The 140,833-nt window shown below is 56.5% G+C and overlaps 1 protein-coding gene and 5 long non-coding RNA genes across 10 annotated transcripts in view; 4 read left to right on the top strand and 2 right to left on the bottom strand.

Moving 5' to 3' along the window:
* Positions 1-17,934, bottom strand: part of PPARA (peroxisome proliferator activated receptor alpha) — a 66,451-nt gene extending 48,517 nt beyond the window's left edge. Inside the window, exons 1-2 of one of the 5 annotated variants that reach the window (XM_081822655.1) lie at positions 17,200-17,934; positions 13,920-13,997 (exon numbers count right to left, since the gene is read on the bottom strand). The gene's annotated coding sequence lies outside the window, so the exon portion shown is untranslated. Of the gene's footprint in view, positions 1-13,919; positions 14,069-14,329; positions 14,772-15,055; positions 15,180-17,199 lie in introns of those variants that run through there. The other 4 variants (XM_081822652.1, XM_081822654.1, XM_081822653.1 and 1 more) reach the window with 4 other exon arrangements.
* Positions 17,935-24,649: 6,715 nt separating this feature from the next.
* LOC145721934 (uncharacterized) lies at positions 24,650-28,328 on the top strand. Its single transcript, XR_014145966.1, has 4 exons — positions 24,650-24,798; positions 26,852-27,331; positions 27,893-27,953; positions 28,248-28,328. It is a non-coding gene; the product is annotated as an uncharacterized LOC145721934 (long non-coding RNA).
* Positions 28,329-40,772: 12,444 nt separating this feature from the next.
* On the bottom strand, positions 40,773-110,726 carry LOC115938083 (uncharacterized). The gene is made up of 5 exons (XR_014145967.1): positions 110,498-110,726; positions 100,421-108,684; positions 60,510-64,679; positions 43,792-60,411; positions 40,773-42,708 (listed from the first exon to the last, which is right to left on the bottom strand). It is a non-coding gene; the product is annotated as an uncharacterized LOC115938083 (long non-coding RNA).
* LOC145721938 (uncharacterized) lies at positions 79,119-79,922 on the top strand. Its single transcript, XR_014145970.1, has 2 exons — positions 79,119-79,231; positions 79,534-79,922. It is a non-coding gene; the product is annotated as an uncharacterized LOC145721938 (long non-coding RNA).
* LOC145721936 (uncharacterized) lies at positions 82,660-84,245 on the top strand. Its single transcript, XR_014145968.1, has 2 exons — positions 82,660-83,129; positions 83,326-84,245. It is a non-coding gene; the product is annotated as an uncharacterized LOC145721936 (long non-coding RNA).
* On the top strand, positions 95,887-114,939 carry LOC145721937 (uncharacterized). The gene is made up of 3 exons (XR_014145969.1): positions 95,887-97,994; positions 113,515-113,632; positions 114,411-114,939. It is a non-coding gene; the product is annotated as an uncharacterized LOC145721937 (long non-coding RNA).
* Positions 114,940-140,833: the final 25,894 nt, after the last annotated feature.

Below are 140,833 nucleotides of genomic sequence, written 5' to 3'. Positions count from 1 at the left end.
TACAGTATGGAGTCTTTTGATGTGACTTCTTTCAGGCTTATGGTTTTTTTTTCTTTCTTTTTTTTTTTAGGGAGGGAGCGAGGTGTGGAGGGGGAGAAGGAGAGAGAGAGAATCTTAGGCAGACTCCATGCGCAGGCTCATGACCCTGAGCTGAAATCAAGAGTCAGACGCTCAACCAACTGAGACACCCAGGTGCCTCTCAGGTATATGACATTTTTGATAATAATGTCAGTGATATCAGTTGGCAAAATGTCTTCCAAAGTGGCTGCACCATTTTACATTCCTGTCATCAGTGAAGGAGAGTCCCTGTTGTTCCACATCTTCAGCCACACTTGGTCAGTCTTCTAAATTTTAATTTCAGTCATTCTAGTTGGTGTATAGTGATATCTCTCTACTTCTGACAGTGACATCTACTGCTATCAATCTCCATTTCCCTAATGATAACGACGCTGAACATCTTTTCATGTACTTACTTGCCATCTGATGCCCTTTGTTGAAGAGACTGTTCAAATCTTTTGCCCATTTTTGCTTTAATTCTTTTTGCTTTAATTTCTTGTCCTCCTAGGATCCCAATTATACGTACAACAGAATTCTCAATATATTTGCATTCTGTCCTTTTGTCTTCTTATTGAATTATAAGAACTCATGGGGCACCTGAGTGGCTCAGTCATTAAATGTCTGCCTTCAGCTCAGGTCATGATCCCAGGGTCCTGGGACCGAGCCCCGCATCGGGCTCCCTGCTCCACGGGAAGCCTGCTTCTCCCTCTCCCACTCCCCCTGCTTGTGTTCCCTCTCTCGCTGTGTCTCTCTCTGTCAAATAAATAAATAAAATCTTTAAAAAAAATGAAAAGAACTCTTTATATATTCCAGATGTAAGTCCTTTGTCTGATGTATGTTTTGCAAATATTTTCTCCAAGTCTGTGGCATGCCTTTTCATTTTCTTGTGTTGTTTGATGATCAGAAGTTTATAATTTTGGTGAAATCCAACTTATTAAATTTATTATTAATTTACTATTAAATTGTTTTCATAGTTCATGCTTTTTGAATCATATATAAAAAATCTTTGCCAAACCCCAAATCGATTTCTTCTATATTTTCTTTTTGGAGTTGTATAGTTTTCACTCTTACAATTGGATCTAAGACCCATTTCAAGTTCCTCTTCACTCTCCACCTCCTCCTCTTCTTTAATATGGTGTTTGATGAGAGTCAAGATTTGTTCTTTTGCATATTGCTATCCAATTGTTCCAGCATTATCTGTTGAAAAGATGATTTTTTTTCCCATTGAAATGACTTGGCACTTTGTTGAAAACCCATTGACCATATGTGTGAAGGTCTATTTTTGGACTTGCTATTCTTTGCATTATCTGTCTATTTTCATATCAATACCACACTGTCTTGATTACTGTAGCTCTATAATAATTCTTGAAATCAGATAGTCTAAGTTTTCCGACTGTGTTGTCTTTCAAAGTTGTTTTAGCTGCTCTAGGTCCTTTACATGCCCATATAATTTTAGAACCAAGTTGTCAAATCCTACAAAAAGGCATGCTAAGATTCGATTTTGATCACTTTGAATGTGTAGATCATTTTAGGAAGAATTGCCCTCTTAACAATACTGAGTCTTCTGATTCAGGAGCATGGTATAACTTGCCATTTATTTAGGTCTAGGTCTTTTAAAATTTCTCTCAGCAATGTTTTGTAGATTTCTTTGCACACATCCCACGCATTTTAGCCCTAAGCATTTTATAGTTTTCTGATGCTTGATTACTTTTTAAATGTTAAACTAACCTTGTATTCGTGGGGAGGGGAACCAACTTTCAGCAGGCTGAAGACGTCTTTTCATTGTCTTCTGGCTGAGAAAATTATCTCTGTTTTTGGTTGAGAAATCTGAGAATTTGGTTGAGAAATGATCCCTGGCTTGTTATTCCTTTGAAAGTCATGTCTTTTTTGGTTGTTTTTAACCTCTACCTTCTTTTAAGATGATCTCTCTGTCTTTGTTTTTTAGCCGTTGCACTACAGTGTGTCTCAATAGGGATTTTATTTGTCTTTAATTTTGCCTGTAGTTCTGTAGGATTCTTGAATTTGTGACTTGATGGCTTTCATCAGTGTTAGAGAGACTCCAGTCGCTATCACTGCAAATATTGCTTCTGCTCCATTCTCTCTTTCTTGTCCTCCTAGGATCCCAATTATACGTACAACAGAATTCTCAATATATTTGCATTCTGTCCTTTTGTCTCTTTGCGCTTCGTTTTAGATATTATTTTCTGACCTATCTTTAATTCCACAATTCTCCCAACACTTGTGTCTACTCTGCTGTTATATTTATCTACAGGGTACATCATTTCAGTTTTTGTATTTTTACTTTTATAATTTCTACTTGGGTATTTTTCAAATCAATGTCCTTTCTAAATATATAATTTCTAGTGTCTACCAAAATTCCCATCCTCATTATTTATCTTCTTGAATAGGCTAAGCAGGCTATTTTAAAGTTTATATCTCATAAGCCTAATATTTAGCGTCTCGTGGGTCTGTTTCTATCATCTATCATTTCTGCAGTTCATGAGGTCTTCTCATATGCTCGGTTGGTTTTGTTGTGTGCCATTCTGTGCAAACAGTCGTGCCTGACCATGAAAAGGATCATATGGGCAGAAATTGTGCAAAGTGATTTTACCAATCACTGGTGAAAATTACCATGCCCTTTAAAAGTTTTTGGCAAAACATTAAAAACTCTTATTATCACTTATAAATGAACAGGGGAACCAAAAAATATATAGTAAAACTAATATGCATTTAGTACACTGTAATTTAAAACATTAGAAACACCGAAATCCCAGTGCTTCATTTCCTTGTAACAAACTTACCACAAGTAGCGTCAACCGTGCTTGCCTTCCTCTTACTGTATAACTCACGATTTGGAGAGAGCATCTTTTCTGGGCTTTCGTACATTGTCAAACTCCTAAGTTTGGAGTGTCTCCCAAAGTTTATTTCACGTTCAATGTCGTGCAGTATCTTGGAGACCTCCTCTAATGTGAAGTGTTCCACTAGGATCACCTCGTCTGGGACCTCTCCATCTTTCCGTCACCACCACGGTCCTCGTTTATGCGGTTAAGTCACTTTTACCACATGCCTCTGGCTGCCCATCCAGAGTCTCCGATTGGCAGCAATCCCGCCGCCGGCTGTTTTTCCTGTAACTCCATGTGTGTTCGATTCTAATCTCACTGCGGCGTTACCACCTTTCATTTATTTGCTGTACCTTTTTCTCTGTTGCACCTATCTGGTGCTAGAAAAACATTGTCAAGTGGGTTTGCGGCTGGGAGGCAAGGGGGCGGGCTGTGCGTGAACTGAATGACAGCCGCGCAGGGCCAATCACAGACCGACTTTGAAAGGAGAGCTGGATTGGTCACTGATCCTTATATACATCTGTTATCTGTATAGTGATTTGCGGACTTCCCGCACCCACTTAGTTCTGGTACCTGGTCGTGGACACCTGAGCTGTGCTGTGGTGAGGCTGGTGGTATTTAACTGTGATCATTGGGATTCCTTCATATGGAACTGCACAGTGAGACCTGACTACATCTGAGAACTTGTTCCTAGAAACAGAGGCCTAGGATGATGCTCTGTTCCTGCAGCTGTCTGCCAGGGTCCTGGCAATCTGGGACCACCTGCATCCAGCCTCCAGGACTGAGATTAATTAGAACTGGGCTCAGTTCGTGAGCAAGCTCATCGATTTCCAGGTCACCTGTTTTCCTAGAGGGCAGCTTTTTGGGTCCCAACCCAAAGTTTGGGCTGTTTCCCAGGATCTTCCCTTCTTACAGGTTTTATATCCCAAGTTTTTACTCTCAGCCATAGAGATGTGCTATTTAGCTTTTTTACTGCTTCATCCATAAATTGGCCAACACACCAGGGACAAAATGACCTGAAGGTCAAGTGCCCATCCTCTCTAGACCAGTTCTCCAATGCCATGGCAAACATTTAAAGATTTCATCCACCTTTTTGAGTTGGCTTTCAAACTACTAAGCCATTATCAAAAATGGAGCCCCCATCTCAACATTTTCAGACCACTTAATAGTTGTGAGTATCAGCTCCGCAGTTTGAAATAGCTGTTTTTCTCTTTTTTATTTCCAGAGCTCCAGAGTATTTCTGTACCCTTAAATAAACTCCGTAGACTGGCATATGACTACATTTCCTTAAGGTTTTCTTCATATTCAGGCAATCTTACTCACATAACATCTTTCTAATAAAATGCCAATAAAATTTTAGAACAGAAAAACTCATCTTTTAAACAAGCACAAGGGCATAGATTATTAAGTAGAGAGGGAGGCTTTGTTCATTCCACAGATATTTTTAGGAGCCTTCTGTGCTGGGCCATGTTCTAGCCACTGAGGGTACGGGAGTGAAGAAGAGAGACAGATATCCCTGCCCCTGTGGGGATCTCCATGGGAGGATGGCCCCCCAGCAGCTGCAGCTCCCCATTCTAGGGAGGGGAGGTGGATGAGAAATCAAGGGACCACGTCCTCTGTTGGATGGCAACAAGGCAGGTGGAAGGGGCTACAGTTACAAATATGGGGTCAGAGAAGACCGTCCCATATGGGGAAGAAGCACAATTAGGATGTCCTTCCTTCCTGTAAACAGGGACACAGAGCTGGGAGAGTCCCATGGGACCAGCCCCTCCCGATACTCCAGCACCCTCCACTGCTCACACGCTCTGGAGCTTTGCCCCTGGCCTCAGCCTGATGGAGGGAAAGAAGGAAGTCACTATGCTCTGCTGCTAGCACTGTGGTGTTACAGAGCTCTCCCCGCTGGTGTCTACGCGACCTCCCCTACCCTGACTGCCTCATGCACCAGCAACTCTGGGCCCAGCCTTTTATCTTTGATATTCTAGATGTCTTTCATCGACGGAGTCGGACACTAAGCAGGTCACTGACATTTGAGTATGAACAGGAGACACAGTGAATTCCACGAACACGGAGTCATGGTGTGGTGCCAAATAATGGCCCCTAAAGATTTCCATGCCCCAACCTTGGAGCCTAGGTGATCTTGCATGGCAGAGGGGGCTCTGCGGATGTGATTGAGGGTACTGCGATGGGTTGACTTGTGTCCCCCCTGCCAAAAGATATGTCCATGTCCTACCTCAGTACTTCAGAATGTGACCTTATTGGAAAAGGGGTCTGTGCAGCTGTAATTATGATGAGGTCACATGGGAGTGGGGTGGGCCCTTAATCCAATACAAATGGTGTGGGGGACATCTGGACACAGACACACACACACACGGAGACCACCATGTGATGGCAGAGGCAGACACTGGACTGATGTGTGTACAAGCCAGAGAATGCCAGGCTTGACAGTCATTGCCACAAGGTCAACGAAGGAAGGAAGGGTTCCACCCAGAGTCTCCGGGGGGCACAGCCCTGCCCACACATTGATGTCAGACTTCTGGCCCCCAGAACTGCGGAGAAACACACGGCTGTTGATCATGCTGCTTTGTTACAGCCGCTCGAGGAGACGGACACAGGCCCAGACCCTGGCAGAGGAGATTAGCCTGGGTTACCCAGCTGGGCCTGGTGGAGTCTCCTGAGCCCTGGCAGAGGAGATTAGCCTGGGTTACCCAGCTGGGCCTGGTGGAGTCTCCTGCGCCCTTACAAGCAGAGGGAACACTCTCTGGCTACAGGGAGGCAGAAGGGGAGGTCTGAGAGATTCAGAGTGTGAGGATGACTCAACCCATGATGCTGACTTTGAACATGAAGGGGCCACGAGCGAAGGGATGGGGGCTGCCTCTCGAAGCCAAGAACCACCTCCGGCTGACTGCCAGCGAGGGAACAGGGACCGTAGATGGCTTGTCCATCTGAACAGGTGAATTGTATGGTATGTAAAGTATACCTCAGTAAACCAGACTTGAGAAAAAAAACCCCGACCTCAAACCCATCTCTGTCACCTGATTTGTAGGGAGCCTAACAGAAAGAGGGAAGTCTGGTAAAATGGGTTCTGGAAGCCAGCCCAATACATCATCATGCCCATGGAGGAAGGCAGCCAGGATGATCTCCCAGGCACTCCCGGGGGCCAGCCCTGCTCCCACCTGCTCTTGACAGCCCCGGGCAGGATACAGCTGCCTCCGTCCCCACTGCCACAGCCACAGAGCCAGAGACCTCCTAGTCCTCGACGGCCTCGACATCACACATCATCTGTAATCTGAGGAAAGGGGCTGGCATTTGCCTATGGAATAATATGCCTCATTCACTGCTATCAAGCCAAATGGGGTCAAGCTAATGGCCAGAATCCAGCTCCTGTCCCACCAAGTTTGCCTTTTGGGGAGCAATTACCATGCTTATATGATTAAGACAGGCTCGCTGCTTGGAGGGCTTGTCTGCTTTTAACGCTGGAAGTGTCGGCGACAAAGAGAAGGCAGACCCCGTAACTAAGCGAACAGTGCTTCCTGCATTTAGGCCATTAGATGCACGGTTAGATTTAATATTCACCTAAGATTTAAATTCTGCTGAACTAAGTGGGTCAAAAGGATTTCAACTGAGCACTTAATGCCTTCAAGATAATAATCAGAAGAACTAAAATGGGTTCTGAAATCTCTCGGATAATTTTTGTTCACTCTTGCCTCCTTCCTGACTTACTTCCTTCGAGTGAAAGGAAGTTCTGAATTTTATTTATTTATTTATTTTTTTAAAGATTTTATTTATTTATTCATGAGAGACAGAGAGAGAGAGAGAGAGAGAGAGAGGCAGAGGGAGAAGCAGGCTCCCAAGGAGCAGGGAGCCTGATGTGGGACTCGATCCCAGGACCCTGGGATCATGACCTGAGCCGAAGGCAGACGCTTAACCATCTGAGCCACCCAGGCGCCCCAGGAAGTTCTGAATTTTAAAGACAAATATTTATTGAGCCACCCATTCAGATCACTGTTAAAACTCTGACATTATTTGCTTTGGGACCTGCGTCCCCTCTTTGCCTGGGAGCCCTACTCGTCGTCATGCAACCCGGTGCTTTGTGAGGGCAGGTAACCGTGCCCGTTGCCTTTCCACGGCTTCCCCAGCGCCTAGAACACTGCTTGGCACAAGTAGGCACTCAGTAAATATTTGGTGAATAAATGCACGAGCTCGGAAGTGAACGATGGAGGCATTCGGCAAACCGCTGTGGTGCAGGCGGAATATGTCGAATCAGAGAACTTTCCAACTGCCTGAGGGACAAAATCTTGCATCCAGTCTGGGGGAGGGTCCGGGAAGCCGTGATGGAGGAGGGGGCACTTGGCTGAGCCTTGAGGGACTCTCCACGGGAGGGTGGCCCCACAGCAGCTGCAGCTCATGACCGGTCGGTCGCATGGCCCGAGGCTGAGCCGCCGGTGAGCAAGGCCGCTCTGGCTCCGGGCTTCTGGGGCCCACGCCTCACGGGGAGAGCAACCTTCATCAGGAAAAGCACCCAGGCGTCGGGCGTCGTAAGAGCTTGCATCAGGGAGGTACAGGTGGGGCAGGGAATTCAGAGAGGCTCCCCTAGGAGGGTAGCTTCAAGCCCGGGGCTGCAGGGTAGAGGCTCTGGGGGCGAGGTAGGGGCTGGGGTGGGGGTAATGGAGTGTCCCAGGCAGGAGGGAGGGAGCTGGGTGCGTGAGACAAACTGGTGGTGCAGGAAGAATGTCAGCTCCGAGAGGAGAGCCGTGCCTTCCTGCTCACAGGGAAGCTGATAAAGAAGGCCGGATGAGTCAGTGTGAAGCCAAGAAACATCTACAGAGTTCTCACTATCTGGCAGGTATGAGCACCCTTGGAAAGCACTGGTATCCGCCCCGCGTGTCGGCAGAAGACCGAGGTGCGGGCCAGAAGGGCCCATGTGAGGCCCAGAGCTGCGGGGCAGGACCCCACGCTGGTCCCGCGTCCAGAGCCCCAGCCCGAGGCCACGTCCTGGGCCGGGAGGGAGGGCTGGCCGCTCTCAGCGGGAGGCTCCAAGGTCAGGGTGAGGTCAGGAGGCCGGTGGACGCTGGGCCTGAGGTCATGCAAGCCGGCTGGACCTGGGGACGGCGGGAGAGGGGCGCCGAGGGCCCCGGACCGGAAAGTGGGCGTCTGCGTCCCTGGTCCCTTGGCAACGCGGCTGCAGCTGTGCAGATGTGCAGCCGAAGCGGTCTTCCGACGACAGGCAGAGGACGTGCCAACACGTCCGGCTAGGATGTCACTTTTCATCTCTGAAAAGCAGTTCCTTCCCTGAGCCCTAAGTCTGGGTTCTTGCTCTTGCCCTTCAGAGCTCTCGTTCTCGGAGCCCGTGCCAGTCCTGATGTCATACCTGGCCGGCCATCTTTCCCAAATACCTTGTAGAGGAGGATTCATGCGGCTCGGAAGGCCCACCTGCGAATGCATGGTCAGTGCGGGCCTCCGGGCTTCTGTCTTCCGTGGTCGGGCCGTGGATGAGCCACAGACGTGCCTGCCTTCCTGGCTATTGTTTTCCTTCCAGAGTCTTGCTTCTTTATTGTCTTGTGCCCTGTGAGTACTAAAGATTAGCGGCTGTCCTTGAATGTGGTTAAATATTCACCTCCGGGCGCCTGGGTGGCTCAGTTGGTTAAGCGACTGCCCTCGGCTCAGGTCATGATCCCGGAGTCCCGGGATCGAGTCCCGCATCGGGCTCCCTGCTCGGCGGGGAGTCTGCTTCTCCCTCTGGCCCTCCCGACCCTCCCCCCTCTCATGCTCTCTCTCTCTCAGTCTCTCTCTCAAATAAATAAATAAAAATCTTTAAAAAAAAAAAATATTCACCTCCATCCAGCCTTCTGACCTCGACGCTAAAAGCCAACCTTGTTAGATTCATCTAAGTCAAGAGAACGGAGCAGAAGAAGGTCGATCATTTTCAGGCTCCGGGGTGAAATCAAAAGACCACCGTTTCCTCTTATATTGACATCCTGCTACGTACTCTGTCCCCCGTCTTCCCACACGGAGCCTGGAGCTTTGAGAGAATGACTACCGCCCTTCACAGAAAGTGTCCCGCTGGAACCTTCCCACCGTCACCCCAGCCGGCAACTGTGACCTTCCTCTCTGGGGTGGCCTTTACAGGCTCTCCCCGACCCCTGCCCCTTCTCCGCGCCCTGTCCCCGCGTCCAGAGCCTCCTTTCTCTGCGCCTGATGCTCCGGACACCGGGGCGCCAGCATTTCCACCGGCCCCACACACAAGCTCTTTAGCCCCGTGTATGCTGGTCTTCTCCTCTCGAGGAACACCAGCTTCAAGCGCTTCTAAACACTCGATGCCTTTCTCCTCATGCCTCTCATTGTTCGAGGCCTTCTCCCCGGGGTGTTGCCCCCCACGAAGCCTGGGCTGGCAGCGTCCGTGCCCGGCTCAACTTGTTCCTTGGCTCTCGGGACTCCTGGCTGAGTAGACCGGATTAGGTTTACCTTCCGGCTTTGACAACTGCAACAACAGAGTGTCTTCCTTTCTGGAAAACTCTCTCCACATGTGGGTGCTTCTAAGGACAGGAGGGCAGGAGGTGTTTTCCCGAGCCTTTGTGCACTTGGGACTGGGGAACCCTGCGGGCGTGGGAGGGAGGTCCCTGCCAGGACCGTGACAGTGACAGAGGCGGGGACGTCTTCCAAGTGGAGAAAGGGGGCAATCATCACGGGCCAGCAGAGTCTTCCCCCCGCAGATCCGGACATCCGAGGATGGCACGAGCCGTTCAAATGCTCCGGTTTCAACCGGATTTCACACTTCTCGGAACAATTTTCCTTTTAAACATCATTCACGTTATTCCCACCCCCGATACGCAGAGAAAAAAACCAGAAATGGAAAGTGAGTGCACAGCGAATGGGTAAGACTCTGGCCCAGTTATCAAGCTGTCCCATAAAATGAGCCAAAAGGAGACTGTCGAATTTATCAGATGTCCTCATGATCCTAGAAAGGGGGAATGTGCTTTGCATGTTGGCAGCCTAGTCAACCTGTCCGATAATAAAAGCTGCCAGAGAGGCTATTAAAAATTCTTCTGGCCAAACATATCCCATTTAGCACCCAGGTAATAGGAGAAACAGGCTTGCAGACAATCAAGATTTGATTGCAGATTCATCCTGTCTTCTACAAGCCATGTTGCTTAATTATAAATCTGCATTTAAGTAGTCACGTCGGGCTGACGACTAACTTCTGTTTCAGAAAGGACATACCCACATGTCAACCTCTACATAACTGGGTCCCTTTTACTGGAGCTTGGCAATTTGTCACCTTAGTGTGGTTATCACATAACCGCAGACTCGTTCAGTTACAAATGCCTGTAAGAAAGCTTGGGGCCTCACTCACTCGTAAAAATGAAAAAAAAAAAAAAAAAAAGGAACTACAACATGCTGTTCACTTAACTGTATTATAATTTCGAACCATTCATACGAAGCTTCATAATCTTTGAGGCGATTTGTCATTCTGCATTTGCTTTCTGAACTTTGATTATTCAAAGTGATGCTTTCCTAAAGGTTTACTTGTGTTCTCTAAGCTAAAAGTATAAAGCGAGGACATTGGACTAGAAACCCTCACTCCTCTTTATTTACAAATCTCTTAAAATAGAGCAAAGCCGGAGCAGTCAGGTGAGGGCAGCTTCCTGCAACATAGAGACACGTAGTCGGCACTTTCTCTAACTGCCCCCTGCGCCTATCTCACCCCCACACCTGGAGTGTCCGCTGGACCCCTGCCTTGCAGAGATAAGCGCTCCCGAACTCACACCGGGGTAAAGATACCCCTTTCCTGGGGAGCCAGTTGTTTGGAATCTGAATCCATGATCTTGCAGAAAGAAAGAGCATTCTATTTAATTAGATTCTCAAGCCAGCTCATAAAAAGTCCATCTGATACATAATATGCCCCAAACCTAGTGACGATCATGGTCGGAATCATTCTGACTACAACTACGGCCTTTATGATGTGGATGCCATGGGCACCACAGAGCGGGTCCCGCTGGATGCAGCAACTCCCCTGTCCCGTGGCGGAGAGAGCCGCCTGGCCATCCCAGGTGGGAGGGAAGCCGCAACACGCCAAGGGGGCGTGACGGGCAGGCCTGCTGTCTGCACTGCTAAGCCAGCTCCCACCCACACTGGCGGCAGGTAGAAAACAGAGGCCCACCAATCAATCCTTGCCAGATTGAATTCTGCTAATTGCTTTGTTCAATGAGCATTTGCAAGAACCTACTCGGGATGTAAGACCGGCAGGGCAGACATGAATGGACATACACTGCTCTCAGCAAGTCAGACCCCCGGGGGGAAAGTCAGGCCAACGAGAAACTGTGATGCAGGGCAGCGCCTAGGCGCAGCCCAGCAAAGCCCGGCCTAAGTCCAGGAGGCCTTCACCCTCCAAGGATGAGGGACAGCCTCCCCAGGCTCCAGTAGAGTGGAATAAGGGCCGACGCACAATAATACGAGCACCACAATGGGAGGGGCACATCTGCATTCAGAGAAAGCACGAAACACTCATGACAGGTGTAGGTCTCTTGTTTATGTATTCAAAATCAGGGGACAAAATTTGTAGGTATGGGGGTGCTTGTTGCTTTCTGAGAGCCTTTGAAAATTCATAAAATGGCCAGAGCAAAAATAACGTAGGGATCAGCTGTGGCCCACTGAGAAGCCGAGGCCAGGGTGAGGCTGCTTCCTTCTAAGACACCCCTTGGGCTATGCACACGTTTTCATATTGTATAAGGAGTCTTCACATACGCCGCCACTTTTGAGCTTCCCAAGCCCTCAGAGAAGTGAAACAGGATTTTCTGATGAGAAGAGAGCGGTAGAGCCGTCTAGAGAGGATGACCCCGGGCCTGGCAGGCCGCAGCCAATGAACAAGAAACCAAGTCTTGAGCTTAATGACCCAATGCATTTCCACCGTAGCGAGCCGCTTCCAACGCAAATCGACATGTCCAAATGTTTTTTCTTACACTACGCGCTGACCTCAAAACAAAGGCAGCTCAACCACAAAAATAATTCTAACAGGGCTGACCCAGCAGGGACTAAATTCTTCACTTTTCGGAGTGCAGAAACTCTTCCAGACACCACACTATCACAACGACGAGATGCTATGTAATTTAATACTCCAGAGGCAAGGAACAAACACACCTCCCGATCACGGCAACTGTCAGACTAGGTCACGTCTGATTATCCGCAGAACCAGTCGGAAAATCACATGCATGTGCCCCTTTCCATTAGAAGCTCACGGCATGTCAGCATTAGGAATCCTTGGAAGAAGAAACAAGGTCGTTCACATACAGTCCACTGGGGCTTCTAGGGCTTTTCCCCCTTGGTTCTTACTTTAAAACTTTCTTCACACCAACTTGGAAATTAAAGTTCACTGCCTCATTCTCCCTACCCACATGACCTGGCCTTGGAGGTGAGCTTGCTTGTTCCGTGTCCCTAATAAGGCTGAAGTGACAGATACAGCAAACGTCTACCCCGCACACAGAAACTATGCCTTTCTTTGGAATATCCATGGAACATGGGAAAGACTGACTGACTCAATATTAAGCCACCAAAACCAGAGATAAAAACAGGGGTCCTTAAATTCAAAACCAGCAGAAATCATACAGGTCACATCCTCTCTCAGAGCAGTGCAATAAAATTAGTACAAATGTTCAACAGGAACACCAGCCACTTGGAAGGTGAGACACTCATGCTATTTTCCCTTAAGAATACGTGCAGGGATGTGGGAGAGGAAAAGGAGAAGAGAGAATTGGGGGTGTTTAAAATCTGTTTACACTAAGCCAAGAAACAGTTGATTTTTTTTTTTTAAAGATTACTTAAAGAATATTTGTCATACAAACACAGATGCTCATAGCATGCAGGAAAAAGAGTGTTGGCTATCAATCATGAAACAGCAAGATGTTTTGGCAAAAACAGTTTCCCTCTCTATACTCTAATTCCACCTTTTAGGATGAGGAGGACAATCTCCAACTTTCTTTTTTGTATTCTGGTACAAAAATCAGCTTCACAAGCAGATCCATAGTTGTCTTGCTCCATACTGAGGACCTTAGCCTTTAGCAGCTACTCAGCAAATAGTTGCAAAATGAATAAATAATATATATATATATTATACACATTTATATATACATATATATGTGTGTATACACACACACACACACACACACCCATACACAAACACACTTTAAGGGATTGGCTAAATGATGACTTTACCTAGACACAATGGAATATTACATAGACATTTACAACGAAGCAGAAACACATTTATTTCACACAGCAAGATTTTTCATTACCCAATAGTCAACGAAGCAGAAGCCGATTACAAAGTGACTTCTATGGAAGAAACATGCCTTTTCTCTGCTCTCTCTCATTCTCTCTCTTACACACACAATGCTTAAAAATCTGTTTGCAAGTCTGATAGGCATGAGCTAGGACAAACTATTTTGTGATTATGGGATGTCTCTCACTATATGTCTAAGATCTGAGAAAAGAGAGAAAACACATTTTCTCTACTGTCAGTTAATTTGCTTTTGTCTCAAAGTTGTCCAGAAGTGTCTCGTCCCCCCATCTGGCCCCTGGGTGACAGGGACCTCTCCCATCCAGCCACTTCTCCAGACTGTCCCTGTCCTGGGTAATGACAGTTCCAGACCTGACCTACCCGGCAAGCTATCTGCTTGATATTCAAATCAGCATGGAAACAGCAAGAACCTTCATTCATGCCACTCTGCACTTGTCACCTGCAACTTCAGTGTCTGTCAAAGAATAACATTTCTCACAGTTCAGCTGTCCAGATTTATACTCCACGGAACGGAGCCCCTATAAAGGGATGAATCTCTCAGTGAAACGAGACAAGAACCTGCCACTTAGCAGTAGCCACATTCATCTGACTTTCAAAGCACTGAACATACACCTAACTTTGCACCACAAAGTAATAACTCACCCCAAATGGCTAGTTTGTAGGGCAACAGAAGTAAACACTTAAAAAATATTTCGGTCTGGAAAAAGGAGCGAATCAAACCTTCTATTTACCTGTGATGGCAACGTCTTACTTCCGAGCTGCTCTCACCGCCAACGGTTCCTCGCGGAGGCAGGGCCCTTCGCTGCAGCCTTGGCAGTAAGAAGGTAAAGGAGGAAATGATTACGATATGTCCTCTGGATTCTCCCCAACTCTCCACCACCTTGGAAGAGGAAAGTCACCGTGACCCTACTTCAGCAGGAATGGAAAACCCGGTGCCCCCCTGCCCTGCCGGGCCCCCCGCCCCGCTCCCGCCCAGCGCACCCTTTCCCAAGCGGCCCCGAGAGAGGAGGGGGCTCCCTGGTTTGAGGAGGGGTAGCTGGGGTGGGGGTGGCCGCGCAGCCCCTAAGGGCCCAGAGCAACCCGCAAAGTCCGACACATTACACAGCCGCGGACTTTTCTTAGAAAGACGTTTGACACTGACATTTGGGGCACGCCGTCCCTCCTTTAAACTTAAAAAGGCGAGGAAAACACTGGCACACAGAACTGTCGGTCTGGGGTGGGCGTGAGGGCAGAACCCGGCTTCCGGAGCGCCGCCGGCACCGCCCTGTGCCCCCCGGGCCCGCGCGGCCGGGACGCGGGGAGACCCGGGCGCGGACGCCGCGCGCGGGACCCGCAGAGCCGGGCTGGGGAGAAGCGTGGCGCCGCTGCCCTGGGCTCGGCCGGGTGGCCCACTGCGCTCGGGCGCAAAGTGCGGCAGTTCCTCAAAGCTGCTCCGCGGGCGAGATTCTCCCGTCCGACCGCAGCCGCCGGGCGCGCAGCCCCGGGGGTCCGTCTGTCCGGGCCTCCGGCTACCCAGCCTCGGGGGATCCCCAGTGGTCTCGGGAAACGCCCCCCCGTCGGTGACGCCCCAAGTCGACCGGGCCGAGGGAAGGGCGCGCCCCAGGCCCCAGCCCGCTGGGCCTTCCCTCCGGGGGACAACCTGTGGACCCAGCGTCTCCGAGGCCCCTGGCGCTCGGAAGGAGGCCGAGCAGGGGGCGACCCCCTGGGCCCGGGGATTCCCCCGCACCAGACCCAGCGCGCTCGGCCCGCGCCCCCGGGTCCCGCGCATGCGCCGCCCGGCCCCTCCCCTGGCCGCCGCCGCTCCGGGTCCCGAGAAGCGGAGGCCCGGCTCTCGGACCCCCGCGAGCGCCCGCCCGCCCCTGGGCACCTGGGGCCGATCCGCCGCCTGCGGGTCCGCCGGGCGAGCGCGCCGAGGGAGGCAGCGCCGGGCAGGGCGCTAGCTGCCGCCGCCTCCGCCCCCGCCGCCCGCTGCCCCCGCCGTGGGGCCGCCGCGTCCCCTGCCCATGCCCCGGCGCCGCCTCCCCGCGCCCGTGCCAGCCGCGCCCCCCGCGGCACGCGCCGCCCCTCTGCCCCCCGCCCCGGCCCGGCTGCGCGGGCGGCTCGCGCGGGTGGCCGCCGGAAGCCCCGCCCCGCCCCGGGCCCCTGGCCTGGCCCCGGGCGGGACACACCCCCCTGGCGGCGGCGCCCGATTGGCTGCCCGCGGGGCCGGGGGCGGGGCCGCGGCCTCGGAGGCTCCCACCTCGTGCCCGGCTGCTGCTGCACCGGGGGGGGGGGGGGGGGGAACTGAGGCCGGAGAGGCGGAGGGCCTGCGGAGGTCACCGGGCGGGCGGGTAGAGAGCCACGGCGGGACAGCTCGTGCAGCTGGGCGTCGGCGCGCGTCCAGCCCCGCACACCGGGAGGGGCTGCAGTCGGGGCGGGGGCGGGCGCGAGGCCGCGGGACCCTGGAGGTTCCCGCCCGGCGCCCAGGCCACGCAGGCAAGGCCCCTCCTCCCTGGGGAGCCCTGCTCGGCTGGCCTACGGCGAGCTGGTCTAGACCCGGGCCGAGGTGCGAGTGCCCTCGTAGCCGCGGGGTGCGCGGGGTGGGGGGCGGTCGGGGCAGAACCAGTCCCAAGCACCCCAGCATCCAAAAGAAGGAGAAAGAGAACACTAGCTGAGAGGACGCGTCAACAGGTGGCCGAGGTGCCCGGGCGGGCGCCGCGGGCGGGGACCCAGAAGGGTGAAGGGCAGCGGGGACAGCGTGGGCACCCGCTGCCAACTCCGACCACCCGCCCCACACCCACACCCCTACCCCGGCTGCAGGCGAGCCGTGCCCCCTCCCGCCGTGCGTCAGGGGTGAGGGGCTGACTTTGTGCCCGGCCAAGGCTCTGGGCCTCTGCCAGCGCAGGGGGAGGTCGCGGCCCAGCAGCCAATGACAAGGAGGAGGGGAGAGAGCTGCAAAGCTGCTCTGTTTGCGCGGCGACGCACGGAATGCACAAAGCCCCCGGTGCCGGCGCATCGGGACACTCCTCCCTTGGGAACGAAATGTGTGCTATGCCAGCCTTCCTCCCTGCCCTCCCGCTGCTCCTGCCACTGTTCTATTTGTAGCGGCGAGCGCCCAGGAGGACCTGCTCAGGGCAGGAAACGCAGCTCCAAACAAATCCCCTTACTAGGCAGAGACTCTGGAGCCCAGGCCGTACCTGGCCCTTTCACCCTTGTGGATTGGCGCCTACCTGTGGTGAACTTTGCCCTTCCCTGCAGACACCCACAGAACCTTCCCACTCGCACACGGCAAGCCCAACTTTTATTGCACATCCTAGCAATAACCAATATTTGGATTATGCTCCAGTTTTCAAGGTGATCCATGCACATTATATGCTGGATATGGCACAGGCTGGGCAGGCTGAACAGCACGCCTTACTCCCGCAGCTAGGATCCATATACCGTGCTGGGCGTCGGGACAGAGTGGCGGAGGAGGTACCGAGCTCATGTCAAAGATGTCATCTGACATACTCCAGACCCCGGGCTGTGAACAACCAGGAGTCCAAATGCAGGGCTGTTGGCTTCTTTTCCTGCATGCGCCGTGATGGTCTGCCATAAACCCAGTTCAACCAGGCGGTTGGAAAGACCCGGTAAAAATTGTCTCGAATGAGGACAGAGGAAGCTGTATAGGGTTCAACAGAGTAGTGTAGACACTTAGCAGACAGAGAGAAATGATATTCTTGGATTCTTGGGGCTCTCGAGGTTTTAGGGAGAGAAAATTTGTTTTTCATGCATGTGTCCGAAGTTGTCACTTTGGAACAAATGCTTTCAGCCCGCCGTACCCTCCCACCCCCGTCCAGGTAGAGAGGAGAAGGATGCTCGGGACACCTGGGAGTATCCATGAGAGCACCACGCATGCTGCCCTTGGGGTGGGGGCGCGTGGGTTCCTGTTTGCCGTGAAGAACCTGTCACACACCCAGCATAGGAGAAACTGTCACAAAGAACACCCCGCACCCCAGCTCCTGGGAAGTCTCTCCCTCGCTCTCTCCTTACCTGCAGCGTTGATGGAACGTGGGCAATGCCACAGAACAGAGACAGCCTCCTGTGCAGGGCTGAGCAGGATCTATAACGTCGGGGACAAACTAATGCTCTTGACAATGTGTCTGACCACCCGGATCATTCTGGAGCCTTAATAAATACTAGGAGCCTTTGCGAGTACGTGTATCTTAGTCCATAGCTTCCATCTATTTGGGGCTGATGCTGTTTCAGCGTTTCTAACCACGTTTTCTAATCTTGAAGATGTCCAGAGACATGATTATTATGGTGCCCACGTTACGATCGGGAAACCGAGGCACAGAGAGGCCGCTTGCGGCACCAGGTCACAGAGGCCGGTTGCAGAGCCCAGGCTAGGAGGGGGGTCTGTGGCACTCACATGTGCTGAGCCGCTCCTGGATGCACCAACTCGCCCAGTCTCACCGGAGCTACCGAGGCTCTGCCCTCGGCCTCTGGGGGAGAATCGGGATGCTGGGATGTTCAGAGAGGAGGGGGTAGCTGGAGGGTCTCCTGCCACTAGACACTAGGCTGTGGGTTAGACAATGAACTTGTAAGAAGGTGATGTCTGCCATCTGTGTTCAGAAAGAAGGTGAGACCTGACCACCGGCCCGAGCCCTGCGGGGGAGGGAGCAGGTCCCACGGGGCTGGGGGGCCAGGCCAGAGTCTGTCTGTTTGCCCCCCCAGCTTAGGTAAGCCATTTTCCAGGAACCAAAGCCTCTACAGGTCACTTGTTTGCCCTTTGCTGATCTGCAAAGCCTCTGATGAGATGGATTTTGTGCTCCCAGGGTGTCATCAGCCAGGGCAGTGGCCTCTGATCTCCTGGAAGCCTGCCCTCAGGTCAGGTGGTGGAAATCGATGGGGGCAGGGAGTACAGGCTGAGCAACGGAGAGGAGGCTGTTGGCAAAGATGGAGCTGCCCTGTGGCCCATGGCTGGCCCTCGGTGGGGGCCGACGAAGGGCATGTGCGTGGCTGCCATCCTAGCAACGACAGCAGAACCTCATGGGCCCAGATAACAAAGTCTTGGCACATTAGGGCATGGAGCTCACAACAGTCCTGCAAGGCAGCTGGGTTCATCCCCATTTTACAGATGAGGAAACCGAGGGCCAGAAATGACATCATTCGGCTGAGACGTCCAAGAGGGAGCAAGAACCAGGCTGTCAGAGTCCGGATCCATCTCGCCACCTGCACGAGCCCCAGGGTAACCCCAGAGGTCTGGTCCAGAAGCCAGTGCTCCCCTGGCCTGCTACCCCGGTGGTGTCTGGCAGGCACAGGCATACGGTGTCAAGGATCAGTCTTGGCCCCGGCACTGTGGGTTGGCAGCAGCACGTGCAGAAGCCGTGGCAGGAGCGAGGGGCCGAGTTCAAGGGGAGAGGTGGAAGTGGTGCAAGGTGGGCAGAGGTGGCCGAGTGGGGAGTTAGGCTTGATTCCATCAGATTGGTAAAAAATAAGTAATGATGCATGCTAACCGATTGTTATTACTGAAGCAGAGGTGGTGGTGGTGGTGGGTAAAGCTAGTCACTCACATGAGGCCTGCAGGTTCTGGAACCTTCTGTAGGCCCAGCCACTGCTGCTGTCCTAGACATTCTACCTCTTTGATAATTAACCTGAGATAACCAACCATGCTTGAGAAGCCCACGACAGCCCACCTGTAGCAAGGCTGGCCCTCTCCTCCCTTTCCAAGAGTAAGATATCCTTCCCACTGGTACGCACTATTCCATCCCCGGGGGGCTTAAGCTCCTTAGGACAGGGGCTGCATCACTGACGTCTTTTGTCCAGTTTAGGGCACGGGCTTGGAGCTTCAGGACCCGTGTGACCCAGTAGGTTAGAGCCTCACCGTAAAGCATGATGTAGAGATGCATTTGGTCGATAAGGATAGTCCACTCTGCTGGAGATGGGGTTTGCAATTATCTGACCCAGGTAGGGATCCCAACTGTGAACTGTACTCTCGCTGGGAGGCACAGTCCCGGGGCCAAGAACATGCAAGAACAGCATGTTCATCCACAAATGCATAGTAAATACAGATATATAGGCCCATCACTGCCTCTGCCTGGGACACCCCCAGTTTCCCTCATGAAACTAGTAGACAGAACCTGGGATTAGGAATCAAGCAGACGTAGAGTCAAAACCTGGCTCTACCTTTGACTCATAGTATAGAACCTTGGACAAATGACCTTTTGACTGAACTTCCTCATCTATAAAATGGGGCAGTGGTGCTTATCTCCATGGGCCCTGGGGAGAGAATTAGCAGGGAGCATGTAGGAAGTGCAGGGACAGGACCTGATAGGTAGGTCATAGTCGAGATTTGGTGACCACCTGCCCGAGGGCTCTGCCAAGGGTCACCTCCTCTAGGAAGCCTGCTTGGCATCCATCCCACCGGCAAAGCTGCCCTCCTCCTTGGGTTGCCACCATCTCCCATGTAGCTTTTGTCTAGTTGAGCACTGTCTTGAAAGGTGTTTCTCCCCTGCCTGCCTCAGCACTCAGGTGAGCCGGCGTCCATTGAGGCCTCAAACCTCTCTGACACCAGGCAAAGTGCTTATTTGTTGCTCACTCATGCAACCCTCAGGTCTACCCTGGCTTCTGCCTGAGTCCTTCCAGCTCATTGAGGCAGCATGAACTTGAGCCCGAGTAGTCTGCAGGCCCTCGGCCCTGGCTGTGAGCCTCCGGAGAGAGCTCCTTGGAGAAGGGCTGGCCTCCCCCAGCTAGTCATTCCCGGGTTCCCAGCACAGGAGCCAGAACCCACGAGGCTCCCTAAATGTGCAAGGGATTGGCCAGGACGTTCTATCGGCACCTCTAGGCCCTGGCTTTAGGCCCTGGCTTTCACTAAAATGAGGGAGTGGACTGTGGTCCCCAGTCCCCTGCAGGGACAGGCCATGTGTGCCAAATGTCCCCGGTCTATAGCAAGATGGGGAAGAGAAGCAAGGACCTTGTGTTTCCTGTAAAGCATCAACTAGTCAATTTGAAGAAACATCCTTTTTCTCCCTGAGAGTATGTCCTTTACCTTCTTGGGTTATTATTGAAAATGCCTTTTCTTAATAAAAATGTCTTAGGTGAGGGGCGCCTGGGTGGCTCAGACGGTTAAGTGTCTGCCTTCGGCTCAGGTCATGATCCCAGGGTCCTGGGATCGAGTCCCGCATCGGGCTCCCTACTCGGCAGGGAGCCTGCTTCTCCCTGTGCCTCTGCCTGACGCTCCCCCTGCTTGTACACTCTCTCTCTGTGTCAAAAATAAATAAAATCTTAAAAAAAAAAAATGTCTTAGGTGAAGTGCTGATAATGGTTGATAGGGACTGGTGTGTTTTGCCTCGGCGGCCCCCAGGTCCGTCCCCAAAGCTGTTGAACATGTTGTTGGTTTGGAAAGCCCAAAGTCCGGGACCTCCTGGCCCCCACGAGCTCTGTTTACTGATAAACACACAGCACGTTGCGAAGGCCTCCTGACATTTTTCCAGTCTTTTTGTACCCGGCTAGCTCTCTCCTCCAGATTTACTTGTGATATTTATTTGCAAGTCAACATTCCGGTTTGTGTTGAGACTTGCAGCATGGAATATACAATCCTCTGCCAGGGCCCGATTTTGATCTTTGACAAATCGACTGAGCAGGGTGTGGGCGGCTGCCTTGGGAGCCTGCAGGAGTTACACCCACATGGGGGCCGGCTCCCATGCCATCGGGGGTGGGGGAGCCCAGCCTGGCGGCGGGGGGGAGTTCCCTCTGCCTGGGAGCCTGGGGGACGCAGGGGAAGGAGATGGCTGGGGGCAGAAAGAGAGCTGAATTCCACGCGTATGTGAAGGCAGTCACTGGAACGATCCCTAGAAGGGGATGGTGGCGTGGGGCAGGGCACCAGACCGGCAGCCAGGCAGGCAGCCTCCTTAGATGGCTGGTGGGAAAGACAGACCAGGAGGTGGGGACTGTAAACCCATCGCTTCTTTTCTCCAGGCGGAAGGAAGTGTTAGTGCTGAGTTTAATTTTACAACCACCCTCCCCAACCTGGAAAACACACTTTAGTGATGGCTAGGTAGGTGCCGAGGACTGAGCTGGTCCTTCCCAAACATGACGCCTGTTTTACCAGCTAGTGACCTCGGCACGGATCTCCTTCTCCAACTCCTGCGGAGTTGCCAGAAAGTTCCCCCACACCTCCTTGTTCCCAAGTCCCTGGTACGTGGCCTTCCGGCCTCTAGCCTCACATGAGGGGGAATCTCCCATTAGAAACCTGGTATCTTGACTTCCGTCCTCACATGCCCCTCCCCGTCAAGGTCAAGGCCCAAACTCTCCAAATTGGCAAAGGGCCGCAGGGCAAAAGTGGCTGACCCACCCAAGCTTGGCCTGGAGGTTCTCCACTATTTTGGCCACTTGCAGAGGTTTTTATCATCATTTGTAAGGGATTTTTTAAAATACAAGATGTTTTACTTATTTCTAGAGAGAGAGAGAGCTTCTCCTAATAACCTAGTCTGAGCTTAGCAGACACAGAAGCTTAAATTGTTACTTCAGTCTTCGGTGATCCTGGTCTGTCTTCTGGTTCCCACGTTAAGCACGGGGACTTGGCTGTCCCTGATGCTGGTGTGTCCCCACCTTGTCTGGTACAGGGGCAGCGGTCCCTCACTAAGCAGGGATTTTGAACGTGTCCCTTAAGAGCGGTGCTGGTCCAGAGCAAAGCGGCTCGCTGCTGCTCTTAAGGGGCAGAGGGTCAGGTGCCTGTCTCCCTCCCTGCTTGGCCACCTAGAGAGGTCGGGGATGACGTGCCCGCCGTGTGCACAGAGCACTCTGCACTCAGCACTGCTCAGCCTCAAGTAGGCAGCTTGCCTCCCCTGCTCCCGGTTGTGGAAACTGAGGTTGGAGGGGCTGAGCCATCGCCCCGAGACGCAAACCCGGGAGCCCCAGGCCCCGTCCGGGTGCCCAAAGGGCCGGCTCACATGTCCTTGTTTTTTCCACTGTGCCCCCCACTCCCCTCCTGGGCGCCGTGACCTTGGACAGCCACGACCGCCCTGCTTCCCTTCTCGACTGTAAACTGAGAGGCTGGGCTGGCTGATCTCAAACGTGCCCTGCCAGCCGGGGACTCTGAGTTGTGCTTGGGGGCGTGACTGGGACATGTCCCAGGAGCCAGCTGCCAGAGCCCACGAGGGAGGCATTTTTTCCTGCCTCGCTGGGGGAAAGCAGACACATGACTCTCTGGGCTGAGCACTTGCGGTGAATTATGCTCAGCGGGGCTTGTGCTCTGGGCTTTGGGAATGTGTTCAGGACCAATCTCCAGGCCTGGTAGCAGCAGAGCTCAGGGCCTGGGGGGAACCAGCTCCCTTTCTCAGCCGGAACGTCCCAGGCCGAGGCAGAAAGCTGCCCACCTCTGCCTTCCGCAAACAGGGAGTAGAAAGGTGGCTCTGCGTCCTGTCCCCACCACTTCCCAGGGAGGGGACACTCACTGTGGCCTCCCACCCTCCAGCTTGCTTCCAGTGGCTCTCCCAGTCACTTGCTGCTTTGGTCTAAAAGTGGGCTCTGGCTTCTTGTTGGCACCAGCGAGGTGATAGATCCTGCATCAGATGAAGAGGTTACGGATGGGGCACTCTTTGGCAGACGGACAGAACAGCGGGCACCGGGGCCTGGCTGCCTCACGTGTCCTCACTCATGCACCACGATGTTAGGGAACCAGGCGCCCCGTTCCCACCCACACCTGGGCCTCCTTGCCCAGTCGCTTCTGACCCCTTTGGAAGGGAACCTGAGAGGTCGGCCGGTGGCGGGGCAGGGAGGGAGAGGCTCTTGGCAGGACCTGAGGTCCAACTGGAACTTTCTGGACTGAGGGAAAGGGCAGGACCCCATGGGATCCTCACTGGGCCCTCGGGGCCGGGCACAGGCTCTGAAAGGAAGACTCACACAGCCGGGTGGGTGACACAGGGCTCACCGCGAGAAGCTCCCTGTCCCCATCACCCTTTTTTCAGGGCAGTAGAGTTGTGCTGAGAGTCTGAGCTCCAGTCCCGGCTCTGCAGGGGGAGTCTGGCTCATCCCCTCAGCCCTCAGCTCCTCAGTTTCCTTGTGGGGGTACTGAAGCTGCCCCGGATGGTCACTGACAGAGTCAGAGGTAATGAAGATCTACTAGGCCCAGTCAAGAGGCTGCTGGGCCCTGACCCCTCCCCCACCGGCCTGCACAGTCTTTTCACACGGGACCTCCAGTCTCACTTCCCTTATCCACCAGCCACCAGGCTCCGTCCCACCCTCTCCCCACCCCCCTGGGGTCGGCCAGGGTCACACCCCCATCTCTCTGTCAGCCTCTCCACTTGCAATCTGATGTGTCACACTAGCTTTCCCTCTTGCGGGATACCGCCTCTTCCGGGAAGTCCTCCCTGATCTCCTCTATCCGGGCACTGTTCCTCTTCCGTGCTCCATCAGCCCCAGCACCTCTGCTGATCCTCCTGGGTCATACGTGTCTGTTTACTAGTCCATCTCCACCAGACTGGAAGCTTCCTGGGAATTAGGATCTTTTCTGAGGTTATAAATACAAATAACAACAGAAATCATGGCATTAAAAAATTACCCTTTCTTGGGTACGTTACCTCCTGCATGTTCGGATTTAACAATGCCCAGCTATTTTGTGCATAAAGCTCTCTAGTGATTGTGTTTATTCATACCGCAATATTATTTTATCGTGAAATATATCACATATGTGCTCTGTAATTTGGCTTGTTTTTATTATGATGCATATGCTACTGACTATGTTTGAATACACTTAATTTATTTTTTACATGTAATTTTTTTGTTGTGGTGGTAAAATAAACATAACGTCAAATTTCCCATTTCTTTTTTTTTTTTTTTAAAGATTTTATTTATTTATTTGACAGAGAGAGACATAGCGAGAGCAGGAACACGAGCAGGGGGAGTGGGAGAGGGAGAAGCAGGCTTCCCGGTGAGCAGGGAGCCCGATGCGGGGCTCGATCCCAGGACCCTGGGATCATGACCCGAGCCGAAGGCAGACGCTTAACGACTGAGCCACCCAGGCGCCCTAAATTTCCCATTTCTAAGTGTACGCTGTGAGACCATTACCATGTTCTGTCTCCTTTGCTCTTGCCCAGCAGAAACTCTGTACCCCTGAACACCAACCCCCCACTTCCCCTTCAGGATTTTCAGTTGCTATAAGAGATTTTGGAACATGTGGGGGAATCAGAATGAGATCTGTAGCCTAGGGTCCCCTTGGTGTTAACTTCCATCAAGTGGTGGTTGTGTAGGATGGCCGTTCTCAAAGATGTTGGTTTCATGACTCCTTTCTACCCTTAAAAGCTATTGAGAACCCCAATATATTTTGCTCATGTGGGCTATAGTTGTTGATATTTCCAGTATTAGAATTAAAATTGAAAAAAAGCTTTAAATATTTATGAATTCATATAAAAATAAGAAGCCCTGTATTTGGGAACGTATACAACACTTTTACAAAGTGATTATATTTTTCAAAGCCTCCTCCAACTTTTTAAAACATTTTTGCAAGGCTCTTGAACGTCTGGTTTAATGGCAGGTGGCTGGCTCCTCGTCTGCTTCTGCATCTGCATCTGATCTACTACAAACGTGTGTGAAGAAAACCCAGCCTCCCGCAGGGAGGGGGAGAGAGAAAGCATTTAATAGTGGTTTCAGGTAATCGTGAGTATTCTTTGACATTGCACCAAAATTCTGCAAATGAGTGTTTCTTTTCTTTTTTTAATATAACAGCTTTAGGACAGTATATTCACATGCCATAAAATTCATGCTCTTAAGTTCTAGGGTTTTTAGAGTCTTCATAGAGTTGCAGCCCTCACCACCTCCTATTCCTTCCTGGGGGCTGGAAGGGTGGTGTTTGAAGGGAGTGTGCTCAGACCTGGGTAAAATTGGGTCCCCCTCCCCACCTGATAGGAAGGCATCATGGAAGGGGAGATGCCAGGCAGGCAGGGGTCCCGTTAGGAAAATCCTCAAGCCCCGCAGACAGGTGGATGCTGAGAGGCCTCTCCCCCTTCCCCTCCTCCTGAGGGCTCACGGGAGGAGGAGCTTGGGTAAGAAAGCCTAGTCCCACTGACTGCCCAACACGGTAGGGCTCATTTTGTATCCACGGAGATGGGGGGGACAAAGCCCCTGGAGAAACACGGAAAGGAGGTCAAGAACCCAGTAATTGTATGAGTGTCCTATGGCCGCAGTTAACAAATGACCACACTTTGTGGCTAAAAACAACCCAGACTTAATGTTTCAGTGCTGAGGTCAGAGTCTGATGTGGGTCTCGTGGGGTTGGCAGGGCTGAGCTCCCTTTGGAGTGTCCTGACCTTCTCCAGCTTCTAGAAGCTGCCTGCGTTCCTGGGCTCACGGCCCCTTCCACCACCTCCCAAGCCAGCAGCCTGACACCATCCAGTCTCTGACTCTGGCCCCCTTCTTCCTCTCATGACCCTTGCAACGACATTGGACGCCGTGAGGAAATCCACCATCCTATCCCCATCTCAAGATTTTTGACTTAATCACATCTGCGACGTTCCTTTTGCCACACAAAGCAACTTCTTCACGTTCTGGGTATCAGGACGTGGACATCTTGGGTGGGGGGCTTGTTTTGTGTCATCATAGTGGTCAAGATCACGGCCACGGGAGTAGACTGCCTCTGCCATTTGTGGGGCCATGGGCCAATCATGTCACCTCTCCATGCCTCAGTCTCCCCATCTGTAAAGAGGGGATAATGATAGTGCTGCCTCGTCAGGCTGCTGGAAGGGTCAATGAGGTGACATCCGAGAGTTCCTCAGGGTGGGGCCGGGCATTTGAGAAGTGCTGGGGGGAGGCTTACATCTGTGAGGTCCTCCCGATTCCCAGGGGGTCAGGCTTTCCTGGCCATGGGCCTGGGGGCAGGCCCTTCACAGGCCCTTCGCAGCCCAGCAACCCTGACAAGTCACCAGGCAGCCTCACACCACCCTGCCTGGAGCTCCTTTGCTGTGGCTCCTTCTGGTCCATATGCTGCCCCGGAGGGGAGGCCAGTCTGTACCCCAGAACCCCTGCACCCAGCCTGCCGGGAGGAACTTCCCGGCACCCTGCCAGGCTCCTGCAGCACCAGGCTCCAGGGAGATGTCCTGGGTCAACACCCCCTGCCCCTTTATGTAGGTGAGGAGACGGAGGCGCAGAGGGGGACCAGCCAGCTGGGTGGCCTCGCAGCTGCTGGGGCCCCGCCTCCTGGCTCACTGCTCACTGTTGCCACGATACCTCCTGGCCAATGCTGGGTGATGTGGGTCGTGGCAATGTCTCTGGAACCTCCTGTGCAGCTGAGGAGGGTGTCAGTGGGCAGGACACCCTCCACCTGTCCATCACCCCTTCCGGAGCCCAGTGTGTGCTGCATGCACAGAGGGCCCCCAGGTGCAGCCCGGCGGTGGGGGATAGGAGGGCAGGGAGGTGGGGCTCGCCCACCACGCTACCACAGGGCTTTGCCTGGGATATCACCGCTTTACAGGAAAGAGACTTGAGTTTTCTTCAGGGTCATGTCCTCCCACATCCTGGGAAGTCAGAGATGCTGAATGTGCACTTGGTGGATAGTGAGTCATCCACCGGTCGACTGGTGGACTAGAGATAGAATCAGAATTTCGTCTCCCCACCGGCGTCTCAAGGCCTCCATTTGTCTCTGTCAACATAGAATGGAAGGGACATTTCTTTATTTTTTTTTTTTAAAGATTTTATTTATTTATTTGAGAGAGTGCGTGCACAGAAGGAGAATGAGAGGGAGAAGCAGACTCCCCGCTGAGCAGAGAGCCCGACACGAGGCTCGATCCCAGGACCTGCAGATCATGACCTGAGCCGGCGGCAGACGCCCAACCGCCTGAGCCACCCAGCGCCCCAGAGGTGTTTATTTCAAAACAATAACAAGAACATTGGCTTCAGCAGGCCACGTGACCTTGAGCCACCTCTCCCCGACTGCCGGGCTGGGCACAGTGAGCCCCCAGCTGCGGGAGGGAGATGCCCTTGGAAGCCAGGCACTGCACCTGGCGTGAGCTCATCCTGCTGGGGTGAGCTGGGAGCTCCCCAACAGCCTGGCTCTACTGCTTCCTCCAGCAGAGGAGAAAGAAGAGTGGGAGGGCTATGTGACTCGGCATATGGGACAGGCCCCTGGGAGAGCAGGGAACGGAGACCACACAGCCTCCCCGCTCAGGGCTCCGCCCGCCACCGTGGGCCTGTGCGTATGTGTGCGTGTGTGTGTGTGCGTGCTTGTGACCATGCACATACGTGTGCGTGTGCGTGCTGCCTGGCTGACTAGGTGTGGCGCACTTCTGAGTGCAAACATGCGTGTGTGCTCGCGCGTGTGCATCAGCATGCACGAAAGCCTCTACGCGTGAGCGCACGCGTGTGCACGTGTGTGCTTCTGTGTGTGCATCTGCACATATCCGTGTGTGGAGCGCATTCACGTCTGCGTGTGTGAGCCCGTTTGTGCGTGTTCATGTCTGTGTGTGCACACATGTGAGTCTTCACGTCCTCTCTCGGGCAGCGCCGTGGAGAGTCGAGGTGGTGGTGGAGGTGGAGGCAAATGCAGGCCTGGGGAGAACTGCTGGCTCGGGCCGGGGCCTGCCCTCCGCTCAGCCGTGGTCTGCTCAGATCAGAAGACCTTGGGTGCAAAGCCAAGGTCAGCAGGGCAGGAGGCTTCCCAGGACGAGGCTGCCAGCACCTTTGACCGTCTCTGTTGCTCATTTCCCAACTTCTCCCCCTTGAGGGCATCTTGCCTGTGTTTCTTGGTTTCTAGCCCATTCTAAGAGCCTGCTGCCATGCTGTCCTTGGGGGAGCTCCATCTTCCAGTTTCCCAGGTAAGTGTCCCCACCCCAACGAGGGTGCCTGTTCCAGGCCAGCCTCTGAGGGATGCCCTCCCCTGGTGACCCGCCTCCCCGCTTGGCCACCGAGCTCACAGCTGGCGCCCTTTTCCCAACCCCCCGGCTCTGGGGGGCTCCTTTTTAAGGCTCCCCCATAATGCGAACAGAACAGCCACGAGTCTCTCTATCATTTGCTTCCCCGGAAACAAAGCCAGAATTGTAAGTGCTTGTGGGAAAGGGCAACAGTTTGTGCGGCACAAAGAATTTATTTTTTTCCTTCCCTGATCTGAGCCCTATCACCAGGCCCATGGCTGCTGGGGATTCGGAAGCTCCTTCTGGGAGAAGGCTGGGGCAGGTGGTGTGGGTGGCCAGCCGGCCAGCGCTGGTCACCGTTCCCTGCTGTCCCCACTGTGCCTCTGTCCTGCGATGCCCCAGTCCTCCCACAGGCGTGCCTGGGACACACTTGGCTTCTCCTTCCTCACTCCGGACACCGGCCTCTCCCGACCTCCTTCTCCAGGCTCCTCGCTGGGTCCTGGGCCTCCGCTCTGGCCTTCAACACCGGCCCCTGTTGCTCCAGCTGAATCTGGTCGTCTTCTCCATCTTGGAGGAGATCCAGGTTCGTGCCCAGATTGCAAGAATTTGAGAATTCTCACAGCTTTCTCTGGGAGGAGGTCACCGAGAAGAAGTGTCCACCGGTTGACTCTCCAGGTGGCTGTGGGCGATGGGAGGCTCCTGACCCCTCCTGTGCCCTTGGAATGTACACTCTGCCCGCTGTTCCCACAGTGGGAGCTGTTTTTAAAGACACAGGCTTGAGGGGCACCTGGGTGGCTCAGTAGGTTGAGCGTCTGCCTTCGGCTCAGGTCATGACCTCACGGTCCTGGGATCGAGTCCCACATGGGGCTCCCTCCTCAGCAGGGAGCCTGCTTCTCCCTCTCCCCCTGCTGCTCCCCCTGCTTGTGTGCACGCTCCACTCTCTCCCCTTCTCTCTCTTTCTCTCTCTCTCTGACAAATAAATAAATAAAATCTTAAAAAAAAAAAAGACACAGCCTCGAGAGAGTAAGGTCCTCAGGCTCACGCCACCTCCTTGCCACTCCACACCCCGGCCCCCCGGCCCGCAGCTAACGCAGCCTGGGGCTGGCTTCCCCAGAACAGTAGAAAACCACGGCCTCATGCTGGCCCAGTCCTGAATGCTGCGGCCTACTGCCGGGGAGGGGGCTCAGAATGCAGAAGAGCCCTGGCTTCTAGCCCTGGCCGGCCCTGACCTTGACCTGGCCTTTGGACTCTTGTGGCCATGTCACACGGACATTGAGTGGGGCCCTCGGCCCAGTGGCTCCAGGGAGGGCTGTTCCCGTAACAGTCTGTCCGCATCACCTCCCCGCCCCGCTGCTCCCCTGACCCTGAGCGTCTCCAGTCCCCCCCAGCCAGGCCCTGGCCGGTAGCCAGCCCTGGGGCAAACGGCTCCACCACGAGGCCAGCTCAGTGGTGTGTGCCCCCAGGGCTGCGTGAGGCCCAGCTCCTTCCGACAACCCCCTGGACCTCCAGTCTCCCCAGATGCCAGGACCTCACCAGCTGTGGTCAGAGAGACAGCTGCTGCTCACAGCGTCAGCCAGCGCAGACCGGGCCCGCGGAGAAAGTCAGCTACAAGATGAAATCCCAGGTCGGGTCTGGTTGGACGTCAACAGACCAAGGTTGAGCCCCTCTGAAGGGTGGGGAACGCCGGGTCCCTCCCTGCGGTCAACCTCACAGGTGATCTGGACCCAGACGCCAGAGCTGAGGGTGTGCAAATCTCCTGTCCTGTGGCGGGGCGGGGGGCGTTGGCCGTGGACCCCAAGGCCGCCCAGGAGTCTGGATCTGCTGCCGGACCCGAGGCCTCAGGTGCCAGACACACACAGCCTAGATGCCAAAGGCCCCCACCCCGACTCAGGGGCCTGGACTTACCTTCCCGGCCTGCCTGGGGCTGGGCGCAGATGTGGAAGCATGATCCAGAAGCCAGACGAAGATACTTCGGGCACAGGCCCTATCCTGGCCACTCTGGCCACTGGGGCCACTCACACTACCTCCTGAATTTGGGACCTGGCCCCGGCCCTGGCCCCCAAAACCACACTCATGCTGGACAACTCCTTCTAGAAGCATCGATGTCCCCAAACCACGTACCCCCACTTCTCCTCATCTGCTTTTCCCTGATCGTAGGGACTTCCTTGCAATGCTCCCTGGTGTCACTCCGCACCACAGTCCCTGAAACGGGCCTGCAGGGCCACAGGGAGAGCTCAGGAGATGTCCCGTGAGGACAGGTGTGGCTCTGGATTACTCTTCCCTGTTTGACCCACCAGGACTTCTGTGCCCTGCAGGTACCAACCCTGTCTTCTCAGCTGCTCATGGACCCTCGACGCACCTCCTCCCCTCCCTGCCTAAAGTTCTTTCCCTCCCTCCATGATCTACACTGACTGCAAAGCTCTCTCTCTGAAGCCGAACTCCCCAGGGGCTTCCTGCCCTGGGGGGCTCTCTGCTGCTGCCATCACCCCAAGATGTAATGTCTCCCAGATAACGCTGTACACTCCTGGTTCAGGCCAGACAGAGACCCGCTTGCTCTGGGGGTGGGGGTGGACTATGGAGGCCCACATCCGAAGGCGGGGTACGCGGGCAGGAAGGGCTGGCTTTGAGTCCATGACCCGGTACTCTTCCTGATCAGCGTTGACCTCAGGAACTGCTTCTCCCCGGGCTTCAGCTTCCTCCCCTGTGAAATGGGGAGCCGTCTCCCCACACAGGGGCATCAGGTGTCGGGAGGAGAATGCAGGCTAGGGCCACAGATGCTTCCAACCGCAGCTCTGTCACTCACCGCCGTGTGACCTTGGGTTGATCTTGCCCAGCCTCTGTCTCCTGGTGCTGAAAACACCCAGAGCCTGAGACTAAGGGGGGTGATTCGGGGCAGTAGCACCCAGCCCACTGGGTCAAGTAGCTGGCACAAGGTGGGTCCCGGGGGAGAGGGGGACGACCGGTCAGGAGCCAGCAGGCCTGCTTCTGGCCCTTATCTGACCGGCTGCCCTGGGAAGGTCATCGGGCCCCTGAGCTGACTGCCCCTCAGAGGCCCTACTGCGCGGCCAGGTCGCGCGTCTGTCCCCAGGCCTAGGTCCCGGCCTAGCAGCCCAGCTGTGCTTGGGAGCTGGCTGCCGCCGAACATGGTGCCTGTGTGTGGGCTGGCCAGGAGCCCCGGATCTCCCTCGCCCCATGAGGTGGAGGGGCAGCTCCCACTCACTCTGGGGCTGCCACCAAGGAAACTGCAGGGGGCTGGGAGGCTTGCTGGGCCCGCGGTCAGAGAGATAGGACAGCACGGACAGCCATGGGTGGGCATGGGCAGACCCTCTGCCGCTGGGTGCCCAGCCTCCCAAGCCCCCTTTGGGCCTGCCCCATGCCTGTTCTCGGGGAACTGCCCAGAGACAGCCGTGCCACAGCTGGAAGTAAGTGCTTGGGAGTGGGGGCAGGGCATGGTGGCCACTGGCCCTGCTGTAGGGGGCGGCCTACATGGGGACGAGCTGGAGGGATGGGCCAGCTGGCCGGGGCTCTCCTGGCAGGGGATGCGGGCCAAAGGCAGGGAGCCTCGAAGGGTCTGGTGTGGCCAGGGGGCACAAGACGGAATGGTGACACAGGGCATCAGTGACTGGGCAGCCAGGCTCCCCCTCCCCATGGGGGACGTGGGAGGGGGTGACCCAGCTTTCTCCTTGGCAAGTGTCCTGCAGCCCTAGCCAGGGGACAGGCTAGAGCCCAGGGGACCGGGGGAGGGCTGCTGGGGCACTCGAGGTGGGGGGGTACTCTTCCAGGGGCCTGTGGGCCGGAGAGGGGGAGGGCAGGGGGAGGGGAGGGGGCAGCACCGGGGGCCGCCTGGCTGTGTCACTCACCGGGGTCTTCCAGGGTCAGACCAGCGCCGGTCCCCGTGCAGGCACCCAGCCTGAAGGAGCTGTGTGTCATATTCTCAGGGCTGGCCTCGAGTCTGGGGCAGAGTAGGGTCGGGAAGTGGGGCGGAGGTGTGGCCTGCTCCGCCTTGTCGGTGGGAGCCGGCCTGAAAGGGCTGGCACGGGGAAGAAAGCAGGCAGCAGAAATGGGGGAGGCAGAGTCCTGAAGACACCCTTTGATCCAGCCATGCTTGATGCCGGTCCAGCTCCTGGAGTTTTGGTTGTCAAAGGCTATAAAACCCCCTGGGCCTAAGCTGGTTTGGCTTGGGTTTCTGTCACCTGCAACAACAGCTTCCTGATTAATTCTGACACTGACTCTAGGAATGACCTGCCTTATTGGGTATGAGTGGTCCCCGGTGCCCACAGAGGGTCCCTCACCCTTCCACCACATCAGCAAACCACGTAGCGACCCCCCAAAGGCCCCCACAACAAACACGTATAATCACAGAGTGTGAAGACGGGGCTCCTCATTCCTTTTCCTACTCTGCAGCTAGCAGACTCCTACTCATCCTACAAAATCCAACTCAGGACTTACCTGTCCCAGGAAGCAGTCCGCGAACTCTCCTCCAACCCACTGTTTCTCTTGTGCCTCCAAAACCGAGGCAGCCCCTCCCCAAACCCTACTGTGTAGCCGTTGGCCGTTCCAGATCTGTTTCCCAGCTGAAGGATCTTTGGAAGGCAACACCCCCCAAGGCGATCCCTCAAGGTGATAAACATCCTGTTCTGGCGAGTCTGCATTCGAGGCTGCCCTGGGCCATGAACTGACGCCCTCCACTCCCAGCCGTCCATGGAGCCCAGTGCCAGGACTTAGGAACGTCTGGGTGCAAGTGCGGGGCTGAGAGGAAAGATTGCTTCCAGGAAGGCTCCCCAGAGGTGGAGCGGCTGGACCCTGGCATCCAGGGCAGCTGGTGGAGGCAAAGCCAGGCCTGCTCGTGTTTGTGCAAGTGTGCCCGCGACCCCAGGCAGGATGTGCATCTGCCAGGCTGTGGGACCTTGGGCACATTTCTTATCATTAAGATGGGGGGGCGGAGAGCATGCACAAAAGGGTCAGATGACATGGGCAGTGTCAGAAGCTGGGGGTGGCGGCTGTGATGGAAGGCTTGGGTGAAGGTGACGGGGAAAGGGGGCAGCAGGAGGGGCGTCCTAAGCAGAGGGCCCGCCGTGAACAGAGGCTGGGTGCCATGCGCTCTGGGGTGGCGGAGGCCTCCTGTGGCTGGAGGGAGAAGCCCCCCGCTGCTGCAAGTGAGCCCCCAGGAGCTAGAGATCAAGCCGAGGCTGCAAACCAGGTGGGTGAGGACTAGGTGACGTCTGGCCCCTCCAGGCCCCACAGTTGCTCCCTCTGGGAGGCGGGCCCTGCGCCGGGCAGGACGGGAGTCTGGATTTGGCCTCCTCAGGACCGCCTTGCCCAGGCCCAGGGAGGCCGCACAGCCCATGGCCTCCCAGACAAGGCTGACCCGCTAAGCACCACCTTGGCTGTCGGGGTCTCTTGGAGCAATGGAGCCCATCGGGCTCGGCCCGACTCCTATTCTGCTTCCCCTACGCCCACCAGTTTGCCTCAGGGTCAGGCCAGCCGCTGCCCCTCACTGGGACAAGGGTCAGCCGGGCTGGAAGGGCCCGCGGTACCCAGTTCCTGTCAGCGGCCAGGGGTGACACTTGCCCGACCGCCCACGGCCACACCCACACTCCCCGCCCCCTCTGCCACCACCCTGTCCTTGTGAGTCTAGAACTTTGGGGGGTGGCCCTCTGGGGGGTGCCGAGGGATACCTCCAGGATTCCCTCGGGACGGGCCTCCCCGAGGCTCTAGGAGGCTGCTGATCACCCAGGGGCGCCAAGCAGTGACCGAGCCGGTGATGACAATCAGTGTTTACTGCTCACCGTGTCCGTGCTGGGCTCAGGGTATACGCAGGGGAGAGGGAGACCCCTGTCCCCAAGAGACACTGCTGTATGACCCTGGACATGATGCTGACCTCTCTGGGTGTCGGTGTCCCCGTCCCAGGGACGGGGATGGGAAATCTGATTCAACCCCCGTTGTGGGATCCCATGAGACCCAGGCCTCTGGCCATCTGGCAAGTGGTGGATGACGGGGGCTTTTGTCCTGGACCTTCTCCTGCCATCTCAGATGCTGCTGATTGTGACCTCGGGCCCCACCTGCGTGGAAGGCACGGCCAGCCTCACCCACCCAGGGTTAGCTTCTGGCCTACAGAGGGGAAAACTGAGGCTCAGAGAGACACAGGTAACGTGGCCCAATGCCACGGGGTGGGGGTGGGGTGAGTCCCAACAGACATGGGGGTGGACGTCAGCCCAGGACTCAGACCCCGCACAGCACATGGGAGGGGCAGCGGGTGGCGGTCCTTCCGGTGGCTGGAAGGTGGGCCGTCCCATGTCCCCCCTCCGCCCCCCACCCCTCCCCTGCCTGCCACTAGAACACTGGACCCACCCAGGGGGTGCGGTGAGGGAAGAAGGGGCCCTGCCTCCCGCGGGGGTGGCCTGGCTGATACTGAATCTGCCCCACGTCCACCGCCCCCCACCCCCCGCTGGTGATCCCACAGCCTAGTGGGCCCTGGGACTGCGGGGGAACATGGCCTCCCAGGCCACCACCCTCCGCCAACAGAGGCCGAGCGCCCTCCCCAGCCCACGCTGCCCTTCTTACCGGGTGCCGGGTGCCACCTGGTGGTCACCCCAGACCTTACAGCGGAGGTTGGACCAGAGTGGTCCCGGGGCCCTCAAGCTCAGGTCCTCCTCGTTGTGTAAATGGGGAAACTGAGGCTCACAGAGCGGTCAGGGAGAGACAGAGGCTGGGGCTCCTGAGGTCATCAGTGTCTGCTTTCTTTCTGGGTGAGCTCAGGACCCCTGGCTAGGGGGCTGAGTCAAAGCGGCTTAAGGCACAGGGGGACCCCGGCCCCGCCCTGCAGGGATTCAAGTCACAGCTGGACTTGTGCAGACCCCTGCCGGTGGGTCTGGTCTGTGTGCTCCGGCCAAGCCCAGGCCCTGCCCCGCTGTCCCCAGCAGCGTCTCAGAGCCCGCTGAGTGACCACGAGTGAACGGGAGCAGGTCTGGGCGGCGCAGCAGGGCCAGCCTCCGCCCAGTCCCGAGGCCCACCCTGCACAGCTGCTGGCCTTGGACCTCACAGTCCGCCTCAGCAGGAGAGAAGTGGCGGCTTTGCCTCCACCGGGATCGAGGCCTTGCCTAAGATCAGAAGCACCAGGAACTGTGTCTCTGTTCCCGTCCTTGGTCGGGGCGGGGGGGGGTGGGTGCAGGCGGTGGGGCGGGTCCCGGCCCCAAGCCTGGCTCAGGGCCCCTCAGAACACTATGGTTCACCGTCTGGCTCTAAGCCCCATCCTAGCCCCCACTGGGCCTGGGTTCGTGGGGACCCTGCTGCCGTTCGCAAGCCGGGCCTGATTCCCGTGGGAGCAGGGTGTGAGGCGCGCTTCCCGACCCTGAGGGCCTGAGGGTGTCTCTTGGATGGCCCTCCGGCAGGACGGATAGGGAGCGAGGTGCACAGTGCTGATGTCTGGCTTCCCGCAGGGAGGGCCCAGGTGGCCCCCAAGGTCAGTCCCCGGAGTTCCTCACATGTATCCTAAACCTCAGCTGCTCCGGACCTGTCCCCAGCCTGACTCCTCTGTCTCAGTGACTGTCCAGCTGTCCACCGGAGAGGCCTGGGCCACCCAGTCAGCCCCCAATCCATCCCACGGTCGGTGTCACCTCCCAATGATTCTCAAACCCACACACTTCAAGGTGCTCCTTGGTCACCACAATGGTCCAGGCATATCTGTGTTGGTCTGAGCCTGGTGGCCGCCACCTCTCGGGGCCCTCTCTCTTCTTGGTGGCCAGAAGAAATGCAGAGTTGCCAGGCCAGGCTGGGCTACAGCTCTCTGGCATGACTTGACCAGCTTGGTGGGTGTGGTCAGGCCTGTCCGAGAAACTGTGGGTTAAACCAAGTCTAAGAGGCCTGTGTCCTCCATGCAGGCCTTGTCAGAGCCTTCAGAAATCTCACCAGTTCCAAGAGAGGACACTGTAGGCAGCTGCTCTGGATGTATTTATCCAGGGAGCCCTCTGAGTCCAAGAGCATCTCAAGGCCTTTCTAGGGGACAGTCCCCAGGGTCCCCAGGTGCTGCTTCCTGCCACCCACTTGCCCGACTGCCTCTCCCACCAGTTTCCCTCCCAAAGCTGGGCTCCATGCCAGCAGACCATGTGCTCACTCTAAATCGTTTCTTCAGTCACGGGGTGTTTACTGAGCACCAACAGCGTGCCAGGCACCGGGCTAGGTGCTGGGGATACTGCAGGAGTAAGATACCACGGGAGCCCCAGCCTCGTGGGGGTGGGGGCCGGGAGGCTATAGACCATGGGGGTGGGGAGCGCTGAGAAAGTGGAACAGCCTGGCGGCTGGGAGCCGGCTGGGACAGCATCTGGGCCTGGCTGTCCTCCCAGGAACCCAAAGAGCTTCACAGAACACCAACACTGGACAAGGCCGCTCTGGGACCCTAACGGGTCAGGACAAAAGTGAGACCCCCAGAAATCACTGAGCGTGGGTGACAGCGTGAACCCCCTTCAGGCCACAGAATGGCCCTGTCCCCTCCTGGCCCGTCTCAGCCCCCCAGCTGTCCAGGACCTGACACGGGCAAGCTGGCTGCTCCCACCTGCTCCACTTCGAGAGAGAGAGGCTGAGCGCAGCACCTTCACCCAGCTCCCGTGGGGACTCCCCAGACCGCCCCCAGGCTCCTGGTCCACTCTGGCCCTCAGACCCTGCCTGCTCCAGGAAGCAACAACATCAGGGAGACTCATCTCGGCTAAGGGACACTGGGTGGGCATGAAGCCTCTGCCAGGGGGGCCACGGGCATGACAGCAAGACGCAGGCCTGCCTCAGCCCCGAGAACCCATCCTCTTCAGCCTGGCCACCGAAGCCCCAGCTTTCCCTTTGGGCTCCTCTTGCCAGGGGCCACCCCCACCTCCAGGCCTCCAAACAAGCCAGTGTCCCCATCCTCTCGCGCTGGGGGGACCTCTCCCTTCCTGCAGGGAGCCTGGGCCCAGGCCAGCAGGCAGTGCCTGGGGACAGCCGTGGCCTGAGTCCCCGCAGCGCCCTCGGATCCCCGCATGTGGAAGGTGCCCGCGCCCCTCGCAGGTCTGCCCTGGGTGTGGCTGTGCCAGTGGGGGGGGTGGGCAGTGATGCCGAGGGTTCAGTGGCGGTGGACAGGATGCGACCCTGGGGGACCACCTGGGTCTCGGCGCCCTCTGTGAGTGGGGCCACGGCAGGGGTGACTGGTGCCCCCAGGGCACGGAGGGCCTGGCGGGGGCTACGGGGTACACGCGGAATCCGCACACACCGGAGGTGCAGAAGCGGCCCCCTCCCCTGGCTTGACCTTGAACCTGAGGCATCTAGCCCAAGAGCGGTGGGGATCCCCTTCCGCAGCCTCGGGGCCGACGGCCGCCACCTCCTCGTGCTGCCACACGGTGTCGCTGTCGGGAAACGCAGGGCCTGCGGGGCAGGCCGAGGCTCTGGCCGCCCGGGTGGGGGAGGGGGCACTGCTGGGGCCACAGCGACGGCAGGAGGGACAGAAGGGGCGCTCACCCTCCGGGCGGGGCAGTGCAGAGGCCACGCTGGCAGGCGGACCGGGCAGCGCCGGGGGCCGGGGCACGTGCCCTTCCTGGGTCCTTCCTTCGTAAAACAGATCACAGAACGCCCTGCCTGACGGGGGGGTACGGAGGGAATATACCCCAGGACAGGCTCATTACCGCAGAGGCTGTGCGTTGAACGCTGTGCACGATTAGAGGATTCACTATACATAGTGTGTACACACAGTGTTTTCAGAAGCTCGTGGCTGGCCGCTTGGCTTCTACAAAAGACCTATATGAGTACCTGTTTTTGCTAACTGAAAACAAATCCAAACAGGAGTTCTGATTTTATGGGGAAAAGGGAGGGGAAGGGAAAAGCGCATTCGGCATTGGCTTCACACCGAGCCAGTGCAGACCAGTGCACGCCCCGAGCAGCGGGATGGCGAGCGGCCCCGCCCAGCCCCTTCCCCGGGACCCCTGAGCATCCCGCCGTCGCAGCTCTGAGTTGCGTCTGCGAGTATCTGTGCTTTGTCTCAAGTTATGTTGTGCAGCCGTTAGCAGGACGTGTCCTAAGAGTATCAGAAATGCCCAAGAGACGTGATTTATTAGGTCTGGGAACACTGAAACATTTTTTTTCATATAAATTAACGGTAACTGCTTCTTCGCTTTATGCCATTTCGGTTTAGGGAAATTTTCCTAGGGAACGTTGTACTTTTGGATAGTGGGGAAAATCTGTATTCATTTTTCCTTCGGATTTTAAAGGAAACTGAAATGAAACCTCTTTGTGGGCTCCCAGCAGTATGTGCCCGCCAGGGAGATGGACAGGCCAGCCCAGCCCCATGACCCCCAAGAGTGAGGCCCCTGAGATGCTGGGCCCTGGGGGACCACCCCGTCCGTCCCTCAGTGCCGTGTGGCCCTGGCTCTGCTCTCAGCAGTCCCCGGCCTGCCCCCCTGCCCTGGGGAGCTCACCTATTGGCCCGCCCCAGGCCAGAGCCCCGCCGGGAGCCTGGATCAGGCAGCAGGTGGCGCCAGACGCCCAGCCGCAGTCGGGGGACTCAGGTCCTCCGGCCTGGCCCCGCCCTTCTCCTGTGACCCCCCACCCCGGCCCCGTGCACCCCCTCCAGCCTCAGCTGAGCTCTCTGAGCCGCTCTCTCCTGACATCGGCAGGTGGGATGGGGAAATCGAGGCTTGAGGAGAAGAGCTACCATCCCGGGCCTGTGTCCCCAAAGGTGGGGCCCTTTCCGCCACCTGGTGGGGCATTCCAGCCCTGGACGAGGGGACAAGAATGAACTAGCTGCTCTGACCAGGCTGACAACGCCATCTGGCGTGTTTCAGGACCAAACTGCTTCCATATACCGCTGATGGCCACGCGATGGGGAACCCTGCCCCGCGCCTCCCCTTCTCCCCGAGACACTCAGGCTCACATTCTGGTGGGTTCTGACACCCTTGTCTCTAGGGATAGCCAGGTGGGCAGAGCAGAGACTGGAAGTTGGTTGGCTGGAATGTGAGGAGGGACCCTGGGTAAATCACCTCCTCCAGGAAGCCGTCCCTGATACAGGGCTGGGTCCAGGGCTCCTTGGGGCTCTCCCAGCCCACGAGCCGCCCCCAAACATAGAGCTGACCACAAGGAGCGGCTGCTGCGTGTCCCTGGCTGCTCCCCACCGGGCTGTGAGCTCCCACTGCAGGGCTGGGCACAGTGGAGGTGCCGGGAGGAAAGGTTGGACTCAGGACGTCAGCTTCTACACAGACGACTGCGGTCAGAGGCGGCACCTGAGCTGCGGACGTGCTCAGGAGGGGGCTGTGCGTTCAGAGCCCCGAGAAGCAGGACGGAGCAGGAGGGCTCCAGGTGAGAGCATGCGCAGGCGTGAGCACGGATGGGGCTGTGCCCAGGAGGCCTAGTGTCTGGAGAAAGGGATTAGGACCCGCACGAAGCTCCGAGGGCAGAGGGAGTGGGGGTGCAGAGAGAGCAGGGACAGAAATGATGGTGAGGGGACGCAAGTGGCCAGACTCCACCACTGACTGACCATGGGTGAGGAGGAGGAGGAAGTCAGTGCCCAAGTTTGCCACCCACCCGGCTGCCGGAGGACAATGGGAGAAGGGACGGCCTCTTCTCTGTCTCCAGCCGCAAACTCCTACACAGCTGTCAAGATCCAGCTCAGATGGCCGCTGGTGTTGGAGGGCTTCTGCTCTGGGCTCCCACCGTCCCCAACCCAGGGTGTGGCAGAAGCTCCTCGGAGCAGGCAGGTCGCAGATGGGTGTCGAGCTGGAGAACCCCAGCAGGAGGAGGCCAGGATGCTCGGGATGGAGGCTGGGGCCAAGATGGTGGCTTGGGGACAGTCAAGGTGGGAGGGGCCGGGGCATTAGGAGGAAGGGCCTGCCAGGGCCTCAGGCTGCTGCGCACATGACCGAGCAGTGCCCATCTTAGCCGGCCCCTCTGGGGCCCCTGGCTCGGTCAGGAGCTGCCTCCGGTCCCTGTCGCAGAGTCCCGATCCCAGATCACTATCTGAGGACCGTCCACGTTTGTCTGTTCTGTCGGGCTGGCGCACTGGAGGACTGTGCTGGGGTCCAGTTCGGCGTGCCCTGTGCTGTCGGCAGGAGCCAGCCTGGAGCTGCCTCTCACGGGGGGCCGTGGGCAGACTCGGGGGGCTGGCTCCAGCCGGGGAAGGTGGTCCCTCCTCGGGTCTGCGCCAGGCACCACGGCACAAGGGCAGGGCGTGGACTCAGCCGGGCCAGCGCCTGCCTCCCCGAGGGGAGCGCTCAGTGCTCCGTCAGGCACAGACGGGCCCCTTCTGCTTCCCAGACCCTGCGACTGTGGGGACAGGGATGCGGCGGCCGTCGACGTGAGGCTCGAGGCCTCTGGGAGAAACGTGAGTGAACCCTTAGGAAGGCAGGTGGCCCATGGATGGACACCAGAAATGAGGGGCTACCCCTCAAACCGTCCTGAGGGGCCCGGGCACAGGAGATGGGAACGTCTGGGCTCAGACTGAGCACCTGGTGGTGAGGTGGCCGTGGGGTCCCCGGCCTGTGCCTGGAGCTGCCGACTGGGGTCCACACCACCTGCAAGGAGCTCTATGGGGGTGTCTCCACAGGATGAGGGCTGATGACACGTCTGGGGCCTGGAGTCCAGGACTGCACCCACGGGAAGGGCCCACGGGCCTCTGCGCCTGGGCAAGTGTGGTGACCCCCAGAGCCCGGACACGGCTCCCCAGCCGCGCCCCACACTCCGCACGGCAGATGCGCCCCAACACCACCATCCACGTGCACACACCCTCCATCACCTGGTCCCGGGGCTTTTGGAGCAACAGGGCAGGACTCCAGGTACACGTCAGAACAGCTTTTATTGAAGTCGAGGTGCGCGCGCCGCGGCCTCCCCCACCCCGGCCCATGGCTCGGGGCCCCCGGAGTCGCCTGCTGGGCGTGGGGCGGCCCTCCCGTGGGGACGTGTCGCTGGGCTCCTCAGGGAAGGCAGTAGGTTGTATAGTTATCTTCCGAGGGGGCAACATCACTGCCCTGAAACCACACAACCTACTACCTCACCCCGCCGGTGCCCGGGGGTGCGGGAGGGTCCGCTGTCCCGCCACTGCCCCACGCCCCGGCCCGGCCCCTGCCTGGTGGTGGGTGGCCACGGGAGCCAAGCTGGGAGGCCGGGCAGGCGCGGGGCAGGAGGAACAATGCAGGCAGCACAGCCCGTCCACCTGCACGTCGTGGGTGGGGGGAGCTCGTGTCCCCGGGGGGCCGCAGAGCGCCACTCGAGCCCCCCTCACTTCCCGCCTGGAATGGTGAGCGGCGAGGGGGGGGGCAGCCTCAGCCCCTCTCCAGCGGAGGGGCCATCGCTGACCGGAGGCCTGACGCTGAGCTGGGCGGGCCGGTGAGGACGCCGGGGGGCGTGCTGAGGTTCCCCGGGGGTCTCCCTGGGGGCCTGTCCTGCCACCCCAGCCTCGTCCTCTGGGCCCATGCCGCTCCCCCTGGTGCCCACTGCCGGCCACAGGGATGGAGCTGCGGACACAGTCCGGACGCAGGGGGCAGGAGGGCGGGGAGGGGAGGCAGGCGGCAAAAACTGCGCCACCGGCCCCCGGCTCTCCGTGCAGTGCAGGGGGACGGAAGGGTCAACTGCGAGCCGTCCCCTGCTCCGGATGCTTCACACAGTATCGTCTCCAATCCTCATTTGTCCCCATTTCACAGATGAGGAAAATGAAGCCCAGAGAGGTCAAAGCACCTGCCCAAGATCACACAGCAAGTGGAAGGTAGGCCTGCAGACCTACTGCCTGGCAGCCCCCACCCCACCCCAGCAAGGCTGCTGCCCGTCCCCAGCCTGCCCCTGTCCCCTCCCCAGCCAGGGTCCTGGACGCTGTCCATCGGCGATATTACAGCCACTTCAGGAAAGACAGTAGATTGTATAGTTAACCCATAGCAGGGCAGAGCCCCAAACTATACAACCTACTACCTCACCCCAAAGGGCCGTCAGTCGTGGCGCAGGGACAGACTCCGTGGCTTCCAGAGGCGCCTCCTGGAGGCGGGCCAGGGTGCTGCGGGGAATGGGGGCCGGGGGCTGGGGACGGGCCGGCCAGGCGCTAAGAGCTTGGGGATCCCGGCAGACGGGTGGGCAGGGCCCCCGGGACTACAGACGCCCCAGAGCACCACGCAGAGGGGGAACACAGAAAACCACCAACCCGAGGGAAAGAGAGAGGGGGGAAAGAGACGGAGGGAGGGAGGGGACAGGAGTGGCCATAATGTTCCCAAGGGACATCTGCATGGTGACACTGGGAGGAAGGCCGTCATTTGTTGGAACGCACGTCACACAGGTGCTGCAAGCGACCCCCCCTCGGCCGCCCACCCTCCCCCTCTCCGCTGCCCCAAGACACCTGCTCCCTCCACCCACTGGACAGGCGGGGACGCCCTCCCCATGGGCTCTGGTCAGTCTGGTCTTGCCGTGCAGGGTGACCCGAGCTGTCCCCCCCTCGGGAGAGGCCCCAGGATGCTGTTCTTCCTTTCAGACAAGGAAGCTGGCTCCCCTGGGGAGGGCAGCTGGGGCAGAGCTGGAGGCCCTGGAGGGCTCTGCACTCCGTGCCCGAGGGCACAGTCAGCCTGGATCAGCGTCACCACGGCCACCGCCTTCCTGGGGGCCCCTGAGGCGAGTGCTACGGTCAACCCATCTTAGACGTGAGCACACCGGGGCGCGGAGAGGTAACATCGCCTTCGCAGGGTCACACGGCCGACAGGTGGCAGGGCGGAGGTTAGAACATCCTGCTTTCCGCCTGGGGAATGGTACGAGCGCTCTGAGCTCTCCAACCCCCAGACCGCCTTCTACACCCTCCCCTCCCGCAGGCAGGCTGCCTCCTCTGGGCAGGCCTCAGGCTGGGCTGGGCTGTGCGGTCCTCACATTCCTCGTGAAGCTGAGAGCACTGACCCCGCTCCGCAGTGAGCAAATAGGCTGAGATTAGTGGGCTGGAGGGGGGGGGGGTCCCTGGCCCCCTGCCGGGCTTGGGGGGGTTGCTCTTGGGCTCTGCTGGGCTTGGCCTTGCCCTGGCCTGCAGAGGGAGGTCCCACGCGCAGCCCCATATGCAGGGGCAGCTACCACTCCTTGGACGGGGCCTGGGCGTCCTGGAGGCCACCCGACCCTGTGGGGTGACTGGCTGTCGTGAGCCTCCTGTTGCTGGGGAGAAAAGAGGCTAAGGACCTGGCTCCCGGCCCAGGGCCCCCCCTGAATGTCTCAGAGGACTCTGGGGGAGGGGCCCTAAGCACGGCCCCTGGGCTTTAGACTTAGCCGCTGAGACCCCAATGCCCTCAGGCTGTAGGGAACCCCTGATGGTGACTGCTGGCCCCCTGCAGGCCAAGGGCGACACGAGGCAGGGGAGCCCAGCAGGCAGACCTGGCTGCAAAACCAGGCTGGTCTCCTCGCTTGCGTCCCTGGGCACATCTTACGTCCTTGTGGGCCTGGACGTCCTCACGGAGACGTGGGGTCAGTGCGGGAGCTGCCCCTCGGGGCGTCTGGGTAGCACCAGGCCACCCTTAGCCGGAGCTGGAATCCACGTGTGTGGGACTACGCAGACTCCGACACCCCCTGCCGTCCCCTAGGCCCGGGCTTTAGCTCCTGAGCCTGCAGGGCTAACCCCAGGAGGGTTCTGGTTCCAGCCCCAGCCGGGAGGCAGAGACTGCACACTGGGCCAGCCCATGCGCTGGGACCCCAGGGGCGGGGCGACAAAGGGAGACACACATCCTGGTCCACCCTGGCTGTCCCCACAAGCACCCCCTCCCGCGGCCTCCAGCCCGGCCTGGGAGAAGCCCACATGACTTGGTTTCCTCCATTTGGCCTTTGTTCCTGCTCAGGCTGGACCCACCTTGCGGCATCTCGGGTGGATGACAGGTGGCCTGGGTGCATTAGGGCTGCATTCGAGGCTGGTTCCCGGCTGGGCAGAGAGAAGGGGCTGCCTCCAGGACTGCTGGCCCCAAAGGGCCCTTGAGGCAAGGTGAGCCCAAGGGCAGCAGGTGCACCGGGCGAAGAGCCCCAGGGACAGGCGAGTCCTTGTGGTGCCGAGCGGGACTGGGCTGAGCGCTCCTCTTCCATCCAGACTCCCTGCAACAGACCACGGCTCCTTCAGGCCACGTCCGGGCACGGGGGAGGCCAGAGAGAACCGTGAAAGGTGACGGGGTCACGAGGGCAGCATGGGCACCGTGGGCCTCAGCTGAGGGAGTATGCTGCAGAGCCACAGGAAGAGGAGCGGTGCGGCTGCCGGGGGGCAGGTACTCCCTGGGCAAAGGTGTGGCGGCGGGACCACTAGATCCCCATCTAAGGGCCCCCACGCCTGATGGCAGGACCTGGAGGTGCACGGGAGGGACACAGCTCTGACCACGTCCCTCCTCGAGCGAGGACAGCAGGAGGGGGAGCAGGGGTGCCGGAGGCCATCCTGCGAGGCACCCGGGTGCGCGCACACACGGAGGCTGGGGCGGCAGGCCTGTGTCCTGTGGGATGACAGGGCGAGAGCTCCCACAGGCTCAGGCTGGGCCGGCCAGCGCGGGGCGGGCGGAGGGGGGGCCCTGCGGGGTGAAGCCCACCCAGGCCCAGAGCCCTGCCCCAACACGCACGTGCTGTGAGGAAGGCCCACCACGGACAGAAGCTTCTTGACCTGTTCGGGATTCAGGAAAAGAGTAACAGGCGTCAGGTTTGGGAGAGAGGCAGCCACGCCAGAGCTCGGACCACTGCTCCGGGCCTCCTCCCCGGACGCCCCCTGCCAGCCCGTGCATCCGCATCCCTGAGCAGCCTCTCGCCAGGGACACACTCCCTGCAACGGCCCGGAGAGGGGCCTCTGTGGCCACCCTGAGCTGGACAATTCTGGCTCAAAGACCACTGAGACCCAGGCCTTATCTCTGAATGGTCAGAGCTACTGACATTCCTGGGCTGGGTGGCGAGCGCCATGTCAGGCTCACACAGACGCCCTGGGGCCTGAAGTCAGTGGGACCCAAGAGGGAGGAGCTGAGGTCCCCGCTTTACAGAGGAGGCTCTGGCCAGGCTGAGGCTCCTGCCCCGTGGCAGGCGAGGCCTGGGATCCTCCCAAGAGCAGACACCCTGAGGAAGGGGCTCCCGAGACCCGCCCTGAGGCCTCAGCCAGGGCTTGCTTGACGGCTCACCATCCCACCTGGCTCTGGCCCATTCCAGCCGGGTGACCGGGCAGGACTGGCATGAGGGAGGGGAGCACACAGATATGAGGACACAGATATGAGACAAGCACACGGCCGGACCGCCGACCACCTGGAGGGCACGGAAGCTGAGCCCAAGAGGCTGCCCTCAGAGCCAGATCCCCCAGGCCCGCAGCTCTGCTTCTTCCCACCCAGTCCCTGCCCAGCCCCGGCTCCCCTAGGCCAGCCTCCCGGAGCAGAAAAATGCCCAGTGCAGGCCGCCTCTGACCCTCCCCGGCCCATCTGTCTTTGTTTGTCCTCTGCTGGGGCGCCCGCCCCCAGCTGTTCTAGCTGCGTGCCCACGAGGGCCCTGTCTCCTGTCCGTGTGGGCCTCTCCGGAAGCCGAGAGAGGCCCCCCAGGGGAATCCCAGCTCTGCCCCAGCTCTGGGGCCAGCTGTCCTCTCGGGGGCCCCAGGCCTCCTGTCTGGAAGAGCCAGCCCTGTGGCAGGTGGCGGGGCAGGGGGGAGAGGTGCCCGGCAGCCGTGATGGCATTCTCCTCTCCCGAGATCTGCTGGGCCTCCCTGCCCCACAGTCCCAGGGGTCACCATGGGCCTCGGCCTGGGGGGACGGCCGGACTCCTGAGACAGACCAGAGGGACCCTTCCCAGTCGGCCCGGATGAGGCCTGGCAGCGGGGGCCGGCAACGCACCATGAAAGGGGCTCCCCGAGCAGGGCTGCTGGGCAGTGAGCAATCGGCGGTCGCCCCACCAGCCGCCAGCTGCCAGCACCAGCCCACCCGGTCCCGCGGCGTCTGCCTGCGGGCAGGGTGCTGGGCAGGGCCGGGTGGGAGGAGCCAGGCCAGCCAGGGACAGGTGTGTGGGAGGCCTTCGTGGGCAGGTGGCCCTTTCAGGGCTGGGCGGATGTCTGGAGCGAGTGAGGCAGACAGACAGTGTCACCCCGCAGTCACCTCGGGCTTGGCTCGGGGCCACCGAGAGCCGGGAACCCCCCCATGGCCACCCGCCCCCCCGCGCCGCCCCGATTAGGTTTCTCCCCATAAAGCGGCCAGTGTTTCTGCTCGGCAAGCCGTGCCAACAATGGAGTCTGGGAAAAAGACGCGGGGGTGGCATCCGGGGGCCCGGGCGGGGGTGGGTCTCCCTGCAAACACGGCCCATCGAGTTAAGGAGATGGCAGTCTGATCGACCTGGGCCGGGGCAGGGGGCCGTGTGCCCACCATGGCCGGGAATTGGGGAGGCCGGCCAGACCCGCACCTCGGCCACGCCACTTCTGGGACACCAAACTCAGCATTCAAGGCAAATATTTTAAAGTAAAATTCTTAAAAATGAATGCAAAAACGTCCATGATATACAAACATCCACCCTGCAGACAGAGCGGACCCGGCTTACTGACTTCTCCTTTTGCCTCAGGCTCTGGCAGCCCAGGGAGTGCACGGCCCAGGGGCCTCACCGCCCCCAACAGCACACCCTGGAGACGGAGCGGCAAAACCGGGTCTGGAATCCAAATTTCCCTGACGCTAGGCTCTTTCCACAGCCCCGCGTCCCTCTGGGCGGCACAAGCCTCGCAGGCGGGGAAGAGGCACCTCCAGACAGGAGCCCCCGCCCCAGCCCCATGGGTCTGCACAGACCCCAGCCCTCCTTCAGTCTCCGGGCGCCGGAGCGTTCTCTTGTTCGCACCCTCCCTGTCCGGCAGCCCCCGCCCCCCATAACGGGCACCTCAGAAGCCTGCGTCCTGCTCCAGCTCCCTGCCTTCCTGTGCCCAGAGACCTGCAGGCGGACACGGTGCAGGCAGCCGGCACTCAGCGGAGGCTGGACGGTCAACGCCACGGACGTGGGAGTTTGGAGGCCCACAAAAGTAACATTTGGCAGCCCTTGGGAAGCCAGGGGGCAGGCGCTGGGCAAGGGGGGGGCTGGCCAGCTCTGCAGACACACTGCATCCACAGGGACCACTGGCACGGGGAGGAGGGGCCAGCTGGCTCTGAGGTCCACCAGGTCGTGGTTCTGAGCCCCGCTCCGGCTCCAGGCAGTGATGAGCCTTGGGCAAGTCAGCACCTCTGACCTCAGCTGCCCGCTCTGGCTAGTGGGACAAGGATGCCAGGGCCTTCCGGAAGAAGGTCAAGGGGCCTCTGTGCCCGGAGAGAGGGTGTCAGTGGGGAGAGCGGGTCTTCACCACTCCAGGGTTTGCTTGGACTCCAAAGGCAGAAGCAAGGACGCAGAGCCCTCTCTGATCCTGTGGGTGTCTCCAGGCGGTGTTAGTCATTAGGCAACAGTGTTAACCTCAAAGGCGCACATTTGTCTGAAAGGTTCTCCGTTCAACCTACAGTCTGGGTCACAAGGTGAGGAGCAGGAGTAAGGGAGGGGACCAGATGCACACCTATCATTAAAAATGCCCAGCACGAAAGCCCACCCCGCGGCAGCCCCAGCTAGGACAGTCCCCTCCGAGACAGTCATTCTGCTGTGGGGCTCTGTGTCCCCCAAGAGGTACTGGGTCTGGCTTGGCGCGTGGCCACCATCCTGTCCCACAGGCTTTCCCCAGAGGAAGCCAGGGCATGAGTAAACCTCACTTCATGGTGACGGAATGTTCTCTCTGGGAACCGCAAGGAGAGAGCTTCTGGGAAGGGCCTTGGGGCAGCGTCCAGCAACCCTCCCAGCCTGAAGGGCTTGGCTGGGCCACAGGTGTCTGGGGAAGGCCTCATGCAGCTCCCGAGGCCCTACCCTGCCACACACGCGCTGTATCTGGGTGTCTGTCCCTTGACAGTGCGGGACTGACCCTCAGCCACACAGAGAACACAGGTCGGGCCGGGCCCCCAGGTCGGCCTGGCATTACTCCAACGCTGCCTGAGAAACAGCGTCAGCCCCTTTAAAATGCACTCGCCTCAAATACCACGCCCCGCTTCTGTACAAGGACATTTCCATGCAGTTCCTCTAGGAGGTACGCTGCCCTTTGAGGGCCTCATGGCTGGACACTGCGGGCAGGCGCTGATGCCTGGCAGGCTGGCTGCTCCCTTCCACCTGCCGAGGCCGGTGTGGCACAGTGGCCCACAGCGAACGGCCCAGCGCTGGCTCCAGAGACATTGGCGTCTCCTCCATGTGGCTCCCCAGGCCCCACGGCCGAGAATCCCCGGATGCCGAGCAGCCTGCTTCTTGCGTGACCGTGTCCCCCCGTAATGTGCTACCCCTGATCCGCTGCGCACTGTCCGAGCCGTGGGCTTGTTAACGCTGAGCACAGAGCAAGAGGCACAGAAGGAGGCCCCCGACGCCCGGTTGCTCCCAGCTCCGGAAAGATGCTCTTCAGGGTAGCCAAGATCTAGGGGATGTGGGTCCCACAGAAGACAGGACCGTGTAGGGCCTGGGCTGGGCCAGAATGGGCTCAGCCCAGCTTTGTGCGATGAAGAATCTCAGCTGGCTCAGGCGCCATGGGAAGCCCGGCTGCAGAGCGGCACCCTAGTCTTTCGGCACGGACCTCACCTCCTCCAGGAAGCCCCCTGTCCCAGCTTCCTGAGGACAGCCAGGACCTGCGTCCAGACCGGAAACCTGACCGACCACCAGGAGCCCAGGGCCCAGCCCAAGGCCCGGCCAGGGAGCTCAGAGGCTCCCCAGGCAGGTGAGGGTGTGGGATGGTGAGTGGAGAGCTGAGCGTGCTGCTCCTCTCCCCAGCGTGGCCTAGAAAAGACCTGGCCCTGTCATGGCGAGTCTGGGGAGCCCACCCCCACCCACTCGGGCAAGCGTCATTTCTAGAACCGTCCATGCCGGCCCTGTGGCTGCCAAGGACTCCCTCCAGGAGCATGGCTTTAATTATAGCTCTTCTGGGCTCTGCTTCGCAGCATCTCCGTCTGCTCGTCAGGGAAGTCTGGGGGGCGGCGAGGGGGCCGACCAGGCTGGGTGAAGGGCCGGGGTTCCCGGACGGCCTTGCCAAGACGTGAGCTGGTGCCAAGCCCAGGGCAGCCGCGGCCAAGGCCGGGCTGGGGCGGGGGCTGGTGCTGGGCTCCGTCCAGGCCACTCGGGGCAGGCAGGCGGGCAGTGGTCTCCCTCCCTCCTCCCCTGCCGGGCCACCCGCTCGCCTGCCTGCCTCACACACAAAATGGCGGAGGGCTGCAGCGGCCATTTTGTGCAGCCCCAGGAAGACAAAGGCAGCCGGCCGCTGGGGGCAGGAAGGAGGAATGTCCACTCTGGAAGCGTGGCCGCCTGTCCTGTGTGGAGGCCCAGGAGGGCCTGGCCAGAGAGAGGGGGGCAGGCGGTGCCCTCTCTGGAAACTTCTTCCTCCTGCCCGGGCCCCTGGCCTCCCTGAGCTGCCAGAGGTGCCCTCACCCCTTCGAGGGGCTCTGGGTGGTCCTGGGGACGAGCCCTTGCCCGGGGCAGTGGCAAGGATGCCCTCCCGCCTTACAGAGGGGCCGGCCCAGCTCGAGGCGGTGACATGGAGAGGCAGGGGTGAACATACAGGCTCCTGGCCTCCCAGGCCCGGGCTCCTTCTGGACGAAAATCCTCCTCTGCCCCCGACCCTCAAAGGCTGGTCTTTGCTTGCCTGGCGCAGGGTGGCCTCTGACCAGATGGCCCGAGGGCTGCCCTGCATTCCAGGGACATCCCGGCCCACCCCACCCGGGGTCCAGGCTGGCAGCTTCACCCTGCCCACTGCCGGCGGGTACAGGGACAGGCCATGCCAGGGCAGCACAGGGCAACACCAGCAAGACCAGCTCCGTGGATGCGTGGCCGCATCCCCCCCCCACGAGCTCCTGCAGCACCTGCCTCATGGGGGCCCCAAGCCGGCCACAGCTCACACCCCGAGGCTCCCGAGCTGCGTCTGTCTGGTGACAGCCCACCCCCTTGTTTGTGGCCCTCTGGGGGCACACGGAGCTGCCCCGGCAAATACCTGCTGGACCGAGAGCCTCTCTGGAGCAGAGCCTGCTAGGCAGCGGGTACACCCCAAGAGCTCGCATCTTTCTGACTCTGCCCTGCCCGTGGGGTCTCCCTATCTTTACCAGGTCTCACGCAGAACCCCAAACGTATGGCAGAGACAAGCAGGACTACTCTGGGGGCCACGGGGCCAGCCCCAGGCCCCCCTCCCTGTCGGCGCAGAGTGAAAACCTAAGACTAGCAGACCGAGGCCCAGGGGCTCGCCGTGCCGTGGCTCTGACTGAGGCCGGCGGGGGGCCCTCAAAGGGCACTGGGACGGGGAGACGTGGCTGACGCAGCGGGGCAGAGCCCGGGCCCTGCGCTCTGATGGGGACGGGCTGATCCAGAGCCAGGGGCCGGGCCTGGGTCAAGAACCAGGGGAGAGGGATTGGGAGGGAAGCCCCATGCCTCTCCTACAGGGGGGTGCTGCCCGCAACCCGGGGTGTGGAGGGCAGGTGCCAAGGTCCCTGTTGCTTGTGCGACCACAGTTGTCCTGACAACCTGCCGAGCGTGAACAAGGTGCTGTCTTCACGGAGGACACGGAGGACCTCTCCCGAGAGCCCCCATTCAAATCCCCATTTGCCCAATGTTGCTGCCAACGGGTGCGCCCCCACTGGGCACATGTGCCCCGTCGGAAACGGGGCAAACGCCAATGCCCCACACCGGCCACACGCCAGGCACCAACCTGAGCCCGTCGCAGCGAGTGCCCCCGTCCGCCCCCATTACAGCCTGATCCGCAGACGAGGAAGGAGCACAGAGAGGCTAAGGTACTTGCCCACACTCACACAGCCAAGACAGGCGTCCCCCTCCTCCCCTGTGTTTTAGGCACGAGTGAACAGAAACCCACAGACGTCTCCATTTACCGAGCCAAGTCACGCCGCTGCTAAGGAGGACCAGACCCCTCTGTACTAGGCGACCCCAGGAAGCCCCATGTCTGAGACACTCACTTTCTCTTCCGCAAGGTGACAACAGAGGTGTTCTGGCTTCCCAGTCCTCCAAGGCCGGCCAGGCTCGGTGGGTATGGTGTTCTTGGAGAAGAGCAGCTCAGACGCAGCCGTGCTGGGGCAGGGACCTCCGGCTGCTGAGCAGAGTGCGAGCCTGTGTTTTCCCACCACAGCTGGCCTGTTGGCCTTCCGGCTCCATAACAACTGGGCAACAAGGCCTCCAACCAGGGGGATGTCTGAGGCCAAGCACCCCACCGAGCCCAGACCGCGGAGCCCGGAGAGCAGCCCCGGGCATTCCCAGCTGCACTGGGTCTGGGAGCCGCTTGCTTTCACTCCAGAGGGAAGAACCCTCTAGCTCACCCTGGGCACCACTGCACGGAGGGCCTGAGCTGGAGGCCCTGTCCCCAGCCTCCTGCCCGCAACCCGGGGAGACTGTCTCTTAGGATCCCGTAGCCTGATCCCTCAGCGAGGCCACACGGCCCTGGAATCCAGAAGCGGTTCTACGTCTAAGCCGGCTGGGGCCAGGCCCCTGCTCTGCTGCTGCTGGTTGCTTGGTGGTCTCTGGGGCTGGCCCCTGGACCTCCCCGAGCCTCTACCTCCCACGGCACCCACCCAGCAGGGCTGTCAGCAACAGCAATGGCTCTTATGGGAGGGGCGTCCAGCTCAGGGCCTGGCACAGTAACGGGACCCGAATCGAAAGTGGCTTTGTCCGATGCAGCTCACAGGGCAGGCTTTCCTTGCAACCCGTCCCCAGAGGGTTTTCTCGTCACATCTCTCCTCACGCTTCAGGGTTAACCACCCCCAGCCAGAGCGCTGCTCAGAACCGAGAAGTAAGCACTGAAGGAAGCCCGTCATTCTGCATTTTGTCAATATTTGTACTGGGACCAGAAGATCAAATGCGAGGTATTTTTAAGGCCCTAATTTCTATCTGGGTAAACAAAGGCTATCTGGACATTTAGCATTAGAATAAATTTCTGCGCCTCCTCGGCCGTGGGCACCAGACACGGGCCGGCCCTGGAGCAGGCAGAGTGGTTCCTCAGCATGGTTCTCCCTGCGGTGTCAGGCCCGTCCGCACCAACTTCTGAAGAACAGGGCAGCCCGTCTGTCCGCAGGAACCCAGGGTGCTGGGGCAGGGCAGGGCCAAGTCCCTTCAGGGAACAAGCCAGCGCTGGGTGCTGAGCAGAGAGGTGCGTGGCTCCTGCCCGTACTGGGTGTGGGGGAGGCACCAGGGGCTCAGTGCGGGGGAAGGCACTAGAGACGGAGGGAGCCTCCCGTGCCCAGACTTCTCCCCATCCTGGGCCAAGTCTGGGCAGACTTCAGGGAGAACAATACCGAGTCAGTTCAAAAACAAATCCCACCAACCGAGTCACTGTCCCCCATAAACCTTTGGCACCTCCCCGCTCAGCATCCTAAAGGCAGCTCTTGGACCACAGGTGAGGCCAGAGTTGAGCTCTTCCCAGCCCCCAGCCTCCACTTCTAGCAGAACAGAATGGAGATGATGAGCCCCACCTTGCTGGTAGTCCTGGGGCTGCAGGAGGGCGTGTGCGCACGCAAGAGGGGAGGCCCTCCCCTCTGGCCCTGAACATGTCCTCACCCCTGCCCCGACGGCTGTATGGTCATCCTGGTGACTCCTCAGGCTCAGGATGAGCATAGAATAAGCACCGACTGCCTGCATTGGCCTGCGTGCATTCCGTCCACTGCACAGTATGGGGGAATATGGGTCCTGCCCTGAGAGAGCCCACTCCCCCAGGCCTGTCCTTCTCCACCCAGGTCATTCCCCACATGTCCTGGGTCTCAGCCGCTGTGCATGGGCCCCACCACCCTGGCCCAGGAGCCCTTCTGGCCTCCCAGGTGGGCTGGCCCTGCCTCCTTGGACCTCCGCCTGTGTTCCTGGGGACCCACCCTTGTGGCTCCCTGCATGTGTCTGTCAGGGCTTGGGGTCGCAGGACCCAGGTACACGTTCTGGTGCCCGAGCCTGCATGAGGAACGTACCTCCGAGGGCGTGGGTTTCATGGGGACCCCGGAGGCTACCACAGCTGCCAGTGGGACGCTGGGGGATTTCACAGTGGATGCCCAGGAAAGCACCTGGACTAGATGGCCTTGGGCAGAGCCCAGCAGGCCCTGGGGACATCTGGGACCAGCTGCACCCTCAGGCCCCGTTTCCCCAGCGACAGCTCCCCACAGCTTCCCGTCGCTCTGCTCTGTGTCTCCTCTCTCCCCGTGCCCTGCCCTGCTTTCTCTCTGCCTCCACTCTGTTCGTCCCCTTCCTCTGTTATCCCCCCTCCAGGTCCCCCTTCCCCTCTGCCCCATGTCCTCTGGGGGCCTCCCCCTCTCCCCACCCATGTTCCACCCCACCACGGGCACCGGCTGGCGCATGCTCTGCGCGCAGACACAAAAGCCCTGGGGGCGGTGTCTGCAGAGTCTTGCGGGCAAGCTGGACCTGTAAACACACAGGCCCCAGATGGCAGAGGGTTCCTGAGCCCAGACACAACAGCCTGGGGTCCTCTCCACATGGACCTGGGAGGCAGGCCTGCCCCTGGCCATGGCAACAGCGGGGGAGGGGGGTGGCGCCTGTCTGGCCCACACGGCCCCGCGGACTCCCCAGGAGGCCAGACTCAGCCAAGTGGGCCCTACAGCCTGCCCTGTGGGCCGGCTCTCAGGGGAGGAGCAGGGTGTGGGCAAGGAGTGTTCTGGGCATGACCGGCTCCCGCCAGGGCCACAGGGTGGCTGGGCTAGGGAGCGGCGGGCCGAGGACCTTCTCACCTGCTGAGCCCCTGAGCTCTGCCCACTCCACAGACACTTCGGACCATCCCCAGCAGCTGGCCCAAGCCCTCCCACCACGGACCCCCGAGACAGATGGCTCCTTGCAGAAGGAGCTTCACTCAACTTCTGTGCGGAAGGGAGCCAGAAAGATGGGCCCGAGTCCAGCTTCCTGGGGCAAGAGACCTGGGCAAGCCCCTGACTTCTGGCAGACCTTGGTCCCTCGGGCACAGAAAGAGGCCAGTGGCAGGTCAGGGCTGAGGCAGGAGCAGACCCAGCTGAGCCCGCCCAGCTCCTCAGTCCTCCACAAGCCATGTGTGTGCGTGTGTGTGCGTGTCCCACTTCAGACAGGCCCAGACCAGGGTGGTACCTGGGGGGAGGGGGGAGCCCTGACTTTCAAGGTTCAAAACGCGGCACTGACCTGAGGGAGGCAGAGTTGCAGGGGTCACCTGCAGAACGAGGAGGCAGGAAGAAGGCGTGAGTCCTGGAAGGAGAGAGATGCTGTGTAAGTCTCGGGAAGGAGAGCCCAGGTACGCAGGTGTGCGGGCCCCGACCCGCATCTGTACCTCCAGCCCCGGCCCCCCTGCCCTGACAGCCTGGGAGGCCACCTCAAGCACCGCAAGGGCCTTGACACTGCCGCATCAGTGTGACTTTGTGTCCCAAACCCTGGGAATGACTCCCCGATCCTCGGGGGCACCCGTCTCCAGGGGGCAGCGGCCGGGGCAGGTACACCTGCAGGTTCGTGACCCCGGGGCCAGAGAGACGCACGTTCAAAATCGGACTCAGCAAGGCCTGACAGCTTGGCCGGGGCCCCTCGCTGCCTCTCTCCACTGGGGTTTGAAGGGTTGGGGAAAATCAGATGACTCAGTGCGGGAAGGGTTCAGCAGGATGAGAGGAACACAGCTGTGCCGAGCGTCAGGGAGTGCCCACCCCCCACCCTCGCCCAGGGCTTCGGGGCGTCCCGTCAGCACTGCCAATGGTATGCCCCGAACGCCACTTCCTGCAAGGGACAGCCTCTCCTCTTTGCTTTGGCCGCGAGGAGGCTCAGAGCTGAATTTACAAGTCATTACCAGCAACCAGAGACTTCTACGTGATGTGGCTTCTTTTAGGCCTACCTTCGATTCTGCCTTTGCCCTAATTTCCTATTTACTTTTATCTTTCTGCATTGTCTGTGTTGCTCTAAGCTTTAATATCAATATAAACATACGTATTTTTTATGTTTACATTTATTTATTTACACAGCAAGACATATAGGTAACATATAACCCCTTAGTTCCCGCTCTGCCCGTATGATCAGTGGCAGCTGCGTGTGTAGGCTTCATCTTTCCAAGTAGTGGGTTAGGACTCATCCCAAGCCAGACACCCCCCCCCCATTTCTTGGCCAGAAGAGGGTCCCTGTTCTGCTCTTATTGGTACCTGGGGGGGGCGGGGAGTACGTAGGAAGAGGTCTGGACGCCCCTTTTGCAAATGAGAAACAGAATCCCAGGGAGAGGCCATGGCCTCCCCAAGACCACACAGCAGTGAAAGCCACGTAGTTGTGGGACCCAGGGGGTTTGATCTGGGTCTTGGGGCTCAGTCCCCTGCCATGGCGTGGCCATTCCCATGAGCCCTCAGGGTAGTGGCTGCTCCCAGGCCGACTTGGGTATGGAGGCGCTGCCCTGGGACACTGACAGAGAGCCTCGGGCTCTGGAACAGAACCAGGCCAGACCTCTGGCAGGCCCCCCACAGCACCTGCCGTGGGCAGGTAGGCTCCCTGTCCTGTGGCTGTGCAAACAGACCCAGACCACCACACAGAGCTGCTCGGATCTGGAGGTCGGGGTGGAGACCTCTCCCCACTTGGCTGTCTCCCCAAGGCTGTGAAACTCACCATGGCCACAGCAGGCCTGGGTTCCTGGGGGGCGGAAGCCCTCCTGTCTGCCTCAGAGATGCTGCCGACAAGGCCCCTGGCCACACCAGGCCCCGCTCTGCCTCGACCTACCGTCTCATCTCGCATATTAGCACCAGCACACATAAAACCTGAAATAACGGGTGTAGGGCTCCAGCGAGGAGAGCAGCGAGAAGAGTGCCAGGGTGGCCCAAACACCTGGAGAGCTGTCTGCTCTCAGTGAAGTATAAAGCACTGTGCTTCTTGGGGGCCCACTGTGTGCAAAGACTTGTGTCCGGTCCCCTGGGCCTCTCACGGAACCCACACGTGCTCTGGGATTCACGGTGCGTCCCCAACACTCCACCAGGAGCCACTCCTGCCCCGGCCTTCTGGATGAGGAGACTGAGGCTCTGAAGAAGCATGTCCAGGAGGGTGGCTCGCAGCTGGGGGGCTGGGCGTGCCCATCACTTGGCACCACGTAGGTAGGTGGCTGTGACTCGGAGCTCGTTCAGCAGAGTCTCTGTGCCAACAACTCAGCCTTCCCAGCCCTCCCTGATTCCATCTGTTTCGAGGAGGCGAATCAGAGTCCTCAGGCCGCAGGGCAGGCCGAGGACTCGGGGAGAGGCAAAGGCCCATGGCAGGCCAGGTAATCCTTGTCCTGCACCTCACTCCTGGTCCTGGAGTGGGACCTCAGCCGCCTGCCAGGGACCAGGCTGAATCCCTCAGGAAGGGTGGGCCTGGCTGCCAGCTGGGGCCTGAGGGGCTGGTGCTGGGCTCTTCTGAAAGACGGGCTCACGTTCCCTTCCTGGCCAGGCCACCCACCTCCCGGGCTGCCTCCCTGCCCTGGCCCAGGGCAAAGACCATCTACCTGGGCTCTGCGGTCCTGGAATGCCTCCCGAAGGCCACGATAGGTCCCGCTTCCTTGGGGGTGCTCTGGGATGAGTCATGTTCTGAAAGACGCAAGGTGACCAAGGAATCAGCTGGGCAGGCCTGGTGGCACATGACCCCGAGAACGGGAGGGGGCTCAGTGTGACCATCCCCTGCCTCTCATTTACCCCACACAACCACCGCAGATGGCAGCCCACAACTCACAGCGGGCAAGGCGCCCAAGTGCCCAGAGGTTACAGACGGCAAGGGAAGCCTTGTCCGACCCCCCGACTCCCAGCCCTGGTCTGGACTCCCACCCCAAACCAAACCCCAACCACTGGCTTCCTTGCGGCCCAGCCATGCATATCTTCCACTCTTGCGGGGATGCCGCCTGAGACAGAGTCTCCCCAGCTCTAGTAGGAGGCTGGGGGTCCCCTGAAATCAGCTCACAGATTCTGGTACTGCCTACCCCCCCAGGGCTGGCAGGTCTGCAGCACAGACCAGCTCCTATGCAGCTGGGGGCACCCTGGCTCAGCACAGCGCCCGGGATGACGGGGAAGTACCCCCGCTCTTGGAACGATGTGTCTATCTGGGACCCAGAAAGTGTAGACCTGACTCTGGTCTTTTCCCAATGAGCCCGTCAGAGGACACCCCAGGACCAACTGAGCAGGAACACTAGGACCTGGGGGGGCCCTGAGAGCACTCGGCCCAGGGTGACTCAGACGGAGGCCAGGCTCTTGCCCCTGCCCCGCCTCCAGCTCAGGCTGGCATCCGGGGTCCAGGCTCCCCCAAAGCAGGGCTGGCTCCCTGTCCGTGAGGACGGAACGGCAGACCCAGGCCCAACTCACCACAGAGAGGAGCCGGGCTGGGCCTCAGCCAGAGCCACTCTGCCTCTGCCCCAGGCTGAGTGTGAGTGGGTGGACAGGATGGCAGGGTTCCAGCTTCCACACCCTCCTCCCCTGCCCTTTCTGAGTATTCCCAGCTTCTGGAACATGCCCACACAAGCTGGGAGGCTCCCACAGGCCCCCCAGTGCAAGAATGAGGCTGCTCTGTCCCCCCAGAAGTGCAACCTTCCCCAGACCCCATCACTGAGCAGGTCCCACCCAGAGCAGGAGCCACTGGGGCCAAGAGTGACCAGTTGCCACTAATTGGCTTGTAGCCCTCCCCCTCAGGCACAGGCCCCTGACAGTGGGGATCATGGGACTCATAAGGCCCTCAGAGGCCGGAGGGGACCTGCTGGTGGGCTTCCCAGGCTGTGCTTGGACTCCCAGCCCTAAAATGTTGGGTGGAACCCCAACACCACCCCTGAAGCTGGGGACCTACAGGAATTTGTGAGCCCGATGCCCTCTGCACGCAGCATGGACTCAGGACCACGAGTCAGCCAACTCTGGGTTCTAATCCTGTTTCCCTATCTCTCCTGGCCTAGAGCCTCTCTTAGCCTTAGTTTCCCTAGCTGCAGGATGGGGCTTCTGGGCCGCAGCACCTCACTGCCCTGTTTTATAGGAGGGGAGCACCCCCGAGATGGGACCGCCCTGAGGCAGCATAGCCCTTGCCTCGCCGGCCAGGATGCCCTCCCTGCCTCTCCTCCCAGCAGGATGGAGCCCCGGCGTGCACCGCTGTTTAAGGACCCCGGGCCCATCTGCCTGCGCCTGTAAGATGGGCAGGTTAGGAAGTCCCTCGAGCTGGGGTATCTCCGATACCCCAACCTGGAGCTGATGAGACAGTGCCCTAGGGCTCGCCTAGGAAAGAACCCCAAAACAGCACAGGGGAGCCAATGGAGCACGCACCCACTCCTCCCTCTGGACCGAGAACACAGCCTGGTTGGGGCTCACAGAGGACCGCTTCCATGGGCAGCACACTGTGGTACCCACAGGCCCGGCAGGCGAGGCCCCCTTTGTGCATAAACAGCCCTGTTCAATATCACTAGTCGATGTCAGCAGAGATCAGGCTTCCGGGGAGCCGGAGGAGGTGAAAACAGGACAAGGCCACCCCGTGCCTGCTCTGGACACAGGGGTGTGGAAATTCTGTCCTGACAGGTGAGCAGAGCTTCAGCTGCGGGAGCAGGCTTGGCTCTGGGATCCTGGCCCAATTTCTGTACGACACAGGAGCCACACGTGGCCGTGGCTGAAAACTCACAAGGACGGCTGCCCAGGGTGGGTGATGTGAAGCCCGGATGCCCCTTCCAACTTCAGAGCAGCACTGACAGAATGCTCTCCCCCGGGACACTCTGCTGCTCCCATATCCTTGCGCCCACTCTCCTGGTGACGGCACAGAACAGCCAGGCTAAGTGTCCACCGGGCACTGGTGCACAGAGGCATTCGCTCTGCCTCGTTCCAGTCGCCGCGTGCTGAGCCACACAACCATCGCGTGGCCTGCCCTCAGAGCCCTTACAGATCCCGTGAGTGCGTCGTCCCCTGTTGGGGCTGCCTGAGCCTCCTGCAGCTGTCCTCCCTCAAGAGGCCAGCCCACATGGTGTGGGGGTGGGAAGGGAGGCCGGGGCCCCTGTCTCAGGGTCACTAATGAACTTGGGCCCCCGAGTCCCAGAGGTCACGAGGCAGGCTGGGGGAAGCACGGGAAGCTGGCCAGACCCACCGCCTCTGCTTGCTGTGCGGCTCCAGGCACAAGACCGCCCTCTCCTGCCTTCCCTCCTGTGATGTGCATCTCATGTGTGCCTGGCCTCCCAGAGCTGTGGTGGGCACTGCCGGTGACAAAAGTCCACGTCCCAAGCGCAGGGCTGGCTCACGATGATGCCTACCACTGCTCTCAGGGCTGGGCCCCCGCTCCCTCTCAGAATCCGTGCCCCACAGTGTGGTCACTTGGACGACAGGGTCAGCCCGGGCCATCTTGGCAGCTTCCCCGCCCCCACCCCCCATGCAGTTCTGTCCTCTGGAAGGCTTTGGCACAATGAGGCTGGTGTTTCAATGGTCAGAACCAACCCTGGGCCCCGGCAGGATGTCTCAGAGCTCAGTCCCCACCTTGCCCAGGCCCACGAGTAGCCTGGTCTCCGCAACATTCCTGTGCCTATCTGCAGGGTAGTCCAGGGGCCACTGAGGTCCCATTTCAGCTCTGGACAAGCCCCTCCACCGGGGCCTCAGGCTCCCAGTCTGTTACACCGGGACGGTGACACCTACCTCCTCAAATTTACACGCAAGGTTAGAGTTGATACCCGCTGCACACGCAGGCCACATGAGGCTCACTGGACTGCACGCCCACTGCCGCCTCCCTGGGGTACTCTGAGGACGTGTAAGAACCCACCCTGGGCCTTTCTCCTGGAGAAATTCCTCCTCTACCTCTTATCTCACCAGGGACTAAGTCTCCGGGGCCTGGGGTCTGAGTGGACATCGTGGGGCAGGAGCTCGGAGCCCTCAGTAGGAACCCTGATGTTGGCCAAGCTTCAGGACCCAGAGCCATGGGAGCATGGATCCCCAGAGCACTCAGCCTGCCTTGTCTAGACTTCTCTTCGGCATTAAACTTGGCCTTCTCCAAGGTCATGTGTGGGAGAAACATCCTACAAACTGGAAAGAGCCAGTTGCTAATGAATCATGCACAGGGCTCACCCTCGATTTATGTGCAGAAATGCCCTGCGGAGGACCGAGGCCTGGCCCTGGGGTCATGCTGTGTCGGACACCCAAGGCCTCAGGTACCCAAGACGGGTCGGGAGGCATCAGCAGTAGGCCGTGAGCTTGTGGGCAGCCACGTCCTCCAGCCAGAGTGCCAGATGCACAAGCCAGGGGTGCATCCCCAGCTCGGCTGCTTCATTTGGGTCAACACGGCCCCAGCAGGGACTCAAGGAGCCGGGACTTGGGGAGCAGCTGACATGATAGGCACAGGCCAGTTCAAATCCCCAAGGACGCAGCATCCAGTGGCAGGGCCACCAGCCCCGGGCAGGAGCCTGGGCTGCAGAGCCCAGGCTGAAGAGAATCTCCTGGGTTGCGTGGCCTTCAGGACCCTGGCCTCTCTGAGCCCCAGTTTTGTATCAAAAAGCAGCCATTCTCTTCATCTAAAACTAATGATGTAATGTATGGGGATTAACGTAAGAATAAAAAAAAAAATTACTCTAAAAAAAAAAAAAAGAAAAGAAGCAGCCATTCTCACCTACTGGACAAAGCTGACATCATGAACACAAAAATGAACACACTCCCACCGGCTTGGCCCGCACACACAGTAGGCGCTCTCGCCAGACAGCGGCCGACGCCATGCAAGTTACCAACTCAGGGCCAGAAAAGCGCGTCACCGGTGGCCAGAGGTGCGTCCGTTCACACACCCGCCTTGAGCCCTACCAGGTCGGGGGGCGTCACAAGGGACGTCCATACCTCTAACAGCAAAGAAACAGGCCCCAGCGCCAGCCTGACAACAGGGCTCCTGGTCTCCATGGACGGACGTCACCTCTAGACATCAGACTCCCAACACCTGGGACGCGAATGGAGACTTCACGGTGGGCCCGGCCCCAAAGTGGCAGCATCACCCCCACCATCGGCCCGGAGGGGCCTCAATGTGCTCCCCACTCTCAGGGGCCCCCTCTGCCCCCCACATCTCCTCTGCTCCTTTTAAAGGGCCCAGACGCGCCCTGGTGACGTGCTGCCCTCAGGGCAACACCCCGCGCCTTCCGCCAACGGCTCTCCTTCTGCGGGGAGAACGTGCAGTGAGGATTTGGGTGGGTCAGGGTCACTCTGGCTGGGTGGCTAGTTTTGTGATTTAAAGGAGTTTCTCCTCCTTCAGCAAGGTCCGGACAAACGGGAAAAGGAGAAAAAGGCAGCCAACAGTCCCGCTCTGCTGAGCCCAGCCCGCGGCAGACTCCCCTCCCAGGTGGGGCTCCCACACGCACCACGGCGGCTGGCCACAGACTTCCGTGGCCCCCACCGGCCGTGTCCGCTGAGCGGCCATGCAATATCCCGTCAGACAGCTTTGTCACAAGTATCTGACCCAGACACCCCACCCCGGACAGCGGCCGGCCGCCTCGTTGCTCTCCTCCGGAGATACATTAGGATGCGCACTTCTGGCTTTATGCATAGCTCTTTCCCCTTTCCCAGGGGAGACCCCGCTCAAAGCCCAGGAGCACTTTCACACACCTGAGGCAGCCGCCCCAAGCTGGTCCCTCGGAACCTTCCGGAGACCCACCAAATGTCGGAGGTGGGGAAATGGAGGCTCAGAGTTGGGGAGGGAGTGGGCCGAGATCACACAGCAGGCCAACGGCAGAGCCGGGGAGGGACCGAGGCCCCTGCCCGCCGGTCAGGTGTGATCGCCCCGAGCACACTTTTCAAAAGGCCTCAGTGGAAGCTGCCTCAGACTTGTCCATCACAAACCCGTGAAGATGAACGACGGGAGAGAAGAGGGGTGTGGTGGGTGCTACAGAGGGGCTGGGCAGCCCACTGCCAGGGGACAGGAAGCAAGAGGGCTTTGGAGTTTGTGAGGACTTGCTGGAGGAGGAGGACCCACATAAGCCACAACATGGTAGCAGGGCCGTGCAGGAAGTTCACGAACGGGAAATGTCTGACCTAAATTAACAGAATGTGCCACTACTCACCAATGACATCGGATGGGCCGAGAGAGTCCACCTTTCACACCCACTGAGCTGAGGGGAAAAGGCCCCAGAGCCTTCCAAGGCACCTCTCACAGCTGGTCTTCCCAACCGAACCCCAGCCCCAAAGCAGCAGCCATGGTTTTCCCGTGGCCTGGAGTTACCTGGCGTCCTCTGTCCGTGGACTGCAGATGCTCAGGGCTCAGGCGTGTCCATCGGGCACTGCCACGCTGTCCCCGATGAGGTGGGCTCACAAGCCCCTCGGGTTAGTCCTAAAAGGGAACATATTGGTGGAGGTAATAAAGTAAGCTCTGTCCCCTTGTTTCTCCGAGCATCGTGGCCAGGTGACGTGGCCAGCCTGGTGGCGCATGCCGCCGCACTGAGTGCAAGGTTCACAGCCTTCCCTTCTTCTGTTTCAGCCTTGGGATTCTGTTTCATTCATTCATGAAATGTTCCCCCAAGAGCCCGCCCTGGGCCAGGCTGGTGATTCTGGCCGGTCCTTCTGGAGATGCTCAGTCTTCCAGGGCAGACACGTGCCGTGAACTGAGCAGTGGGCAGGTGGGAAGCAGGGAGGGCCTCCAGGAGGAGGTGATGCTGGGCTGCAGTCTAGAGAAGTGGGAGGATGGCAACATGCAGGGGGCAGAGCAGGCTGTTGGGAGCCTCTCGAGCCCCAGGAAGGGGAGACTGGACTTCCGCCTGGAGCTGGACGGGAGCCCCACAGGGTGGAGGTCAGGGCAGAGGTTTGCATGGTGGTCACATGTCCCTGGATGGGCGAGACTCGGACATGCTGAGCAGCAGCAGAGCTAGCAGGACTTGGGCACAGTCTGGGTGCGGCAGGGAGGGGGGCCAGTGATGACCCTCAGGTCAGCAGCTGGGGGACAGCCCCCAGGAATTATAGGGGGGCGGGAGGGGACAGCTGTGGTCATAGTGGAGGAAATCCCCTAGCAGGGGCTGCCCACAGTCGGGCCCCAAACGGCGCAGTGTCCAGGCGGCCCACCGCGGCCAGCCACGGCCTCTCTTGCGCCCTGGCCAACGTGGCGAGCCACGTCCTCATTTCGTTTTAGAGCGCACCCCGATCCCAAGCCAGAGAAACGCGCCTCCTTACTTCTGCCTGACGCCATGGCCCCGGCCCCCCCTTCCGTGGCACCAAGAATGAGAAGTGTTGCCTCCACCCTGACCATCAGCATTCTAATGGGCCGGCCAGTCTGGCTGGGGCTCGTCCGTGAAGAATCTGTGCGGGGGGCTCAGCCTCCTGGCTGGCAGCCTGTCAGTGTCCCGCGAAGCTGCCCCAGATAGCAGACGTCAGGGCTCGGCACACAGAGGGGCTCTGTCCCCAGGACACAAAGCAGAGCTCGGGTGCTGGGCGGCGCCCGCTGGCCTCACGGCCTCCCCCACCAGCGGGTCTCTGGGGGCACAGGGGGACCGAGACGGGAGGGGCGGTGGAGACCGGAGGAGCCGGCCTGCCCGCCATAAATCACCACGCCAGGCTTTATAATTATCTGGGCACTTAAGCTCCTCTTTATTCTCTTCCCCCTTTCCCTGGGGAAATTTCCTTCATTTCCTACATTACCCCGGTCTCCCCGCATGTCTAAATCAACCTGGGCCACGTCACCACCTACTCGTCTGAGCCAGCTCCCTCGGCCTACTTTCACTGGGGAGGGTGGGCTGGAAGGCAAGAAGGAGCCATCGCTCAAACCCAAGTTCCTTCCCCGCCCAGGGCAGAAAGCTGAAAATGCCACCGCGCCCGTCCTTTGAGCTGTGGCGGCGAGCATGTCCCCGGTGTCTGGTGTCTGTCGGCTGCCGCTTCCCGCCCCCGGGATCTGTCGGCGAACCCGGGGGGCGGTGGGCTTCCCCGGGGACGCAGGCCCGAGGTTGAGTGGGGTCCCAGATGAAGAAGAGGAAAGGCCACTGCACCGGCTACCCTGGGCTTTTCAGCAGCCGTTCCAGGTGACCTTGACAAACAGCCTTCCCTGGGGCCAGGCTGGGCCAGCGTCACCCCGCCAGAGTCTGGGGCAACCTGGAAGGTGCAGCCTGCTTCGTTCGTGGTGAGGATTCTGCCGTGGGAGCGGTTCTGACGCCACCATCTACCGTTTGTCCAGCCCAACCCCAAATCTCACCTAATTCCCACGTGCCTGCAGGCCTGTTACTCTCCCCATTTCACAGATGAGAACACTGAGGCCCAGGGAGGAAAGCAATCTGCCCGAAGGCCTGCCACTCCCGAGGTTCTGCTCCTTGCATGTAAGCTGGAAAGGGCCCCTGTAGGGCAATGGCAGGGCCCAGCAGAAGGCAGGTCGTGCATGAGCCCTCAAAGGGTCCCCCGTCATCTCCAGTAAAACTCCCACCTCCTCAGAGGTGGAGGGAGGGCAGCACCTCGGCCAGGGCATCAGGCTGGGGCCAGGGGCCGCTGCTGTAGACCAGCCCTGGGCAAGCATTTCAAAGTCAACAAGCCGCAAGGCTCTCCCAGGCCTCCCTCCCAGGGGGATGAGCCAGCCGGGTTTTTTTAAATCTGGATCTCATTTTCTGCCCACATTTCTGACCTCCGGAAGCCTCTTGGGTAGTTTTCCAGAGCCCTCTGGATCCTGTCACGGGCACGTTTCATGCCTCTGCTCACCGAATCACAGCCAGGGCGCTGGGCACCCCACAGATGCCAGGTGGGGCCTGCGGGCACAGCTGCCCGGGCCTTCCCAAGCCCTGGGCCCACGGGCTCCAACTGGCTCTCCGACAGCCATCTCCGGTCAAATTCCAGGACTCCTTCCCTTAAAAAAAAAAAAAAAATCCCTCTTTGAAAACAAACAAAAATCCCAGCACTGTGAACCTGAGAGATTTGGCTTTGCCTCAGCTGCATTTTCTGTTTTGTCCTGTCCTGTTTGGCACGGCAAGCACCTGGAGAAGCCGTGCATCCCTCTCATTCTGCAGATGGGTAAACTGAGGCCCAGACAGAGGAAGGGGCTTACCGAAAGCACCACCCCCCAGTGATTCTATGGCCCAGCCGGAATGGAGCTGGGGGTGCCCCTCAGCAGCTGCTCATTCTGGGGGAGAAAGGCCAGGGTCTGAGTCCACAGTGGGGTTAAGGTAAGAGCAGTCACGGCCCTGGGCCGGCCCCTGGGCTCGGGGCAACGCAGGCCCCTAGGGCCCTCGCTCCACCCAGGTGCTCCCGGTCCCGTGGCCCAGAAGGCTGGTGCGCAGTACATGCAAAAGAAACCTCGGGGCGGGGGAGCCTTGAACTTCGGGGGCAGAGCTCAAGGAAAGCAGGCTGGCTCTAATGGAAACCAGTCAGCGGGCCAAATGCAGCAGGAACCCCCCCCCCCCAGCGGTTTCCATGGGGACGGAGCCCGGGAGGTGGAGCTCTGGCGCGGGCTGCAGCAGCAGATGTGGCCTGTGCAGGGCTGGCGTGGGGCGGTGGGAGGGGCGGCGCTGCGCCTGGCAGCAGGGCCCGGAGACGTGGCAGGCCCCGGGCTGGAGGTAAGAACGAGCCCGGGGCTGTGGGTCCGCCGCCTCTGGGAGGCTTCCTGCATCCCTCAGGCGGGCACTGGGTACTCCTGGCTAACTTTCTGCTCCCCAGCCAGCACCACCAGGCCTGGGGCCGGGCCTCCTAGAGGGCGCCCGTGTTCGCTAAGTGAGGTCCCCAGGCCTGTGAGTGGGGGGCAGACACGACCGCCTGGCACAGCTCTAGCCCTCTAGCAGAGGACCCAGTACTCAACAAGGTCTGCCTGGTCCAGTCACTGGATGGTGCTGTCCGTCTCCTCCTGGACCCCAAGCCAGGGCCTGCCCATAGCAGGCTCCCCAGCCCTTCTGAGAGGTGCCCTCGAGGATCACATGAGCTCTGAGCAACGCTGGGACACGAGCGCCAGAGAGGGAACCCCATGGATGGACAGGGCACGGTTTCTCGAACATGACATGGCCCTGCTCACCTGCAGAGAGCTGCTGTCACATGCAGTTACCCTGGCCTCTACGTGGCACCCCAGCACCTCTGTCCTGCCCTGAGCTGAGGGATCCCCCCTCCAGCTGAGACCCTTGCCTCGGAGCAGACCTCACAGGGGCCGACGACCTCGGGCGCCTGGCCGATCCACCTTGTGCACCTTAGCACAAGGCACGAGCATCTCCACGAGAAAGGGGTCCAGGCCCATCAGATACAACCAGCCCCCACGAGAAGAGCCTGCAAAAAACCCCAGCTCGTCATCCGCTGCAGGCTCCCGGCACAATGGAAGGGTATCAACTGGGCACAGAGCAAAAAGGGCCATTTGAGAACGTCAAAGGCTGCAAAATGGTCTTGTCTGTTCCAGGTTTTTACAGTGTCCCCCAAAGACCGTTATTCCCAGTGCCTGAGTGATAAACTCTGTAGATCACCTGGGCCTTGTGTGTTTCCGTGGGCCAGAAGAACAGCGAGAGCAGGGATGACACCCTGGCCCGTGGCCACACTGTGCACCATCTGGCTCCAGCCAGCACCCTGAGCCCTAGAGGCCAGAAGCCCTCACCCCAGCAGGGCACTGGAGGCTTTGCGGGCCCAACTGCCAGGCCCCAGATGCTGGGGTCATGGCAATCCAGCCAGAGACGGGTCCTTAGGGCCCCCGGAACCAGCACGACATGGCCCCTGGGGGGAAGGGATGGAGGCCATCCTGGCTCTCCCTGGGGGCGGCAGAACTCCAGCGCAAAGGACAGGGCCTTCCTGGCACTGCATGTCTGGGAAGAGCCCACCAAGGTCAGCATCCATGACAGGGAAACAATAAAAAGGGGTCTCGTATCCGGCCGTTTCCACAGAGCGTGGGGACAGCGTGGGGAGAGCGCAGGTCCTGTGGTCAGAGACTGGTTTGGGTGCAGCCTCTGTTACTCCCTCGCTGTGTGACTCTGGGAATGCTCCTTGGCCTCTTTGAGCCTTGGTTTTCTCACACAGAAAACTGCTAGCACCTTCCACACAGGCAGGGCCTGCAGCCGTCCTGTCCGCATCATGTTCCAGCACCCGGGCAGCGCCGGCCCACGCTGGCTCCGATGGGATGTCAGAAGGAAGCAGAACGGGCCGACTGCGTTTTCAAATGGACAGTTAAAAAAAGGGAGGGGGGCGCCTGGATGGCTCAGTCGGTGAAGCGTCTGCCTTTGCTCAGGTCATGATCCCGGGGTCCTGGGACCGAGCCCCGCGTCGGGCTCCCCACTTGGCGGGGAGTCTGCTTCTCCCTCTCCCTCTGCCTCTCCCCCTGCTCGTGCTGTCTTTCAAATAAATAAACAAACTCTTTAAGATAAACAAATAAACAGGATCAAAGTAGCCGGCCCTGAGGCTGGCGCTTAGTAGGTCAACAAAGGGTTGCTCCCCCCAGCTGCAAGGAACTGAGTCCTGCGCGCAGCATCTGACTTGCGCTGACCCTCCCTTGGGGGAGCCAAGTGTGGCCCCCAATTCTCCACTGGGCCAAGGCAGGGGTTTCTGCTTCTCTGGGTCCCTTCACTGGTCCTGCCTGAGCCTGTCTGGCTCACTCGTCCCCTGGCAGTGGGACGCTTGCGGTGGCAGCCATACCTCTCTGCGGTGGCATCTGCTGAGGCTGTGCTGGCCGGCCACACTGCCTGGCCCGGGAGTGCCCACCTGGAAGCTGCTTCCCAGGGCCACCAGCAGCACCCGCACGGTCACACAGGCTATCTGAGCATGACCGCATCTCGGGGGGCGAGGCTCACCTCTGCAGCTAGAGCACCCGGCACCGAGGCCCGAGACCCTCGAGGCCCACCCATCCGGGGCTGAGAGCCTCCACAGGTCGTGGCACCAGGCGACGTGCTCTTCGGGTGATCGTAACCACGAAGGCTCGAGCCGGAGGGCACCTTCTCTCCCGCGGTCAGCCCCCGCGATGCTGCTGCAGGCCGCCACCACCATGTCACCTGGGCCCGGGCACGGCCGGCAGGCGGGGGGCCCACCCGCCTGGACCCCGCATGCCACGCTCAGGTGGGAGACCTCATCCCATCGAGCCAAAAGAAGCTGCGCAACCAGGAGGCTCTGGCGGGTGGGGAACTCCGCTTGCCTCGAGGACCCCGCCGCCCACGCCTGGGCCGGAAGTGCAGACACACCCACTGCAGGAATCCTGGGGCAGGGCCGGGCGCCCAGGAAACTGGGCCAGAGGTTCCCCAGCACATGCTGGAGCAGCCCGGCCCCCCCGCCCCCACCCTTCTGTGGGTCTGCGGGCCTGGCCTCTCAGACCTCCCTCCTAGTCCCTCAAGAAACTCGGAAGCCAGAGTCCTGGGGACCCGAGGCTGGGGACACTTTCCCAGGGCCCACCAACAACTGCTCCCCATTAAGGGGGATGAGTGGGGAGTGACCTCATCACCAGGGAGGCCACGAGAAACCTGTGAGTAGTATTGCTTTATGGATAGGGAAACTGAGGCTGGGATGGGCAGGCAGCTCTCTTGAGAGTCCAGGCCTCCGGTCTCTACCTAAGAGGCCCCAACGAGGGGACACACAAACCACCCGGGGCCTCCCAGACAGGCTCCCATCTGCCACGTCGGACCGTTTCCCGAGTCTCGTGCTGTTATAAATGCTTTAAGGACACAGAACCCAGGCCCATAGTAAAGATTCTCATCAAAGCTCTTTTTTTGTCCAAAGGTGCGCTGGGCGTTCACAGGACCTCATCAAATCCCCCGTCCCCAGCACGTTACTGATGAGCTAGCTGGGCCGCTAAAGCTGCTCAGTGGCCGCCCAGGGGCCCGAGCCCCGCACACAGGTGCACGCACGCACACGGACCTGCCCAGGAAGACTAGCCCCGCTGGCTGCTTCTCGAAGGACGGCCGCCAGCGCACCAACCGGCCCACCCCTGGGCTTTCCGGCCGCTCCCCTCCCTCGGCCGCCTTCGCGGATCCTGTTCTGGGCCTGCTCGTACTGCCATTTCCTCTCCCAGGCCTAGAGGCTCACTTGCACTCCTCAGCGTTTGCAAATGGCCGGTGCCTGGAACAGCCTGCCCCTCCGGGGAGACCGCACCATGCCTCGCCAGGTCCCAGCGTGTAGCCAGCCCGGCCAAAGGGTCTTCCTTCACCTCCCAGGGGCCTGGCAGCTGGGTGCCCTGTCCAGCCTGCTTTGGCTGGCCCTGGGCTGGGGAAGACGACCCATCACACTGGGGCAGCCGAGTGCCCAGCAAGTGTCCCCCGGAGTGGCCCACGGGCTCCATGGCTCACTGAGAAGCCATGACGAGCACCTGCCCCAAGCTGGCACAGTGCCTCCAAACGCCCGTCCACCTCTGGAAACCACCGACGCACCAGGCAGAGCACAGCACACTGTGTGCGTCTGCACATGGCCCGGGGCTCACGCACGGGCAAGGGTGCACCGTCCACACCTGAGCACCGCGTGGACATGCAGGATGAACGTGGGCTTTGGAGGACGGCGGGCCCAGGTCTGAATCCCATCCCTGATCTTCATCAGCTGGTTGAATCTGGGGACTCAGCTTCAGGCTCAGTGCCTCCCCTGGCCGAATGGAGCCGGTGTTAACCCCCGCCTGGCAGGCACGTCCGAGACTCAGAAATCAACCGAGGATTAAGAGCGGGTATGGGGTGCTCTCTGGGAACTGAGTGCTGTGCTAAGGGCGTTCCATGTGTGACTATGAGGTGGGGACACTTACTGGGCCCATTTCACAGATGAGCAAACGGGGACACGGAGAGGTGAAATGAGTTGCCTTTGATCAACAGGGCCAGGAACTAACACCGACTCAGTCTGAACCCCGGCCTCAGTCCCGGAGCTCCCGCTCTTCTGCACTCTGCTCTGCCGACCGAGCAAGGTGCCGGGCTCTGGTTCTGAGGGCGGCGGCCGCTCCGCCTTGCCCACTCTTTCAGAGCACCCAGCCCAGCGCCATGTTCTCCGGGCTGCTAGTAAATACAGGTCTGATGCCAAGACCAGGGTCAATAGGCTGAAAGACCAAATGGGAAAGGAGGAAGTGGTTAAAAAAAAAAAAAAAAAATGCAAGAGCAGGACCGCTAGAGAAAGCAGCTCCCCAGGAGCTCCGGGAAATTTCATCAACTTTTCGCCCTTCCTGTTATTCCCAAACATCTCCACCAACAGGTACGTGCCTTCAGATAAACAAGCCACAACAAAGCACTTCTATTAACAAATGGAAGGAGACTTGGGAGCCTGCAGGAGACAGCAGAGGGAAGCATCCCTGCCTCGTTCAGGTTCGGCCACAAGCCCCGGGTGTGAGCTCCGGGCCACAGCGAGGGAAGGCGGCCTCAGAGGCTGGGAAGGGCAGAGCCGGGATCCAGAATTCGGGGAAAAGCAGAAGCAATCACTTAAAAATGGGGGGGGGGGGGCGCGTGGGGTGGGGTGGGGAAGAACCCTCGGAACGGATTACGTCATAACGTGAACAAATTCACAAAATAAACAGTTATCATGTGCAAATTATTTGTGCTCGTAAAACTTCTCTGTCCTCATGTGTGATGACGGCCAATAAATTCTGCACCTTGTTATCTCGGTGAGATAATTTTTTTTTTTAAGTTTATAGCTACTCTTTGTAGTTTACCTGTTGATATATATATATATATGTGTGTGTGATGTATATATATATATTTTTTTTTTTTTTTTGCGGCGGGGGAGAGGGAGGGATTTAAATGTACCTTTAAACCACGCTAAGTATTTGTCATCCTATTTTTCATAAACATCTCAAAATAATTTCATGTAAGCCTATACAGAACAGCTAGAGATTTAATGAAGATCTCAAAATCTTAAGTCCCAAACCCCATAATTTTGAATTTAAATCTAGCGTTAACGCTGTTCATGCTGCCAAACAACATAAAAATTGGTCATTAATTAAAACATTTAAGGTCCTTTAACGTAGGGCATTTGGAGTCTTAAAAGGCAAAGACAAAGACCAACATTTAAATTCTAATCTAATGAAGGTGATGGTGGTTCTTCTGCCAAATTGTTCAGGGGACGAGAGGATCATAGGACTGTTTTTATACACAAGTGCAACTTGTTTATTTTGACCTCAGTTCTTCGAAATTGTCGACTCCACAATTGAAATATGCTGTGTGTTCCAACAAGGACCCAGCAGTCGTAATGACAGACCAGCCCATCTGTGCTGTGAGAATGTATAATTTCAGTCTATAGTGGAATTTATATAGAAGCAATGATGTGAAAACTGCTATGCGTGGTACTTTCTTTAAAAAAAAAAAAAAAAAACCTGCCGAGAAGTATTGGGTGCCATGGAGAACGCGGATATTTTCCCTGATTCAGAACACAAAAGATTCCATGGCATTTTCCTGATTTTGGGGGAGGCAGAATGTCATTGCCCAAGTTAAAAAACAAACATGGTAATTGGTCACATATAACCATCCCAGCTCTACAAGGCGTATGCTGGAAATGTGTTATCCATAGACATTACACCCATTAGGTGAAAATCTCGGTGGAAAATACTAATTTAGAATGAAAATGCTCATTTATGGAAATTAATTGATTTTATGCTACTTGCCCTTACCTCCAAAAAGAAGAGGAAGTCGTGCTCCGGGAATGTGACTATCACTCCAGGATTTAGGATTAAAGGCCTATTTACCTACACTAATTATACCAAAAAATAAAATTTTTGGAGATGAGGCATGGGCAGCTATTCAAAGCATAAATTCTTTAAATAAAAACTCCTTTCCCCCTACCCACCTCTCTACACTCTGGACTCTTTTGCTTTAGAATTTATGGCACTGTTTTTTTCCTATTACTTCTTTTTTGTCACCAGTGTTTTATTTGGTGCTTGCTAAATATTTGGGTAGAATGATCCTCCAGCTTGCGGCAGCAGAATGTGGCTGTCACAATCATGAAAATGTTTTAATTATCTCTGCTATATACGCCTGTCTCTGCAGCCCCAAACCCCCAGTATCGACTGCTGTCTAATCTAAGAACAAAAGCAGCCGTGATAGTCCTTGTGTGAGCTGAGCTCACTTTTATGTTTGGATGTATCTGCCCAGGCCGGCTGCTCAGACCCACACAAACAGGGCCCAACGCCTCCGAATCAGGAAAACAAAGATGTATTTACGTGGGAATTTTCCTCTCCGTTGCAATTTAGAACTTTCTGGGCCTGATTTTCCATTTTCCATAAATCAAGACCCCAGCTACCCTCCAACATGGGGAAAAACCAGGCCGCATCTGTGGGCGTTTTTGTCAGCCTGCCAGGGGACGGAGGTAAGTTGGAGCTGAACTCTGCAAAGCCCACCTTTTATATGAAAAGGTTCAGCCCTTCTGAAGGGTCAGGGACCATCACAGAAACTTGGGCAACCGTGGAGGGTAGCTTTTGGGCTGCAGCAGCAGCGCGGCCTGGGGATGCAAAGGTCTTTGAGGGACTCCCACCCCTGTTGGCCACGGTTCAGGCCCAGGACGGTCGAACGTCTCAGCCCACAGTTCTGCAGATGGGAAACCAGGACGGGAGCCGGCACAGGCCAGCCCTGGACAACTCAGGCCCCCAGAGGGTCCGTCTGGTGGACGTGCCCACGTGGACCCCACGCACCGTCTGTGGGCAGGGCAGTTACGAGCTGGACACGGCACCGTTAGGCGGAATCCCCGGGCTTAAATAAGTGTTTAAAAAACAAAGCACAAAACCACCAAAAAGATTTTCCCCATATTGAGCTGAAAGCCGAAAAGAGCCTTCTTTTTTCTCCCGACACTCCCCCCCCCCACACACACACCCGAAATAAAATAAAACGAAAGGGAGAAAAGAACTGGATCCCTAAACTGTGGACATGGCAGCATTAAAGATGCCGGATAAAATAAAAGGGCCTCTGTTTCTCAACACAGAACCCACCCTCCCGTGTGCCAGCCCAGCCCTGCCTGCTGAGGAGTTTGCTAGGAGGAGCATGGGCGCTTTGGTGTTTTTCCCTCTGCCGCTCCTGGCACCACCAAAAATTAAAATAATGATGATGATGATGATGATGATGAGATCCCCACGACAAACCAACACAACTGAGCAGAAACGAGTAGGCCATGCCTATTAATACCTCCCGAAACATTCGTTCAAATTATAATTGAACACACAGCTACTGTGAAATAACAAACATTCATTTTTATTGTGATTCCCAAAGCCTATAGCTTTGGATCTTAAAAATAAATGGGCTTGGCTTCTGCATTTTCCCTGCAGTTTTTGGAAAGGCTTACTTCACTGAAGATGGGGGGGGGGGTGGTCGGAAATAGAATTTTGAATTTCGGATAACCAATTAGAGGGAAGGAAACGTAACAGGCATCGAGCACAAGATGGCAGAGCCCTCGGCTTGTCTCCAGCAAAAGAGAAGGGAAGAAGGTGACTTACCCAAGGTGCAGGAGGATGAGGAGCTTTCTCCAAAGCAAGGAAGTGAAAATGGTGCCCCCTGGCCCGGCCGGGCACAGTGGCAGGAGGAGGAGGGCAGGTCCCACTGGCCAGCAGGCCGTCCCCAGGTGCCAGCCCCGGTCCGACGGGCCCTCAGGCGTCCTGCTCTCTGGCCACCCTCGTCCATCGGTCCCCTCGGTCCTGGCCGGCGTGGCCTGGGCCTCGGCCACCCCGGCACCCGGAGGCAGGGCTGCCAGGAGCCAAGTGGTGCTGGGGGAGGCTCTGCTGCCAGCCCAGGAGGACGAGGAAAATGCTACTTTTGTCTCCTGCTCTCATCTGGCACTGGCTGCCCGGGGAGGGGGGGCCAGAGGCGGCCGCTGCGGCTCGGCCCCGCCCACCGGGAATTTTTGAAAGATGCTCCTGGGTGCCGGGAGGATGGCAGACGTGGCAGAGGCGGGTGGGCCGGACCCCCGAACCCACCACCAGACGGGGGCGGCGAGGGGGGGGGCGGCCGAGTGGGAGAGGGAGGAGGCAGCAGGCGCGACTGGCCACTCAGCGGCTGGCCCGAGGAGGACGGGGGAGCCGGCCCGGCCCAGGCGCCAGCCCTCCCCGTGGCCAGGCGGCGCGGCCCTGGGCGCCATGTTGCTCCGGAGTCCAGGCGGCCCGGGCCCGCTCCCGGCATAGAGGCCGCATTGTTCCCGTGCCGGGCCCGAGGAGGATCAGGCGGCGGCGGCCAGCACCCGGCGTGCTCCCTGGGGGGGCGAGGCCCAGGGCCCCCCACCCTGGCCGCTCCCTGCGCCCCGGCCTCGGAGCGAGCCCGTTCCAACAGATGCCCCGAGAGGCCGTGCCGCCAGGGCTCGGCATCGGCCTTGTGTCCGAGTGGCCACCTGACCCTGGGCCACAGCAGCTCTCTGAGCCTCAGTTTCCCCATCCACAGAAGGAACAGGGATAACGACTCCCACCACTCAGGGCTGCTGGATGACGGAATGAAAAATGCACACAGAGGGCTAAGCACCAGGCCGGGCACCCTGCTGGCCCTCAGGAGCAGGTCGCCTTGCCCAGAGGAGCTGCAAAGCTGCCGGGCTGCCATGAGGGCATCGGAGTCCAGAGTCCAGGCTTGTCACCACACCCTCTCAGACCATCACAGACTCTTCTGTGGCCCATCCTGGCCAAGGTGGAACGTGCCCGGGCTCCGGCCCTCGGACCCGGTCAGCGGGCCTGAGGGTTTATCGTGGCGCTTTTCTTTGGAGATTTATCAGATTTGGCTGCCTTTTGCTGAAGGCATCTGGGCCACATCTGTGTGGCCATACTATCTGCCCAAGTCCCTCCGTCGGCCCTTTATGTGGCCAGGCACTTGCCGTCCCTGTGCACGGTGAGCCACAGGGCTGTCAGTGTGAGACAGGGGCTCCCCAGGCAGGCAGGGCCAGCTCTGTGCTGGAGTGGAGGGCACAGCATGGACTGAGCGTGGCTGGGCCTGCCGTCCGGCTAATGGGCCCTTCTGTCGGTAAGGACTGAGGGTAAGGGACCATCTAGACACCTGAGCATCTGGGGACGGGAGCTCAGGCTCAGATACGGTCATGCCCATAAAGGACGGGGTGGGAGATGGCAAGGCGACCGAGCAAGAAGGAAGCAGCCCAGAAGGAGCCCTCTGGTCCTCAGGCTCTGGTCTCACGCACACCGCCACGTGACCAGCTCACCAGCTGATGCCAGAGACAAAGCAGGTAGGATTCCGATGCCATGCGCCTGACCAGGAACGCCGGAAATTCCATTCCAGGAACGGCTTGGTACACCTACCAACAGCCTGGCCCCCGGGGAGGAGAGGGTCCCCCCCCACGCTCCACGGGGAAAGCCACTGAAAGCCAGGTGGCCATCTGGGGGCCAGCCCCGACCGAGGAGAGGAGGCAGAACCTGGGTTATGGCTGCAGAGGTGGTGGGTGCCCCTTACCCCAACACACACGCACACAATATCGCCACAGCCAGAAGTGGCCTCGGCTGGGCCAGCTGGCTGCCTGGGAGATATGGCCTCCACCCCAGCGTGGGGCTCGGGACACAACACATCAGTCCGGTGGCAGAACAGCCTGGCCCGAAACAGTTCCTTCTCAGTTGCAACCCTGGGCCATGAGGTTTGGCGGCATCGCCACTGTGTCTCTGGGCCAGAATCCCCGGAGACAAGCCCTTCTCCTCCTGGCCGGGCGGGGAGGGCTCCACAGGTTAACACGCACAGAGCCCGACACGCCAGGGACACACATGTGTCCCTGCAGGCCGGAACCCGCATGTCTGGCGCCTCCTCGGAGCCCAGGCAGGTCTGGGTGACGTGATGTACACCCAAATGCAACTCGCAGCGGCAGGAAGACTGAAGCCCGGCACCATCGTTTTATTATAATTTAAAATGTAATTATAAAAGGCTGATTTGGATGTAAATATCGCCATTAAACACATGAAAGGCGAATCGAGATTTAAGAGCCCCAAATCAGCAGGTAAATATTTCAGCTAAACGCTCTTCCTGCCATCTGAGATGCCAGAATTAAGGAAGGGCGGTTCACCGCGAAAAAAACCCAGCCCCAGCCTTAGAAGCCAAAGGGATCAGGGACAACATTCCTTTTTTAATCTTAAGGGAAAATTCTATTACTCCCTAAAAAAAAAAAAAGAAGAAGAAGAAGGCGGCTGTTTCACTTTGTACATGCCATGCACACATTTCCAACCACAATAATAATCATTACCTCGGCTGCTCACATGTCTGCTCAGAGAACCAACCTCTCAGCCACCCATGGAGCAGCAGGCCCGGCCGGCGGCTCAAGGGCTGGATTACTGCAGCCACGCGGGTTTCTGACCCGTCCGGAATCCGGCGCCAACAAGTCCGCCATCCAGAATCTCACAGCGAGACCCTAGGGCATTTACTTGTGGAGCTGCCCCAGCTGCCTGAATAAAAGCCCGTGTCAGAGGGTTTTCTGCCTCATGACACACCGATCCAGCCTTTTCCACTTCGATTTTACCAAATCTATACCCGTGGCCTCAGACGTTGTTTCGGTCACCCCCAAAAGAGAGCTCTCTTGATGGCATTTCTGGGGGGCAGGTCAGAGAGACCACAGCGAAGCAGTTCCAGCATCCAAAAAAAAAAAAAAAAAAAACCACCCCAAACCGAAAAACCCCAAGTAAAAGCAGTTTTAAAAAACGAAACCTCATTTTTAAAGCCAAATGTTATCATTTGCCAACAAAGACTTACGGGTGAAGGGGAAGCTTGGTGGGGAGGGGACTCTCATCCCTCACCCCCATTGGGGCCACTCCCTCCCTGGTCCTCACCCGCTTCGCAGGGGCGTCCAGACTGAGGACCCCCTTAGTTGGCAGGGATCCCAGGCCGATTCTCTGCCGCAGCCTTCCCCACGTCCCCCCAACACCGGGGAGACGTTCTCAGTTCTGGCCCCAGCCGGATCAGTTCCTCCGAGTCCCTAACGTGAGCCTGGGAGCCAGGCCCTGCTTCTTAGGGCACCTTCCTGGCTGCGTGGAGGCTGTGGGTTTAGCAAGAACGGGGCTGAACGCTATCCACCGCGGCAGAGCAGGGAAGAGGGAGACGGCTGGTGCATAAGCCTCAGAGTGAAATTCTGTTCATTTTGGTAATTCGGAAGACATCCATCCAGTGCTAACTCTGGGCCAGTTTGTCAGGAGTTACAAACACCCTCTCCAGCCAGGAAGGGTATTTGAGGGTTGGCGTGTGGCTTCACCACGGCAGGCCAGGCTCTCTGATAACCTGCACACTGCTCCCAGCTGCACTGGACAATGGGCTTTGGGAGGAGCAAAGGGCCCCAGAGAATCACAAATTTGTCCGAAATCGCTCTTGATGGCCTCCTCCTCGGAGGATGGACCCTTCCTCTTAAGAGTCCGGGTTTTCTTCACTTCCATTCCAGGATTACCTGCCCCCCCAACCCCCCAGCAGACAAGGGCCCATCGGGTCTGGCCCGTGGCAGGGTCCATCCAGCTCACCATCCGAAACCTGGAAACCTGGCTACCTTTCTGGTGCTTGCGAAGGTGCCCCCGCAGCCTTGCGAAAGAGATCACAGAAGGAAAAAATTAAACTTGAGAAAGTTTAGCCTCCACTCAACAAAGAAAGCCAGACGTTCCCACTGAATTTCCAAAAACCATGGGTCAGGGGACTTTCTTTTTTCCCTTTTTATAAATCTCCGTCCCTGACTGGGTTCTCAGGGCCCGTGACACCCAGAAACTCGAGCTCCGCCATCCCAGCCAACGGGACACTGGTCAGCCCTGAAAATAAGTATTTCATATAAAAGATCCATTGTCTTTGCTTGGAGACAGTTGTTGCGTTTTTCCCCTCCTCTGCTCCGTAACATCAGCAAGCGCAGCCGATGCCCAGGCTCCTTTCTCGTTCCGACAACTTGTTTTGAGAAAGGGCCATCTTGCTGGGTCTTCCTGAACCATCAGCTAAGAGAGAAAAGCCTCAACGAAGCGTTCTGGGAAACGTATGCTTGTATGTGGCCAAAGAGCGATTAGCTCATCAGTGGTGAAACCCTCCCACCAAATCGCCTCCCACGTTGCCAGCTCCAATACTGGCAGCTGGTGTGGCCACTCTGGACCCCCGAGTGGTGATGGCCTGCCCTCATGCTTCCCCTGGACCCTGAAGAGGTGAGAGGCACAGGTCAGACCCCGGGGTCAGCACCCAAGTGAGCTCCTCAAGTGCCATTCTGGGGGGAGGCCCCACTCCTTCCTCGGTGAACACGTCCCAGGACCTCACGGGGCCCTGCTCCCATCTAGTGTCCCCAGTGCCTCCGAGCCAAGTCCCCGTGACAAGGGAAGCCCGGCTCTGCAAGCTTCCTGGCATTCCACCTGAGAGAAAACATCAAAGTTCACCTTGCACCACCACCTACGGCGGGGAGGATGGGAGGGGGTAAACTCGTAGGTGTCCTTTCGGGTGAAACCAAAACTGGACTCTCTGTTTCTTAGAAACTCAAAAAATATAATCATCACCAGCGGTAAACATGGCGATTACCATTTACAACACCAGCATGCTTTATGGCGTCCCTGCCACGTGCCAGGAACCGTGCTTTGTGGGGAGAGCGCTGTCTGGACCCTCCAAACGCCCCTCTGACGTTGCTGTCATTATTCCTGTGCTAGGGCTCAGGGTACAGGCCCGGGGCGCTAAGTGCCTTGTCCAGGGTCACACAGTGAGCCAGGGGCAGGGGCCAGATGGGAGCTGCCCGACGGGAGCCAGGACACCCCCCGCCCCCCATTGGTGGGGTTCCTGCAAGAGTATTCTCCCTTCTCCCCAAACATCCAAACATGCAAGCACACCCTCTAAGCCCAAGGAAAACCAAGCACGATGGTTGTGAGATGTTTTCCTGGCTGGCCTGCAAGGGCCTCCCTCCCTTCCCGGACACTGTCCCTCACCAGGAGCACACGTTGGTTTCCCTGGACACCAGGGAGCACTGGCTCAGGCCGAGGGCCTGTCAGGGTGGCCAAAGCCCTCGGGCCCCTCCCTCAGCCCCGGGGGCTGCCTTCCCGTCAGGCCTCAGCCACACCGGGGCAAAACAGGCCCCAGCACCCTCCTGAGGACAGGAGCAGGCGAGACCGGTTCGCAGACTGTCCCACCAGGTGCAAACCACACAGACCCAAAAAGTAACCCTGCCACAAAACTCCGTGCTGTGCCCGTGGAGCCAAGCACAATGCTATCTGTACCTGTTCGGGTGGCATGTGTGCCCGGGCCCCAGTGGCGGCCTCATCACCATATACTGCCTTTGCCAAGCAGCCGGACCCCACCAGCACCCTGGACACCCCTCACCCAGGATCTGGGGCTTCAAGCGGCGGAAGGCTGGGCATGACTCAGCCCCAAGCGCAGGCAGGGAAAGACCTGGGGGCCGGCCCTGGTTTAAAACAAAAGCAGAAATACCAGGGCCATCCTCCCACTAGCCCACCTCAGTCCAGGAGACCCTGTCCCCCTGCTTAGCACATTCTATTCAATCCAGAAGTGACAAAAAGCAGGCAGGCGCCAATTCATTTTCAGAACCTCGACTTTGGTGTGGATATCCTCAAAACTAAATTTTGCCTGGATGGGATATCCCAACATGGTAAGAAGCCCCCCCCCCGGCGGGGAGGGGGGCCCAAGTCTCCACTGGAACTGGGCTGGCTCCAAGGAACAAGGACAAAGGCAAGACCGGACGGTGTTGCTGCTGAGGCCGTGCCTCCATCTGGGAGGGTGGGGTGGGGGGAGCACTGTTTACTAGAGACTCTCAACCCCATCACCCTCCGTGTGCCAGGGCACACTGGGGCCGGGGAGATGGGCCTCTGGAGCTTTGGCAAATAGCCAGCCCCCACTAAGTGGCCCTGGGGGTGCTTCCTTGGATGCTCAGGCCTTTCCCTGCTCCCATAGGCCCGAGAAGAAGCAGCAACGGATACCCCTTGTTTGGGGGTCAGCAGAATGCCACACCTTCCTGCCCATCACGAGATATGTCACAGGTCATCTGTGGACCCGGAGAGAGCATCTCCCGCATTTTGCAGGCGAGGGTCGGCTGGAACTTGAGCTTTTCCTGATTACAAACCCGGTCACTGCCAATGCCGAGCAACAGCTCCCGGCTGGAGAAGCAGGCCTTCGGCAGCGGCAACCCCGTTCCTGAGATCGCTCTTGAATGTCCCACCCGGGTTTCACATCTGCTAACTGCCTCTGATAGAGTCATAAATAAAAATTCAAAACGTGGGAGGTGAGGATGTGGTATGGGAGGTGGGGGGCACAGCGGCTTAGCAGAAGAGATGCCCCCGGGTCTGGTCCCCAGCACCTAAGCAAACTTTCAGTCTCTGTGCCCGGGGGTTGGCCAGATCTCAGTGAAATGGTCTCCTCTTTCCTCTGGGTTCTTTCCTGGGCTCTAGGGAACCAGGCAGCCCGGGGCGAGGCTGTTGTCAGGCAGGCCTGGGCTACTCGGGCCTCTGTCCATGTTCCCGGAAACGTGGCCTTCAGGTGCCAGCTCACAACTCTGGGGCGTGAGGGAAACAGGGCCCCCCCTGCCCATTATTTTGTGGTCAAAGCACCCATGAAGGTTCGCCAAACCACATCAGTAAGATGGGGAGAGCAGAGGGGAAATCGCACCTGTGATAGGATGGTATTACAAGTCGGCCTTAATCCCATCCCCCCCCCACCCCCAGGACGGGTTTCACTTTAACAGGATAGGTACCCGCGAGTACAAACATGCATTTTAAAATCCCAAATGGCTAGAACCAACGAACTAAAATAAAACGAAGACAGTGCTGGCCTGCAGAGACCACCCTGGCTTCTGAAACCCAACTTTGAAGAAATTAATTTCAGCGTTACCTTACAACCCTGTAATTACGGCAAACACGCATTCCTTCACCCATTTCTTGCTCCCCACAAACTCCCCAGGGCCGCCGGCTGGGCCTGTGTGTGAGCCACCTATAAAGGGAGATTTATTACGAAAAGTTATGAGTTGTTTTTCGTTTTATGCCACCATAAACAAGAGCCCCACACAAGGGCCTTTCACTCAACCGGCCCGGTGGCCGCCAATGCTTGACTGCGGCCCCCTAAGTCGGCTCTCCATAAATGCTTGACCAGCAGGAAAAAAAAAAAAAGAAGAAGAGGCGCTTTGGTTGGTTTAGTAGAAGGGAATGAAAGATGTCAATTTTTCAAAGAGGGATTGTAGCTTCCAGATAACCCTGCCGAACACATTACACCTAAAATCAGATGCTTTCTCTTTTTTTTCCTATTCTGCTGAAGATACCTGCTAACGCTATTTTATGTGTCCAACAAGATTCTCTCTGGCAAATGGTCCACACACCTGAGATCAGAAACTGTATTTCACAAATCACAAGTTCCTGAATTTTAATGACGGCCGTGGAGTTCTTGCCAAGCTGGACGAGCTTCAGGTTCAAGAGCAACCTCCCTCCCGGGTCTGTGGAAGGCCGGCCTGCCCTACAGGCTCTTCTTAGAAATCTCTTCATTAATATTTAAATACTCACTACGTAGCGAAAGTGAGAAATGCACTTACCATCCTCAAGAGTCGCCCGAACCCGATCGTGACCCGGGACACGCAGGTCGACTGCCCTGCCCTTGGCGGAGGAACGCGCCTGAACGCAGCCAGCGCTGCGCTATCGTGCCCACACGCCACAGGCCCCGGGCCATGGGTCTGAGTCCTGGGTCCCAAACGCTTCCCTCCTTCACGCGTGTAAACCGCAGAGTTGCAGCGCGGTGCCATCTCCCGCAACTCTTCGCAGGGCGGGACGGCCCCGGGACGGAGAGACAGTCGGGCGAAGCGCACCGCCAGGCCCCACTCCCCAGGTCCCGCACCGCGCCGCTCCTCCTCTCCTGACTCCAGCTTGCCGGTATGGAACCACCGGACCTCTCCGAGGAGCGGCCGGCAGAACCCGGTCTCCGCGTCCGCGACTAGCGCCTCGAGGGACCTTTGTCCAGGACGAAAACGAAAGCGCGCCGGGCCGGGGGCGCCCACGCCCTGCCGCGGAGGTCCGGGCCGGCGCACTCCGCGACTTTCTCCAAGTTCACGTGCTTCCCGGGCGGGCGGGAGGCGCGGGCCCCAACTTGCAGAGCCGGGCCGTCGGGCGCGCTGAGGGCTGCGGGCGGGCTCGGGGCGGCCCCGGGGCGGCCCGGCGGCGCGGGCCCGGCACAATGGGCGCCGCCGGGCGGGTGGGCGCGGGGACAGCGCGGGCCCGGCTGCCGCGCGGCCGCTCATCTGGCGCGGCCCGGGCGCCGAATGCGGCGGCGGCGGCTTGGCACAGACGCGCCGCGCGCCCGGTGCATGCTAATGGCCGGCGGCCGCGCCATGAATTATTCAGCAGCGGCGCGGAGAGGGCGAGCGCGGCGCGGAGGGCGGCCCGGCCCGCGCGTCCCCCGCCGCTGCGAAGCCGCGGCGGCGACTTCCCAAACTTTCCCCGGTCGGCACCGAGGATGCGGCCCCCGCGGCGCCTCCGTCCCCGCCCGAGCGCGCCGGCCGCGCTTCCCACGTTGCCGCCTATTTTATGTCTTTTGTCTCGGAGTTGGCACCTGTCCCAGAGAGCGCGTTTCCCTGCCCACCCCTTCGCCGCCGGATCGGGGCGGGGGAGGGGGTACGGGGGACCCGGAGAGGAGGGGACGGGGAGGTGGGGGGAAGCAAGGCGCCTATGGGCCCCGCAGCCAGGAGAGACCTCCCGGGGCCAGCGGCCGTGCCCGCGCACCCGGGCGCCTCTGTTCCGCGGGGGAGGTCAAGGCTTCGGCTTGTGCCCGGAATACCAACGAAGCCTCCGGGGGCCCCCCGGCCGTGCCCGCTGCGGGCGAGGACGGGCCGCGGCCCCTCCCCGACTCCCCCCACCCCCTCCGCCGCGCACCCTCCTCCCGGGGCCCGCGCGCGCGGGCGGGGCGGGCGGCGCGAGCAGCGGATTCGCCGCCCGAACCCCGCGCCTCGCCCCGCAGCCCCGCGTGCGCGCCCCCGCGGGCACGCCACCCCCGGCGCTCCCCGCCGCGCGCCCCCGGCCCGCGGCCCCGCCCGCCTACTGGCGCGGTCAGGGGGCACCGCGCCGCGAGGACCCCATCCGCCTCCAGCTTCGCGCCCTGGGGCGGCGCGGCTACGGGGGCGGGCAGGCGCGAGCCCTGGTCCCTGCTCGCCCGGCCGCCCTGGCACCGAGGCGGCTGCCGGAGCGCGCTCGGCGGCTGCGTTCCGAGGCGCCGGCTGCCATGATTGCGGGCAGCGGGGCGCGCGCGCAGGCTCGGGCCCGGCTCGGGGGACCCCGGGCGGACCGACGGTCTCCGGCCTGCGCGCAGAAGCGTGCGCGCCGCGGACAGCGGCTAGAGTCGCCGGCTCGGCACTGCAGGGGCCAGCGTGTGCCCCGGAGCTCTAGACGAGGTCCTGGGACAGGGCTCGGGGTCGACGGCGGCGGCGGGCTTCCCTCAGGGCAGGGTGCGCGCCAGGGCGACCCCGCGGCGGCTTCGCGGACAGCGCTCGTCCGGCGGAGGGAAGGGCGCGGTGCCAGGTGTGGTGGGGGGCGGGGTGCACGGGATCTGGTGAAGTGGAGAGGGGCAGCGCACTGAGCCCAGAGATGGAGGGGGTGCGCAAGGTGCCTGGCGGAGGGGAGGTGCCCTCAGGGTGCCGGGAAGGCGTGGGATGGCGGGGGCACCGTGCCCAGGGCCGCTGCCCAGCTCGGAGCTCGTTCTCTTCCTTCCCCGCAGAAACAACTTCCTGCTCCCCTGGCCCAGGGCGTAGGAGCTGCGGGGAGAAGTTCTAGGCCGCAGCTTGGCTCTCTCGGAGCTGACTACCCTGCAAGACCCCTGTGGCCGCGCGGTTCCTTCCCGCGCCCCCCGCCCCCGCCCCGGGGGTCGCGACAGGCTGGGCTCCAGGGTCCCGACGCTGGTTATAATGCTAAGGAGGCCGCAGCAGCTTTTCCTGCCGGCTCCGCAGGGGCGCCCAAGTGGTTTCCCCGCAGAGAGGCCGGCCTGGGCCTCTGGCGCTCGGGGACGACACCGGTCACTATGCTCGGACCCCCTCTCCCTGTCCGGGCATGAACCTCTCTCAGAGCCAGATGGACCTGGCTGTCCCTGGACGCCCGCAACGGGGGCCCATCCCAATGTCTCTCTGTGCCTGTCTCTGCCCCCCCCCCCCACCCCCCAGCCGGCCTTGGCATTCTAACCAGTGTCCCTTGACGTCACATCTCGCCATTTCTATCAACCAATTGAAACTTGCTCGTTGTCATAAAAATATATATACTTTTTATGCCATTGGTACATTCAAAAGTTCCTCGTGTGCCCTGCTTCCCAGGAAACTCCATTCCATATTGGATTGGACTGCCCAGAAGGGGGGAACTGGCTGCCTGAGGCAGGGCTGGGCTGGGGCAGCTGGAGCAGCCCTGCCAGGGCCTGGGCTGCCCACCGACCCAGTTTGGAAGTTCTCTAGACCCCCATGACCTTGGCCTTGAATTGTGGCCCCCATGACAAACATGGTTTTGTGGGGAGGGGAAAGGTCCAGGACATATCAAGGAATCTTCCGAAATGGTTTTCCTGGGTGTTAGGCTCTGACTGTGGCCTCTTTCTAGGGACAGCTTTTCTTACTCCTATGAGAAAATGGGAGTTTTATAAAATGGAGTAGAAATGTTTTCCGGTTAATCTTTTCACCGAAACGAAACGCTGACCAACTTTCACTTTTCACAGCTGCTGACAACAGGCGGAGCAGAGATAGCCCAAGCAGGGGTGACTTCACAATGGGGTGGGTTTCACTCTTTCCCCGAGGAAGGTCCAGGGTGGCCCTCCCAGACTCAAGGGCTGTGGGGTCCGGAGCTGGAAGCCCAGGAATTCTGGGTTCCTACTTCCTCAGAAAAGGACGCCCTTGTAGCGGCTTGAGTCGGGGGAATGCTGTTGCCCACGTTATAGCAACACGGCAGAAGGACAGTCTCTCCTGTCTAGCAGAATCCTTGATAATTTTCTTCCCTATTACAATTCCAGGCGCTGACCTGGGCTGTAGGGTAAGAGAACAGGTTCCTACAAGCTGAGTATGTGCAGGGCAGTCCCAAAATGCTGCCCAGAGCCCTCTATCACCTCCCTCTTGCTCTGGCCACACCGAGGAAGAACCCAAGCACCAACTGCTATTACACACCACCCCTCTTGTCCCCCCATCTCTACTGTATGGTTCAACTGCTTTAAAAAACACATTAGCCATTCTGTGACTTAGCAACTTTGGGGACTCCAGAACAACAAAATGTTTTTAGAGACTGGCTGAATGCAGACATCTAAACACACTCTGTCTCGGGCCCTTTTAATACCAAATCTTGTTTTTCCAAAATAATGAGCAAGCTCGGTTAATGATCGAACAGGGATTTTGAAAATAAATATATGGTTACTATTCTCACACAAAACCGTTCCCAAGTGTAAACGCTGGAGATGTGCATACCTTTGTGATAACGTTCACACACACGCACACACACACACACTGCATCCAACAACTACGCTCTAATCTATTTATAATCACTTCCCTAAGCAGTATAAATATTATAACTAATGTGATATATGTTTTGTGATTAAATTGGTGGATTAAAACATTGAATTTAAAAAGCCACAAAGAAAAAGAGACGATCTTACATTATGCCACTTACAACTTTTGTTCCATTGGCACAAATACAAATTTGACAACTGTATCATTACTGAAGGCGATGAGCAAATGCTAGCACATTAGCTTTGTAATTTTCACCTGAAATCATTGTATAATCATACCAACTTGCTAACCTTTTTATTAGCTGGTTTTTTTCTTGCTCTCACACACAGTAATAAGTTAATTTAATGCCATTTTCCTCCTCTCAATTTTTATTTGGTAAAACAAGAAATTGGATGAGTCAGAACAATACTTGAGAACACACACTTTTTTTTTTTTATCCCCTCTATACTTGGCAAGGATTTACATATAATTTGGTTGCAAATTCAGAAATCAAATTCTGCTTTATTCAAGGAAAATAATAGCACTCAGGTAATTCCATTGGGCATTATTCAGGTTGGTTTTTTAAAGTCTTTTTCCAACTTGCTATAAAATTACATTCTTCAAAGTAATTAATATTAAAAAGTATGCTCATATTATCAAAAAAGAAATCTAGAAGATTTACTTTGTTGGTGAGTGCTAATGATCCACAGTTTTCCTTGAAGAAGAACGTGGTCTGTGCCCGTGGGCCACACCAAGCCTAAGGTCAGATGCTCGAAAAAATAAGTCCTAGGAAGGCTCTCGATATACCGGGATGTTCATAGTATCAGCCTTATACAGTTACTTTTTCCTGATTTCTCCCCAGATCAGCCTAATGGGAATGCAGCTGGTGACTTCCTGCTCTGCCCCTGAGCCCCTGTGTCCCCGACTCAGCCTCCGGCCTCAGAATAGCCTAGGAAGGCCGCGGGCACTCCAGTTTACTCTCTCTTTTCTCAACGCAGTGACTTTCAATAGTTAAAAAAAGTCAGTATCCAAGGCATTCCAAGGACTTAGTAAACAGATGCATTTAATCTAATTAAAGCAAGGGGGATGTGTGTGAGTGAAAACTTACATTTTCACTTGGGTTTTGAACATTGCACTTGCACACTCAAGAATAATGATGTTTTCAAAGCTGGCCCAATAAGCTTGAGATTGTCAGAGCGTGGCGGCTCCTGGGTGAGATGCCCCTTCTTCAGTCATCCCAGACAATGTGCCCTTTCGGGGGGCTACTGGGAGGCTCTGGGTCCTGCCTGTAAAGGGCAAACCAGGCTTATTATTTTTTTTTCTTTTCTTTTTCTTTCTTTCTTTCTTCTTTTTCTTTTCTTTCTTTCTTTCTTTCTTTTTTTTTTTTTGTGTTGCTTTTGTCTCAAAGTAGTCTGCCAGTTTGGGATTCCATTTCTATCTGCCTATTTCGTAATAATGGGTACACATCTCTACGCAGGCTTTATTTGTATGCTCTGATTTGCGCACAAACCCACTGGCATCAATTTACCTTGGGTAAGCTTTTTTTTTTTTTTTTCCTTACGAAGATAGTTGAGGAAGGGATGAGGGGAAAGAAGCCTGCTAGTGTACCTACAGGTAAACCAAGGGAAAGATCATTGAGTGAGGGTCTCAGGCTGGGTAAGGACATGTGAGCAAGCACCACAGAAAGGATTCCTTCCTTGCAAACATAATGAAGCATTTTCAAAATCTTTTGCTTTCGTTCACCCCATTTCATGTCAACCTTGGCGTTAGTTCACTAGCAACCGAAATAAAACTCTAGCTATAGAATAAGCATGTTTGAGAAAGAAAACAGAGGGCAGAACTCTATACTAGCAGCCACCCCCCCCCAAAAAAACCCAGCATGCTGGCAGACCATTTCTGTATCTTTTTTCCTAAAATATATATATATATATTATATGTATAAAATATATATATATAAATACCCACATATATACGGAACAGACTTAGTGTGTCTGTCCCGATGATCAATAGCATGCCCCATGCTCTCTCCTGACTGATGGGTAGTAACTCCCTACCCATGTATTTCACATGTCTGTTTAGAAACATATGAGCAGCTATTTGGCAATATTCACCACACTTTAGAAGTCCACACATTCACCTTTCATGATGCATTACCTGTGCATGTATATTAAAAAAAAAAAGTCTAACAACGCTGAAAGCACTCTTAAGAGGTTTTTTTTTTCAAATAAAAGGAGAGCATAAAACAACCAGAAGCCTGCAATAAATATGTGTTCGATCACATATTCATATATATATATGTGAATATACTGTATATAATACATACATGCTGGTATCAAAAATTTCCCCTTACAGGTGAAGAATCACAACGAATCTTTTTCATTCCCAAGTAGTAACAACGCAAATCAGATAAAATGAATTGAGGATGACAGGCCAATACCCCTGGTGATACATGTATATACACCAAATGCCAAAGTGAGGTCCTCAGCATTATATAAGGAATGAGAGAGAAAAAGCATAGAACAAACTAAAGTTTTTAAAAATCAAAATTAACTCTCAAAGAGAAGTGGGCACTGAATTTATTTCAGTTGTTCAATTCTGCAATCTCTAAAATGGAATCATCACCAATTGGGAAATTGACACTTTCCTAAAGAATTTAGCCTGCCACGTATAGCAAATTTGTATTAGCAATTAAAGACAGACTGGAATTTGGGATTTAACAGTTTCCAGTAGACAGAATTATCTGTTTCCATGAAAATGAAAAACCATCAGAAAATCTGAATAGAATTTCTCTCCCCAGATATCCAAGGAATGCCTTCGTTTCAGTTGAAAAGCCTTGATTTATTTGAAATATTTTTGCATCCTATCGATCCTTCATATGGAGCCTGAAATAGTCATTATTTCAATAACTACATAGTCTTTTTGAATCACATCTAAGCAGACTTTAGCTATTAAAGATTTAAAGCAATTTTAAACTTTAAAAACTGTCACATGTTTATTTTTAATTTTTTTTAAAATACTGCTGAAAGTCAGTTCAATTTTTTTCTTTCCCCCAGATGAAAGAACTTTAGTATCATTTCTTAGCCATGCAGTTCCTCAGTGAGCTAGGTAAATTATAAGCCCTTAGAATAAAGAAGAAGAAAAGAAAGGAAATAAATCCTGATTTAGAACTCAAAAGGCTCATTGTTAAATTGCAAAGGACAGCAGGAACGTGTTTTAAAATCAAGATTTCACAGATCCGTTCTTTAAAATGATTGCGAAGAACCCAAGCTGCCTGCACAGTGATCACATGCAGAATGAGGGATTTTTGAGAGGACAATTTCAAGTTGTTTCAAATTTGACCACAGTGGTCTTACTGAAAGACTCCCATTTTATTTTCTTAAAATCTAATATGATTTCACACCACACAGGCAAGTAATTTGCTTTATATATAACGACAGTTTCATTTTCCTGAATGTGTCTAAATATCATAGCTTTTAGGTCTGGTTAACACAAAGACAAGGTTAAAGCTGAATTTTTCACATATGCCCTTTCTACAAAAAGTCAAGAAATGTTTTAGCTAAATTTATCACTGCAGAACAAGATAATATTTAATGGCTGCAAAGAGAAAATACTCAAAAAGAAAGCCGATGCTTTTGTTCTGTTTTGTTTCTTGCTATTTATAGAGCAACTTTTGGTGTAATTCCTAATATTAAAAGGACACGAAGTTCATTTCTCTTAACCAAAAGAAACTGGTAATGTAAGCAGTCAGGTAAGGGGTGGCACGGATCTTGAAAATACGAGTCGACATAATTTTTACACGAGGACCCTGTATTTTAAGAATCTATTTCAAAATAAGGAGAGATGTGCACAGCCTTGGTTCTCCACAAGGCTCCCAGGGCTCGTGCCTTTGCTAATATCTTTCCATTAACCAGTTTTTCAACTCTGTATTCTAAATTTGCTATGCGATCCAAGGTGGCCCCTTTTGCGTCTTCTTGTCTGGGAGGAGTGACTGCCGCCACCTTCCCGCACGCTGACAACCCGAAATTGACAGTCTCTCACACGTAGAACGTTTAAACTTCTAGGAGGGCTCCAAGGCTCACTGGGAAACTTCCCCCACTGGGAAACTTCTCTCGCTGGGAAGAAAAAAACTTCTCAACGCACACCTGGATCTACAGATTCGGAAAAACTAACCAGCTGTGGCCAAAAACCAAAACACTCAACCACCCGAACATGGTCTGCAAGAAACACAGAGCCCTTTGACGCCACGCGAAGACTTGTAAATAAAATAGCTCCAAGGCAGACAGGCTGAATGAGCCTCTTAAGACAGCCAGTTGGTGCCTCAAAATTTAAAATTAGAACATTAAATGTTAACAACACGAGGATATCCTGGGATATGTGTGCGCGCGCGCATGTGCATGCACTTGCCTCTCTGTGTGTGTGTGTGTGCGCGCACACACGCGTGCGTATACGTGTATATAGGAATACAAGTTTTGCCAGCCTACAGCTTGGAGCTGATTCGAGGTCCTGCTGAAGAGCCCCTAAACCAGGCAACGGGCCGGCCGTCCCCGCATTCACTTTGGGCCACTTCCTTTTTCATTACACATGTGCAAAAACCCAAAGCCAGTGAAAACATAACCTGCTGTAGATAACAAGGACCGATCTCAGATACAGAAAAGTCTTTGCCTGGAATAAATTGTGATTTGTGGATGGCAAAGCAAGTTGACCTCATTCTTTGTCATTCGGACAAAAGCGGCAAGGCCAGTGTTGGGGGGTGAGGCAAGGGGCTGGTGTGCTCTCTGCACCAGCAGCTCTGGGAGCCACGGGGGGCGGATTCCTCTGAGAGAAGGTCACGTTTTGTGGGCTGAGCTGGGGTTTAGGCCCCGCAGACCCTCACCCTAGCCAGGCTGGGCACGGCTGCAGACGGAGTCTGGGCTTGGACTTTGGGATCAACACTCAGGGCTCTCGGGCGCCCATGTCAGAAGGAGGAGGGTCTCTAGACTGTCAAATCCAATCCCCCAAATTGGGGGCCATCTTGGTGTCCCGTCCAGAGGCCTTGAGGGGACGAGGATGTTCTTTATCTTGCTCAATTTCTCACCATGCTTGGCCCACACGTCCTTCTTATGGCTAATGCAGAGGGTTTCGATACCGTTCAGGTCAACAGAAACAGCCAGAGCCTGAAGTCCGGGCCAGGCACCACAGGAGTTGCTAGGAATTTCAATCATGAAAGAGCAGCCTTATAGTAGAGGGGTTTTCCTACGCTAATAAGGATAGCACCTCGAGTAAGTACAGCAAGTGCTTCATAATTTACACAGCGTTCTCTCCTGTCTCTGTCTCACGGGATCCTCGCAACCCAAGAGGAAGACAAAACAAAAATTATCATACCTCCCTATAGGCCAGGGAACCTGAGGCCCAAGCGGGTGGAACAGTGACTTGGCCTGATAGCGCACAGACCTGGGTCCCTAAGGCACACCTGCCACTTTGTTATTTTGGCTTTCTTTCTTTTTTCTTAAACATCACCACCCACCTCTTCCTACTCATACACACATAGGCTTATTTTATAGGTAAGAACAGTTCCCAGGAAAAACAGAGCCCCATTGAAATCTGGGTCCCAGAACTGCCTTAAGCTGGCCAGCTTTGGAGGTCCCCCACCCCTGCAGCCAGATTCGGTCATCTGAGGCGTCCACCCTTCCCAGCCAGGTGCATCCTGATCTCCCCCTCAAATCTGGGCTGGGATGAGTCTACCTCCGGTGTAAAATCACAGACACAAGGTTTGCCGCTGGGCCTGCCAGAGTTCTTGTAACAAAGCAGCCTCACCTGAGCTCAGGGCTTGTGATGCTCTCTGTCCACCGCCCTTTCTGCCGGGGGAGGGGGGGGCGGAGGGGGGCAGCATCCTGACAGCAGGGTCTCCCCAGCCGTGCAGCCAGGGTGGCTCAGAGCCCCACCTGAGCCTTCCCCCTGCTTTCTGCCCTCTGTGAACCTAGCAGGCCCGTGCCAGTCGTTTTGATATAAAAGGCCAAGCAGGTGACCAGGAAAATCTCCAAGTCTCACATGAGCAAGGAGCACTGATGCCTGGCTGCCTGCAGAGAGGCTCACTGTGGCAATTCTGTCCGGGAGGGTTGGCCAGGGGCCTGGGCCTAGACATCGGTATTCTGCAGGGGCACACATACGCTGTTCAGATTAACTTATTGCTCCTGAGAACAGAGAAAGGACAGGTGGGTGCTGTGGTGGTGGGGGACCGACAAGGAGGAAGGGGATAAAGAAAGAGGAAACTGGGTTCTTTAGGAAATAGTACTAGGGAAGGTGAGCCTAGCAGGGCATGTCTCCAGGGGGCTTCCCTTTCCGGCAGAGATCTGCCCGCATATAGAAATGCACTTAGCACCTGCCTCGCTCCCAGCTCACATGCATGCAGGGCCCCCCACGTCAACTCCATCCTCACAACAGCAAGGCATGGCCCGCAACTCCAGGACACCAAATCTTCCTGAAGCCAAATTCCAAGCTAGAACATTCCACCCCACAAACAACAAGCTCAGAAACAAGCGTAATATTTTAAAGAGTCTCCCTAGCAAAGCCAAGCAAATGCAACTATGAGATGAATGAGGAGTGGGCCTCATTCATCATGAGCAAGAACTAGAGGCCACTCCGCTCCTCTTCAAAGGCAGAGCCTCCCAAGACTCCTTCCTCTTTTCTTTCTGCACCTCACTACAGGAGAAAGTGCTTTAAAAAAAAAAAAAAACAGACAAAAACCTCAAAAAAAAAAAAAAGTTACAAGGAACTAAGTCTCAAAAGCCTTTGGGGGATAAAAAGTATAACTTTGTCCAGAAGTTGAGGGAAAAACAAAGAACACAGAGGACATGGAATGGCTAAGGCCCGACTTCAGCATCAACTGCCTTCCTAATCCCTCCGCACCCCCAGGCTTACCTAGAGCTACCCTCAGCCTCCACCGGGGCTGTGAGGCCTGGTGGGGGACAGAGCCCACGAGCCGGAGAAGGGTCTGAAGGTTCCCATTTTCCCTCACGTGGAACTCGGAACTCTGCTTCCCTGGATCTCCTTTTCTTTCCCATCTGCCGGATTCCCGGCAGAAATAAAGAGCAAGAAAGAAAAACAAGGCACAGTAAACCTCTCCTCTCTGCACCTCCACCTAGCCTAAAGGGCCCTGCCTAGAGATGTCTCGTGTTGGGGTGCTGAGGCCCTTCCGCCGTGGCCGTGGTGGCCGCCTAGTGTCTGTCCGCGGACCAGGCTCATCGGCCACCCGGGGCTAGTCTCATGCAGCCCCGGGTGCCAGAGTCCGGGCTGGGTGCGGGGACACTACGGTGCCCGCACCAGCTCTGGTGGTGGCTTGGGGAGGCCCGCGAGCGCCTCCACCAGGCAGCCCCCGGGCTCGCAGCTCAGGACCGCGGGCCGGATCCGCGCCCGCCGGGGCGGGCCCGGGCGGCAGCGGTCTGGGGCCTGGGGCCCGCATCCCGCGCCGAGCAGAGCCTTTAGCCTGAGCCTGCGGCCGGGTCGACCTGGGGTCCGCAGCGCGGCAGGGCGGGGTCCGGGGTCCGAAATGAGTCCTGGAGTCTGAGTCGGAGGCCGCGGCCGGGGCTGCGGAGATGGGAGTCCAAGCCGGGGTCCCGGGTCCGAGTCCGAGTCCTGAGCCGAGCTGGGGTCCGGGGTCAGGGTCTCAGTCCGCGTCCGGGTCTGGGTCCGAGTTCCAGGCCAAGCCAGGGTCCGGGGTCTGAGTCCGCGCGCCGGGGGCCCGGGGTCTGGGGTCCTCCTCCGGGTCCGGGTCTGGGTCTGGGTCCAGGTCCCAGCCAGGGGCCGTGGTCTGGGGTCCACCGCCGCCTCCGGGTCCGAACCAGGGACCCGGGGTCCGCGGCGGCGGCGGCACGCGCCCCAATTAGCCGCGGCGGGCGGTGGGGCGGCCCCACTGAGGGCGAACAAAGGGCGCGACCCCGGGGTCAGGGAGTCGCGGGCCGGGCGGCCGCCGCTTTGTTCGCCCGCCCTGTTTACTTTGCCGAAGTAAAGCGCACAATATATTGACTAAAGCGGATTAGAGGGTCGCGCCCCGGAGGCCGGCGGGACCTCCCAGCCGGGCGCCTCCCGGGCCGGCCGGGCCTACCGCGTGCAGACCCCTTCCCGCCGGCGTCCCCACCCGCAGAGGCAGCCGGGGAAACTGAGGCTGCGCCCGCCAGGCCCTGACGGGGGGCGGGGGGCAGGAGCGCGGGCGGAGGGCCGGCCCGGGGCCTGGAGGGGGACTCTGGGGAAGGCCGGCGGGTCCTCGCGGTCCCTGCAGGTCTCGGCTCACCTGCGCCACGTGGCAGCCGGAGCAGGGTCGCAGAGTCCCTCTGAATGCGCCGCACGGGGCCTTTTAAGCCGACGCGGGGGGGGGGGGGGGCGGGGGGGAAGCATTGCGTTACTTTCCAGACCCCTGCGTTTTAAAGATTCTACCCTTCCCAGCACTGCTGGTCCTGGAAATTCATTTTACGGGGGAAAAATGACACTTGCTTGAAGGCTAAGGTATTTTAAATGGAAACGTGGACTGATTTTTCCACATCACAAAATCCTGTAGCATTGTGGTTAAAAAAGAAAATCCTCCCCTGGTGTCTTGACACAAGAGATGCTCCCCTGCCTCTCCAGCTGTCAATCAGCAGGTTTCTTGGGATTGCAAAGTAATATTTTGAGATATGGAAGTCCTGCAAAGTACAGCCGGGGAGAGAAAAAGTGTTTTCTTTCTTTTTTCAAAGGCAAACAATGAGTATAAATAAACCAAGATTTCCACCCAAAGACCGCAGTTTATCATCTGGCGTTATGAATCCGAAATCTATATGCTTCTCCAGATAGGAACTTGAAGAAACTTTTAAATTGCCAAGCAGTAGAAGCAGAAAGCACAACCCCCCAGTCAAGCACAGGGTCTGAACATAGGTGGTTAGACCAAGTGTCGGACCAAGTATCCAAGAAGAACAAGAATGCCTTTTTTTCCCTTCCTGATGCTATTACTGCAGGGGGCAAAAATATTTCTCCGTAAGTTCACGCAAAATCTGAACTGAGATTTTTATGCCCTGGGTGTGCAAGTATACATGTTTGGTTAGCAAATGCATGTAGTGTTTGATTAATAAGCTATCAAGGTATAAATCTTTTATAAGAAACGAATAATATTTACTTACTATACATATTTGTTGGTCTAACGAATATTTCTGCTACATGCCATCTATCCACAACTACTGAAGGAAAATATGCCATTTGTCTATGTTTCTACTCACAAGCCATTAAAAATTATTTCTTTTCTGCTTATAAAAATGCTGTGTGTTTGAGAAGGGACAGCAAGGTCTAAAGCCTGAGTAATTTAAAGATAGATATTTAAGATAGAGATCATTTAAGTAGTAAGCATAAAATATAAATAAGTCAAGTATAAAATACATGGAAAAAGGAAAAAGGAAAATTCACCGACATGCCATTATTCAGAAAGAATATTCTATTGTACTTCCTTCCCAACAGTAAACATGTGCATACAATTACATCATTTACATACATATTTACTGTTTGTAAAATGTTGTATCCATTCGTCCCCACGCCGTTACAAGCTCTGTCAACAGCATTTTAACAGGGACACACTATTGCATTATTTTGTTACGTGATAATTTACGCCACCGTTCCCTATTATTCCAAATTTCATTTCTTGCTAATATTTCTCTGTTGTAACTAACACGACCACCAGTGGCCTTGCCTGCGAAGTCTGTCTGCAATGTCGGTTATGAATAAATCTCTAATGATCTGCTGTTAGGGTGTTGAAGGGTGCCTTCTTCTAAGGGGGGGTTAAGGCCGACCCCGTAGACTCCATTTATCCTATCAGAAATGAACTTGGAAATCCTAGAATTCCCTCCGGATCACAGTTACCCCAGAAAGCAGTATGGGAGTATGTTCCCTCTCCGGAGGCCCGACGGAGTTGCGGGACCAGCCGAGGCACGTAACTGATTGCGACACGGCGTTTGGCAATGGTGGCCTTGCACTAAAGTGCTGGCCTCTTTCTGCCTACCCAGCTACTTGGCACGAACCCCCCACCGCGTGGTGGGTTTAAGTCAGGACCATAAAGGTGAACACCTTGGAAACATTATCTCAGCAGTTTTGATGAAACTTTGCGCGTCTAAGGATTGATTTGGCTCCAGCGGCTTTCTTTGCCGAGAATCCAGAACTCAGGCCTGCTCTTTCACCTGTTCTCCCATGCTGCTGCTTTCCTTCCGCCCCCCTGCCCTATCCTGCATGGGGAAGGCCTAGCCTGGCTCTCCCCCATCTCTGAGGCCTGGGCCTTGCAAGGGGCCGCGTCTTAGGCCACTCGTCCCTTTCCTCCAACGCCCTGAGTCAGCCGGGGCTCTGCCATGGGGCCGTATTGGCCGTCTGTCTGGCCTGTCCTGACTTGGCTCCCGGAACAGTGGGGGAGGAAGGCTGGGGGCCATGGAGCCCGAGGTCTTCTCCCCGAACACCGGGGTCTGCACGGGCGCCTGCCTGAAGGAGGCGGCCCACAGGCCAGGGAGGAGTTGCCCCTGAAGAACAGCCGCGTCAAGAGGACTCGAGGCCACAGCAGAGAAGTCACCGAGTTATTCCAAAATAGGTGCCTACAAGAATTGACACAGCGGCAGCAAAGAAAGCCTGGAAGGAAATCCTGGAAATGTGACCGCGCTTCAGGGGGGACGAGGATGAACAATTTTTCCCTTACGTGCCTTTTTCTGTATTTTCCAAGATTTCTGCGATGAGCGTATATTGCTTGCATACTCAGAAAAGGATCGTATTACTGATAACACTGTATTTGTTATAAGTCAAGTAGATCTAATTCGTTACCAGAATGAAACGAATTACTGTTAACTAGGTATGAGTTTAACATAAACAGTAATAATCCTCCATTGCCAGAGAAGTTACTAAGATGATAACGGCCATTCACGTGGCTCCAGCACTTTACCCTTTAGAAAAACACTTTGAAACAGAAAATGAAACTGGGCGGGTTTGCCGTGCAAATATTCGCTGCCGTTTTAATAGTTCTGCAACAGCCCTTGACCGTGGGCTCAGATGGACACTATTCTTCTCCTTTTAAATCTGGGAAACAGGCTTGAAGAAGTGACGAGCCCCAGGACGGGAGCAGAGGCTTGGAGTCGCCCATGGGTCCACAGCACTTGCCACACCTTGTCCCGGTACCTTCCTGCGGGGGAGACATTCTCCCCGGGGATCGGCTGTGTTTCCCGTTATTCCAAAAAAATTTTTTTTCTGTTACCGGAGGTGATGCCAGCGGCCAGGGTGGAACTGCAATTCGTGAAGGTTTTCTTGGGTTTGTGTTAAAATACTGGTATTTGCACAGAGTCTGTTTATCACTTGAGAGGAATGGGCTGCCCTGGGACGTGGCCGGCTGAGGGGCACCGGTGCCTCAGCCGGGCAAGGACTGTCTTTGTCAAAGGGAGATGTTAGAGCCGAATGCCACACTCCCCCTGGGAAGGAAAAACACATGCGTAGGATGATGACTCACGTACACGTCTGTGGAACCTCTGGGGCTGGAGTCCACCCCAGAAGAGCTCATGATGCCCCGTGTGGGAACACGCCTTTTCCTATCTTATTTTTTAAAAGGGGGCCATTTCCAGCCCCTTGATACCAACGGATGGGAACAAATCTACGAATCCAATGTATTTGATCTTAAGTCTCTTTCTTTCACAGCGAGTTAAAAGGCGAACCAACATGCTGTCTTCTACTCTAAAAGGCAATTGCTAAATTTGGATTTTGGGGGAAAAAAAAAATTTGTACTCCAACTTGAAAATCCAATGGCTCTCGGAAAGCAAGTAAGATACACCACTCTTTGTGCTAAAAATCATCTTAACTGGTTTAAAATAAATCAGAACAAAATGATGTGAGCTGAACATATGTCTTCCATCACTTGTTTTCAGAAGGCAGCGGTGGGATGAGCCATAGCGCGTGGACCCGTGTGTCATCCGGAGAGTGGACTGGACCCGGATTGGGCATGCGGTGACTTTTAACACAGAGGTGTCAATAGACCTAGGCTTTTTACATTCCCGAGGCACCTCTAGCTTCAGACAAGGATTAAATTATTTAAAACAAATAATTATAAAACATAATCAACAGGTAAGAGGAATAAATTGGAGACATTTATTTCCTCCAAGGAAAACGTCTGGCACTTGGAATTTTTAAGCTGTGAGTAGATGGGCACATTTTCAAAAGACCCTTTCTTTCACTTCTCCTCACACAGGGCACAGCAAACCATCCCTGCCTTCTAAAATAAAAACACATGCCGCTTTAATTTAGCAAAGAAAATCCAACAGGCAGAATCCCTGCACAGATAATTTTTAATTAAAAAGAGAGAGACTGTTTGCCGTGCTCTCTACCTTTTGGAGGGCAGTTACCTTCTCCACGTGTTAATAATTTAACTGTCAAATCACAACAAACAGCTAATTCCATCCTGGAGCCGTGAAGATTGCAACCTAGGAGTGAGATTTCGGTTATAACCACCAAGGCACAAAGGCTGACAGAAGTCCTGCTTCCCGAGGGTCCCCCAGACAGGGCTGGGACATGATTAATTTATTTTATCTTATCCATCATCTATGCGCAGGATTAAAATATTTATATCAGTCTGTTCACTTTAAGATGTACGGTGCAGGCGCCAGCTTCCGGGCCACTCCTTAATTTTTCACAGTTTTGGCTTTTCATTGTTTCCAGCGATGCACGGCCCCTGCATGGGGAATACTCTCAAATGCTGACGGGATCTTTAGGTGGGGCGCCGGCACACACACACACGGCTGTCCAGCTCGGACAACAACCTCCTCTCAGATGTTGTGGAGGCACAGTGACGGAGCCCTTCCGACACCTCTCTCCCAGCAGATGAAATCATGCAGGCCCAGGCTCTGCTTCTAGAAGGAGCTTGCCTCTGGCCAGGCTGGCTGATGGAAACCAGAGCTTAGTCAGGATGCCCCAGCCGGGCGGCCAGGTAGGCAATGGGTACAGGGGGTTAATCAGGGAGTCGGGAGGGGTGCAAACAAAAGGCCACGGGCAGAGCTGGGAAACCAGCAGGGGAAACCGGGCTGCAGGGCCCAGCCGGGCCAGGCGCAGACACAGGGAGCTCTGTGTGCCTGCCCACTGCCCGGCACTGTGACTAACCGCCCCACTATTGTACTCTGAAGCCAGCCCTTTGTAACGTCCCCCTGGCGTCTGGGAGCACGGCCGAAGAAACCCTTTCCAGCAGTCCCCCCTCATCCTGGAAGCTTGCAGCCCCAACACCCATTCTTTCAGCTCTAGGGGATGCTGGGGGCCTGACTCGCCACTGCAAGCGTCCTTGACCCTGGGCAAGAAGGGCCACCCGCAAAAAAAGAAGCAGAAAAACCAGTCTCCCCAACTCTGGGGTGAGGGGGGCATGGGGACCTGCTAAACCTGCATTGCCCAGTACAGCACATCGTAATGCCACGTGTAGTTGCTAAGCCTTTGAGACTCAGGGAGTCCGTCCAAACTGAGACGAATGTGAAAAATACACTCTGGATTTCAAAGACTCAGTATATTAAAAAAAAACAGGAAAAACCTCATTAATAATTTCATATTAATTCCACACTGAAATATACTACTTTGGGTATATGTTCGATAAAATACATTTTCTTTTTAGAGTGAATTTCACCTGCTTGTTTCCACTTTTTAAAAAATGTGGCTGCTCAAACATGTCAAATTACAGATGTGGCTCCGTTTGCAGCTCACGTTACGTGTCTACTGCGCAGGGCTGGGCTAGGCTGGGAATGGGCCTCGTAGAAGCCTGCTCCCTCCCAGGAAAACAATGGCTGGGAGACACCACCATGGCTCCTGGCCCAGTGACCACCCCTAACCCAAGCGTCGGGCGTACCAGGCTCTCATGACCACACCCGACCTCAGCCTTGTGTTCACCTGTCTCCAGAAGTGAGTCTCACACACTCATGTGCCTGAGAATCCTTTATAAAACACACTCGTGTGCATAGGAACACACACACACACGCACACACGAAGGGCCTGGATCCTCTTCACAGCTGGCTGCGTCAACCCGGTGCCTGATTCGCAAGGCACCCCGATGGCCCCCAAAGGCCTCCCTGGAGCCAGACATCTGACCCTTTGTCCCGGGACAGACTGGACCAACCTAGGGCCCCATTATGACTTTCATGGCCCCCAACACCTTTGCTTTCATGGCCCCTTCCTCCGTACTTATTAAGCATGATAGTTTATGACTGCCTTGGTATAAAGGTGAATATAATCCAGACTGAATTCATCATTATATATTCATTATTATTAGAGTCATTGTTGTCTTCTGATTTTAAAAGATGTTACAATTCAAACATATTCATGGGTCCTAGGCAGGCACTGTGCCTCCGGGGACCACCAGCCCACCACGCTCCTGCGACTGCTCCCCACATAGCATCCTCACCCTGAGGTGCATGGGCCTCTCCCTCTGCACTGGGAGCTAGCCTGCTGTTCCTCCCAGGACCAGACCACCTCCCTCACTCTAGAATTCGTTCCTTAAGTCCCGCCCTCAAATGACGGTGGGTGAAGCCCCCACCAGACACCAGAAAACTTTCCGTATTATTTTTTAAACACAAAAATTGGTCATGATCTCAGAATGGCAGAAGACCCCAAGTGAGGGAGGACCAAGACACGATGCCCCAGCGCTGTGCGCGGGCACCCTGCTCAACACCAAGAGACAAAGCCACCAAACACAGGTGACGTTGGCACCCGAGGCCGCCGTGCCTGCTCACGCGGCCCACCACGTGCCCCGTGCCCTCCAGTCCTCACACCTGCACACCGGGCCCAGCTTCTGGCCGGGGATGCCCAGGGGGCCTGGCTCTCCAGCATCTCCCAGAAAGAGGCATCTGGCGCCCTCACATTCCGCCCTCCCTCGATGCCCCCGTGCCAGGCCTGGGCCTGGACGCTGCTGAGGAAGGCCTGGGTGCAGGAGATGGTTAAAAGTCTGCATCCTTTTTGCATCCGCCTCCAGAGGAAGCGCTGCTTTTTTTTTTTTTCCCCTCCCAAGCAGGAGGAGAAAGAAAAAAAAAAAAAAAAAAGCTGAGAGCAGCAATTTGCAGGCCTTGGGATGTTTTTCTCCTTGACAGCCCCGGGCCCCGCCTCGCTCCCCGCGGCCTTCCTCCAGCCACGGCCACGGCCTGCCCGGGCCCCATGCACGCGCGGCCTCCCCGCAGAGCCCGGTCCCAGAGGGAGGGAGGGAGGCCGGGGTGGAGGCGGCGGCGGCGGTGCCTGGCACTGCCCGGCTTTGTGCCCCCGCCTCCCCCCACCCCCACCCCCCGCCGCTCTCCACCCCACCCCACCCCGTCCTCCGGCCCACTCGGACCCGCCGCCCCGCCTGCCGCCGCCCGGTGCCCACCCTGCGCCCACCCGGGGTGCCCTCACCTTCCGGGCCTCGGTCCGGCTCGTGCCCGGGGTGCCCGGCCACGTCCTCGGCGCCGCCTCCGCTCGCCCCACCCCGCTGCCCGCGCTCGGCGGCGAGCCTGGCACGGTGCCAGCTGCCTGGGAGCCCGGCCCGGGCAGGGGAACTTTCCGGCGAGGGTGTGTGCGGGGAGGGGTGCGGGCTCTGGCGATGCCCGGGGAGGGAGAGGCCCAGATGCCCGGCGGCCGCACCTCCCGCCCCCGGCCCCTCTCCTGAGTCCCATAAAGGCACAGACAACACGGGCGGTTTAGTCAAAACAGTCATGTGCAGGAGCCGGCGAACAAACAAAAGCCCTTATTTATTTATTTAGTTCACACACTCAGATAAGGAGACGCCTTTTGTGCACATAATTTCACACACACCAGAAAGGAGGCGATGCCGCGATGCTCCCCACTGCCCGGGGCCGGACAGCCCGCCTGGCCTCAGGAATAATTGCATCGCTGGGGCCTGGGCATTTCCATATTTAAATTGGGCAGCAGCGTATGATTAATTAAGAAGGAAAAAGGCAAAAAGGAAGAAAAGCCGTGGGGGTGGGGAGCCGGACATTCTGGGCAGCTCCATGTGCCAAGGTGCCCGCGGCAGCTTAACTCCTGCCATGCCAGGCCCGGGCCCGGGCGGGATGGGCTGCAGCAGACGGCCTGGAGGGAACACCGCCCGTGCCCTCTGCACGGTCCCAGCCTTGGGACTGGGCACACCCTGCCTGCCTTTGTGTATCGAGTGCCACCCCAGCTTCCGACGCTGCCCCAGGAACATTCTCTTCCTTATGTCCTTACTCAGAGCAACTTTGCGTTGCTTGGGTCAACGCCTTGGGCTGGTGTGAGGGAAAGAGATGTCCCCAAGGCCCTCGGTGGGACCAGGAAGAGCTGCAGCCCTTCCGGCCGGGACAGACAGACCCGTCCTTGGCCACCCACACCTTCACCCTACCAACACGCAAGCTGCAATGAGGCCCTGCCGCCTGGGGAGGCTCCTAGATCCCTCCACACTCACACAAGCCCCCCTGCCAAGGGCTGCCCTGTGGCCTTTCTGTCCCTGAGAGCAGCCTGCCTGTTCTGGGAAAGGGGCAAGAAGGCCCGCCACCCTTCTAGAAAGAAACAAGGGCTGTGGTTAAATGAGAACCAGGGAAGTCTGTATTCCTAGAGGCAGGGGGCAGGCACCGTGGAGCCCTGGATTCAGGGTCTAGCCATTACCCAGGGTCAGCCCTGCCCCTTGCCAGCTGTATGGCCTTAAGCAAGTTGTACAGCCTCTCTGGGTCTCAGTTTGCCCACCTGTAAAATAGGGACAATAGTGCCCACTCTGCCTGCCCTGTGGGGTTGGCTGAGGAAAAGCAGGTCCAGGTTGAGCACAGAACCTGCCTGAGCTCCCAGAACCTCTGTCCTTACGGTAGAACGAAGGGTGGGGCCGGTAGGGCCTCTGACAGGAATTTGCTCAGCCCAGCAACAAACCCAGAACCGTCCAAATCCACATTGCAGGTGGGTGAAGTTAAGGGCTTAGAGCTGGGACAGCATCCTGGATTATCCACTTGGGTCCAATCTAATGATATAAGCCCTTAAAAATGGAGACCCTGGCCCAGCTGTGGTCAGACAAAGAGAGATGTAATGTCTCTCTTTGAAGATGGAGGAAAGGGCCACAAGCCAAGGAATGTGGGTGCCTCTAGAAGCTGGAAAAGGCCAAGAAAAGGATTCTCCCCGGGAGCCTCCAGAAGGAACCAGCCCTGCCAACACCTTGACTTTAGCCCCGTGAGTCATTTCAGACTTCCAGCCCCCACCACTGCACGGTACTGAACTTGCACTCTGTGAGCCACTAGATCAGGGGACTTTCTTATGGCAGCAGTAAACTAATACCCCCCCCCACATGTCCAGATGCCTCTGAAGGAGACTGGGGGTGCAGCCTGCCTATGTAGTCCCTCCACACACGTTGCTCATCGGCGGTGGGGAGTGCTGGGCTGGGGTTAGGACACCTCATCCCCGCCCTCAGGAGGCTTGTCAGATGCCCTGCAGAGCCCTCTTGTCCTAAGGGGGCTCTAACCTCCCCTCCTGACTACTGCTCTCCCTCCCCATCCCCGTCCCCCTCCTCCTCTCCTTCCTGCTTCTCCACCATTTACTGAGCGTAGCCCAAGAGCAGGTACGATGTTAAGCATGATATTATTCCATCCCCAGCCTTTGTGACTGAGACAGCCCAGATCCTGAAATCCTGTCCACAGTTCGGTGGGAGGAGGGACCATCTTCTGCTTCGTTATCATCAACGTGTCCTTCTCACAACACATCAGGCAGGAAGTCCTTGGGCCAGTGCCTCTGTTCGCCGGGCCCAGGGTCCTCATCTGTAAAGGGGGCTGTGAAGGCGGTCAGTTGGTGTTGCACGTGCAGTGGGGGCTCAGTACTGTCCAGGCAAGTCGGCTGCAGGAGGACTGGGTTTTCTCTGAAAAGAACAACTAAGATGCCAGGCAGGGCTATCCCCTCAGTACTGCGGGGGGGGGGGGGGGGAATCAGGCCCTGGCCGAGGTGGCATTTCAGAGAGACCCCAAGAGCCTTCTGGAACCTAAGAGTCTTCACTCCCCTCAGAAATGTGCAGAATTGTGCACACGGGTGTTCCTCGAAGTGCTGTTTATAACAGAGAGAGCCGGGAATTACCTGCGTCTGATAACAAGGGTTGTTAAAAAGCTGTGTCCAATGGAATAGTAGCCATTAAAAATCAACCGGCAGAATAGTATCTTCTGACTTAGGAAGCAGTGGTGATAAAATATTTAGTGAAACAAACAGAAGATAAAATGATACATACTCTAATAAGAAGCTCAGATGCTGATTTTGTTTCAAAACATCGAAGTTGGAAGATGGGTAAAGTGCTCCCACTGGCTATTTCTGAGCGTGGTTTCACAGGTGATTGAAAATATTTTTCTTCTTTTGTGAGGATCCGAAGTGTTCTAAAATTAGCATGTAACATCAGTGATGGAAAAGAGAATCAATCCAGGAGAGGAGTCATGCTCCTTCGAGGGAACTGCCTGTGGTCCCCTTGCGCCTTGGCACGCAGCTTAAGCACTCGCCAGGAGCTCGGCGAGCCTCGTGGGTTTGTGACCTATCTGCCGCAAAGAGCCCGCGCTCAGGAAGGCCCTGTGCTCAGAGGGGCCCACACTTAGCTTAATGCTCTGTGGTCACCATCTTGAAATTCTTAGTCATTTTGAATAAGGGCCCCACGTTTAATTCTGCACCGTGCTCTGCGAATTATGCAGCCAGTCCTGGCAAAGAAACCTGAGGCCTCTGGATGCCTCGACTTTGCTCTCCAGTTTCCTGAGTGAGGCGGCCAGCCTTTTGTACTATGTTTGTTTAATTTCCCACTCAGTGATTCCTTCTCTTTGCCTTCTCCTTGCTACATAGGCTGTTGGCAAAAGTGGGAAACATGCGGCCATCCCTTCTTCTGGAGACCAAAATTAGTACCTCACCAATCTTTTTAGGACCTTCTTACCAGGTGTGTATTTTCCCCAGTAAAACCAGGTACCTTGGACCCAGAGCGACTGCCATAGGCCTGTCCTACATCTGGTCCTAACAGTAAAGTTCAGGGATACCTACAAGAAACACCACCAGAGAGCTGGTGAGCTGCTCATCTCTGGAGGCATTCAACAAAGACTGCATGGCCGCCAGCAGGAGCACTGTGCAGGAAACACCTTCTCTGGATGGGGAGTTAGCCCAGAGAACCTCACCCTGATGTTAAAATTGCACAGGGCAGCCAGCAGCTTCTCAAATCATGGCCTGTGTCAGACCCACCTCTTGATCCCCAGTGCTCAGCACAGGGCTGTAGGCACAGGGAAGGAAGCTGAAGATAGGGGAGACGAGGTCAGTCTCCCAGCGCCTCCATGCACCACAAGGCAGTGCTGGGGTTCGGGCGCAGGCCTGGCTTTCTGTAGCCGGCCCTTCTGGGCAGCAACAGACCCTGAAAATTCTCCACGGTGCCCCACGTGGCCTGCCTGAACCCTGCGGGCTGCCCATTTGAGGCCGCTGCTGGAATGTCTGGAGTACTGAGGGTGGTGACCTGCCCAATTCCCAGCTGGCCCAGGCCTTCTCACTCCTGCAGGCCCAGGTTTTCATACCTGGAGGTGGATCTACCGCCTGGGACAGGAAGAAAGTTCAAGTTCAAGTTCGCTTTCTGCGTGCTTCCGCAGCTTTGCTACACACCGAACTTTGTGGGCACAGCCTGAGTGGGCACAGAGGCTCCTCAGAGGATCTGGGGACGGTGCAATTCTGTTACCTGGTTTAAAGGGAGATTTTAACTTCAAACCAGTTCAATTAAGCAGATCTGATCTGAAAGAGGCAAGCCAGCCCCCGTCGCCTGGAGCACTCAGCATGTGGAGGCCTGGACTTCCCTGAGATGTGGGGTAAACGGGGTGCAAACTGCCTCTCCTCCCTGTTCTCCAGATCCCTCATCAGAGATTGGGCTGGGGCTGGGGTCACTAGGATTCCTGCCTCCTTTTAACACTAAGTAGCTCATGTGTTCAAGGGGTTGCAAAGTGGGGGGTCTACAGGCTGGGTTCAGCCCAGGATATGTGATATTTTCAAATTTTGGACATCCCATGCACAAATCTGGATTTCCTTCTCCTAAAGAGTCTGAAGCTCTGGAACCCTAGGCCTTTGCCCTCTTGGCAGCAACCGGCAGGCCTGGGGTCTCTGTTCCCTCAGTCCCTGAAAATTCTCCACGGTGCCCCACGTGGCCTGCCTGAACCCTGCAGGCTGCCCATTCGAGGCTGCTGCTGGAATGTCCCGGCTACTGAGGGTGGTGACCTGCCCAATCCCCAGCTGGCCCAGGCCTTCTCACTCCTGCATGAGCGCTCTACCCACTGCCCCTGCAGCCTCTCACGGAGGACTCTGGGCTCCGGGAGCCCTGGGCATGGAGGTGAGGTTAGCGATGGTCTCTAGAAGGTTGGGGACCTGGCCACCGCCTACAGCAAGGCCACGCAGGCAGTCCCTGCTCTGGCTGGGGAGCACTGAGTCAAACTCCTGGCCCAGACCCAGGGGAGAACTCTGAAATTTTCAAGGCACTGATTCCCTACCCTGCAGGTGCCCCCCAGGGATCAGGACACTCACAGGCCCATCTGATGCAATAGGACAAGTGTGGAGGAATAGGCTGGAGGGGCTGCTGGACCTGGGCTTGTGGGCAAAGGTGAGGGGGTGGAGGAGACACCAGTGTCCCCCCCTCCCCAGGGACAAGGCCCCACAGGGCCCAGACTCCCTCTCGTCCACAGGCCCTGACCACAGCTGCCATGTTGTGTGCCCAGGACCCGCCACGGTGGCTTGGCACTTCGGCTAAGCTAGCACAGCTTCCCCAGGCAGAGCGGATCGGGAGGTTGTGGCTGGGGGTCCTGCTCAGGACGGTCACCCAGGACGGGGGCAGGGCAGCTGCTCAGGCAAGTGGGGTGGATCAGGAGCAGTGTCCACCTGGACCCCCAGGACCCACTCCTGTTGCAGGGGCTGCCTCTCCCTGAACTGCTGGGGGTCCGGCAGGCCCTCATCTGAGTGTGGAGCCCCTGGGCAGGCCCCCGCCTGAGGGAGTTAACACCTGAGAGGTGGAGTGGACCACCCCCAACCCTTCTTCCCTCAGCCGAAGGGGGAGCGTGCAAGAACGCGGAGCAGAGAAGAAAGCCAGAGTGGTCTTCTTTCCCCTTTAAGAGCCCGGATGGCCGCCGCCCAGACCCAGCAGCCCCGGGGGAGGGAACATGTCGGGAAGGATTCCCTTGCGAACTTCCCGAGGCTTTGTTCGGGAGGAGGCCGGGGAGGGCACACTTCGTGGGGCGGTGGAGGGCCGTGGCTCAGCGGTGCCTCCTTTGGCGGCCACGGCGGCGGCGCCCCCTCCGGGACGGAGGCCCGGGCCCCGGTCCCCCCAGCCCCCGGGCCCCTAGACCCGCGGCCGCGGACCCCGAGCCCCTCGGCCGCGCACTCGGACCCCGGCCGGCCGCGGAGCCCCTGGGGGGCGGGGGCGGGAGAGCGGGCGCGCTTACCAGGTCCTCCCGGGGAGCCCCCGCGGTCAAGTTCACGTCCGGCCCTTGGACTGTCCGAGGTCCCGGCGCGGCCAGGCGGAACGAGGCCGCGAAGGCGGCGCCCCGGGTCACCGCCGCGCCCGGCCTTTGGGGCGCCGTTGTCACCCCGGCCTTGCGACCCCAACTTTCCGCCTAGTCGCAGAGCTGGAAGTTTCCGGGCTTCGCGGGCGCTGGGCTTGGTTTCAGCAGCGACGTCTGAGCTTGGCAACAAAGAGGGAAAGCAGGCCCGGAGAGGGGAGGAAAGAAAGAAATACGGTGGAGAGGGGGCTGGCTACTTAGAAATCCCACAGTCTGAAATTCCACCCAGAAGCTGTTTTGGGTTGTTTTTTCTTAAGGGGTAAACAAGCCCCCCTCAACTCTGGAGGGGGCTCCATTACCCTTGCTCTGGTCCCGTTGTTTAGGCACCCTGCTCTGGCACCTGTGTGTTCTATAACCCACTCCAAAGTGCCCTGGGCAAATCTGGGGCGAGGCAAGCACATGGAGAGACAGGCCCAGTATGCTTCCTGAAAGCGAGGGACGCTGAGACCAGGTCCCAGGACAGCAGCAGCCCCTTCCGCAGGCTCTGTCTCGTCTTGTCCCCTCAGCAGAGGGCTTGAGTCAGCCACTGCGGACAGCCACCATGTGTTCCTGTCCTGAGAACGGAGGGGCCGCTGGGACCCGTGGTGTCCAGGAGAGGACCTGGGAGAGGCCCACCTGCTCCCAGTCCGCATCTGCAGCGGATACAGAACCCTGTTCCTGCCCTTCAGGCCGAAGTTTCGTGTGCGAGGCCTTGACATGACCTGGAAGCTCTACCTGCTCTTCGCAGAAGCTTCTTGGCTGCCTCCCTCCATTTTCTGCCCTCTTGCTCTGCATGGCTTGGAACCGTCCCAGGGCAGGGTCTTGGGGACATATCTGGACTGGGGGAGGCAGCCGAGTGGCCCCAGGCCTGGAAACCTGTGCACTGGCCAAGCCCACTCCCTTCGAGGGCCCTGTGAGCACTGGGACAGGAGCTGAGGGGCGCAGAGCAGCCAGCCGCCTACCAGCCTTGGGATGCCCCTGCACCTGCCCCGTTTACCCATTTGTCTGTCCAGCCCTCCTTGCAAGACATGCTTATGGAGAAAATATTCTGTCCCAGGCCTGCTCCTCCAGAGTGCTAAGAAAAGCTGGGAGAAGTGGGGTGGATTTTTTGTAAAGAAAAATGAGCAAGGGGGCTGTAGATAGCAGGGTGGGGGGAGGAATATGTTGTCTGTGGTCCTGCGAAAGCGAATGGGGCCTCACCCGGTCGGAGCCTCTCTGTTAAGTGGGTATCTGTGCTTCAGATGACTTCTCCACCGTGATCCTTGCTGTGGTTGGTCGTGCATTTCCACACACTGTTCATGGAAGGGGCTTCAGCCACCAGGGCGCCCAGTGCTGCTGTCTATCCACCTGGAAACTGCCAGAACTTGACACGGGGCTGAGGACATAGGGGTGGTGGAAGTGGGCACATTGTGCGCGGGGCTGGCTGCAGTGGGATTGTGAAGCCGGTCTTCCAAGCTGCAGATCATCCCCAACTTACATACATAGGCTGCCAATTTGTCCCCAGCACCCACAGTCCTCCTCTGGGGGTGGGGGGAAATCCACCTGCCCTGAAGCCCGAGATCCTTTCCCAAAGCAGGTGCAATGGAATTTCTCATCGTGTCTTCACCGGAGCAAGCATGAGCATTGGCTTTTCCTCATTTCTCTCCAAGACCTGGGCTGGCCAGCCACGCACACTCCAGCAAAGCCATGGAAATTCTGTCAAGGCTCGGTGGGGGAGGGGGGCAGGAAGGTGTGACATTTCGCAAGAACATGCAGTAGGTGTCCTTTGCTTTACATGAAAGCTCCTTGTGCAAGGGCCCAGCCCTTCCCCGTGGGGGGTGAAGGGGGGGTTTTCTCCAGAGACCTCCCTGGTGACTCCTCTCCTCACTTTGTATTTCTAGGACTGGAAAATGTATCAGGAACTATGTATATTCCCGAAGCTTGAAGTCGTTTGTCTGGTGCTCGCTTTGTCCCCAGAGCAGATATCACTGTAACTCCATCAAAATCTGTCCAGACCTTGTCGGGGGCAGGCTTCAGGGGCCTGTGGCCGGTGCACCTGCTCTGGGCCCGATGCTCTGTAGACCCCATCGTAAAATTCGGAATCCTTTTTGGACAAGGGGGCTCTGAACGTGATGGAGCTGATCCTTAGTTTGGCTGCTTGTGGACAGTGTCCTAAAGTAAACAAAATGAATACAGAAACAAAAACAAAACTAAATGACTTTTATATTTCTTTTACTAAATTCTGTTTGCAGAAATCATTCTCGATTCTATGTAAATAAGATAAAGATGTTCTCATCAAAGATCATTGTATTTCGGAAAAATGTTCACCTTGACGAGACAGGAAGCTATTAGGGAAAGAGTACAATTCTGAGAATCAGAATCATCGCTGTTCCCTCTCCGGCAGAGCCTCGACTCCCTGGTCTGTGGGGGACAGCCCCCACCTGCAGGCAGTTCTGAGGGGCCAGGATGATGGGAGACGTTAGCAGAAGATCTGGCACGTAGCAGGTACTCAAGCAAAAGTGCCCTTGATCGTCATGGTTATCATTTGATGTGAAGGCTCAGGGGCAGGCTGACTGCTTCTAATATAATCGTATTCTACCTCTTTTTAATATAACTTTATTTCTTCTCATTATAAATAGGGGCACCTGGCTGGCTCAGTCGGTGGAGCGTGAGGCTCTTGATCTCGGAGTTGTGAGTTCAAGACCCACGTCAGATGTAGAGATTAGCTAAAAAATATATATATATCTTAACAAAAAATACAACTGTTATAGAAAGTTTGAAGAACATACAGGGAAGGAAGGAAAGAAGGGAGGAAGGAAGGAAGGAAGGGAAAGAAAGAAGGAAGGAAGGCAGGAAGGAAGGAGGGAAGGAAGGAAGGAAAGAAGGAAGGAAGGAAGGGAAGGAAAGAAGGAAGGAAGGCAGGAAGGAAGGAGGGAAGGAAGGAAGGAAGGAAGGAAGGGAGGGAAGGGAAGGGAGAAAATTTCCTTCCTTCCTGGTCCTTTTACTCTAAAGCATTTGGCCACTTGCTTTACAGTTAATTTCTTTACAGTTCTATAAATAAACATACAAATACCTTACATTTGTTAAACTTTTTTTCTTTTACCTCATTAACTGATTTTTTCTTTTACCTCATTAACTGATTTTTACATGGAAACCCTGAAGGAGAATCAGAGCAGGACCGATGCCCCCCACAGCGTGCAGCTTCACACGCAGGTATAAACCGTCTGCACTGCCTCCTGTTCACAAGGACCATCCACTGTGACATTTACAGCCGGGAAAGTGCCGAGTGATAAAAACGCTACATCACAAAGTGTCCTTAACCTGCTGTTGCCTCGTCTTTCCCATTTGTGACTCGGTTAAAAAAAAATTTTTTTTTAACAGTTTCAGGCTCTTATTTTTAATTTCCACAGTCTGTTATAGAATCTGCTCACCGAGGAAGGAAAAAGAAACCGAATCGATCAGGCCTCCTCCTCGGAACCTTTGCGAGGCCAGCTGGCTGGAGGGAAGGGGTCTTCCATCAGGGGTGGGGGTGGTGGCACTGGGCTCCCAGCAGCTCCGCGTGCAGGCGGAGCCCTGTTCTCAGAGAAGCTCACGTTTAAGTGCTGAGCCCAGCTGACTGGTCCACTGACTGTGCAGAAGATTATAAATTGCACAGGAACCCAGAGCAGACAACAGGCACAGGAGAAATACAGCCCCTGACCCCCAAACCCACACTGCATTCATGAGCTATTTGGGGCCCAGAAGCTCCTGGGAAAAGAAGCTTGAATCCAGTGAGAATCCAGACCTGGGGTCAAGTCTGAGTTCCACCAGCTACCGGCTGGGTGATGTTAGGCAATCACTTCTCCTCTCAATTTCCCCAAATTTGGAGAGCGTGGTGGTGGTAAACAATAGCCCCAACCTCCTAGAGCCGGCGGGGGGCGGGGGGGGGTGTGGAATGGCAAGGGTCTCCCACCCTATCACCCCGACCAGTCCCTTCAGCTCTCACCGAGAAAGACTTCTTCCAGCAGAGAAAGTGGCTCCGGGGTGGGGGTAGGGGCAAAGAGACTGGAACTCCCACCCCACCCCTTGCTCAGGGCAGCACAGGAGACTAACACATTCGGGAGAGGAGCCGTAGGGCCCCTGGCACCCCAAATGGGAGAGGCTGACTTCTAGGCCACCTCAGCCAACGCAAGGATAACGCTCCTCCCTACATCAGCAGTTCCAGTAGGCACGGCAGCCCTGGAGAATAACCCAGCACAGAAACTGGGCCAAAGGACCAGGGAAGGGGGCCCCACCCCTCCCACCCCCATCGTCTGCTACCATCTCCCAGGGAGTTCCCCTTCACCCGACTGGCACGTCCTCACCATCTGTCCTGGGGCCCAGCCCCACATCCCTGGGCTGCTCTAGCTGGAAAAAGGGAAAAGAGATATGCTCGTTCTTATTTAATTTGTTTATGAAAAGGAAGGTGTTTGTTACAGAAAATTTGGAAATACAGAAAAGCACAAAATAGAAAACAGAAATTACCCATGAGATAATTACTAGGTACATTTTGTTGAAAGTCCTTCTGGAATAGTCTCCAAGCCGGCTACATATATGTGCTGATATATGTGTGTGCAATTATGCTATAGGTCATTTCAGAAATCTTTTTGTTTAATATGTTGTGAGCATTTCGTGTCATTAAATATTAATCTCTCTAGGAATTGGAAAATAAATACCAATCATTTTAAAATTAATTTTATTGGGGTACAAGTTCCATTCAGTGAGATCCCTTTCAACTTGTAAAGTTTGACGAGCTTTGACAAATGTATACACCCATGGCCCCAGCATCCCAATCAAGAGAGAAAACACTGTCACCATAAAATGTCCACTAGTCCCAACTTGTAGGCAGCCCTGCCTCTTAGGCCCCGGGTCACCACTGATCTGATTCATATCACTATAGATTCATTTTACCTTCATTGAATTTAATATAAACGGGCTCACAGAGTATGAGCTCTTTTTTTAAAAAAGATTTTATTTTATTTATTTTAAATTTGGGGGGGAAGGGCAGAGGGAGAGGGAGAGAAAGAATCCCAAGCAGGCTCCACACCCAGCGTAGAGCCCCATGTGGGGCTTGATCTTACAACCCTGAGACCATGATCTGAGTCGAAATCAAGAATCTGTTAAGCATCTGCCTTCAGCTCAGGTCATGATCCCGGGGTCCTGAGATGGAGCCCCCTGCTGGGCTCCCTGCTCAGTGGGGAGCCTGCTTCTCCCTCTTCCTCTGCCCCTCCCCCCGCTCGTGCTCTCTTTCGCCTCTCTCTCAAATGAATAAATAAAATCTTTAAGGAAAAAAAAAAAGATTGGGTGGCTCAGTCGGTTACGCGTCTGCCTTTTGGCTCAAGTCATGATCCCAGGGTCCTGGGATCCAGTCCCACGTCCGGCTCCCTGCTCAGCAGGGAGTCTGCTTCTCCCTCTCCCTCGTGCTCTCTATCTCTCTCTCTCAAATAAATAAATAAAATCTTTAAAAAAAATTTATCTTTAAGTAAGCTCTATACCCTGCCCGGGTCTTGAACTCACAGCCCTGAGATCAAGAGTCCCACGCTCTACCGACTGAGCCAGCCAGGCGCCCCATAGAGTGTGAACTCCTGCTCAGCGTAACTGACCTTCATCTATGTCACTGAGTCCATCAGTAGCTCATGCTCGCTTTTCCTGTTTCATGGTATCCCATCGTATGCCTATCATAGTTTCTTTACCCATTCAGCTGGTGGTGGACAACTGGGTTGTTTCTGATGTTTTGGCAATTGCGAATAGAGCTTTATGAATGCTGATTTATTTATTTATTTTTTAATTTTTAATGGGCTGTGTCACCAGCACTGTGTGGGCATGGCCTGTGTATCTTCTGCCTGGAGCACCTCTGAGAGCTGTGGAATAGTCCATTTTGCCCCTATTGTCAGACATATAGTCTCTTTAAAGTTTTTGCTATTATCAGTAACGCTGCTGGGAACATCTTTACACGGACATTTTAATGTATGGCTGTGCTGATTTCCCTGAGGATAAATTCCCAGAAGTGGAAGTGTTAGGTCAAAGGGTGTCCGTGTTTTTAAGGCCCAGGACACACGAGGCCAGGATTTCTAGGCACGTTCATATCCATTTCTTCCCCACTTGCTTCCCATATTAAGGCTGGGCATCATGATCCCCATTGTCAGATGGGACAACGGAGGGCTGCAGAGATGAAGTGACCAGCCAGAGGCCACACAGCCAGTTAGGGACAGAACTGGGAGGGAACCCCAACTTCTAAGTCCTGTATGCTTCCATTCGCCTGTATCAGGAACGCTTGGAATTTTCCCACAACGATTTCCATGAATATCGAACTGTGGGCTGAGATGAAAGGCAGCCTCGTGTTAATTAGTCTGGCTTTGATTTGGCTCATCCACGGAGCTTGGGTGTGTGTGACTATCTCTGTTTTCTCACACTCATGCTCACTGGTGGTCTACACCCACCAGTGTCAGTGGTGGTCGGTCCAGATGATCCGATCCAGATTCTCCTTCCAAACTGCCTTCAGAACCCGGAGCCACAGGGGCTCCTGACTTTACAGCCGAGGCACATTGTGGCCCCAAACAGGGCTTGGCTCCCATGCATCTACTCCACCGACTTGGCCCAAAGGACGTCTGGTTATTTCCCCAAATCAAATCTCCCCTTGAGGACAAAGATCAGGCTTCTGCGGGGGTTCAAAGGGATGATCCATTCTGACACGGCTGCTTCCAAAGAGGTGGCATAGCCGGTCTGCAGGGGGCCGAGCCCTGGCGCTCAGCCAGTGCCCAGCAGAGGACGAGGGAAGTGGAAGTGTTCCTAGGAGTACAGGCAACCTAGATATTTGTGGAGGGCTCTGGGGCTACTCTCGGGGCATGGAAATAGCTCTGCATTGAAACCGACACAAAGTCTGATTTTGTTCACTTATTAATTGGCTCCTATGTGTCGGACAGGGCCATACCCATTATCTTATTTAATCCTCAACAAGCAAATATTGTTATCCCCATTTTACAGATGTGAAACCTAAGGCTCAGAGAGGTTAAAAAACTTGCCCAAGATCACACAGCAGCGGGCACTCAAGTCTCAGCATGCCTACTCTTTGCAGACATAAGGGCCTGGCCTCTCTTCGAAGGTAAGAGAGGTCTCTGCCCCTGTGTGTGGCTAGCAGGCCCCAAGGTATGCATGTTCACCCAAAGCTAGCGCAAGTAGAACCCAAGATGATTCTCAAGTGTCTGAAGAACATAAATGATCCAGATCCTCCCTCTTCCTACCTAAATCCTGTTCAGGTCCCCAAGGGACTTCCTTTCTGGGACCACACCCCAGGCCCACCTCACTGCTGGGTAGACCTACTAACACCCCACTCCTGCTCTTAATTTAAGAATGTGGGTGTTGTTCCCTGAGTTAGAGCAAAGAAGAATCACCTCCTCTCAGCCCTGGGTCTGAGGCCTCTCTGCTCCTGAAGGCCAAGAGGCCTAAGGAGGCCTTTGTCCATGGTAGAAGAGATCAGGAAAGGAAAGGCCCATTCTCTCAGAAAACATGTGTTTTCTGTTTACAGAGAGGCCTGTCCAGTTCCCATGCTTTGTTCTTTAATATGGAGCCAAAAAAAAAAAATCAAATGTGCAGCTTCCTTTCTGAGGTACATTTAGAGGATGGAAAATCTGGATTGCTGCAGGCACACTGCACTGGGCCTTGAGCTGGCCTGGGCTGGGGCCTTGTGTCCTGTGTGCTGCCAACCTGCAGCATCACGTGGCCTTCCTATACCAACCTGGGGAGCCATGTGGAAAAGCCAAAATGCCCTCAGAGTCTTCCAGGGAGAGCAGTGGGTGGAGAGGAGAGGCAAGCAGTCTCGATAGAACTGGGGCTTTGTTTTCTTCAACGCCGAGTCTGTGGCTATGTGTGATTGTCCCCAGGTGCTCGCACCCACACTGCCCAGCCTGGTGCCACTGGCTTGGCTGACTGGGACCGACACACCAGCCATCCTGGAATCACCTACTTTTCCACACTCTCTCTGCACAGAGGATGTCTTTTCCCGTCACCTGAGCAAAAGGACCTCGTGTAACAGGTGGGTGCTCACTTGGCACGAGGTCTCCAGGCTCCTGGGGTCGAGCTCACGGGTGCTGGGCACCTTCAGGGCGGGGAGTGGGGCTTCCCTCTGGGTAGGAGGATCTTCCTGCTGGGGATGAGGCAGCAGCGAGGTAAGGTCAGTAACAGAGCTGGCAGCCAGCTGTGCCCACTGAAAGGAAGCTACTATCCCGGGAGCCGGATTTGCAGAGTATAAAAAAGCCTGAGATGCATAATTGGAGATCTGGGTCCAAATGCCGGCTGTGCCCCATCTCCTGCGAGGCCTTGGGCAACCTGCCTCTCTGGTCTCCGTCTACACCGCAACCCCGCCCCCGCCCGTCTGTGAAAGCGGGGCTGACTATGGCAGCGCTTCCGGGCGCAATGAGGAGTCATGAAATGCCATAAAGGCATATACTCCACGTTTGCCGCGACGTGGTTTTCCATGTATGGCAGCTATTAGGATGTCTGGGCCGTCAAACTTCTTTGGAGCGGCACTGTAGCTGGAGCATCCGTTCCCAGCTCAGGCCCGAGCCAAGGCCTACGGAGAGGCGGGGCTCCGTAATCCCGGCCGCAGGGCAGCGCCCAGCGAAGGCAGGGGCGAGCGCCTCACTGGGCCTGACCTCCACCCTGCAAAGTCAGGCGAAGGGCCGACATCGCGGCTTAGGGGCGCTGCGTCTGCCGCTCGGTAGCACCAGCCCGGGCCGGCACGCTTTGATCCGCCCGCTGCGCCCCCGGGCCCGGCCGGCGAGCGGCGCGCTCCCCGCCCCCACTTTGATCTCGGCCCCCCCCTTTCCCCCGGGCGGGCGGCCTCGGCTGCCCGTGCACCTGGGGGCGGGCGGAGCAGGAACGAGGGGGACAGGAGGAAGTGCGCGCGACCCCTCCCCAGGGAGCCGCGCCCTTCCGCGGAAGGGCCTAGGCGGCCTCGGCCCTGCCGGCCTTGACTCTGGCCTTGGCCGCCGCCCGCCCTTCCGTCCCGTTCCGGAAGCCAGCCCCAGCGCGACAGGCGGCGCGGACGCAGCGCGGCGGCGGGGGGGCGGGGCCGGGGAAGCCCAACGCGCCTGGGGGCGGGGCCTCTGTGCGGCCGGCTCCGGAAGTCCAGGAGGAGGCGCGGCAGGCAAAGGCGCGAACGCGGCGGCGCAGCCGGGGGAGGGGGGGAGGAGGGAGGGAGGGGACGCGGGAGGGAGGGGCGGGGCGAAGGCGTGGTCTCGACGAGACTGGGGGAGGGGCCCCCGCGCTGCCCTCTCCGACTGCCCGGCCTGCGGGCAGTGCGGACGTAGCGTCGCAGCCCGGTGGGCGGGGTTGGGGCGGAGCCTGGCGCGGCCGTGGGCGGGGCCTGGCGCGGCCAGGGCCGCGAGGGTGATTCAGTTTCCGCGTCCCGCCCTTCCCGCCCTTCCCGCTCTTCCCGCCCTTCCCGCCCTTCCCGCTCTTCCCGCCCTCCACGCCCTACAGCCTGGCCTGGCCTTCGCTGGCATGCCCGAGATGTTTCAGCTAAATTTCGTCTGATTCGGATTTTCATTTACTTTAGGTTTCCATTTTTTTTTTTTTAAAGATTTTATTTATTTATTCATGAGAGACAGAGAGAGAGAGAGAAGCAGAGGGAGAAACAGACTCCCAAGGAGCAGGGAGCCCGATGCGGGACCCGATCCCAGGACCCTGGGATCATGACCTGAGCCGAAGGCAGACGCCCAACCATCTGAGCCACCCAGGCGCCCTTTAGGTTTCCATTTTTAAAAGTTTAACAATTTCCTGTCTTTTAACATCCTCCCTAATCGGATAACAAAACAACCAGACAGTAGGGAATTTGGAAAACCCAGGAGAGCCCAAATAAAAAATGAGAAAGCTTTCAGAATCTCACAGCCCAAACTATGGCCAAGAGCTGCTTTTTTTTTTTTTTTGGTAAATATATAGATTTTTACATAATCTGGAAGGCAATGTACACATATTTATGGATGCCTTAAAAATTTTTTCTGACTGTAAAAGTCACACATGGTTATTGCAGAAAATTTGGAAAATGGAAAAATACGAAGAAGAAAATAAAGATGACCTGACAGTCCACCACATAGAGGTTATCAGTGGTAACATTTTGGTATTTTTCCTTCCTGTTTTTGCAGAATTACACCTATGTTTGAAACATAATTGGGATTGTAGTGTAAATGTTTTGCAAACTTCTTTCATGGGCAGCCGTATTGTTAATGTCTTCACATCCTTGTGTGCATCTACAGTGTTTGTAATCACACAGCCCTGTGTTGGGGGGGGTCCTTATTTTACTTCACTTACATGCTCTGATCAGACATCATTATTTACAGTTCCAATCTGTGTCTGGCTTCCTCTTTAGGGTGAACTACCTGGTAGCTAAATCTCTGTGCAAAGTTCAGGAAAATTCCTCATGACAGATCCTAGATGCACAATCGCTAAAGTGAAGATTATAATCACTAATCTTTCTTGTATACTTTTTTCTTTACATGTTTTCCAAAATTAAGTAGTAAATGAATGTTTTAGCAAGGGATATGACCCAAGGATACTTTATATATATATAAAAAAAATCTCTCATATCAAAATACATTAAAAAAAAACTACAGTTAGACAGCAACAAATTAGGAAGTGGGGAAAGGATTTGAACAGACATTTCTGCAAAGATGATATTCACATGGCTGATAAACGCATGAAAAGATGCTCAGCATCACTAATCATTGGGGAAATGCAAAGCAAAATCACGATGAAATGCCACTTCACACTTACTAAGATGACTATTATTAAAAAACAAAAAACAAACCCAGAAAAGAACCAGCATTGGTGAGGGTGTGAAGAAATTGGAGCCCTCATGCGTTCTAGTAGGAATGTAAATACTGCAGTTGCAGCAGAGAATAATATGCTGGTTCCCTGAGACATTAAACACAGAATTATAGGACCCAGCAATTCCACTCCTAGGTATACACCCAAAGGAACTGCAAGCAGGGACTTTAGCAAATAGTTATACATCCACATTCATGTTCATATTGACAGTAGACAAGAAGTGGAAACAAATGTTCATCAACAGATGAATGGAGAAACACTGTATATAAATACAATGGAATGTTACTCGGTCTTAAGACCAAATGAAGCCTGACACCTGCTACAGCAAGGATGAACCTTGAAAGCGTATGTGCTCAGTGAAATAAGCCAGGCACAAAAGGACAAATATTGTACTATTCCACTTATGTGAGGTACCTAGAGTAGTTGAATTCATAGAGACAGAAAGTAGACCAGTGGTTACTAGGGTCTGGGGGGAGGGAAGGATGGGGAGTTATTATTTAATAGGTGCAGAGTCTCAGTTTGGGATGATGGAAAGTTCTGGAATGGTTGGTGGTGATGGTCACACGACAAATTGTGAGTGTACTTAATGCCACTGAAATGGTGAGTGGTAAATCTTATGTGATGTACATTTTACGTCACACACACACACACACACACACACACACACACACACAAGATATTCCGGGGGTGGGGGGGAAGGTGGTGATGAATCTCTTCTGGATTCTAGTTCCCAGGATGCCTGGGTAAGACAAGGTCTGCACATGTGGCCAGCTCCTTATGGGTGACACCGCCAGGTGGTCAGGGACAGCCCTTCTGGGGACCTCTGCTCTGGGGAAACAGGGGCCAAGCCAGGCCTTACACACTCAGCATTTTCCATGATAATTTCCAAGCCGGGAGTTAGAAACCTGCTTTGGGGAAGCAGTGAATCACTATAGATCTTTATCTGAACTTAGCCTTTTCTTTCTGGGCCATTGAAACACACACACACACACACACACACACGCACCTTTTTGTCTTGATTACAAACATACATATTTACGGTTGACAATTTTACAAACAGAAAAGTACCCATGAGAAAATAATAAACATGTGGAATCCCAACTCAGAGAAACCTCAATTGACTTTCGAGTGTCTGTTTGATGTGGCTTTCTTCTCTACTCATAATACGTACCTAAAATCACCGTCATCATACATCATGTTTTATAATCTGCAGTTTCACTGATACACAATGAACAATTCACCTTGACTTTACATATATTTCTATAGCCCACTTTTTAATGTTTGCAGAATAATCTGTTTTTCAGATGTTCCATACATAGCATCTGTAGCTAATTCTCCACTGTTGGCCGCCAAGGTGATTTAGAAATGTGCTGTGATGAACATCCTCCTTGAGCATCATCAGAAATCCCCTTTAGGTGCTCCTAGAAGAAGAACTATAACTTCACAGAGGATTTGCTTTTTTTTTTTTTAAGTAGGTTCCACGCCCAGCGTGGAGCTCAATGCAGGGCTTGAACTCACGACCCTGAAATCAAGAGTGGGATACTTAACCAACGGAGCCACCCAGGCACCCTGAGGATTTGCTTTTTAAAGGCTCTTGCATATATTACCAATTGGCCCTCCAGGAAAGGTGAATGGATTTTTCCAGCACCAGTAGCATTTGAGTATGTGTTGGTGGGTTTCTACCTAGACATGTTTTAGTTCTACCCAGCAGGAGACCTGTCGCAGCAGGAACACCACTGTCCCAGGATGGACCCACTGTGGACCCCTGTCTTTTCACTTTTGCTGAATTCCAAAGAGAGGTGGGCAGGGAGGCCCCGGGCTCTGAGCTCTGGTGGGGCCACGACCCTGGACCAAGATACCTGAATGGCAAAGGTGTGACTCCCACTTGCCCCCGGCTGCCGCTTCTCACTGTTTGTTGGCTGCCAGGACTGCCTGAACCATTTCCCGGGGTGTGGCAGGCCCCCCGACTTTCCAATAGGCCCACCTGGTTGGATGGCGTCCAGCACGGTAGGGCCAATAGTCATGGACACATCTCTGCTGTGAAGCAGGACTTCTGGATCAAGGGGTCACCGCCGGGAACGCCTCACAGCCTCCCCTTCCACAGCACAGGCTGTCCCAGACACTCTCTGGTGGCCACCGCTCTTGGCCCCATCACACAGGGGCTTAGCCCAACACCTGGGGCTGGTGTGAGGCCTACTGTCCGCATCTGTCCATCCCGGTTATGAGTCAGGCCACCAGGGACACCAGAGATACAGAGCCCTGGCCGTCCTTCCTCTGAGGTCCCTGTCCTCTGCCCAGGGCCACAGGCTCCCCTCATCTGGACAGTCACCTCCCTAACTGCTGCCTGCCTCCTCCAGTGTGGCTGCCGGAGTGGTTCCCCAAACCCACAGCTCCCATCCGTAGCCTTCTTGAACCCCTTTGGTGCTCTGCCACCCCAGGGTGGTCCCCGGCTTCTCTCTCCAGCCTCATCTTCCCCCGTTGTGCCTCCCCGCTTCTCCTGCCACAGAGAACTGCCTGCCTTTTCTCGCAGCTGTTCCTGTAGATGGGGATGGTCTTCCACTCATAGTTGCCTTCCTGGTGGTGCCCCTTACTCCTACTGTGAATAACAACAGCAGTTGATGCTATTGAGCGTGCACCTTGTGCAAGGCTCAGCTCAGCTACCACTTCCTCCAGGAAGCTCTCTGGGATGCATCCCTTGGCTATGACAAGCCGCTCCTGTGGTGCCCAGCTCTTCCTGCCTTTGGGAACGAGCTCCACACCCTTACCCCAGAGCCCCACTGGGCTGTGAGTTTCTAGAGAGCAAGGTCTTGTGTCTTCAGCGCCCAGCCCAGGGCCTGTTGTCAGTGGGAAGTCCAGGATGGCACAGCTGGTGAAAGCAAGTGGTGAGCCCTGATAGAGCGGCGATGGTTGGAAATTAATTCAGACCATCCTGTTTCAAACACGCGATCGTCTGGAAGCAGGAAAGCTTGAAATTTGTTCTTGGCAAAGAAAAATTAAAAAGCAAAGGGAAGCTGGAAACAAGGTTCACCGTGTCACCTAAAAGAGCAACTGTCTTTCTACTATAACCCAGCTGTGTGACCGCAGGCAAGAGCTGTCCCTGGTTGGGCACGCGCTCTGGCCAATACCCAGCTGCCTTCTGTGGTCACCCAGGGCCTCCCAGCTCAAGTCTGGGCTCAGGACTCCGACGCTATTTACCAACGATGCCTACCTTCCAATCAGCAAAATGTACATAGCACAGCCTGCCCTTGGAAGTGAGGATGAATCTCCTTCTAGAACATTCTGCAAGGCTCAGTGCAGGCCCTGCTCTTGTGCTGGCCCTGTGCTCGTTTCCCCGTCAAGTGGTTGGAGCCTGCTGGCCTGTGGCGGGAGGGTCAAATGTTCAGGTGTACATTGGATACTCACACTTGCAAATTCCTTATCTCACACCATGGGGACAGACAGAGGCATCTGTGCTTTATCCCCTCTTCTCTGTCCTCATAAAGGCTCTTCCATCTTCGTGGTCTGAGAGACCTGCGTCACAGCTGCAGGCCACCTCCGTGGCCCCTCTTCGTGGTCCGGCTGTTGTCACACTGATTGACGGGATACCCCAGGTTGGCCTCTCAGAGCTGCCAGGTTAGAGGGCCCCAGTGGAGCCAGGGGACCCATCAGGAGACCCCCCCCCCGGTCCAGGGAAGAAGGGAAGCACGAGGAGGATCCCACTGTGAGGGCCTGGCCGTGACCGCATGTGTAACCGCCTGCGTGAAATGACAATGTGCGGATAATGTGGTAAGTTAAATACCATGTGTGCTCCGCGGGAGGAAATGGCCTTTATCTTGAGGTTGTGTTCCTACTTTTCTTGGTTTAAAAATAACCTTTAAAAAAAGGAAATTAAAATTAATTATTTTTCTAAAGCCCTCCACATGGAAAAATAGAAAGTTGGCAATCTTCAGTAGGCCTTCAATATCTCCTTTGAGACTTGACCAGTCTGTGAATTCCATTCTTTCTGAGAACACCTTTCTGCACATTCACTGTTGAGGTCACCAGGGAGACTCACCAGGTCGCTACCCCTCCCTTCAAAACTGCAGTGGCTCCCTATTACCTTCGGGTTTGGGGCCACATTTCTTAGTATGACATGGAAAGTATAGGCAGGTGGGAGGAGGGAAGGAAAAAAGGATTAGGGACAACTCCTGGAGGAGGTGGTATTATTTTATTTTATTTTATTTATTTGACAGAGAGAGACAGCGAGAGAGGGAACACAAGCAGGGGGAGTGGGAGAGGGAGAAGCAGGCTCCCCGCTGAGCAGAGAGCCCGACGCGGGGCTCGATCCCAGGACCCTGGGATCATGACCTGAGCCGAAGGCAGACGCTTAACGACTGAGCCACCCAGGCGCCCAGAAGAGGTGGTATCTGAACCAAAGCATACCAGTTGTGCTAGATGGCAAGGGGTGCTCAGAGACGCACAGAGAGGTGGCGGGCTGGAGAGGCTGTCCCCTGCAGGCAAGCATCAAGTGCGGGGTTGGTTGAAAAACTCCCAGTACTGGGATCTGCTGAGCAGAGACGGGGTCAGGGACACATGGGAAACGGAAGCCAGCGAGACAGACAGAAGACTAGGGAGTGTCACATCAGGGTCCTAAGTAATTCTCAGAGCAGTGCAGAAGACATAACTGTGCCCATAGATAAGGCTTGGAGGGAAGGAACGACCCACCAGGGGCACAGAGTGAGTGAGTGCTGGGGAAGAGACTTGAACCTGGGTCTCTGACTCCAAAGGCAGACTCTCTGCCACCTGAGGGTTTGTATGGTGATTGGAGTCCCTTCTCTGGTGCTCTATGCCACCAACACATTCCTTCCTGGGCCTGGGATGGCTGGGGTGGATTGGCAGTGAGGCCCAGCTTAGCCTTGGCTGCTGCTGGAAACCCCATGGAAATCCCCCCCCGCCCCGATGCTCCCTCTCCCCATCCTTTGGGCCTCCTCTGTCCTCTGGTGCCTGGTGGGGTCGCTGGCTTCATACAGACGCCATGAGGACAGATGCTGCAGAAAGTGGAGGGTCCTTGGCAGCCTCAGACTCTAGACCTCCTCACAGGTGCGCCGCTGGGGCAGCCTTCTGCAGAGAGACACTTCTGGGCCTCCCCAGAGGGTCAGAGGTTGGGGACACTCCTGGGGGACAGTGGAGCTCAGAAGCCCAAGAGAGGCCTGCTTCTACCTCCCAAGAAAGGCTCTGTGCCTCTTTCCAAGTACTGGAAATACCAAATGCCATTGCCCGTCCCCACCCGCCATGGCACAGTGTAATCCACATCGCCTGGCATTCATTCATCCGATTATGCAATCAATAAAGTCAATAAATTCATCCTACGTGCGGCTGAGCTGTGGGGATTGAGCCCTCCTACCCACAGGAGGCTCCCCGCCGAGCGGGGGACAATGAAACTCCGTGTGTGGGGCCTTGATGGGGAGTGTGCCGATGATGTCGCTCCGTGACAAGGATGCTCATGAGGGCAGCTCCCACACGGCCACACTGTCGGGCTGAGTCCTCAAAACATCTGCACTGGCGGCAACTTAGGGAAGGGTGAATGTCCCCAGGCCACCAGGCTGGAGGGCTGCTCCTGGCAGCCTTCTGGAAGACACGCCCCCGGCCCACACGGGCCTCTGGAGACCGAGCACCGGCAGGCAACCTGCCCCATTGTTCTGGGGAAACTGAGGCCCAGAGAGGCTGCCCTAGGCCCCACCAAGAGTCCTGTCACAGCAGGGACAGGGTCCTAGGCCCGGGCGCCCCGCACTGCGCTCCTGCCTTTCTCACGGGGGCAGGGGGACTCTAGCAGCTGGAGAGGAGGGGCTCCCGGCAGGAGGCGTGGAGGGCTCCTTGATAGGAGGGGTGGAAAGCACCTGGCAGGGGGATGGGAATCGGGGGGGCCCTGGCGGGGGACTTGGGGACCTCCTGGCAGCAGGGAAAGGCTGGGGGCCTCCTAGCCGGGAACATGGGGGGCTCCCGCCGGGCCCGCCCGCCCAGACGCGCTGCCAGGCTGATTAGCATGGGCGAGGGGCGCTGGCGCGGGGGGCGCCGCCGGCCGAGCTGGCACGTCCCTCGCGGGCCCAGCTGGCCCGGCCGAGACACAAAGCGCCTCAGACGGCGGCGGCGCTCGGCCATTCACGCGCAGGGGCGGCCCGGGCGCGGGCGGCGCGGAATTCCCGCCGCCGGGGCGAAGAATAGCGCCTGGGCCGGGCGGGGCTCGGCCGCCCGGCGCTCCTGACCTTGAACCTTTGTGACTGGAGCGCATGCAAATCTAGGCAGGGCCGCGCCAAGCCCCGAGGGCGCTGCGCCGCCCGGGGTGTCCGGGCGAACAATGCGCCACTGTCCCCGCGCGGCGCGGCGGGCTGGGAACGGCGCGGGCACGCACCCGGCGGCGCGGCGCGGAATGCCAATGCGGGCTCGCCCGGCCCGGCCCACGGGGCTGGGCGGCGGGGGCGTCCCTCGGCGGGGGCGGGTGGGCGCGTGGGGGCGGCCCGGGGGGCCCAGCGCCGCGCCCGCGCCCGCGCCCCGCGCGCCCCGCAGCTCGCCCCCCGCCAGGCGCCCGGGCCTCTGCGGCTGTGACCCAGACCTCAGGCTCTTTTAGGTGACTGTCCCGCCCTCCTGCCCTCCTGCCTTCCCTACCTTTCTTTTTATTCGTTTTCTTTTTAAAATCCTCTAAGTGATCGGCATCAGAATAAATGGCGCCCCAGTAACCGCCCCACCCAGAGAGGACTTGTGCTCCGCGGGTGGGTTTCTGGCCCGGCCTCTCTCCCTGGGGCATCCTCCTCCCCGTGCAGGGTGAACTCCTGCAATCCAGCACTTGCCTTGGTGCCTGGACAGGCGTCTCCTTTTGTCATTGACGCCTTTCACCAGTGGCCCTTTTAAAGACTGAACAATATTTTCCTTGGCTGAGTGACAGTCCCTGCTGCCCCCGGGTCCCCATCACAGAGACAACGGCTTGTCAACAGGGCCTACCAGTCCCCTAAGTAGCTGTGCAGAGAGAAACGCAGGGAGGGACCTCTCCATGAGTTGCCAAGTTGATCCCAGAAGGGTTGTGCCAGGCCAGAATGTGGGCCCTAGGGCCTCTGTCTTCATCGGCCTGGAGATTGTCTTCATCCTGTGACTAAGGAGGCAAGAAGCAGTCCGTCAGAAAGCACATATGCCAGGAAGGGAGCTTTACACTGGTCTTTACATCCATGCGCACAACTGGGCAATTCTAGCACTTTCTATTAATTTGACTTGAATGCAGCCCCAGCCCAGAATTAGATGTCCCAGAGCTGAAGATGGCTGCGACTGCACGCTTGTCCTCCTGGGACTCAGTGTCCTCATCTGAGAAGGGGTCTGTCACCTGACAGCCCATCTTACGAAAATAGTGGGTATGAGGGTCAGTCCCCTGGGTCCATGAGGCTCCCCAGGTGTGAGCTAGGCTCCTGTATGCGCGTGCGCACACGTCCATTCCCACAGAGGGGCTGGGAAGCTCACTTCTGCCGCAGAGAGGGCCCAGGACAGGAGCAAGAGGTTCAGAGGAGGTGACCTTGGGCAAGACACTTCCCCTCTGGGCCTCAGTTTCCCCAGGTTAAATGAGAGGCTTGTAGAGAGGATCTCTAAGAACCCTTTCAGCTTTCTTAGATACACAGGTGGGCCTTGAACAACACAGGTTTGAACTGCATGGGTCCACTTATGTGTGGATTTTTTTCGATAAATACAGTACAGGACTGTAAATGTATTTTGTCTCCTGCATGATTTTCTTTTTTTCTTTTTCTTTTTATTTTTTTTTAAAGATTTTATTTATTTATTTGACAGAGAGAGACACAGCGAGAGAGGGAACACAAGCAGGGGGAGTGGGAGAGGGAGAAGCAGGCTTCCCGCAGAGCAGGGAGCCTGACGCGGGGCTCAATCCCAGGACCCTGGGGTCATGACCTGAGCCGAAGGCAAACGCTTAATGACTGAGCCACCCAGGTGCCCCTGATTTTCTTTTTTTTTTAAGGATTATATGGGACGCCTGGGTGACTTATTTGGTTAAGTGTCTGCCTTTGGCTCAGGTCATGATCCCAGGGTCCTGGGATTGAGTCCTGCATCGGGCTCCCTGCTCTGCGGGGAGCCTGCTTCTCCCTCTGCCTGTCGCTCTCCCTGCTTGTGCTCTCTTTCTCTCTGACAAATAAATAAATAAATAAATAAATAAAATCTAAAAAAAAAAGATTATTTATTTATTTGAGAGAGAGGGGGTGGGGAGGGAGAGAATCTCAAGCAGACTCCCCACTGAGTGTGGAGCCCAACTTGGGGCTCGATCTCACAACCCTGAGATCATGGTCTGAGCTGAAACCAAGACTTGGTTTCAGCTCAGACCATGCTCAACCTACTGAGCCACCCAGATGCCCCCTCATGATTTTCTTAATGACATTTTCTCTCTCACTTACTTTATTGTAAGGACACAGTATATAACACATACGACATACAAAACGTTCAACAATTACCTGTAAATGAATAAGTAGGACCAATTTTTAAAGATGGGACGGGACACAGGGCTGCACCCTTCATAGCCAGGACTCCTGAACGCGCTATCATTATTGGTTTCCAGCAGCCAACTCATTCACTGAGGCCTGCTTTGGGTTGGACACTGGAGCAGACCCCCCAAAGGGTATGAGACCCTGTCCCTGTCCTTGGGGAGCTCAGAGCCCAGCTGGAGGCAGGAGGGGTGGGAAGGGATGGGTGAGGAAGCAGATGGCGAATGTGCTGGAGACAAGGCATGGTGAGTGGTGGGCACACTGTAGGGGGAGCACAGAGGAGGCAGTGGGGGGGGGGGCGTCCCGGAACCCTCCTGGGAGGGAGCAGCCTGAGCTGAGTCTTAAGGAGGATGAGTAGCTTCTTGTCAGAGAAGAGGAGAGAGGGGAGAGCGTCTCAGGCAGAGGGGAAATTGTGGGTAGAGGTTGCTCCTAGAACATAGGGGCATCCTGGCAGAGGGAGCACTCCTGACATAGGGAGGATTCAGGACACAGGGAGCACTCACAGCAGAGGGAGGACTCCTGGCAAAGGGAGAACTCTAGGCAGAGGGAGTCTTCTAAAAGGCAAAGGACACTGAGAATGCACTTTAGGGAAATCCCTTCCTCAGGCCAATTTCCCCTCTTCTTCGCATTTATACACTCTGCCTCATGGGTGGCCAGCAACACTAGAAATAGCAAAACTAAAATAAAATACAGGAGGTGGCCGGGCTAACAGAAATGTCAGGGTAGGAGAATAAGATGGGGGAGGGGTGCGGTGAGTAAAGAACTGCTTGAGCTTCTGAGGATTTGTGGGGGGGGGGAGGGCGGGTACTCTTGCCCTCAGAGCAAAAGCACACTTCTTGGCCCCGAGATTCGGGGTGCTGTTCAGGAGCAGCTACGTGCACAGGAGACGGCTTTGATGTGGCCCCGAAAGCCGGCACCAGGTCCTCGCCTCTTTCTGCTGACAGGGCAGCAAATGTAACAGGCACAGGGCTAGATGCCAGGGCGGCTGCTCTCAGCATGGGAGGTCTCTACACCAGGGGACACATGCTGAATCGTGCAGGCCCCAGGACTGGGGGTTGCCTGGCGGGGTGCCTGGGCAGGAGTTGGGGAGTCAGGGAAGGCTTCCTGGAGGAGGTGATGGCAAAGGTTGATTTGATTCTGGCAGGAAGCAGAATGGCTGCAAAATGGTAGGAGCCTCCCAGGGCAGGTGGCGAAAGGCACCTCCTCTGGGTCCTCAGTGGCTGAAGATCCGGCTGCATCAGGGACGAAGCCGAGACCTCCAGAGAGGGCGGCTGCAGAGGGGGACCCAGTTGTGAGTCCCCAAGTCCTTCGTACTCCTAACAGTATGATTTCTGAAATAAATATGATTTCTGAAATAAAATTGGTAAGTCATGGTTGACTGGTCTTTGCTCCCAAAAGACACATTCTGGAAACAAACAAAACCCACAAACGCTCCAAGCCCCAGATGTCCTCTGGCTGCTGTCCTTGAAACCCCTTGGCTTCTCACCGCCACCTGGGCATCTTGGAGTCAGAACCGGATGGGACCCTGGGCATCATGGCCCCTGGAGGCTGGCCAGCTGAAGGGGAGACAGAGGCCCTGGGGGCTCTTGTCTAAAACCACGGCAGGCCAGGGAGAGAACCAGGGCTTCCGCCTTCTAGATCTTTCCACTACTTCACCGGATTCCTTGGAAATTAGCAATGGAAAAGTGATCCCACACTGGGGGAAGAAGCGAGTCATATTTTCCATCCCGGCTCCTTGAGAGCACCTGGGACGCGGTGGGTCCCCCACAGATCCTGTGCAGAGGAGCTGGGTTATGTCACGAGAGCGGGGGCAGTTAATGAGGATGTTTTGGCGATGCTGACATCATGGGTGGGGCTCCTGTGTGAAATTAGCCGCCACCCTGGGGCTGGGACCGGGGCACAGGGGATCCTGGTGGGCGGCTGGCTGGGCTGGCTGGGGCTGGCCAGGGGTGATGGCGAGGTCCCACAGCACTGTGCTGTTTTTGTCACAGGTGGGCCTGGAGGCCAAGAAGCCAGTTCTGGAGCTGGCCCGCCGGGGCTTGACCCTGGCTCGCGCCTCCCTGGTCCTGTGCCCTCAGTCAGGCTGCCTCGCCTCCCAGCCCCGTTTCCTCCTCTGTGAGGCCAGCTAGCGGCCCTAGCGTGGTGCCTGACACGTAGGAAGTGCTCAGTAAATGTCAGCATCTGCTTGATACTTCTCCCCGGCTGTCTCTTTCTCTCCGAGTCCCACACCGTCATGGAGCCCTGTCAGTGTTGTCCTTTCTTCCCCATTCCTCTGGTACCCCGGCCTGGCTCCCAAACTGCTCCATGTGGGAATGAGCAGGGAGCTGGAGAAAGGGGGCCCGAGTGTCTAAGACCCACGCACGGAGTCTAAGCAAAGCTGGCTGGCCAGGGTTGTTCTGCCCGCCCCACTGGGAGGGGGCTCATGCCCAAGGGGACAAAAGACTCAGACACTGAAGCCTGAGGCTTCGCTGAGGAGCATGAGGGCTACAAGGGACGAGGTAAAGGAAGGCTTTGGTCCCCATTCGGACGGCCGGAAGTCACCTTCTGTGCCCACGACTAAGCTATCTTCCTTCCTTCCTCCCTCCCTCCCTCCCTCCCTCCTCTCTGTCCCGCACTTTCTCTCTCTCTCAACTTTATTAGTATCTGCTTCTGCTAGTTGCTGAAAACAGAGAGTAAAACCAAAGACATATTGACTCTGTCGTTTTCACACTAATAATCTAGGACAAAGTAGCAGGTATTGAGCAAATAATGCAGTGCAACACTATCCAATGGAACTTTCTGTGACAGGCGAAATGTTCTGTATCTGAACTGCCAAGACCCAGTAGCCACTAGCCACGCGTGACTATTGAGCACTCGAACTGTGGCTGGTACTACTGAGAAGCTGAATTTTAAATTCCATTTCATTTTAATCAACTCAAATTTAAATTTCAATAGTCACACGAAGCTAGCGGCTACCGTCTTGGACAACATAGCTCTAAGTCACAACCCCATCCCGTCACTGTGAGTCAATATGTGTTCAGAGCACTTATTATATTTATTCAAAATCGTGAGCTTATTTTTGGTCATCTGTCTTTCCTCAGTGGCATGCGCCCTGATCTGGTTTCCTTGAGCGCAGAGCCTGAGATGAAAGCTTGCTTGCAGGCAACTCAGTTGGGAATGAGATCCTAGGGGAAACCAATAAAAAATGCCTTATCAGGTTGATCGCTGCCACCGGGGACTGGTACTTGATCCTATGGGAACTTCTTGGGTACTTGGGAAATACATCTTAGAAATGTCTACCCAGGGAGTGAACTTGGGAAGAGTTCATCACCAGCTCCTCTCACCCTTGGTGAAGGACAGCCCCGTGGGTGTTGGAGGGCGGGACTCCTGGGCCGTGTGAGTGCAGAGCGGGTTCCTCCAGGCGTCCAAGTCACATTCTCAGAGAAGCACCAGGGTGGGAAGCAAAACGCTATCCAGCACGGCCCAAGGCAAGGTGCTGTCTGGTTGCAGCTGGCCCAAGCTGGCCAAAGCCACTGTGAAGCCGGGGGCACTGGCGTTTCCTGGACTACGAGGTGGGGCCCAGTGGGCTCTGCAATGCTGTGCGGCAGGTGCCCTATCCCATCGGCCCCCTGGCATCCCTCGGACCTGCGGATGCCTTTGAGCAAGTCTAATCTTCAGAGTGCCCTTCGAGGTGGTGGTGGCTGGCTGCAAGCTCTCTAAGTTTTGAAAACAAGATTATTAGTGGGGCAAGACAGTCTCCACCACGGCAGCTGGTCTGAGGCCATGACTGTCGCCCATCACCTCCAGCCTCCTCCAGCCTCCAGCTCAGATTCCAGATAAGCAGCTCAATGGCTTGCCTGGAGAGGGGGACCCAAGCCCTTGGGGGCATCACCCTTGATGGACTGTGGTCACTGTCCTTGCCTACTCATGATGTCACCATCTTGCAAATGAATTCTCTGGTTCTGAGAAGTCCTCCTGCCCGCCCCCATGAAGAACAGGGTCAATTACCCCACCAGTGTGCTACCTTTTTGCGTGTCCGTTCGCTAGCACGAGGAGGTCAAAACAATCAATAGTTAGTTGAGGCCTCAGGACCAGTGGGATCTTTAGTTTGTGTCCTGGTGGATATGTCCCCCTGTACAAACCAGGACCTCAAATTGAACAAATCTTAAGGTTGTGGGGATGGTGGAGGAGGCAGTCCTCCTTCCCGGATTTGTGTACTCCCCTCGGTTTCTGGACCAACGTATTCTTAATACTGGGAACACGGTACTCTGTGTCTGAGTTTATCTCCCACCCTCCAGCACTGAAATCACTTGTCACACACTGGTCACCAGAGAGTGAAGGGATGAGCAATGGGTGTCTGAACAGAATGCAAGCTCCATGAAAACAGATTTCTTGGCTGTGTCACTCATTGCTGAATCTCTAGCACCTAGAACGGTGTCAGACTCAAAATAAGAACTCAGTAAATATTAGCAGAATAAAGTAACTTCGTGTGGGATTTACTAGCAGTAAAATATAAAGCAAACATTTTCAAAAAATTATAAGACTGTCCCTGGGATGGGTGAATCAATAAACAGAAGAGAAAATCTAGAAAGAGAGAAAGGTGTGGAGCACAAGTTTCTCTGTTTATGTCTACTTTTTTTCTTTTTCTTTTTTCACCAGAGATGGTGAAATTGGCAACCACTCTGACAAATGACATGACATTATATCCATGTCTCTCTTTTTGCACCAAAATAAACTTGAGGTACATTAATAATCTTAAATTAAAAAAAACAAACCCATAAATAAACTGGGAGAAAATATGATTATTTACATAGTTTTGAGGTGGATGAAAATCTTCCTGAGCAATGACACCCACATTGGGTCATAAAGGAAATAATGAAGATTTTTGCTATATAAAAATAAGAATTTCTCCATGTGGAATGCAAATTGGTGCAGCCACTGTGGAGAACAGTATGGAGGTTCCTCAAAAAATTAAAAATAGAGATACCATATGATCCAGTAATTCCACTAGTGGGTATTTACCCAAAGAAAATGAAAACACTAATTCAAAAAGACATATGCACCCCTATGTTCATTGCAGCATTATTTACAATAGCCAAAATATGGAAGCAGCCCAAGTGTCTCCTGATGGATGACTGGATAAAGAAGATGGGGTGCATACACACACACACACACACACACACACACACACACACACAGTCTGGAATATTACTCAGCCATAAAAAAGGATATCTTGCCATTTGTAACATGGATGGACTTGGAAGGTATAATGCTAAGTGAAATAAGTCAATCAGAGAAACAAAACCATACGCGAACAAAATAGGTTCCATACCATATGATTTCATTCATATGTGGAATTTAAGAAACAAAACAAACAAAGAAAAAAGAGGCACACAAACAAACAAAAAGCCCATATTCTTAAATACAAAGAACAAACTGGTGGTTTCCAGAGGGGAGGTGGGTGGGGGGTGGGGGAAATAGATGAAGGGGGTAAAGAGTCCACTTATTGGGGTGCCTGGGTGGCTCAGTTCGTTGAGCATCAGACTCTTGATTTTGCCTTGGGTCGTGCTCTCAGGGTCTTGGGATTGAGTTCCTTGGGCTCTGTGCCCAGCAGGGAGTCTGCTTGAGGTTCTCTCCCTCTCCCTCTGCCCCTACCCTGGCTTGTGAGTGTGTGCTCTCCCTTTCTCTCTCTCTCAAATAAATAAAAAAAATCTTTTAAAAAAAGAATACACCTATCATGATGAGCACTGTGTAATGTATAGAACTGTTGAATAATTGTATTGTACACCTGAAAGTAATAATATAACACTGTATTTAATCATACTTAATAAAAAAAAGTTGGGGCACCTGGGTAGCTCTGTCCATTAAGTGTCTGACTCTTGGTTTCAGAGTGGGTCATGATCTCAGGATCGTGGCATGGGGCCCCTTGATGGGCTCCATGTTCATCAGGGAGTCTGCTTGAGGTTCTCTCCCTCTCCATCTGTCCCTCCCCCTGCTCTCTCTGTCTCTCAAATAAATAAATTTTAAAAATAAATAAATATTTAAAAACAGAATTCCCACATGGGGGGAAAACAATATAAGCAGAGTTGAAAAGTAAGCTATTGCTGGGAAAAAATATGTACCATACAAAGTAGTTCTAACTCGATATAAAAAAAATTCCTCTGCAAACTAATGAGACAAAATATTTGCAAAGGATATGGGAAGAAAACTGAAAGGAAAGAGAAGGGAAAGTTCAAATTTCTAATATATCTATGGAAAAGGTTTAATATCAAAGGCTGCAAATTAAGATAAAATTTTCAGTTATTAGATTGAAAAAGCTTATAAAAAGATTAAAGAACGTGCTTATAAAAGATTATAAGTACCAGTGAGAGTTCAGAGAACGTACACTCTTCTGTGTTGCTGGGAGACAGCAAATTGGGAAAATGTCCTGGAGGCAAAGTGGGCAACAGTCATTTATTAAACACATATTTATGGAGCTCCTGTGTGTGGCAGGCACGTCGTAACAACATACTGCTCATCCTTGCTCTCATTTACCTTCCAGTGCAGTGAGGGAGACAGATATAAAGGAAGGAAGTACACAAATAAGTTCATAATTACTGCAGTTGTAGCAAGTACTCAGAACTGTGTTTAACAAGGGGTCCTATCCCATTCAGGATGATTGGGGAGACTTCCCTAAGGGGGAATTCTAGCACAATGAGGATTTAGTGGGATGCGTGGTGAGGCAAACTGTCATGGGCAGAGGAAATGACAATGTGAAAGTTCTGATGAACTCTGGGGGTGTCCCCTACCCTCCCACACCACTGATTCCTGGCATACTCTGGCCCCTGCTGATCTCCCCTCACTCAGCTCCTGATTCCAGAACTTCTATAATGTATGTACTCCCATGGCCAGTTTTCAACCCCAAATTATTAGATCATCCAAGAAACAGGAAAGTGGGTCTCACAAAAGAAGCCAACAGATGTGAACTCTGAGCGAGCCCAGCTTCTGGATTGAGCGGGCATATACTTCAAAGCAGCTACTGTAAATATATTCAGAGAATTAAAGGAAACTGTGTGGAGAGGAAAATAAGTTCAATGAATTAAATGAAAATATGACATTAATGACTAAACAGATAGGGACTCTCCATGGGCGAATGGAAATTATTAATGGAAATTCTAGAGCTGAAAATATGAATAACTAAAAGTTTAAAAAGGTGCTAGGTGGGCTCCAGTTCTGGATATGACAGAAGAAAGGATCAGTGAACCTGAAGACAAATCAGCAGAAAGCATTCAACCCAAAGAGAAAAGAGAAATAAGATTGGCAAAAAAAACACAAACAAACCAAAACCAAAAACCTACAAAAAAACAAAAACTTCCCCCAAAACCCCTCAAAACCAACCAACCAAACCAAACCAAACCAAACAAAAAAACCCCTGAACTTTGAAGACTTGTGGGACCATATCAGGTGGTCCAAATTCATGTAACTGGAGTCTCAGAAGGAGAGGAGGGAGATGTAGGGGGTTAAAAATTTTTAAGGAAATAATTTATGAAAACTTCTCAATATTAATAGAAAACAACAGCTTACAGATCCCAAAAGCTCCACAAACCAAAGCAAGAGGAACACGAGAGAAACCACTTCTGAAAGCCAGAGGAAAAGGGAAAATCTTGAAAGGTTTGGAACAAAACAAACGACTTTCTCTGTGAAGGAAAATTATGATGTCATTGACATTTGGCTTCTCATCGAGAACCAAGAAGGAAAAATCCAGAGTTGTCTTGTATATATAAGAAGAGTCCCATGAGTAGATACTAGGGAGAAGGGTAGGGAATTAACAGTCATATACTAAACAGGAATTCCCTACAACTGAAGGAAGATGTGAGTGCTCAGATTGGAAATGCTCAGTGACTGCCAAGCAGGAGACGTGAAAGAACAAAAAGAAAAATCTCAAGATTCCACATGAAGCTACATCATAATGGAATTTCAGGTCATCCAGGAGAGAGAGAGGAAAAATTCTAAAATTATAAAAAAATCATTACTCACTGTACTAGTAGTTTTTTTAATAATTATAAGCATATTATAGTAGTAGTATAGAGTAGTGTATATTACAAAAAGGACTTATAAAACCTTGTAAATACCAGCTCTTTCAGAGTAGAAGTTGGGGAAAGTTGATTATCAGGCAGAGAGAAGATTATCACCCAGGGCTCTGCAAGTGAATTCTGCACAGTGGAGACAGCCTACACAGCAAGGCAGTAGGGGGCTCACGGTCCAGGTATCACTGCGGCTCACTCAGTCTTCCCCATAAGCCCCAGCCCCCTCCTCCTCCCTGCCCTGCAGAAACACTGCGGTGGGGCCTTGGGGTTGGGACAGGGCTGAAGATGTGGCCTTGGGAAACCTCAGTGTGTTCTGGTCCTTAAAGTCTGGGGGCGGTTAAGGCCAATGGGGAGGCGGGCCAGCCGCTGCCGGGAGAGGGAGCGCCCAGCTCCGGGAACGCGCATCACCTTGGCTTTGGCAAGAGAGAGCGCATCACTGACCCTGATGGCAGCCTTTCGGTGGAGGGTGGCCAAGGGGTGTGTTGGTGGATGCGACGGGGTTGGCGGTGAAAGTGGGGGGAAGGTGGCCCCATCTGGAGGTGGGTGTGGCCTGGCCGGTGCTTTTCCCCCCACCGCGGAGGGAGCGGCTCGCGTGTGCCCGGCGCTGGAGGGAAGGGAGCGGTGGGAGATGTGGCAGAGGTGGAAGGAGGCTGCCAAGGAGGCGGAGGGGACGGGACAGGGCCTGGATGGGCAGGTGGGGACGTGGAGGGGAGGGTGTGGACTCATGCACGGCGGGTTTGGTGGTGGAAGGCGAGGGAATGCCTCCGAGAAGCAGGTGGGCGAGGCAGCACCTTGCCCCAGGGCAAGGGACCGCCTTTTACCACCTCCGTCCCCCACCCCCCAGCACCTGGGATGGGGACTTATCTGTGGGACAATCTGATGGGCGGTGGCAGCACCGTGGGAAGGTGGCTGGAAGGACATCTGCGTTCAGAAACGTACAAGTTCCAACACAGAGCCCTGTCAGCAGCCGCTGCGGGCGCCCAGGGCTGCAGGGCTTGGCCGCGCTGGGGTGGCTGCTCCGCAGGCCCGGGCGATCGCCCGGCGGGAGGCAGAAGCTGACTCAGGCGCCGACTCAGCGCGGCTGCCACTGGGGACATGAAGGAGGTCCTGCGGGGTCCGAGCAACATGGAGCCACTCAGCCCTGCCCCTGAGAGCGCTTTCCTGGGAAGGTTCCAGAGTGCCTTTTAGTCTGGCTTCTTTCCTCCTCCCAGAGTTCAAAGACATTTTCTGAGCTGGTCCCATGGTCTCCAGGGTCATGGGGCCCTAAAGGGAATCTTCAACGTGATAGAACTTGTCACAGTCACCCTGATGTCATTCCCTCATTCACAACTTTCTCCCTCCCTCCCTCTCTCCCTTCCTCCTCTGTCCTTCTTTCCTTCCTTCCTTCCTTCCTTCCTTCCTTCCTTCCTTCCTTCCTTCCTTCCTTCCTCCCTCCCTTCCTCCCTTCCTTCCTTCTTCCTTCTTCCTTCCCTCCCTCCTTCCTTCCCTGTGTTCAGGGAGGGCCTGCCATGCTCTAGGACCTGTGCTGGGCACACGGAGGAGACAGACAGGGCCCCTGTCCCTGAGCCCCCATGAGTTATCCTGCTTAGAGCAGCAAAGCCAGTACGATGCCGAGAATCCTAATTTGGGGCCAAGGGCCGGGGAAGGCCTCCCAAGACTTCAGCTGTGAGCTAAGGGGTGACTCAGAGAAAGGGCAAGGCAGGGTTTTAGGTGACAAAGGTGGAGGTGAGCAGGATGCATGGTCAAGGGTGATAGGCTGTGTAAGTGACTGGGGACAGTCACAGTGTTTGGAAAGGTCACTTGGGCTCGGGAGTGGAGGCTAGGTTTGGGGAGGTCAGGCCCACAGGTAAGGGTGAGGGTGGAGAGGGGGAGAAGAGGTGGTGAGCCCCAGGCTGGCACCGTGGAACTGGGGCTTCTCCTGGACTGGGAGCCACAGGCAGGAGGAGCCTGGGGACGGTGAGGAGCTCAGCCATGGCAGGCTGAGCGTGAGGGGTTGGCGGGATATCCGGGGCCGCTGGACAGGATGGAGGCCCCGAGGCAGCGCCAGCCTGCGGGTGCTCTGAGCCTCCCCTTCCCACCTCAGGGCTCCCTCCAGGGTTGGCCTCGAGCTGCAGAGACCTGCCTGGCTCAAGGTTAGGGCCTCTCTGGGCCGGCCACACCCCGTGATGGACGCAGGCAAGAGTATAAACCTGGCCAACTCAGGCCAGCTCCAGGGGCCCTTCGCGTTCAGGAGCCCCTGCACGGTCAGGCCTCTGTCCATGCCTGCATTCTTACCCCCACCTCCTGCTCCCCGGCCACAGTACGGACCCCAGGCTGTTCGTAACTGACATCCTGCTCCCGAAAGCCTGCCTCGGAGTGGCCTTCAGGAAGCCCATCCTGCCGCACAGGCTGAGTCGAGCACACCAGCCCTTCTCAGCTGTGGGGGCTGAGATCTGAGCAGGTGAGGGCTGCAGGGACCCCCCCCCCAGCCCAGGCCCCACTGGAGGCTCAGATGGAGGGGAGTAAGGGGTTTCTATAGGCCTGAGAGCTGCTATCGGGGGGACCCCTTGTTCTGAGCCCCTTCCCTGTAAGTGCACCCCAGCATCCCTTGGCTTATGGCTTCCGGGTCCTTCTGGCTTCAGTGCCCCTCCTTGCTGAGGTTTCCCACACTCCCCAGAGTCACAGCTACTGGGATGATGTGGCCCCTCCTCAGTCTCTGGGCTCCAGGATGGCGGAAGCCCCTGTGGTGGAAATGCATGCAGAGACCCTCCGTGAGCCCCTGGCTTGCTCTGGGTCTCCCCAGAAGCCGGCCCCGGAGCACGGATTCACGTGAGCCCGGCTTCTTTGGGAAGGGATCCCAGGAGACATGTGGAGGGAGCAGAGGAGGTGGCAGGGAGGGGACACAGTACAGAGTGTGTCACCAGCAAGTCCCCTCTGAGGGTAGCCGGGACTTGGTCCCCAGCTGAGGGGTGTTTGTCTAACCACTCCACCCATCCTTGGGGCAGGGGGCGGGGGGGCCTGCCTCGGGGACCCAGCATAGTGCCACTTTGGGTTTGCCTGGCTTGCAGCCAGAGACGGCCTCCGTCCACAGAGGCAGCGAAAACACTTCCCATGCGGGCCTGTGTTTGGTCCCTCTTTGGGGGTGCCCCTAGACGGGTGGGGCGGCCCCCGGGGAATGCGGCCGCTGACACCCTGGTCCCTTGGCCCATCGCTCAGAGATGGAGGGAGAAATGCTTCTCCTTTACCCGAGGAGCTTCCGCTGTCTTCAGTCTCCTGAGAGGCTCGGCAGAGAGGAAGCTGTGTGACTGGCCCCCCCGGGCCCCCTCGCCTCCTCCCTCCAGGCCCCCAGCCACTGCCCTCTCCCCAGGGGCTCAAAGGACCGTCTGGGGGCCTGGCCGCTCAGCCCTGCTGGCCTAGTCTAAACTCCTGGCGCACCAGGCGGGCCCAGTTTGCCACCAGGAAGGCCTAACAGCCCAGCTTTTGTCCCTGGCGGTCACAGGCGTGGCTCACTCAGTGCCCGGCTTGTTTTTCCCAGGCCAGGCTGGGCAGGCAGAGGCCCCGAAGCCATGGAAACAACACAGACCACCTGTCCCGCCCCAGCTCTGTTCTCGGCCCGCTCGCTTTCCTGGTTTCTGCAGACCTCCTGGGGTGCTGGCTCTGCCCCAGCTGCCCTTGTCCCGCCGGCCCAGGGCCGCAGCTGGGCCACAGAGAGCCCAGAGGCTTCTAGCTGTCCAGTGTTCCTCACACGCAGGCTCTGAGGACTGGGCTACTGAGGGCTCCTTCCTCTGCGACGTGCTCCCTCCCTCCTTCTCAAGCCTCTTGCCCCTGGGGCCCAGGAAGGAGGCCGGCTCAGGGAAATAACTCTCCGATCAGAGCTGCCCCAAGAAGAACTAGGCTACCTCGAAAGGTGGTGAGCTCCCCGTCACACGAGACATGTGAGAGTGGACTCCTGGAGCTGCTTATATAAGAGAAGCTGTCGTGGGTGCGGTAATGCACTGCCTGAATGAATGAGCACTGGAAGGATTCTTCCATTCATTCTTTCACTCACCGACTGATTCATTCATTTGGTCAAAAGCAGTGGCATCCTTGTTTCAGGCTGAGGCCCGGTGCCGGGTGCCGAGCATGAGCGGCGAGATCTCGGCAGGGTCCCTGCCTTCTTGGGAGGCAGAGTCCATGGATAAGAGGACATGAGGGGGAGACACACAAGCCAACAACTGTCCCTAGTCAGGTAGATGCAGAGTCCAGAGACACCACAGAGATTATGAGTTCAGTGCCTGATGCCACGGGTGGGGAAACTGAGGCACAGGGAACAGACATGCCACACGGAGCCTGGATAACTCCCCAGAGCTTTTGGGCCCACAATTATCCAAGCTACGAAGGCCCATGGGAGCTCTGAGGAGGGGGAGACTCCCTCCCAGGTTTGGGGAGTGACTCGGGAACGGCTCTGTGATGAGGCTGGGGTGAGGCTAGATGACATCCCATCATTTGAGGGAACCTCCCCAGTATGGGTTATGGATCGGGCAGGGGTGCGGATGCCTGGGGCATCTGGGGAGACTTCCTGGGACCAGCTGAGTTTCGGGCTCGGACCGTCTCGCCACGGGGCCTGGCTTTGAGGGCCACCTGGCCTAGTCAGCTAGTGCTGTGTAACAAAGCGCTCCGGAACATCGACATAGAACTACAGCCATTTTATTCTGCTTATGGAATCTGCGGGTCAGGTACCCCGAAGGGCCCAGTGGGGGCCAACTCTCCTGTGCTCTGTGACGTGCAGTGCAACTGCCGGGACACCTCGAGTGGCTGGGGCTCGAAGGGCCGCGGCCAGTGGGGTGCTTCTCCACCCACAGGTCCGGCGCCTGGGCTGGGGTGACTCGTGGGCTGGAGCTGTCAGCCACCATGCCTCCCTGTGGGCTCTCTGGGCAGCGTGGGCTTCCTCACAGCATGGAGGCCTCGGGGGACTTGAACTTCCCTGTTACACAGCAGCGTGGGGCTCTGGGGTGGAAGCCGTGCGGCCCTTTCTGACTCAGCCTTGGAAGTCACCCAGCACCCTGCGGCCACTCAGTCGGCTGAAGAAGTCACAAGCCTTCCCAGATGCAAGAGGCCAGGACACAGACCCCACCTTTCAATGGGAGGAGCACCAGGGAATTTGCAGCCGTACTTAAAACTGCCACACTACTCCCTATTCCCAGCCTGCGAGGTCCTCCTCTCCTCTTTGAAAACTCTACCCTCTGCTGAGGCTTGGCTTAAATCCCAAGCCAGAAAACCTTCCTGTTAACTCCTGCCCCGGTAGCTCTTTCTGGATCTCTTTCTAACGAATCCCAAGGACGGCTGTGAGTGTGCCACCCTCACCTTGGCACCGTGCCCAGGTATTCACACGTGTGTGCCTTTTGGTTCTCAGGGCAACTCTGTGAGACATTTCAGAGGAAGGGGCATCTCACCTGGAGTTTTGCAGGATGAATAGGAGTTCTCTAGACATACAGAGTTGGCAAAAGGCTATGGTGAGCTTGGGTACGGGCGCAGTCAGTAGTGGCTGGAGGACAGAGTTTCGCATACTCTGGGGCAAGGGGTTGTTTAGTCGGGAAGGGCACCAAACAGACTTGTGTCTTGGGAGGACCCCCGGGGCCCTGACAGTTTGAAGACGGGAGCTGGGGCTTGCCCACAGGCCTCCCACAGAAGCCTGCCTGCCTCTGCCTCCTATTCTCTGTTTTACACGGTTTCGAGGGTCCTTTCAACCATCCTCTGGGGCGGGTGGGTGGCCACTGTTTGCCCCATTTTACAGATGAGAAACCAAGGCTGAGAGGTTTCTCTGGAATCTAAGCTGGGTGAGAGGGCTGGGACCCAGGTTGGGTGCTCCCTTTGTCTGCCGCGGACCCTTATCCCTCAGGACCCACCCCAGCAGTGTGGGAAGCCCCTCCTCTCTCCCCAGCACCCCGGCTGCCCCCCACAGCTCCCCACCCCTCTCAGCCCTGACCACATGGCCCAGAGAAGCCCATTCAGAGCCAGCTGCAGGCAGCCGGGCCTCTGGTTTACATCAGCAGGCAGCAGGGAGCATGGTCACGTGCTCACTTACGTCCAGTGCTCCTTGTGGCCACGGCGGGGGGGTGGGTGGGCGGCAAGCACTAAGGGGGAAGGAGGATGCTGGACTGGGGGGAAACTGAGGCCCAGAAGGGGCTAGGGCTGGGCTTCCGCGTTGAGCTCGAACCTGACATCCCCTCCTGCCCAGCCATTCTTTTCCGGCTCTTGAAATAAATCCTCGGCCCGCCTGGTAGCCAGCCGGCCAAGGGCAGGGCCACGCTGCCTGCCTGCTCCAGCCTGGCCCGGTCACCCCGAAGAGCTGACAAAAGCCAGCTGCCCTCCCAGCGGTCGCTCGGCAGGCAGACACCCGGAGGCGTGACGCCTGCCCTCGTCTGGCACCCGAGGCTGCCAGGAGGGCCCTTGGAAAGCTCCTCTCCACTCCCACTCCCAGGGGCTTTGCAGCTCCTTTCCGGAATGGCTTCCTGATGAGGTAATGCGGCTTGGAGCGCGGGAGGAGGCCACTGGGAACCGCTGCTGGCCGGGCCCCAGCTCGGCTGGAAAATGGCGGCCCGTGGCCTCCTTGCCCGGCCCGGCCTGGTGCTGCCAGGATGGGGACTCAGGGAGCCAGGTGGGGGAGCGCGACTCGGGGCCGGGACGCTTGGCAGCCTCCCTCGGAGGCAGCTGGCAGGCCCCAGACATTTGCTCATCTCCTGGCCTCGGCCCCCGGGCCCCGGCCTCGGCCTGCAGCCTCACGCTGACCCCGAGAGGCCCCGCCCCGCGACGGCGGCCCCGCCCCGCGGGCACCCAGCGGCCCAGCGGGGGCGCGCTCTGCCTGCCACCGCAGCAGGGATGCGCGCACCCCTGGGGGGCAAGACGGCTGCAGGGGCGGGGACGAGGTGGTGCCACGATCCTGAGACCCCACAGCTCAGGGCCGGGAACCACACGATGTGCTTGCACTGACCT

This window comes from Leptonychotes weddellii, chromosome 5, assembly GCF_054177405.1.
Source record: "Leptonychotes weddellii isolate Sample4059 chromosome 5, ASM5417740v2, whole genome shotgun sequence".
Taxonomy (NCBI): domain Eukaryota; kingdom Metazoa; phylum Chordata; class Mammalia; order Carnivora; family Phocidae; genus Leptonychotes; species Leptonychotes weddellii.
Note: the sequence above shows the minus strand (reverse complement) of the source record. Positions and strands in the feature narration are given on the sequence as shown.